The 144,179-nt window shown below is 35.1% G+C and overlaps 10 protein-coding genes, 1 long non-coding RNA gene and 1 pseudogene across 24 annotated transcripts in view; 8 read left to right on the top strand and 4 right to left on the bottom strand.

Moving 5' to 3' along the window:
* The window catches only part of LOC122312323 (beta-xylosidase/alpha-L-arabinofuranosidase 2-like), a 5,157-nt gene extending 3,092 nt beyond the window's left edge, over positions 1 to 2,065 (bottom strand). The window contains exon 1 of the mRNA XM_043126879.1: positions 1,425 to 2,065. Coding sequence (XP_042982813.1) covers positions 1,425 to 1,844 — 420 coding nt within the window. The 5' untranslated portion in view covers positions 1,845 to 2,065. The remainder of the gene's footprint in view (positions 1 to 1,424) is intronic.
* Positions 2,066 to 10,369: 8,304 nt separating this feature from the next.
* Positions 10,370 to 19,208, top strand: LOC122313202 (BRASSINOSTEROID INSENSITIVE 1-associated receptor kinase 1-like). 2 transcript variants are annotated; one of them, XM_043127983.1, is made up of 11 exons: positions 10,370 to 10,815; positions 11,803 to 11,939; positions 12,036 to 12,107; positions 14,011 to 14,154; positions 15,720 to 15,791; positions 15,905 to 15,976; positions 16,090 to 16,169; positions 17,049 to 17,174; positions 17,246 to 17,587; positions 18,007 to 18,401; positions 18,598 to 19,208. In XM_043127983.1, the coding sequence occupies exons 1-11, from the start codon at positions 10,807 to 10,809 to the stop codon at positions 18,910 to 18,912; spliced, it is 1,764 nt and encodes a 587-aa protein (XP_042983917.1). In that variant the 5' UTR covers positions 10,370 to 10,806; the 3' UTR covers positions 18,913 to 19,208. The 2 variants fall into 2 exon arrangements, with proteins under 2 accessions (XP_042983917.1, XP_042983916.1); XM_043127982.1 differs by having other exon boundaries at positions 10,371 to 10,815; positions 11,807 to 11,939.
* Positions 19,209 to 47,425: 28,217 nt separating this feature from the next.
* Positions 47,426 to 56,034, top strand: LOC122313203 (BRASSINOSTEROID INSENSITIVE 1-associated receptor kinase 1-like). Of its 3 annotated transcripts, none has more exons than XM_043127985.1 (11): positions 47,426 to 47,882; positions 48,769 to 48,901; positions 48,998 to 49,069; positions 50,809 to 50,952; positions 52,538 to 52,609; positions 52,724 to 52,795; positions 52,897 to 52,976; positions 53,894 to 54,007; positions 54,079 to 54,420; positions 54,837 to 55,231; positions 55,425 to 56,034. In XM_043127985.1, exons 1-11 carry the CDS (start codon positions 47,786 to 47,788, stop codon positions 55,737 to 55,739), a joined length of 1,836 nt encoding a protein of 611 aa, XP_042983919.1. In that variant the 5' UTR covers positions 47,426 to 47,785; the 3' UTR covers positions 55,740 to 56,034. The 3 variants fall into 3 exon arrangements, with proteins under 3 accessions (XP_042983919.1, XP_042983920.1, XP_042983921.1); XM_043127986.1 differs by having other exon boundaries at positions 48,765 to 48,901; XM_043127987.1 differs by lacking the exon at positions 50,809 to 50,952.
* Positions 56,035 to 58,936: 2,902 nt separating this feature from the next.
* On the top strand, positions 58,937 to 67,472 carry LOC122312803 (annotated as a pseudogene).
* Positions 67,473 to 70,665: 3,193 nt separating this feature from the next.
* On the top strand, positions 70,666 to 83,068 carry LOC122313281 (protein TIC 40, chloroplastic-like). Of its 4 annotated transcripts, none has more exons than XM_043128134.1 (14): positions 70,666 to 70,945; positions 71,167 to 71,275; positions 71,451 to 71,508; positions 71,618 to 71,635; positions 74,293 to 74,551; positions 76,059 to 76,156; positions 76,238 to 76,337; positions 78,664 to 78,736; positions 79,458 to 79,498; positions 79,969 to 80,014; positions 80,342 to 80,439; positions 82,239 to 82,342; positions 82,413 to 82,460; positions 82,614 to 83,068. In XM_043128134.1, the coding sequence occupies exons 1-14, from the start codon at positions 70,771 to 70,773 to the stop codon at positions 82,671 to 82,673; spliced, it is 1,287 nt and encodes a 428-aa protein (XP_042984068.1). In that variant the 5' UTR covers positions 70,666 to 70,770; the 3' UTR covers positions 82,674 to 83,068. The 4 variants fall into 4 exon arrangements, with proteins under 4 accessions (XP_042984068.1, XP_042984069.1, XP_042984066.1 ...); XM_043128135.1 differs by having other exon boundaries at positions 70,667 to 70,945; positions 76,241 to 76,337; XM_043128132.1 differs by having other exon boundaries at positions 70,667 to 70,945; positions 76,050 to 76,156.
* Positions 83,069 to 85,766: 2,698 nt separating this feature from the next.
* LOC122313114 lies at positions 85,767 to 91,256 on the top strand. 3 transcript variants are annotated; one of them, XM_043127850.1, is made up of 3 exons: positions 85,767 to 85,945; positions 86,967 to 87,106; positions 88,814 to 91,256. In XM_043127850.1, the coding sequence occupies exon 3, from the start codon at positions 89,152 to 89,154 to the stop codon at positions 91,093 to 91,095; it is 1,944 nt and encodes a 647-aa protein (XP_042983784.1). In that variant the 5' UTR covers positions 85,767 to 85,945; positions 86,967 to 87,106; positions 88,814 to 89,151; the 3' UTR covers positions 91,096 to 91,256. The 3 variants fall into 3 exon arrangements, with proteins under 3 accessions (XP_042983784.1, XP_042983783.1, XP_042983785.1); XM_043127849.1 differs by having other exon boundaries at positions 86,866 to 87,106; XM_043127851.1 differs by lacking the exon at positions 86,967 to 87,106.
* Positions 91,257 to 91,938: 682 nt separating this feature from the next.
* Positions 91,939 to 93,217, bottom strand: LOC122313117. The gene is made up of 2 exons (XR_006243292.1): positions 93,075 to 93,217; positions 91,939 to 92,989 (listed from the first exon to the last, which is right to left on the bottom strand). It is a non-coding gene; the product is annotated as an uncharacterized LOC122313117 (long non-coding RNA).
* LOC122313116 lies at positions 92,101 to 93,733 on the top strand. Of its 2 annotated transcripts, none has more exons than XM_043127853.1 (3): positions 92,101 to 92,625; positions 92,950 to 93,009; positions 93,132 to 93,733. In XM_043127853.1, exons 1-3 carry the CDS (start codon positions 92,101 to 92,103, stop codon positions 93,501 to 93,503), a joined length of 957 nt encoding a protein of 318 aa, XP_042983787.1. In that variant the 3' UTR covers positions 93,504 to 93,733. The 2 variants fall into 2 exon arrangements, with proteins under 2 accessions (XP_042983787.1, XP_042983786.1); XM_043127852.1 differs by having other exon boundaries at positions 93,126 to 93,733.
* Positions 93,734 to 95,008: 1,275 nt separating this feature from the next.
* LOC122312538 (dynamin-like protein ARC5) lies at positions 95,009 to 109,618 on the top strand. 4 transcript variants are annotated; one of them, XM_043127181.1, is made up of 17 exons: positions 95,010 to 95,454; positions 95,561 to 95,725; positions 95,835 to 95,957; positions 96,688 to 96,909; positions 98,441 to 98,574; positions 99,038 to 99,130; positions 99,351 to 99,414; positions 99,791 to 99,839; positions 99,997 to 100,079; positions 105,614 to 105,771; positions 105,880 to 105,940; positions 107,013 to 107,075; positions 107,204 to 107,304; positions 107,720 to 107,777; positions 108,316 to 108,654; positions 109,071 to 109,235; positions 109,325 to 109,618. In XM_043127181.1, the coding sequence occupies exons 1-17, from the start codon at positions 95,071 to 95,073 to the stop codon at positions 109,415 to 109,417; spliced, it is 2,355 nt and encodes a 784-aa protein (XP_042983115.1). In that variant the 5' UTR covers positions 95,010 to 95,070; the 3' UTR covers positions 109,418 to 109,618. The 4 variants fall into 4 exon arrangements, with proteins under 4 accessions (XP_042983116.1, XP_042983117.1, XP_042983118.1 ...); XM_043127182.1 differs by lacking the exon at positions 107,013 to 107,075 and having other exon boundaries at positions 95,009 to 95,454; XM_043127183.1 differs by lacking the exons at positions 105,614 to 105,771; positions 105,880 to 105,940 and having other exon boundaries at positions 95,009 to 95,454.
* A 241-nt stretch (positions 109,619 to 109,859) lies between these two features.
* Positions 109,860 to 112,846, bottom strand: LOC122312540 (putative clathrin assembly protein At1g03050). 2 transcript variants are annotated; one of them, XM_043127186.1, is made up of 3 exons: positions 112,545 to 112,846; positions 111,587 to 112,393; positions 109,860 to 111,214 (listed from the first exon to the last, which is right to left on the bottom strand). In XM_043127186.1, exons 2-3 carry the CDS (start codon positions 112,230 to 112,232, stop codon positions 110,103 to 110,105), a joined length of 1,758 nt encoding a protein of 585 aa, XP_042983120.1. In that variant the 5' UTR covers positions 112,233 to 112,393; positions 112,545 to 112,846; the 3' UTR covers positions 109,860 to 110,102. The 2 variants fall into 2 exon arrangements, with proteins under 2 accessions (XP_042983120.1, XP_042983119.1); XM_043127185.1 differs by having other exon boundaries at positions 111,587 to 112,327.
* An 893-nt stretch (positions 112,847 to 113,739) lies between these two features.
* Positions 113,740 to 116,969, top strand: LOC122313840 (glycine-rich RNA-binding protein RZ1A-like). The gene is made up of 4 exons (XM_043129111.1): positions 113,740 to 113,938; positions 115,545 to 115,663; positions 116,092 to 116,630; positions 116,712 to 116,969. The coding sequence occupies exons 2-3, from the start codon at positions 115,553 to 115,555 to the stop codon at positions 116,614 to 116,616; spliced, it is 636 nt and encodes a 211-aa protein (XP_042985045.1). The 5' UTR covers positions 113,740 to 113,938; positions 115,545 to 115,552; the 3' UTR covers positions 116,617 to 116,630; positions 116,712 to 116,969.
* Positions 116,970 to 121,544: 4,575 nt separating this feature from the next.
* Positions 121,545 to 122,651, bottom strand: LOC122313863 (vacuolar iron transporter homolog 4-like). The gene has a single exon (XM_043129142.1). The coding sequence runs from the start codon at positions 122,541 to 122,543 to the stop codon at positions 121,860 to 121,862; it is 684 nt and encodes a 227-aa protein (XP_042985076.1). The 5' UTR covers positions 122,544 to 122,651; the 3' UTR covers positions 121,545 to 121,859.
* Between the last annotated feature and the right edge of the window lie 21,528 nt (positions 122,652 to 144,179).

Here is a 144,179-nt window from a genome sequence, read left to right as displayed (position 1 = left end):
TGAAAATGTTAAGCAATTCATGTGTCAAGGCAATCGCATGATTCCGGATGAGTGAGCAGCAGCATACAACAGTGTCAACTGAAACAAAAAGGTGTACCAGCACCACCAGCAAAGATGGTGCCGTGCCGGTAAGGACATTGACATCACAATATTTTTGTTGAACATGGCGCGGAAATTCCAATTCAAGGGAAAACTTTGCTCTCATTTTATTGGACGTCTTTTATTATTATTATTTGATAGATTAGTTTTGAAAGGAGTATTTCATTCTTCAGCATGTTTTCCTTTATAAACAGAGGGTGTGAGGTTAGAATTTTTTTCTACAAATGAGGAACAACACTCACTGAAATTAGAACCTCGATTTCACTCCCAACTCTTCTCTTCAATGGAAAGATGTTCAATAATACAATTGAGCCAAAGTTTATCTGTTAATGGGAAAAAAATTTTCAATATCATTGTTTGAGGGTAATTCTCATCGGCAGCAGTTTAATAGGAGCGTTTATTATTTAGGAGGTATTTATTTCTTAAGAAAGGTTAATACTATCATCTGGGATTTTTTAATTTTTGAGTAATGTTACGTACAGTCATTTTTACATATTTTTTATGTACTCTATTGATATGATTAGTTAGATTAATTTTTTTTTAATACATAACTAATCATATTACTAAAATATAAAAAAAATATATAAAAATAACTGTATATAATTTTTATTATTTTTTTAACTATACAATAGATTTAATGGTCTTAACATCGACGAATGGGATCTTTATTCCTATTTTGCCGACAAGTAATTAATTCCATTAGTATCTCTTCACTTTGCCCATAGAAAGGAAAAAAGAAAAAGCAATATCTTTGTTTTTCAAGTTGAAACGAAAAGTCAGGTAAAAAAAAAGTAAACCCTATTAACTATACACCATTTACTTTTAATCTCATTAAAATAAGAGTTTTGTTAGGTATAAATAAAATTACGTATTAATTTATATATTAATATTAATTTTTTATATTTAAAATTTAAATTAATATTATTTTTAAAAAATTTACTTTTTAATCAATCACATTAAATTGATATATATATTAATGTACAATTATACTTGTAACTAAATTTTTTGTTAAAACAATATTCAAAGTGAAGTTAGGAGGAACAAACCTAAATTATGATCAGCAATATCAAAGATGATCATGGCACAGGATCAAAGACGAGAAACTTATCAAACAACCGAAATGTTTTGTGATTTATATTATCCAATTTAAAACAACCCAGAAAATCACAAATTTGTTTCTTCAAACCCTGTTAGAAAACTCATTGTCAAACTCAAGAAGATGCTATTCTGCAATTGATTTAGACCTAAGTCGATTAACCATTCAAAGAATAAAAGTAAAAAGCAATGCAAACAAAACGTTTTAAGTCCTTCAAAAACTCTCTTACCCTTCCAATGGCTTCAAACAGAGAGGCATTGAATGAAGCAGCAGTGAGAATAACCTGAGGAAAGCTGGTAGCTCCAGGCACCACTTTCGAGAACCGAGTCCCTGGACCGACGTAAGAGACTCCATGAAGAGCCTCAGACCACCACTCGTACATGGGTATCCCGAGCCTACTCACATTACCTGCTCTGTTCACCAAGAACCCAATCTTCTCCTGTAATGTTAGCCTCTTCACCAAGTCCGCCACTCTCATATCAATCCCCAACGACGTGTCACAGAACTCAAGATTCTGCAACGCCGGATTGCTTCCAACATCACAGGCAAAAACGGGTAATGATTGGCGGGACACCCGACCGGAGCTCAACAAAAGAAAAACTAGGATAAGAAAACAGAGCAAAAGTGCTCTGTTTTGAGCACTTCCCATAACAGTGGCCCGCCTGCCTATACACGACGATCGATAAAGATTTGTGAGCTTAAAAAAAAATAAAGAAGGTATTATGGGTCGTTATATTTTTACAGAATACAAAGAGTTTTTGCTATCTACTCTTTAAGAAAACACGAAGATGATGTTTTTCTAGTAGTTGCTGATGGATGTATTTGTAGTAGTTGCAGTCTTGCTGAGGCTATATACGACTACTTGGAACGGTTTCACTCTTCCCTGTTGGAGTTTTTTCTTTTATTTGGGAGTCCTTCATTTCATACATAATACGTGGGTTTTCATGATAATATTTTTCAAAGTCCATGCACTATATTTAAATCTCATTTTAATTTTGTAATTTATTTCTTTTTTACAAAATAAATTAATTAATTAATGCATAATATCCAGTTTAATTATAAAGATGAGATGAAATGAGATTTTTTTTTTTAAATTGAATAAAATATTTTTATAATATTTTTATTTAATATTAGTGTTGTTTTGAAATTAGAAAAAATTAAATTGTTTAAAATATTTTATCAGAAAATTTTTAAAAATTAGAATAATAAAAGAAAATGAAATGAAGTATTTTAAATAAATATACGGGGTAGTTGGGAAACAAAGCACAGAAAGAATTCAAGAAATCAAAAGATCCAGAGAGAGCCGTGTTGCATGAAAGAAGTACAGAAGCACTTGATCAACCCGTTTGACAAATCGCAATTAACTAACCTGCCCAAATATTAATGACTTTAGGGCCTTAGGCCGTCATTTTCATGGCCTCCGTCAATCCTACTCTACTCGGTTTGTCTCACCTATCGAAAAAAATGGTTATTTTCTACTTATAATGTTAAAAATTTATTATCCATAAATAACCCATATGGAGTCTGGACCCCAATATTAAATATAACAAATTCTTTAAAAAAAAAATGAAAATATTTAAATAAAAAAAATTATAAAAACATATGATAACCTAGTTTCACCCATGCAAGGTGTGCCGGCCCCGGCGACGTCGGGACCCTTTAAAATGTACAAAAATCCCATAGGTTCTCCTTCCTCCTAATTTTTAGTTTTTCATGTTTATAAGGGATCTTCGATTTTCGTACGTCTTCAATCCTTATACTAGCTATTAAATATTTACTGCTACGTACAGTGAGCCGTATGTTGGTATGTGTTTGCGGGTGAATGTGAAAGCCGCCTGGCATTATTGTCCTCCCTCCACGTTTTTTCTAGGAAACGCGTGCTATAAATCATACGAAACGGCCTAAAGTCAAAAAACTTTGGTCCACCTGCTAGAAAAACTGGTACATGGCGGTAGATAGATGGCCGTTGGTACAGAAATAATAATAATAATAATAATAATAATAATAATGACCAGATTAAAAAGATAATAATCATGATGAATTATTATGAACAGATACGAGTTTTATTTCTTCCCCATGCATGCACTCTCACCAAATAGCATGGACTAGACCAAAGTTGTCAAAAGGAAAGGTTTTCTGGGTTTGGGTACTTAATGCATGCCGGCGTGGAATTAATCATGAGTCATGTGTTTCTTGTTGTTGGTTAAGTAGATAATCTATCTATACGGAGCAACTTGATGATCACAGCTTCAACTTGCTCTGGACCAACCACACCAACCCCCCTAATTTTATTTCCATCACTTAGCTTTTGCATGCGCTTGTTGTTGTTGACATACTCTCATTTAGAGGTGCGATTAGACAATGAAGTGATGTCAGGTATTATGTGAATAGTAATAGTAAAAAAAAGTAATGATAATATAATAAATAATAGTAAATAATAATAAAAAATAAATAAAAAATAATGATAAAATTAAAAATATTAATAGAATATTTTTAGAATACTCTAAAATCTAAACTAATTGATCTAATTTAATTTATCTCAAATTAATTATTGATAAGATGGATATTGAAAGCGCTTGCAAAAGTATTTTAGAAGGTACGAGCCTACCCTGAATTTGTAGTCTCACTTCTCGTGCAATAATCTATTTACAAGTCTATCTCTTGTATTTTGTATACTCAAGTTCGAAAATATAGTTGAAACTATTTTGGTATTGTATAAATATAAATTTCTAATAATACCACATATTATAATAAAATGAGAATACCAGTTATCTGTATAAGTAATGTTATTCTTCATCTTAAACTCTGTTATCTCTAATTACACACAATGATATGTTAAGTTTATTTTATCAACCACCCGAGGTCCCATTCGAATATATTAATTATTTTATCTTATTTCATCATTATAATTTTTTTAAATTTTCACACGAAATATAATAAAAAATTCAAACTTTTCAAGTTTTAAAATAATAATAATATTAAAAAGTAATATTCTAATAATATTTTAATCAACTTTTAACTTTTATCTCAATTTATTTCGTCTAACTCACTATTCAAATAGTACCTTAAATGACACCAATTTAAAATCTACCCCATCATCAAATGTAGTGACTAAGAATGATAAAGATTCCTATAAATATTCTTCAATTAAAGCATGTTCGTTGGCGTAGTCAAATGTGAATGCAATCTAAAACTTGGCTAAGAGATATTATTTCTACCAAAAAAGTGTCCCGAATGTGTGTCTCAATTCCTTTTATTTTTTTATTTTTTTTACTTAGTGATTAAGGAAACTTTTTTTTAAATAATGTTGTATTTTTTTAAATTTTTAAAAAAATGTTTATGATGATTAAAAAAAGAAAAGAAAAATTAAAAAAAAAAATGAAATGCATGGTTCAATATGTATTTTCGGGAGATACTTCGGTGACTCTAAAACCACTCTTTGGCTAATAATTAGTTAAAAATGTCTGCATTGAATGAGCCAAAATTCATATATATATATATATATAGTACATAAAAACTACGGTAAATTTCCATACTTGTATGGTTGTCCCTCCAATTGATTAGTTTATGTTATTTTGTATTCTCTCCTCACACTCATACATTAAAAGATATACATTAAAGAGTAGATAAAAAAAATTAGAGAAATTAAAAAATAAAATATTTGATTATAAAAAGTGAAATGGCTAATTTAATGTAAATTATTATTATTATTATGTTGGTAAGGGGGTGGGGGTTTGAACCTATGTTGTTCCATTTGGATTAAAATTTTGAATGGAAAGACAAAAGGTAAAATGTGACATTTTATCCAAAACTTTTACTAAAACTTTAGCTACACTATGTGAATGCTCTAGTCTTGGGCGTTAGTTTTCATTTGAATATTGTGATGAGATAAAATGAAATAAAATATTTATAAATAGTAGTGAAATAGTTGTAAATAATAATAAAATAGTTTGAATTAAGATGTTTTATAGACTTTGAGATATATGAGAGAAAAAACTGACTAAATAAATTATAAAAAATTAAAATATTATTATGATATTATTTTTTTAATTTGAAAAAATAAAATTATTTTTTATATTTTGTTTGGAGTTTAAAATTTTTTTAACAATAGATAAGAGTTTTGCTACTCATAAGCCCACTCACCATACATCACACTTTTTTTATTTTAATTTTTTTTTTCAATTTCTTTTAGATTTGTTATTTCTAAACTAATTTAATTCTTTTCCTCATTATCCATATACCAAATATTTGGTAAAAATAAAAATAAATAAATAAAAGTATGATGTGTGGTGTGTTGAGTTTATGTTTAGAATTTCTCATTAGATAATAATTAAATAAAATGATTTAAAATTAAAAACTAGTTATATTTAAGTGATGCTTATAAGTAAAAAGTAATTTTATGTATAATCGTAAAATGCGTAAATATCACGTAATCGTTTTAAAAAAAAAATGAAATTTATTATTAAAAAATTAATTTTTTCATGCGGATCTTATATTTTAGAGAAACTCTTCTTGCAACCGCCTGGGGCAACTCCCGCGTAACTGGCGTCCACGTGGAAACAAAACACAGCGTTCCCTCTATGAAAAATTGAATTCCATGCCTCCCAAAGAGTTGCTCCCAGTGTCTTCAACCTGTAAGAAGATGAAAGTCCCTCCTGAAGAACAAACAAAGACGACGACGTAGCTTCCTCGTTTATAGGTTCTTCTTCTCATCTTCTTCTTCACATGCCCTAAACCTCCCTTAACCTGCTCTGGTTCCTATATCGTCTTTCTTAGACCCATTTTCTCATTTTCATCTTGTAGACCCAAAGCATTTGTTAGCCCCAAACTCTGTAATCAACACCTGGGAACTCATGGACAGCCAGTTTCTTTGATTTTTGACTGCCCAATCGCCATTCTGAACAAACCCAATTCGTACCAGCTATTATTTAGACCGATAATACATAAATGGAAAGGAATGAGCTATTGAATAATGCTGCTCTCTCCCGATCTATGTTCTTTGGGACTTTACAGGGGCACTTTGTTAGGAGGTCGAATTCAAACACAAATGGCCAAAAAACTCTGGAAATGGAGACTATTTTGTTGGATTCAAAATTCAGAGTCACATACGTTGTATATTTTTGGTTTAGGCTTCACTATTTTCTCTTCTTCATCCATGATCTTCTTTCATTTATAAGTAAAAGAGGCTATGTTATTTGGTCATTCACAAGACTCGAATCTCCCTCAGTCTTCAACCTCAAAATCACACAGCTGTCAACTTCTAAGCACCTTTGAGAGACCCAGTTTGTACGCAAACTTCTCTTCTTGAAATTCCAAGCACGTCCGTTTTCCCCTTATTTTTTTTTTTTAAATATATACCAATTGTGAAGGCTAAAGCTGGTTTCCTTATTCTATTTTTTGGTGGAGAAATATTTCATAGTCCTACAAAATCTGGGTTGTTTGTTTTCAAGAAGCATTGGTCTGCAACTCGACGGAAGAAGGTTGTACTTTGGCCTTTTCTTTATTATTATTATTATTTTTTTTTTGCTTTTTTGCTTTCTTTTTCTATTCCACGTAAATTTTGCCACGTACAACCAATTGCATCCTGTTTGTGCATGCCAGTTATATGTAGTAATTTCTTATATTTTATTTATTTTTTTAAACAAAAATTTTATGTATAGTTATTTTTATATTTTTTATTAATATAATTGACTGTATATTATAAAAAATTTGATGTAACTAATCACATTAACTAAATATATAAAAATAATTATATATAATATTATTATTTGAGAATATCTTCTAACGGATGTGCCGTTAAAGCTTTAAAAATAGCCTCTAATGAATGGTTGTCATGTCGTCATCCTATAGTACTTACGTTGAACTGCGTAACACATGGCTCTCCACTTCCGGAACCTCACGGCCTCGCCTGCTGTGTTTTGGGCGTTTGAGATATCTTCAATATTTTTTTATTATTTTATTATTTATTATTATTTTTTACATATTTTTATTATTATTATTATTATTTATTTTATTGTTATTTATTATTTATATTTTATTGTTATTCACAATTCTTTTCAATATTTCTCACATCTAAACCCACGAGATCCTGTCCAAAACTGACTTTCTTCTCTTTCAAAAATTTGCCCGAGACCCTCTCTCCCAGAACTTGGCTTTTAGCAAAGAGTTTTGTTACATACAAGTAAAGTCGCGTACTAATCTGAGTACTAATACTGATTTTTTCATATTTAAAAATTAAATTAACACTATTTTTAATAAAATTTACTTTTTGACCAATAACAATAAATTAATACATATATTAATATATAAGTATACTTGTAACTAGACTTTTCATTTAGCAAATGCAGGTACAAGCTTTTATCCATTCAAAATACCGGGATCTTTCCCTTATATCCTATTATTTTACTTATATTAAAAAATAAAAATTAAAAATACCGAGATCTTAACAAGGTTGAGAATCTTGAGATAGATTTCAAGCTTAAGTTGGGCTTAAATGGAAAACTCCCGACTTGGATCTAAAATTCGAACCTGGGTAAGGTGGAGGTCAAACTCGATTGAGCCCAGCTGAAACCAAAATTTTGGTTTTCATCTTCTCGAACTTTCCTCTTCAGAATGGGTTCCCAAAGTTAACCTACAAATTGGACTATGACTGTTTTGCTTTGTTTGGAACTTCCCTTACATTGATTTTATCGGATGTAAGGAGCCACATGATATGCAGTGGAGTATTGCTGATGTGGTCAGCTATTATTGGCGGCTGATAAAGTCCCAAGTACGGAACGACCGTTCCGAAGACGAACTCTTATTATTTTTAAATAATTACACTATGATTTACATAATTTACAATGGCAAATATGGTAAATTAAAATGAGAACGGAGCTTCCACCGCGCGCCTTTCTTGACTTCCTTACTATTGACCTTTTCCATTATTGTTTTAAAATGTTGACTGTTGGCCCTACAAGACCGTTTCGTTGCCGGGATTAATAATGTACACTCGTGACCTTAATATGCGTGATGTTTGGTGCAACCACAATCGGTCAAACATATACTTTCCCAATGTTTTGAGTCAATATTTCTAAACAAATATTTGAATCTTGATTCTTTTAATTTTCTACACGCAAATTAATTGCGATTGGGTCCTACTCCTACTAATTTGTTTAGGTTTTCCCAATCGGTATTAGTGTTATGTTTGAATTTATATATTTTAATTGAAATCGTTATATTTATATTTATTATCCACCAATCATTATATTTATTTTTTAAGTTAAAAGATGGTGTAATAAGTTTCTCCTTTTATATTAAGTATTCATATGAAATAAGTGATTGCAGTTAATAAAATTGAGATTGATATAATAAAAGATGATATTTGTAGTTTTAAGTTGTGCAAATTCAAAAAATAATATTTATAATCATACAATATGTAAGTCAGCAATTTAAAAAATGACATTTGCACTTCCTTAAGATTAGGGCTGTACAGAAATCGTCCAAACCGGGTAGAAATCAATCAAACTAGCCGTCAGAGCACGGAACCGGTCGTTGGGCAGCATAAAATGCTAGAAACAGAAGTCAGTTGGTTCAGCATTGATTTGAACCATTTTAAAAACTGCTAAATCAGCCGACTCTTATATATATATTTTTAAATATATATGTTAAATAAAACGGTGCCGTTTGATTTAAATGCATGAAACAACGTCATTTTTCTCATTATATTTGTTTAAAAAAATGTGGCGCCATTTCAAAGTAGGTTAATTAAACATTTCCCCTATTATTATTATTATTATTATTATTATTATTATTATTATTATTATTATTATTATTCCCGTCATCTTCTTTCTCATATTTTTTGCAAGTTTTAGGGTTTCACAACTTTCACTTTTGTTTGCTTCCTCAGGTCTTCTTCCCGCCACGCCGCTCCTCTTCTTATTTATAGAAGAAACTGATGGTAGACCGAAGACTGCATTAACATACATCGAGACCAATATGATCGAATTTCTCTTCCTAATCGACCAGTTTCGATTAGTTCTAAGCTTTCATGGCAGACGTCGGTGGTGTCTCAGTTTGCCACCAAAACCAAATCCGAACCCATCAATGTACAACCCTACTTAAGATTGCAAATATCATCTCATTATATCAATGCAAAATAATCCTTAATTAATAGTTACTAAGGATTAAATAGAGAAAAACTATATTCATCATTCCTACACCACATATTAATTTCTTATTATTTTTTTTAATTTTTTCCTCTCCAAATGCGTGGTGTATGAATGATAAGCATAATAACTCAGTTAGTTTAATATGAATAAAAAAATAAAAAATAAAAACATGTGTGGTATGTGGGATGATAAGTAGAAAAAGATGTGACGTAGGATGAGGTGTAACAAAATCTGTTATGTTACTCATTATCTCTACACATTACACATCATACTTTTTATTTTTGATTTTATTCTTCTTAAACTAATTAAATTCTTTTACTCATCATCCATACACTATACATTTGATAAGAGAAAAAAAGTGTGGTATGTGAGGATGATGAATATAATTTTTCATTTTAAAATTATTTAATAATTAGTCTCTCACTCATATAACATGTATAGAAAGCTATTAGTTATGAAGCTTAATTATAATTTGATCAAAGAGTTTTACATTATTCAATTATTAACTACGAAAAACTAAACATAATAAAAAGAATACGAAGAATAAGTAAAATTATGAAGTTTAAGGTCTCATTTGGTTATACAGATGAGATTATATGAGTTATTTTAAATTATAATAAATAAAATATTATTACAATATAATTTTTTAATATTAGTTTTGTAATGAGATTTAAAAAAGTTAAATTGTTTATTATATTTTGTATGAGAATTTAAAAAAATTGTAATGATGAGATGAGATGAGATGAAATTTTTAGTTTTGGTTAATCGGGCTAAGACTTTTAAAATTTAAAATTATATAATATTTATTTTTTGATATGATTTTTTTTAAATTCTTATAAAGAGAAATGATCAAATTTATGTTAATTTAATATAGCCTATAGGAGTGAATGGCAGATAAAGAAATAAAATAAATAATAGGGACTGAAATGACTTCCAAAATTATATAAATAATAGATTATTTATTTTAATAAAAGAATAAATTTCAAATTGAAATGGTTATGACGGCGACTGTACCCAGCAGACTTGATAATATATGGTCTTTCGTGACTTTGCATGCATTTCTATTTGGGTACCGAACAAAATTCCTATAAATTCCTCCCCAATTCGATTCCCTGGATCATGCAAAACAAAGTTTTGATTCCTTTTAAAGCAAAAGAAGAAGACGAACAAATATTCCCAGGATTTGGATTTCGCAGTGTTTCACTCGGTGGTTGCTGGGAACTGATTCGGTCAACCTGAAGGCTAAGCAAGTCAATCCGTCAACGTGTCCGAGGACTCTCGAGGAACTGAGGCGATTGATGTGTTTTAGCTATCCATGAAGTGGTTTGGGATGAGGAACAAAGAGTTGATGTTATAAATCGGGATTAGAAATAATGGAGTGGCTGAATGTTTCCTTTCCGGTTTGTGCTTTTCATCTATGGTCAATTCTGGTGATCGGTTTCGTATCAAAGGTCTCTGCTAATGCGGAAGGTGCGTGCTATGGGTCTTGTACTATTTATCATGCCTTTATGATGCTTTCTGTTAGTTTTAGATACAGTCGCTATTCTTGAAATTTGATGAGTGTCTTTGGAATTGTCATTTCCATTTATTGTTGTGTGGTGAATTGAATTCCGAGTTCAAAGGAAATTGAGTTTTATTCGTTTAGTAGTTCTATTTGCTCAGTTGCCAAATAATCCTTAAAGAAAATCAAAGGAAAAAGAAAGAAAGCTTGGGAACTTATATGGATTCCTAGGTACAGTAGCTAACTGGCTGTGGTAAAACTCACTGTTTCTTATTTGTTTTTGGATGAATTTATATCTTGGAATTGAAGGATCATTCTAAAAAAAAAAAAAAAACTAGCTTGCTGTTTGTAATTATTGGTGGTTAGGAAGCTTTGGACTTAAAATTTACTGGGCTTTCTGGGACCGTTTACTCGAGGAGAACCAGCTAGACTTGCTGTGAATTGTTTTAAAGGGTATTTTGTCTCATTATTGATTATGCACTTGGTGCAGAGCCTTTCTTGACACTTCAGGAATTTGGGTTCGTTTGTTATCAAGGAGAGTATATAATTGATAACAATTGCATGATGTTTGGGTCTTTTGATTAAATCTTTCTATAGCCCTTATATGTGTTTCCCACTAAGCCAATATAGCATCTATCAGATTGCAATTTAAATACTAAGGATGGACAGCCTGTCTAGTTCTATATTTGTGTAGGCTTCAATTATATCAGTTCCCCCTCCCCCTATTTTATTGTTGGATAAGAATTTCAAATGCAAGGACAGTTTTTCCTTTACTGAATGCTGGTAAAAAGTATGGTTTTAACTGAATTGCATGTTAATTACTTGAAAACTGAGTGCTGGCTGTTTGCAATGTTGAGAGAGCTCCCTTCATAATGTTAAGGAAGCTTGGATGATAAATTTTTTACCTTCAATTTTGAATCTACTAATTGATGTGATGATTACCTTACTCATGTAAGACAGGCGATGCCTTGAATGCATTGAAGAACAGTTTAGACGATCCTATTGGCGTTCTGCAAAGTTGGGATGCTACCCTTGTGAACCCCTGCACTTGGTTTCATGTAACGTGTGATAGCGATAATAGTGTGACACGGGTGTAAGCTTATGTGACTTGCCACTTGGACTTGATGTTACTCTTAAGTTTAAATATTAAAATATGATGATGATACATTTCTGTATCTGTTCCACCCAGTGATCTTGGAAATGCAAATCTGTCTGGTCAACTAGTTCCACAAATTGGCTCGCTTCCAAATCTGCAGTACTTGTAAGTCATCTTCATGTTTACACGCTTTAAGTTTCTTATTTTCTTGTAGCATTTTTTTCATCAACTCAAAGGCAGTGCATGGCTTGGATACCCTTTCGTGCCCTGCATGACTAATGATGGCATGGATGAGCTTCTTATCGAGCCTTCATGTAAATATTCATGTTTACTCGTATAAAATGTCACATAGTACTGTCTTTGTATGAAATATATGTTCAATATATATTCACTTAAAATTTTCTGGAGACAAAATTCGCAAAGATTTGTCAATATGCAAATTTATTCACGTCTTTAAAGGATGTACATCTTCATGGCTAAAAGATGAAATCTTTATTTTATTGTTTTTCCAAGGCGTGGTTTAATTGTTCACTGGTTGCATTAGTGTGTTACTTAAGAGTTATTCATGCTTTAAGGTACACAGATATTATGATGATTCGGTACATAAGTTTCTTCATTTCTCTAGATGCTTAATAGACTACCCTCCCTATCATTGTTGTCTTATTTTACATTGGTCTTTGTATAGTATATTAACTTTCTATTTCATTGCATATTGTATGATATTCATTTTACTCCCTTTGTCCCATTTTGTTCACCCTCTTTGGGGATTTCAACTTTTCATGGAACATCATTGTCAATTTGTTTTTGTAATTTATTGCTTTCCTAATTTTCCCTTATTGTTTTGCTGTTGAGACTATCCTCAAATATTTAGAAGGGCTATTTACCCTCATCATGTCCAAGAAATGTGACATACAAGTATGTGATATAAGTTTCACTCAGTGGAGACATTAATGTTGCAAGTGGTCTCAAATGCATATGAACATCATAATGGGTTGCATTTTATATAATTTTCTAGAAACAACATTTTAAAATATCAGGATGCCTTATGGTGGAGGTTCGTAGGGAGGGTGAGAAAAAAATGATATGGAATCCTGCTAGAAGTCATGGCTTTGTAGTAAAATTCTATTTTGAGGTTATGGTCAGTTGGATGCAGGTAATTTCTTTCCATGAAGGAAGATTTGGAAAATTAGAGAATTGCTAACAGTGGCATTTTTTCACTTGGACAGTAGCTCTAGGAAATATTTTGACAACTAGCAATTTGCAAAATCTCTCAAACGATAGTTATGGATGGTGTGGTGTGTTTAAACCAAATAGAGAGATAGAAGATCACTATGAAATAGCTGGTAAATTGCATCATTGTTGTGGCCTGTTTTGGGTTTCACGAGTTATGCCCAATAGATGATTTATTGGCATGTTGGAAGGGGTAATTTTGAAGTACTCATTGTGGTGAAATTTAGATGGTAGTTACCTTGTATATAATGTATCATACCTGGTGGGAAGTGCATGGAATTTGAGGGTTTTGAATTGAAGTTTCTGCTTTTACACTCCCTCTGAGCAGATATTGGATGCTGGTTCTGAGTTGCTTTCTTAGAGTCGAGTGAGCTTTTGGATCCTTAAACTTTTATATTTTGTTTTTCTTTATTGGTAATTCTCCTGTAAGCTTTGCATCTACTAAGTGGTGCCCCCCTTAACATGTCTTTCTGGTTAATGAAGTACTTATAGAAGATAGATTTTCATCTAGAATGCAAGTGGTTGATATGATATTGGACTAGCCACTTGTACATTTTTGTGGTGATAATGCAGCTCTTTGCACATGTTCACCTGCCGACTACCCGTTTTGTTGTTCAAGAGTTATAGCTAAAAATGCACATTGAGAGTGGATGTTTTCAATTTCATTGGTGGATTACATCTTTCAATATTCAACACCTTGTATATGTTGTAGTCAATACTTTTTGCCATCTATCTCAGGAATGGCTGTCTATTTGTGCCTGTGGTTGTATATTTAGTTGCACATATATTTTATTTGTTCTATTTTTCTACAGATCTTTAAATCATCTTGTTCTGACAGGGAACTTTATAGTAATGTTATAAGCGGAACAATTCCTGATGAGCTTGGGAATTTGACAAACTTGGTGAGCTTGGATCTTTACTTGAACAATTTAAGTGGACCCATTCCAACCAAATTGGGCGACCTTTCAAAACTTCGATTTCTGTATGACCATTTATCCTTCATCTTATGGTCCAAATGGTCCAAGTCAATAAATTCATTTATTTTTTCTTGTTCTTTCTTCTTGGATTATTCTTCTTTTGTCTATTTATTTAGCTCACCTGCCTGAGAACATGTATTCCTATGAGCTAAAACATGGCTAAGTGGACTTGGATAGAAGTTTTATTCTAACTATTATTAGTTTTTTTTTTTTTTTTAACCTAAACTACCCGCATTGTGGTAAATACTTAAATTCGCACACACATGCAGGCATGTGTATGGAGTGAGATAAGGTATTGAAAAGCATTCACTGGAACAATAAAAAGTTGCTTGGGCCAAATATTGCTGGTTCTAACTCCAAATTTGTATATCCATATTGTAGAATAGATTCAGATGGAATATCATTGCACTGTCAGATAAAAACTAAATAAAAAAGATGAACCTGTGGTCGGAACTCCAAAGGCAACATGCTCTGGTATTATATAATTGCTATTGATGATGTTCATCATATAATGGTGCTCAAGATGCTGTTTAGATTTGGGAGGCTTTGGATATGGTAAAGCATAGAAAGCAGTCCCACTATGCTAAATTCTGCACATTAAGTGTAAGAAGTTGGGTCGTTAATTTTAGGTGGTAATGCCCATTCATGTATAAATTTATGGCTTCATTTTTATTATGCTATTATAGGACATTTATGTACTTGCACTACGTGAGGTTAAATGGTACAACTTTTAGAGTTCTCTTTTCGAACAAGTCATCTTTCTCTTATTTTCTCTTCCTTACTTTCTTTTCTCTTTTCTTATTATATTGTTCTAATTTGGTATTTGTGCAAAAATCCTGTCAAAAAATTCTGAAAAAGCCCAGGAAAATACTTTGCATTATACGTTTGTCAATGGTTCCTAGTTGTTGACATATTCAGAACTGTCTGGTACCTTTCCTCTTTTTCTTCCCTCTACCAAGCTGCGGCTTCTTCTTCTCTCTTTCTCCTTTTTCATCTTTGCCACCTTTCCTCGTCTTATCTCTTTGAGATTTCTTTTCTCTTCATGTTGCTTCCCTGCTTCTTCTTCTTAATCATCCTGTATCAGATGCTGTTTAAGGTCTTCATCCATGCCATTAATTAAGTATAACAGCTTTCGGGGGGAAAGTTGCGGATGTTAGGAGCATGTTTTGACCCGTTTATGATGCATATAAATTAAATAGAACTGTTTGGCCAAGTTGTTTAGCTCACACTCTATTTGCCTACATCGTTTAATGTTGTCACCTCCCACTAGCACACTCAACACATGCATTATGTTAGTCTCATATGATCAATGAAAAGAGACTAATGCTAAACTAGACCTCAAGTAATGTGTTTGTCAAACCAGATTACACCTGTTAATCACAGCTGGATGTAGCATGTGATCAAGTGTGATTACAGAAACATCGACATTCTACAATGATTCTTGTCTGAATTAGTATCATGTTGATTGTGTGTACTTATTGGCCATATAACTGATGGATAAATAGTTGTTTTGGCAATGTAATAACATTTTGGTTATCTGTAAAATAACAGTATGTATTTTGTGAAATAGGCGTCTCAACAACAACAGCTTGATAGGACAAATTCCTATGTCTTTAACTAATGTTACAACACTGCAAGTCCTGTGAGTATCATCTTGTTGTCTCATTTTTTCATGATTAAATAATTTTATTTTGTTCCTTACCATGAAACACATTGCAAAAATGTGACATTATCTTCTTTTCCTATCAAATGCAGAGATCTATCAAACAACAAGCTAACAGGAGATATTCCAATTAATGGTTCCTTTTCATTATTTACTCCTATCAGGTGTAGTGAATTTTATTCTATTTTATTTTATTTTTTCCTTGGCAGCATTCTTGATGGTTGATCCAAATTTTTACGAGTTCTTCAGTTGTTGATGGCTTATCCAAATTTTGCAGTTTTAACAATAATCGACTTAATAATTATTCAGCTCCTCCCACTTCTACTCCTCCTCCGTCTCCAACAGTTTCTTCTCCAGGTGCGTTATTAATGATGTTTTCATCATCAATATAAACTCTAATTGTATTGATGATGCCATTTTTAGCTCTTTGGTTCTCTCTTACATATTCAAGAAACTATTTTTTGGCATTTTGACTTTGTTCCCTTAACGATGATCTCACATATGACTCGCCAAGTTTTGCAATATATCCATTTCCATTTTTCCTCCGTTTTATCTTGATTTAATACAAGTTTAAATAATTCATGTGCAATCAATATCTTTGGTAGCAACTGTTTGGAAATGGATTGTATGTGCAATTAATGCCTCAGCAAAGTGGGTTGTTCTGTTCAAAACCTTTTGATGGTGGCTTTATCTCATATCTGATTCAAGTTTGCTGAAGCTTGAAAAACATCTTCATGCCATATACCATCCATCCCCCCTTCCCCTAGGCCTCTTGGCTCCCTCAGCTAGGAAAATGAGAAAGTTGACATTGTTTGGACAGTCAGACTGAACTTTTGGGGATTAGTATTTGATAAGTCTGCTTCACCCTACATAGAAGGGGGAGAGAGAGGGAGTAGGATGATGCTATCCAAGTTAATTTTAAAGTAATCTAGAATGTACATCACACCTAGGTTGAAGTCTCCGAAAAGTTATAAGACCAATGATGAGGTGAGGAGGGAGGGAAGGATGGAGGGGGAGAGAGAGAGAAAGAGAGAGCTAACATGTGCTGCAGTATATCGGTTCTTTCATTATTGCCACCGGTAATTTGTCCTAGAGAGAGAATAAAAAAATGGAGGATGATAGAATAAAAATCAATGATAAAGTCCTATAGATTATATGCCTCATGCTGGGCTGAAGTCTCCCAGGAGTCGGAGAGAGAGCATTTTATGTTGTCTGATCACATTCTGAATTGCACAGGTAGTTCCACTGGAGCAATTGCTGGAGGAGTTGCTGCTGGAGCTGCTCTGCTTTTTGCTGCCCCTGCAATTGCACTTGCTTGGTGGCGACGAAGAAAGCCTGAGGATAATTTCTTTGATGTTCCTGGTTCGTGAGTCGATAATTGTTTTATTTTGTTGTTGCAGATGGATCTCTTTCTTACTTGTTTGTATTTGCAGCCGAGGAAGATCCAGAAGTTCATCTGGGCCAGTTAAAAAGGTTTTCTCTACGTGAGCTGCAAGTTGCATCAGATCACTTTAGCAACAAAAACATTCTGGGAAGAGGTGGATTTGGTAAGGTTTACAAAGGACGCTTGGCTGATGGCTCTCTAGTAGCAGTAAAAAGACTTAAAGAGGAGCGTACCCGGGGTGGGGAGTTGCAGTTCCAAACAGAAATAGAAATGATTAGCATGGCTGTGCATCGTAATCTGCTTCGTCTACGTGGTTTTTGCATGACACCAACAGAACGATTGCTTGTTTATCCCTTTATGGTCAATGGAAGTGTTGCATCACGTTTAAGAGGTATTCTTGTTAGCTGCTTTTCTGTATCCTACTCTTTTTTCTGTACTATGGAATGTTTTATTTGATTTCATGCAACATGCTTTACTTTTATATATTCCCACTTTACCAATTTTGCATGTGACATTAACTTGCTATCTTGGTTAGATTTTAAATCTAAAATCCTACATATGTTTTAGTTTGAGCTAACTGGAAAAAAGAAAAAAAAAAGAGTTGAAATAATCAATGATTTATTGTGTTGGTAAAAAGTTTGTACTTCTTATGGGCTGTACATCCAAACAAATTGTCCATGTTTAAGAATGACACTAATTATATATCTTAAACACCCATGCACACACTAAAATAACTTTCAAATGTTATGTGGCATGTTGTTCTTTTAATTGTCAATTGTCTTCTCATGATTTTATCTATGCATTTTTTAGAACGTCAGGAATCGCAGCCCCCCCTTGATTGGCCCAAACGGAAACGCATTGCATTAGGATCTGCAAGGGGGCTTGCGTATTTGCATGATCATTGTGATCCTAAAATCATTCACCGTGATGTAAAAGCTGCAAACATATTGTTGGATGAAGAGTTTGAAGCAGTTGTTGGCGACTTTGGGTTGGCTAAACTAATGGATTACAAAGATACTCATGTCACTACTGCTGTACGTGGCACAATTGGGCATATAGCACCAGAGTACCTCTCAACTGGAAAGTCTTCAGAGAAAACTGATGTTTTTGGGTATGGGGTCATGCTTCTTGAACTGATAACTGGCCAAAGGGCTTTTGATCTCGCTCGGCTTGCAAACGATGATGATGTTATGTTGCTTGATTGGGTACGTAAATTAGATCTTCACATCATGGATTTACTTGTTAGTAATATATCATTTGATGACATATTAGCAATGTTTTATTGACTTTACATGGTATTAGAATCTTTTCTTGGGTAGCTCAATCTTGAATGAAGAATCTCCTTTTTGTATTAATTTCTGAGGTTATTTGAACTGCTTGACATTAGTTTTGACCATTCAGGTGAAAGGACTTTTGAAAGATAAGAGGTTGGAAACATTGGTCGATGCGGAGCTGCAGGGTAACTATATCGAGGATGAGGTGGAGCAGTTGATCCAAGTGGCCTTACTTTGCACACAAGGCTCCCCGATGGAGCGGCCCAGGATGTCAGATGTCGTTAGAATGCTTGAAGGTGATGGATTGGCAGAAAGATGGGAAGAGTGGCAGAAGGAGGATGTGTTCCGTCAAGACTTCAATAATATGGCCCTCCCAAATGCTAGTTGGATCATAGATTCCGCTTCCCACATCCCTCCGGATGAATTATCGGGTCCTAGATGACCCTTTCTTGGCTTACCTATAAATTTTATCATGAAGGCCCCTTTTCTATTTGAGATTGATATTTACTATATATGTGCATTTCATTTTTCTTCTATTCATTTCGTTTCTCTCTCACACTCTCTTTTTGTGTATTTCTATTGCCAGTGCACTTTAAATGTCGCAACTCAGGATTGTTGTGGTTTCTAGAGGTTTACCACCTAGCAAACGGGTAGGAAAGTGCCATGGAAGTACCACCATTTGGTATATGATGTACTAATGATGTAATGAATAATTATAGTTCTATTTACTCCTTTCAATCCTTGCTTTCTTTGCTCTAGGCATTCATAAATTACTATAAACCACCTCCTCCTGCAATTTGCCTTCATCCTCCGCGGACTTGTTTAAATGACATGTACATCAAAACTTAAATTGGGAACAATCGATTGTGCTCTAATTTCAATGTTAGAAATATTAGATCAAAGTGTATAGTGAAAGCGATATTTCCTAGTTAAAAATAGCTTGGATCTAGTGCGGTTATTCAAAGGACTCTCTGTCGTCGTTATAATTCATTCAAAACCTCCTGTATCGATGGAGTGTGCTACGTGGTAAGACCATAGTAATACCCACATATTCCACATTCTAAATACCGAGATTAGAGAGAATTTGTGAGAGAGAGATTTTCACTTTTTGTGTTACAAGCCATATTTTTCACGAAGGGGAGGGTTTATATAATAGCTCCTCCTTTCTGTAACTCATGGCTGCGCTTAAATGTCCAATCATAATTCACAAATAAATATGCCAAGTGTAAGGGGATTTTCCCCCTCGAGCCTAAGGCCAAGAGTGCAAGCTCAGATACAGGGAGCCCAAGTCGATCAGACAACCTATCGGCCCATTTAGAGCCCCCTGCCATGATCACATTGGAAGTCCCTAAAGACATAGAAGCAAGAGACACATCACCCCGACTTTCCCCTATGGCACCTAGCCTCAAAGAGCCTATACAGGTAGGCAGGAGGTAAACACGAGGAATCCTTGATCTCCTGACAATAAGTAAGGAGGAAACTAACAGAGAACCCTTGCTACTAGACAGAAGAGACAGGAAGCCACGTCACATTAAATGAACTTGACTAAAGGGATTGCTGAGGGGACACTTCTCCCTGACATGGGGCATGGGCAGCTGACCCCAAAAATTGGGTATAAAAGTTGAATCCCCAAGTACTAGGGACTCTCTCTGAACTTTCTATTTTCTCGTACAAAACCCTAAGGCGATACTGATTTGACATCAGAGACTCCCAGGCCACCACCACAGCCCTATCTCGTAGTGTTTTCTTTGCGTTTGCAGGTCTAAAGACTAAAGACCCGAGTTGTTGAAAGCCCAGCCTAAAGGCTTGTAAAACACGATGTTAACACCAAGCATAACTGCTAGGTAGATGAATAGCAATGGGTGCCCACTATGCCCCTTTCTTACACTTAAGCTATTTCTTCCCCATGCACTCACTAAATATTGGTATCCATAAAAAATATATATTGACAAACGCAGCAAGGGGATCGAAAGTCATTGCATAGTGCATACAAATCATGTTTTGGATGCATGTATGTATATTGGTAGTACGTTTAAAGGGCAATCCATGTCTTCTTTTGAATGTAAGGCTATAATCGAGTCGAGCTGGTCTTTGGCTTGTTGAGTTCGGCACGACTCAAAATACTTGAGTTCGAGCTTGAGATTTTTTTTTTTTATTCTTTGTTCGAGCTCGACTCGATAAGCTAAAATCTAAACTCGAGCTCATCCCACAAATGAGTTTGAGTCGAGCTCAAATTGTTTATTTTTTTTTATTGTTTGAATAAGATTTAATAATTAATAAATTAAATAAATAAATATCTAATTTTAAATTTATACAACTAACAAGTAGAACCTCTATTGAATTATAAAATTTCAAAAAATTTATAAATAACTAATATCTAACTGGTTGATATTTATCCAAAATAACAATATATTATATACTTACATATGTTATTAATACATACACTTGATATGATAGTTTATATCTATTTCATATATAGTTTCCACATACTAGTAAATGAAAGTATTAAATTTTGTTGACTGATTATTATACAAATTATAAAATATACCTATGAAGTATATTCACTATATAAACATAAGTTATTAGATTACATATTATATATTTAATTATAAAAGTGGTATGCTTATATTATTAGCTAATACATATATATATATATATATACATAGGTGTATGTATATATTTATCAATATATGAATAAGTTTTAATTGAGTCGAGTTAACGAGTCGATTTGAGCATAAACGAGCAGGTTTTAACGAATCTTAGCCGAGTCGAATTGAATTTTGCGAGTATGTGTCATTTACAAATCAAGCGAGTATCTATTTTCACGAACGAGTTTTTTTTTTCATGAGTCGAGTTCGACTCGAGTTTAACTGAGCGAATACCAAGTGGGCTATCAAACATACTAGTTTATTTACAGCACTATCTATATGCATGCATGTTTTCTATCGTCAAAAAATTAGATAGGTCGAAGTTGTCAAAAGGAAAGATTTTCTGGGCTTGGTTCGTATATAAGTTCATAATGGAAGAACAACTTAAATTTATGTTGGCGTGGAAACGAGTGTGTTTCTTGTTGTTGGTTAATTAGATGATCTATACGAAGCAACTTGACGACTTCAATTTGCTTTGGACCAACCACATCACCCCCCCGAATTTGATTCCCATCACTTGGCTTTTGCATGCGCTCCCTGTCGATGGGATACTACGGTTGACATACTCTCATCCATTCTGCTTAAGGTTATCATTTTTAGATGTCAAGATCAACCTAATACATCTCAAATCAATTATTAATATAATTCATTACTTTTTCAACTTCTCATAAAAATTAATTAAACTCATCTCAACTTACTCCACACATTTAAACACATATCTCAACCTATTTACATTCAACATATTTTAATAGAATCTATGAAACACAACTACCTACAGATCAATTTAGATCATCTGAGATCACCTTAACATTTAAAGATAACCTTAGTCTACTTCGACTGCTAAATACCATATGTGATCCTTTTAAGTAAGAGATGGACATTTTAATTAATTAAAATAGTGGCGGTGCAAAATGTTGTGTCTATTGTTTATTTATTTTTGGAATATATTCACGTCGGACATTTAAGACATCTTATTATATATCCTCTCAATTTAAGAACAAAAAGTTCAACAGACTACATTTTTATTATAAAAATCTTATAGATTTAGTTGAGGGTTCATGCAATTGGTTCTATATCACCGGTGTAATAAATTGTATAATTTTATTTATTGATTGTAACTTTTTATTTGTAACATCTAAAACTTTATTCAGTAAAGTTTATAATGTATTCACCATTACTAATTTATAAACAATCATATAGATAATTAGATATTCACAAAACTTAGCAGAAGATACCCAACTGTCTAGCTCCAAAGAACTTAATTTGTTGTTATTAAGGGGGATTAAGCGAGTATTTAGAAGAGGATTTAGTTATTTTTTAATTATTAACTAATATGAAGAAGAATAATGCTATGGACAAGTCTCAAATGCACAAAATTTGTGTAGGCCGTTTGCAAAAAAGTAGATCCCACTTAACAAAATTGAGTTTTTCACACTTTTTATGATAAAATCTACTTTTTTAATAAAATATCTATACAAGATTTATACAATTAGAGCATGTATACTTCTTTATTCTATGAATAAGAGTATAAAGGAATAATTTTAAAATACTTCGTTTTATGTTTTTTTTTTTTTTTTGAAAGGAAATATCTTCTTCATTCAAAAACATCAACTCGTAACAATTAGATAATACACGAAGGAGCCTCCTCCATGTGTACAATCACATCAAAAATAGAAAGAGAGGGCATTTCTAGCTAGAGTGTGTACAACTGTGTTGCTATTCCTCTAGACATGGTATACAGACCAATGAGCAAAAGATTGTAGCTGAACCTCAATATCACTGGCAAATCCTGCTTCTAATCAAGACTCTTGTTCCCTTTGGATTGCTTGAACAATCTAAAGTGAGTCCCCTTCTAAACTGAAACTATCATCTGCAAAGAAAAGATGAGTGATACTAAACTTGCCATGAGCAATAGGAACCCCTATAATAGACCTTTGCCTTTCTGCATGAGTCAAACTTGAACTTAACACCTCAGAACATAAGATGAAAAGGTAAGGAAATAAAGGGTCCCCTTGCTTATTGCCCCTTGAAGGTTTGAAATCTTGTTGAGGCAAGCCGTTGAAAATAAGGGAATAAGAAACAAAATTAATACATTGCATCAATAAACTCATCCAACTCTGAGCAAATCCCATCATCAATGTTGCAGCTTCAAGAAACTCTCATTCAATTCTATCATAAGCCTTGCTCATGTCAAGTTTCAAAGTCATATAATCCTCCTTTGCACATAACTTGTTACTCATGGAGTGCAACTCCTCAAATGTCACTATAATATTATCAGAAATTAATCTACTAGGCACAAATGCAAATTTGGTATGAGAGATGATGCAAGGAAGGATTTTCTTCAACCTATTTGTAATGGTTTTAGAGATAATCTTATAGAGAACTTTACATAGGCAGATGGGTCTAAAATCTATCACTTTAAAGGGGATTTGATATTGGGGATTATAACAATAAATGTTTCATTAAGTTCAACAGTCCTGCCATTAGAATCCAGAACATACAGAGTTGCATCACAAATCTCTTTGCCAACAGTCTTCCAATGTTTATTGTTGCCCAGATGACTAATACAAGAGGGGGGGTGAATTGAGTTGTATTAAAAAAATAACAATTATAAATCAAATATATAATATAAAATATAAACAAAATATGAAATAACAATAAATATAAAGAGTAAGGGTAAGAGAGAAGCAAACTCAGTATGTTAACGAGGTTCGGCCCCACTGCCTACGTCCTCGCTTCAAGCTACCCCTTGAGGATTCCTAAATTCACTATTCAACCTCCTTCAGGTGGAGATAGAAACCTATTACACCTTTGAACAATACCGCTACAAAGGATTCGTGTAGAACACCCTCTATACTTGCAATCACCTTATACGTGGTGATTTAACTATTTCCCGTGTATAATACTTTCTACACGCACAAGGGTTATACACACCCTTTTTCTGATACAAAAGCTGATAGTGGGTAGGTTATCAGAAAACACTCCTCAATGAGTGAAATAAGAACAATACAGCACAAACTATATCTCTCAAAATGAATAAGGATTAAAACTCAATGCTTAGAGAAGAGAGAATGAAAGCTTTGAATGAATGTTGTATGCTCTTGGTGTTGTGAATGTGAAGCTCTCAAATGATCTATTTATAGGCATATGAGACTTCATATTCAAATTTAAAAAGATTCACATGTCAAAGACAACATCATTCATTTTTTCAAAAAATTCAAATAAAAGGTTCTTCTTTTTCAATTGTCAAAGACAACATCGTTCACTTTCTCAAAAAAATCAAACCTAATCTTTTACTTTTGGCATATGACAAAATGAGCACACTATCCTTTTCAAAAAATTCAAACCTAATCTTTTACTTTTTGCATATGACAAAAGGAGCACACTTTCCTTTTCAAAAAATTCAAACATAATATTTTACTTTTTGTATAAGTCTAAAAAAGTATCAATCACTTTTGAAAATATTTAAATAAAACATGTACATGTGAAAGATGACAATTAATCATCTTTAATATTTTCAAAGTTCAACCCTTTAATCAAGGCATGCACATGCAAAAGATGACAATCAATCATTTTTCAAAATTTTCAAATTTAATTTTCAAAAATATTCATGCACATATGGAAAATGTATTTTAATGCTTTATGATAAAATATTAATTTTGAGCATTAATCCTAATTTTGAATTTTAAGAGATTTACAACATTACTCTATAACTTTAATGTGAACTTGTTTCCTTCTTGCTCATGCTTGGTTCTTTGATGTGCTTGATTCCATTGTCTGAACAACTTGAGCTTGAAACTCCTTTATTCTTTGAATTCATTTGTTATCATCAAAATCCATGTGTAGATTTATAATCACATGAAACTTGAAACCTTGAGTTCAACATTTATGATAAAAAACATGTGGGAGCCCATTAGGTCTAGGTGAGCTAAGTTGATTCATCTAGAAAATAGCCTCCTCCATTTCTTGAGTTGTGAACTTCTTCAAGAGTTTGCCATTCATATCTTCAGTTACACTGGCTTGTAGAGTCCTCAAGCACTCATCAACCCCCTCCAAATTAGAAGTGGAGAAAAGATCTTGGAAATAATGCTGAAACTGGTCTACCATATCTTTTGTCAATGTGAACTCTTGGCCATTCTCATTTCTTATCCTCTTTATTGTGTTGGTCTTCCTTATTTGGTTTGCACACTGGTGGAAGAACCTAGTATTTCTGTCTCCTTCTATCAACCATTTCTGCTTGGCCCTTTGTTTCCATGAGATGTCTTCCTCTTCAAATAGCTTATGAACTTCCATCTGTAAAGCCTTGATACTGTGATTCAAATCACCCTCATTAGACTTCTGAAGATCATAAATCTATTTCAGCTTTGTGTTTATAATTCTCTTTGCATGCTCAAAACTGACTCTACTTCATTCCTTCAATTTGGTTTTGCCTCTGATTAGGTTTTCAGCTGTTCTCTATAGCCTGTTAGAATTCAACCCTGGTCTATGCTAAGCTTCATCCACCAACTTGAAACACTCCTCCCTTTCTACCTACTCAGCTTCATATCTAAAGGGTCTCTCACCCTTGATAGCCCACTGTGAACCAGTGGTCATTGTAATCATAAAAGGCCTGCGATTAGAACATTGGGCCACTTTTGTTCTCACTATGGTTTTGGGAAACAAATCATGCCAAGCCAAGTTGCCAAGAACTCTATCAAGTCTTTCTTTTGTGAACTAACGACCTTCATGGTTATTGCACCAAGCAAATCAATCTCTATAGTAGCCCAGATCACTCAAACCATAGTCAATAGTTGCAAATCTGAACTCCTCCATTTGTCTATATGGTCTCAAGATAGCTCCATATATTTTCCTTCTGGTGCAGAATTTCATTAAAATCCCCCATGCAAATCCATGCCATCCTTTCTAGTGGTTTTAGTGCCCTCAACAAGTCAGAACTACCTAGCCTTTTACTCTTTTTAGGATGACCATAAAAGCCAGTCAACATCCATTCCAAGCTCTCGCCTTTAATAGAAACTTTAAAGGAGATATGATAGTGAGAGTAAGAGATTAGAGTAACATTCAAGTCATCATGCCAAAGAAATGCAATACGACCCATGAGTCCTAGACTATCCACCACAAAACAATGTTGTAGGCCTAAGTCTTTTCTCATTCTTTCAACTTTACTTCTAGTACACTTTGTCTCAATAAGGAAAACTACCTTTGGGAGCTTATCCTCCATCGAATGGTGAAGCACACGAACTGTCCGGGGGTTCCCAAGTCCTCGGTAGTTCCAACTTAGGCAAGGCATGGTTGTTAGCAGCCACCACCAACTCTTGTTGTTCCGCACACCCACTATTCACTGCCAGCAATTTTTGCTTCTTGAGTGAGCTTTCTTCCATACCTTCTTTGCTAACCATGCCTCCATTTCTTGTATGAGAAATTTTGATGTTAGCCACTTCAGTAGGATATTTGAGGGCTTTATTAGAAAATTTGTCAGTGGATCTCCGCTTCCACTTAGCCTGCTTCATGGATTGGGCCAGTTCCTACAATTGATGGCCCAAGAATTGATCAAAAGATTTGGCTTGACTGGCAATAGACCCCACTGAGGAGGCAAGATTTCCATCAGCTATACAATCCATATTGGTCACCCCTATCATCGCCTTAATTGGCTCTCCCAGCTTGGCCTCCCTATCCTTATTAGAGCCTTTCTTAATGTATGCTAGAACATCCGATAAGGGCCTAATAGAGGAAAGATTTGCTTCATCACCCATCTCAATTGGAAACTTTTCAAAATTCTCTTATTTCCTTTCCAGACTTTTCATCACCTCTTGTTAAGGAAAGGTAACTTCCATTTTAGTCGACAAATGTTCCCTAAAATCAGTGATCTACTCTCTCTCATTGACCTTTTGGCCTCAAAATTTTGCCTTAACCTTAGACCTTTCATTTGTAGTCTCCCCACTAGAGGTTTGTTGTTTCCAACCTTGCTGCGGTGGTTGATGGGATGCACCACCATACCTTATCACCAGTGACTACTATTCTTGGCCTAGCTTGCACGCAACCATGGACCAAACTAGTTCATCCCCCCAGTTGTGGAAGTGTCTCGATTGGGTCCTTTGCATGACCCCACAATGAAAAATAGAACGTAGGGAGTTTTTCATACTTGAAAGGGATTCACAGCTGCTTTTAATCCGTAGTTAATAGTCTTCCTCTTGATAATGGTTTAGTTATATCAATCTCCACCTTAATACGTAAAAAATTGCCCCAACCTAGTCCATTCTCATCAACCTCCACTTCCAATAGTTCTCCTACATCATAACCTAGCTTTGCCCCAACCTCTTTAGATATGCTGGCCAGAGGCATGCTATACGCTTGGATCCAAAAAGATTCATTATAGAACTAGACATCTGATAATGGAGTTTGGCCATCACATTCTTGCAGACTTACCAACATTATGTCAAAGGACCGCGGCTTACGATTTAGCACTTTATTCTTGTCTCTAACATATTGGAATTCTAACAATAACCTATTATCCCCCATATCCTTGAACTGCATCTATCCTTCTAGTCTCCATAAATGTGACATAGTAGTTCTAAAAGCCCCTATGTTAGTTACTTTGTCTGCTATCATGAGAGCTAGCAAACAAAGCTTGCCTTTTGTCAACGACTTCTCTATTTCTCTCTTATCAACCACCACTGCTTACTCCTTCTATTCTGTGAGGCAGAAACCAGCCCATAGTCATTGTAACTCACCCTCCATGCACCCTTTTCAGACCACATCTAAGCAAAATTTTGAATACCATTTTAGTGATCATTTCGGTTAAGGCATTGAAATGAAATATTTCAATACTGGTATCGTTTCGACATTAATTATATATAGATATTTATATGTATATATAAATTAACAATTAATAGAATAAATACATATATATATAATTGTGTATCATGTATATGCTGTATATATATATGGAAGAATTGAATATTTATAAAATGAATATATGTTAAAAAAAATATAAACTTGAGCTGAGATAAAAAAATAAAAGATAAATTATTAAAAATAATGATATTTTAAAAAAGAGATAATGCGGGGAATATTTAAAGTTACCAAACAATTAAAATTATATTTTATATTTTAGAATTAATTAAATACCGTCTGGATTTAAAATTTACAAAAATACTGTCTAAGTATAAGAAAATTATAAAAATAGCCTAAAATGGAATGGGGACTGAAACGTCAATTCTTGTCAAAATTTGACCAAAATGGTCGAAACGGACTAAAATGACCGGAATTTGAAACGAAACAAAATATGGTTATATAATGTACGGAATATTATATCGAAACAAAAATTCCAAACCGTACGGGCAGTACAGAATAAAATTAAAAACATTGCGTCTAAAAGACAAACCTTTGCATAAGCAAAGACCCCGTTTTATGCATGTGTTGATAGTATGACGTGAATTAATAATCTTACTTGGATCGCTCTCTGGTTGAAACCACCATTTTATTCGGCAACCGCCCACCTCCACTTGTATCCACTGCTTAGGTACCGAAAAGACTTGATCCAGCCGGACCCACATTGCCCATGGGCAGCCAAGTTATGGACCGAATGTGCATGTTATGGTCTGCTAACTCAAATATATTTGCCGCGCAAAAGTATTTTAGAACGTACGAGCCTACCCTGAATTGGTAGTCTCACTTCTTGTGTAATAATCTATTTTATACGTCTATTTCTTATATTTTATATTTTCAAATTTTAAAAAATAATTGTAACGATTTTGGTATTAAATAAATATAAATTTGTAATAATATAAAACGAGAATATCAATTATTTGTATGAGTATTGTTACTCTTCATCTTAAATTTTATTATCTCCAATTACACATAATAATGATATATCAGTAGTTTATTCTACCGACCACATAAATGACACCAATTTAAAATCTAATAAATCATATATCAAATGTGACCGAGAATGATAAAGATTCTTACAGATATTCTCCGCTTAAAGCATCTTGTGGTGTAACCAAATATAAATACAATCCAAAATCTGGCTAATAATTTTTTAAAATTGTCTACATTGAAAGATCGAAAAGGTATATATTTTACATAAAAACTACGGTAAATTTCCATACTTATATGTTATTTTTCTCTCTCCTCACACTCATACATTAAAAGATATACATTAAAGAGATAAAAAATTAAAGAAATTAAAAAATAATAATATTGGATTATAAAAGTGGAATGACTAATTTAATGTGAATTAAAATCTTGAATGGATAGACAAAAGTTAAAATGTGACATTTTATCCAAAACTTTGACTAAAACTTTAGTTACACTAATGTGAATGCTTTAGTTTTGACTGTTAAGTTTGGTTTAGATGTGAGATGAAATTTAAATGAAATAAAAAATCTATAAAAAATAGTGAAATAATTGTAAATGTAATGAAATTATTTGAGTTAAAATATTTTATAAAATTTTGTTTAAAAGTTTGAGAAAATTATAATAATTAGTTAGTTAATAATTAAAAAAAGAAATCAAAAATTTTAAAATTAAAAAAAATATTTATATTTAAATAATATTTATAAATTAAAACGAGATGAGTCGACACGTCTAGCATCCAAACTGTTTCGAATGTTGACCGTTGGACTAAAGTCAATCAACTGGGACCAACAAGACCGTTTCGTTGCCGGGATTAATAATGTACACGGGTGACCTTAATACGCGTGACGTTTGGTGTAACCACAATCAGTCAAACATATACTTTCCCAATTGTTTGAGTCAATATTTCTAAACAAATATTTGAATCTTGAATCTTTTAATTTTCTACACGCAAATTAATTGCGATTGGGTCCTACTCCTACTAATTTGTTTAGGTTGTTCCAATAGGTATTAGTGTTATGTTTGGATTTATATATTTTAATTTAGATCTATTTAGAATTTGGACTGAACTGAAATCAACTCAATTTAATCTAATCTTAAATTAAGTCTAACGTTCAAATACAAAAATCTCAAATAAATAAACTTATCTCAACTTAAAACTTTTTTATACGTGAGATCCACAATTTTTTTCAATTCAATACCTCTTTGTACGTATGACTCATAACTTTTTTTAATTTTTTATAAATACATCTAAATTCATCTTAATATCTAAACACATATAAACTTATCTTAGGTAGGCCCTACAAAGATTACTCTATCATCTCAAACTCATTACTATTCATAAAGAATTAGCTCATTTTAACTTAGCTCAACTTTTAAATAGAGAGTTATTATCTCCATTATTGTTTTTTTTTTTAAATAATAATAATAAAAGTGAGGACATGAACTTCGTACATATTGTTTTTGGTACCATGCCGTATCGGTCACTAGATCGGTACAGATATGGTATCTGTTTCGTACTGGCCATACCGACTATTCTGAAATAGTACCGATATTGAAATATTTCGTTTCAGTGTCTTGACCGGTACGATATCCAGTACAATATTCAAAACATTGTTCATACATCCTCTGTAAAAGAAGGTTCAAATTAAATGCCATTAGATTTAGATCTCAATGATCAAGAGGAAACATGCTATTGCTTAAAACGTAGACTTTTCTTTTCTCAGAGAAAAATGCCGGTTAGCAAAATAATTTAAATCATTATCTTTATACATACTACACACCAATAGTTTATTTATTTTTTTAAGTTAAAAGAGGGTGTAACAAATTTCTCTCTTTGTATAAGTATTCTTATGCTGTGAGCGAAGTTAATAAAATTGGGATTGATATAATGAAAAATGATATTTGTAATATATAAGTCTAAAAGATGATATTTACAATCATAAATTATATAAGTCCAATACACTTCATTTGAAAAAATTAGTCTAAAATTTTAAAAATGATATTTTTAAGTGGGTCTCATATTTATCAACTTTTTTTAAAAGAGAATACACATAACTTACACACATTACGATTGTAAATATTATTTCTTAAACTTACACACTCTAAAATTATAAATATAATTTCTCATTATATAAATCCGAAATAATCCCTAATTAATAGTTACCAAGGATTGAATAGACAGAAAGTTTTTGTAGCCAAACATGAAAAACATTTGACTGTAGCTATTTATTATTTTTTGAAATGATCAATTTTAATACTATTTAATCAAATAAACGAGATAATTAATTTATCAAAACATTTATAAATTTGACTGATTGACCGTGCAACGATATCTGATAGACCATTCTTTATTTTGGATATAATTTTATTAATTATTAATTATTTATTAAGAGATATAAAAATTAAACATGCCAGTAAATGAATCAGTCTGTTCAATAGCTCATTCGGTATTCGTCCGATTAAACTCGAATTAAACTCGACTCGTGAAAAAAAAAAAAAAAAAAAAAAAAAAAAAAGCTCGCCTATAAAAATAGATACCGGTTCGATTAGTAAATGACACATACTTAACAAAACTTAACTCGACTCAACTCAATTAAGGCTCGTTAAAGCCCGCTCATTTATACTCAAGTCGACTTGTTAGCTCAATTCGATTAAAACTCATTTATATATTAATAAATGAAAAAGTCTGAATGCAGTCGGTAACATCAAACAACGCACAATTGGCTCAGCCAAGCTGCTGACATGGCATCCTTTAATGAAACGACGTAGTTTCATTAATAGGAGAAACGACGTTGTTTCATTCTCGTCCTTAGGCTTCAGCTCGAGTTCCCACCCCCTATCCCTTTGCGTTCTCTCGTGCCTTCATCGATCTCCATCAGTTCAAAATCTCCTCAGCAGCCCAAAGCCTTCTCAGTGTCTTTCAGCCCTCCCTTAGTAACCGCAACCCTCTCTTACGCAGCGGTGCCGGAAGCCCTCTCGTGGTTGTCTCTCAGCCCTCCCCTTACACAACCATCTCTCTCATTTCAACGATATGTAAAATATTAAGGCTCAATCTAGAATTCTTAGGGATTTTACACCGTTTTTGATATTCTATTTTTTCTATATTATTTTGTTTAATTGCACTTACTTGATTTCATAGATATTAGTTTGAAATATGGTATTTGACCTTGTGAAATTTGTATATCCAAAATAATTTCTGTGATGATGCCCTAATTTGGCGTGGTGCATATTTGTGCTAATCTATATTTTTCCAAACCCCTGTATACCAAATGCCCTAATTTGGGTTCATATTTGTACTAATCTATAATTTTCCAAACCCCTGTATACCGAATGCCCTAATTTCTCTCAATCTGAAATCATCAACTGATTGAAAACACTCGAAATCTCAATCTTTTTATCTTTAGTATCAGTAACTTTTTTCCGTCGATGATTTAGGTTTCGATTTCCAGTATCTCATCTTTGAGCTTATGAAATCTGTATATCCAAAATCGTGATATAAATATGCCCTAATTTAGCGTGGTGTATCTTTGCTGCTAGTGATATATTTTTCCAAACCCTTGTATACCAAATGCCCTAATTTCTCTCGATCTGAAATCCTCAAATGATTGAAAACACTTTTTTTTTTTTTTTTTTGTAAATCTCAATCTCTGATATGTTTGTTTGATTTAATTTTTTTTTTTTTGTCCATCCCTTAATTTCATGAGAATTTTAATGTGACTGAAGTTTTTTTCTTATACGTAAATCTAATGATATGCCACTGTGTTGAGAAAAACTCACACTCTGTCCCACTAAGTAGTCTATTGGATTTCATATGCCCTAATGTCTGCTTGTTGATAACCTTGAAGATGGAAGTTTAGCATGTTCTATCTCTTGTAGCTCTTAGTTTGTCACTTTCAACTTAACAAGGAGAGATTAATAGTGATAACAGTGTGGACTTCTATAGTTTTGGAATCACTTATCAAAAAAAAAAAAAAAAAACCAATGAATTTCAACAACATAACTAATACCAAAGATGGAACTCTTGAAATCCCTGTCTTTCCATTATGACTATATCATATGTTAGAATGTCATCGTCATCATCACTGTGTTCTTAATCATTTGATATACGTAATTTGGGTCAACCATTATGCTTCTGCGAGCTTGATGCTACATTGAGATACTCAAATACGAAGAGAAATCCAAACTGGCCATTTTTTGGTAGTCCAAAGTACAATACAAAGGCAAATACATTTGTTTATGTAACATATTTAATAAATTGATTAATATGTGTAGATCTAACGTTCTTTACTCTATGTATAAAATAATCAAGGATTACCTTATTGCAAGTATTTCAAGTGGGCAGATGGTGATCAATGCAGGGATTTGGATCTACAAGCAAGACTAAATGAAGTGGAAAGGAATGAGAAAGAGGTCGAAAAGAGACTTAGCGATATCGAGAAGATGGAAATTGAGCTCCGTAAGAGAGCAGCGGAGATTGACAAGAAAGAGATGGTGCAATCCACTAGAGATGAGACAATTTTTAAGAAGGAGTTGGTGCTTCTTGAGCAAGAAGCTGGAATAAGACGCTCATGCATGCTGCTCTGAGTGTATTGAACTTTTGTAATTGGTGTTTTTTTTTACTTAGTGACTTAGTAGTGGTGTAGTTGGTGTATATAATTTAAGTATTATAAGTTTATTTAGATTGTAATGTAAATGCAATGTAAATATTGGATTCTTGGAATTGATGTTTAAATTCTGGGGAAACTACCCTTTCTTGTATTTCTTTTTTTTTGAATTCTAGGGAAATTGCCCCTTGTATTTTTTTTTTGAATTCTGGGGAAGCTCCAGTTGTAATGATGATCTTGTTTAATGTAAGATCTTGTTCTTATAATCAATATGGGGTTAATGCAAGAGATTGCAGCATTGATGTTGATACTTTTTTCACATTACCTATCCCCTTTTTAGATTATGTTTATGGGTCTGTTGTTATTGCTCTCTTGACAGGGTGTTATTTGCTAATGCAAGTAATGGATTTGATCTCAATTACTAACATACGATGGCCAGAACATTTCAAAAAAAAAAAAAAATACATTACAATTACTGAAACATATAATAGTGAAACCTGTTTTGTTTCATTTCCAAAATAACAAAACTGAGACCTGTAATGTTGCAATCCATTATGCTCATGTCCAATAAACACATGCTGAATAAGTAATGGTGCTTTGACAATTTTCACTAAAAGGAATAAATCAACTATTCCTACACTGTCTTGACTTAAATCAAGTCTCCAACATTCAATTCTCCATAAATCAAGACTAAGACAAATAACAATAGTCTCATCAAATTGTTCCAAGATGAACATACAAAATAACAAGACTATTAACATTCTCAAGTCTCCAACATTCATTTGGTCTGATTGTGTTGGTTCTCATTGTGCCAATTGTGTCCCATTGAACCCATCCTTCACTGTCTGTGATCCATCCAACTCAAATTACATCTGTAAGGATTAACTTGCAAATATTAATGTAATGTAAATATTACTAATAAATATTTAATATGTAATGATATATTACACTATCTTGACTTCCATATACTGTTATGAATAATATAACGTCTAATATACCTGCACTTCTCTAGGACCAGTGATATATACTTGTGATGGCCCAAATAAATTCATGCAGGTGTTCATAACTGGTGTATCTCCTTTATCTCGCTAAAAATAAGACAACCATTACTTATCTACTAATTCGATAAATTAACTACCAACTTCTGACACACATAAACATATATAAAACTAAAAAATGCACATGTTTACGTTTCCCTCTGACTGGTGCTTTTTTTTTGTTTGGCTTTAACTTTCCGCATGTCTGTCTCCATCCTGGATGCTTTCCTCAAAGATTGAGGTCTTCTTTTCCCTCTGACAACAAGTGGATTCTTGACTTGTTGTGAACTACCAACTAAAGTAGTGTCCAATGAAATTGCACCAGTATTTGAACCTGATTGAGTCAAAGATAAAATAAAATTAAGAACTAGCTAAGGGTGACAATAAAATAAAATTAAGAACTAGCTAAGGGAAATTAATATTTACAAACTTTGTTGCCTTCTAACTTGTTTGGATCAAAGATTGGGGGTGTTGGTTCTCACGGTAGGAGTTAGTCATCTGGTGTATCCTCCTCTTTGCATCTTCAAATTGCTCATTTGAAGATGCCGCATAAATTATCATCTGATAACACATGTTTCCCTAAAATTGAGTATCTGTTGCCACCTATACTTTGATCTCCTGCATCATAGCTACGTTGAATTAACGTGTGTCTCTTTTTGATGTCCTTTCTCCATCGATCCAAAATGTACCGGTCTGGCAATGATTTTACACCATTAGCTTTGAATATGGCCAAAATATGCTTACACAGTATCTCTCTCATCTGAAATAACCCACATGAATACTTTGCACTGCAGTCTTCGTTATTAAATGCCACTGAATAAGTAATCGGCTTAGTGAACTCTTCAACACGAGCTTCATCTTCTACTAAATAGGTTTTCATTACACCATCCAATCTAAGTAGAGATGGATTGAGATCGAGCACACCAATTACTTGCTATTGAACTTCCCTAAATTTAGCGTTCGTATACTACTCTTGAAATCTCTTTTCAATTGGAGATCTAGATACGCAGGGAATCGTGATGCTAAATAAGTAAAAGTCTACACTAGTTTCATTCTCAATTTTTTTCTTCAACGCACTGTCAAACTGGTCGAAAAACCAAAGTTTTGAAATCCGTTCCGGATACCATTCTGGTTGAGGTATTGGAATGGAATATTTCGGTACCGGTACGTTTTGGTGTACTGTTTTTGGATTAATTTTATATTATATATGAATATTTATATGTATATATAAACTAACAACTAATAAAATAAATACATATATATGTAAGTGTGTATCATGTATGTAACAACCCGCTAGAAATTCAATTGTGGAATTTCTTTCGACCTTAAGAATCTCGTGAAAATTCCGGAAGTTTACACGAATCGACTAATCGCATAGGTTTTAGCCTGTCAACATAGTTAGTGTTATCACTCACTATGGTGCCAGAAATGCGATTTTAATTATTTGAGATAGTTAGAAGTGTCAGAATACATTATAGTCTACACCACTAGGCTTAATTGAATATTTAGGATTTTTCAGTACTAAGTTTATTACGTTTATTTTTGGAGTGAATAGTAATCTCGGTAAACGTACTAAACGCAGTGTTTTCAAAATCACAGTGTGAAATGTCCAAATTAGGTTAGTGAAATTTTATTTGGATACTTGGCAAGATCTTAACCACACATAATGAATAGTATTAGATACTTAGCACAAAGAGAAACCATTAGATGGAATTGTGAAGGAAATCAAGGTGTGAGATCATGACACCTAAGCAAAATACACATTTGGAAAATATCTTAAGAACATAGATTTAAAATACACATGGAAAGATTTTAACCACCTTACTCTTCCAAGTCTACTCCACATTTAGAAAATATTTTAAGCTAATTTTGTGGATATTATTGGGTAAAAATATTTTGAGTTGATTTTTGTAGATATTATTAGGTAAGAGAGTCCTACACTCCACTCTCACTCCGGTAAGAGAGTCCTACACTTAACTCTCACTTCGGGTAAGAGAGTCCTACACTTAACTCTCACTCCAGCCTCATCTCTTCCATATCTTATCCACAAGTATCTCCAGCCACCCCTCCCCACGAAATTATCTTCATTTATGCTTTCCATTGAAAGAATACCAAACACTCTCTCTCGGACAGCTTTTAGGAGTTCTTTTGCGCACCCATTTCGAAGCTTTTGTAAGTGTTTTATCATAAAGTCTCCTTCATATAAGTTGTTTCTCTTTGAGTCTAGTTTCCGTAGATGTATTTTTCGTATCATTCCATGGTCATTTGGTCAGTCAAAAGTATTTTTAACCATGGAAAGGTCATTCTGGGCGTGAATCTGGAGAGTATGTTATAGTTTGGAGTTTTTGACCAAGCTAATGGATAGATATTGGTCCGAAATTTTTATGGAGTATTGTTAACATGTATATATGACTATTGGTTGAGGATTTTTGCATGATTAAAGGTTTTGATGAAAGATTTTCTTAAATTTAGAAACTTAGAAACTGGAAGAGGAAAAACAGTTTCTGTTTTGAGAAAGTTTAACTCTTTGGTGGTCTAAACCTATTCTAATGACTTTAATAATTTTATTGGAGGATACTAAGTATCTTATATACATGTTATATTATTATTTTGAAGATATTTGATGTTAGTTTCAAAGATATGAAATTTTATGTAAAGAGATATTCAAATAAGCCAAAGTGTGGATATTCTTGGCTAAATTTATGTTTTGGTTAATTTCTAACCATGTGATCTTGAATTAGAAGCTTATATATGTTTTAGGACATCTTTTTAAACCATGTGATGGTTTGGTTTGAAGATCATATAATTATAAGTCATAGATCAAGAGATTTATCAAAACTAGTTGAGGAAAAAGTTTATGTTTTTGGACTAAGTGTAAAACCAAAACCTCCAAATGTTATTTTGTGATTTTGGTGACTTTAGTTCGATGATTTAAAGCATGGTTGTTGTTAGGATGATATTATTAATATGTTAGAAGTAAGATTTGATTTTTGAAATTCTTGGAGATGTTTTGATTTAAGGTCAAAACTTGTGATTCGAGTGCTTGGATCTTTTTACAAAAAAGTTTGGTGTTAATTATTAGTTTTTTCTAAATGGATGTTTTAAGTATGGTTTTGAACTTAGAATTGGAAGATGTTTGTTGTAAAATTTTGGTTTAAGCATGAGTTTTGAAGTTGGAAGGAATTGCAACAAAAATCAAGGGAAATGGCCTATGGATGTTTCGGCCATAGTGTGTTTTTCATAGTTGTGTTTTGTTTTAAATTTTTCTGAGTTGATATTTAAGTTTAGAACAAAATTTACATGAAGAATGTAAATTTTGGAAACTTTTGGAATTAGTATACAAAATCCTTAAGTTATGGGTAAAACGGTCATTTTCCCACATGTAGAGAGTAAAATGAAAATTTTACTCTTTAAGTTAGTATTTTCTATATTTCAAATTATTAGTGATTTAGTTCTAACTTTTAGAATCACTAATTACAGTTCCTCGTGATCGCACTTGAAGTTTTATAAGAAACGCGGAGATCGAGGTAAGTTAGCTTTTAACTTACTAGCAGTCTACTGTGTATGTGTGCTAAGTAAAAGAATTACAGTGTATGTATGTATGTTATCATATATGTCATGCCATGCCAAGTTATCATGTAATTGTCTATTATACAGAATTTATTCTGTCATCAATTTTTATCTGTTACACAATATATTCTGTCATATATTACTATACATTACAAATATGTCATGTTAATTGTTAAATATGTTGTCTGTTATATGTTATGCCATGTTACGAAATGTTACTATCTCAAGTTGGTTATGTATTTCAAATTATGTTCAAGTCACGTTATGTTACGTCAGGGCTTCAGTCCTTTCATATTCCAGTCACGTTTCATCTTGAGTACATTCAGTTTATGTAGAATACATGGGGCCACAACAACTGTGGAGTATGTATTAACTGCATAGTGATGTGTAGAATACATGGGGCCACAACAACTGTGGAGTATGTATTTACACATAGAATACATGGGGCCACAATAACTGTGGAGTATGTATTTTTAATGTTAAGTCAAGTTTGTGTAGAATACATGGGGCCACAACAACTGTGGAGTATGTATTTACACGTAGAATACATGGGGCCACAACAACTGTGGAGTATGTATTTTTCATGTTAATTCAAGTTTCAGAGCAAGTTCATGCTAAGTCAAGTTTCAGATCAAGTTCATGTCAAGTCAAGTTCAGTTCATGATTCAATTTAAGCTATGTCAATTATGCTATGTTGTACGCTAAGTTATGCTTTAATTACTTATGAATTTGATTATGCATTTATGCTTTTACTGTCATACATGCATCATTAGTCTGTATGGAAGTTTTTTGTTAACTTGCTGAGATTTGTAATCAAATCTCACTGTGGTAGTCCCAACTACCATTCCCCCCGAATGGTAGATCTTGTTACAGGACCTGAAGGAGGATCAGGAGTTGACCAACTAGACACAGTCGACTGAACGACGGTGCGTCGTTAATGTTAATATAGTAGTTAATTTACTACTTGTACGATGGAGTTGCATCTCCAGTACTTTTGGATCATAACTATTTTGGAATAGTGCTGTGATCTTAGTTATTCAATGGATCTTTATGTATGAAGTATGTTTTAAGTATTGGGATATTTTCAGTTTGGTGCATAGTATTGCTAAAAAAAAAGAAAATTATCCGCTGCGAATATTGCATAATGTTAGATGCATGTTAGGATTATTGCATCTTATATGTCATGAACGGGGGCAGGTAACCTTGTGTTGCATGTCTCGACGCTTCAAATGTCCGTCCGATCCCAAACGGAATTTGGGGGCGTCACAATGTATATGTGTATATATATATATAGAATAATTGAAGATTTATAAAATGAATATATATTGAAAAAAATCATAAACTTGAGTTAAGACACAAAAATAAAGAAAAAAAAATTAAAGAATAGGTAAATGATTAAAAATAATAATACTTTAAAAATAGAGAATGAGGGGACATATTTAAAATTATAAAAAAAATATCAATTATATAAATATATTTTATATTTTAGAATGAATTAAATACCATTTGGATTTAAAATTTATAAAAATGTCATCTAAGTATAAGAAAATTACACAAACTATCCGAAACGGAATGGAGACCGAAACGCTCAATTCCGGCTGAAATGGCCGGAATTTGACCGGAATGGCCGAAACGGGACCGGAATGACCTGAATTTGAAGCGAAACGGAATGGGGTAGTAGAGTGTATCGAACACTACACCGGAACGGTAAATTCCGGCCATTTCAGTCGAAACGGAACGAAATTCAAAACATTGCAAAAAACTCCTTCAAATTTGTCCTCGCATGAACATAACCATCGAAAAAAGTATTCATACTCTCGCTATGCTGGGTTGTACTCATTCCAACCCAGAAGTACTCTTTAAGGAATACCGATACCCAACGCTCACGATAACCATATAAAATTTTCAACCAGGCATTATCATGTAAGTCATATGTGTTAAGTAACCCATCCCAACATGTCTCAAACTCTTTAATAGATTGAGTGTCGTACACATATTTCATCAGATGATTTTTTAGTCTACTTTTATAGGAAGCATATGACTCAAGCTTCTCGGAGACTTTCTTCAGTATATGTCATAGGCAGGATCTATATCAACTTTCTGGAAAGACAATAACAATAACATTTTTCATGGCTCTGTCTTGATCAGTAATAATAGCTTTTGGAGCTATACCATCCATACACTGCAACCAAGTTTGGAATAACCATGTGAAAATCTCCATGTCCTCACTAGAAATTAAGCCCGCTCCTAATAGAATCGACTGCCCGTGGTGGTTTATACCAACAAATGGTGTGAAGGACATCTATAACATACCAACCTAGAATAGGATCTTAGATTAATTTAGTTAGAATTTATTTATTTATTTGATTATTTATAATTATTATGTTATTATTTTATTTATTCATTTTATTATTTACTTATTTTTTTTATCAGATGTTTATAATTATTATTTTTTTAAATGGGATAATAGACCAGAGTAATTAGAGTTTTTTTTTTTTTTAAAGTAGTTCCTCTTATCTTGGTTCATCTGTTGTTATCAGATAAGTTTCAAATGTTTTTAAAAAAGATTCAGAGATCAGAACCAACACTCAAACCACTTCCTATCTAATCTCCTGGAGACCCATGTAAATAAGAAACCCTCCTCCATAAAAATCCCACGTTACACTATGGTTCTTTACACAAAAAGTTTTGCAGAAAAACTCAACTCTCATAGGCTTCATTTTTTTTCCTGCACTCTCAGCTGACCACCCCCGGAACGTCGGAGAACCACCTTTAGCCACAGAAATCGCCGGCCAATTCATCTCCGACGAACCCACTTCCTCTAGTAAGCCACTGCTGTCGCACTCACCCTCCTCCCTCTTTACTTCTTTTCGGTTTCAACCTATCTCACTCTAACCCCCTTTCTTTCTCTCACTCTATCACACCACCCTACCTAGAGAAGCCCATTACGTTGCCGGTCAAACCCAGCCACCAAAGTCTTCGTCGCAGCTGGTCTTTTTCTCGGTGAGTTGACTCTGTTTTCCGTTTGAATGGTGCTGCCCCTTGTGCTACAAATTTCTTTATTCCTCTATTTTTCCACCCTCCCGTAATGCCTTTTATCAAGATAAGTTTATTTAGGGGCTGGGTTAAGTTGTTTATGGTTTTGTCTTTATTTGGATGGGCTTTATTTATTTTAGGAACTACCGTAGTAGAGTTTGTGGATTAAAATTGTGTGTGGGTTTGAGGATTATATTAGGCTGGTTGTGTTTTTACAGAAACTGATTTATAACTTTAAATGGGCTGCTTCATTAATTAGGGGCTGGGCTGAGATTTTAAGCTAGGCCAAGTTTTACAACTTTTTTTTTTTTTATAAAGTGTATTTAGGGGATTTAAAGAAAGTCTTAAACTTTATTCTATTGAATTTTATGGAACCTATTATTTTAGTCTTTTTTTTTCCTCATGGGCTAGTCAGATCAGAGTGTGTAAATTTTATTATGTTATATTTTTAAAAAAATATAAAGCCAATGGATATTTTATGGGTTCTAAATAATATTATATATATTAATTTTAGTATAGCTGATTAATTGTTGAATTAATTTATGGCAAGATTCTTAGTACTTAGTGTGATGCCCCCAAATTTCGTTTGGGATCGAACGAAAATTTGAAGCGTCGAGACATGCAACACAAGGTTACCTGCCCCCGTTCATGACATATAAGATGCAATGTTCCTAACATGCATCTAACATTATGCAATATTCGCAGTGGATAATTTTTTTCTTTAGCAATACTATGCACCAAATTGAAAATATCCCAAATGCTTAAAACATACTTGATACATAAAGACCCATTGAACAGATCACAACACTAGTCCAAAATGGTTATGATCCAAAAAGTACTAAAGATGCAACTCCATTGTACAAGTAGTAATTTACGTTAACTACTATATTAACATTGACGTCGCACCGTCGCTTAGTCAACTGTGTCTAGTTGATCAGCTCCTGATTCTCCTTCAGGTCCTGTAACAAGATCTACCATTCGAGGGGAATGGTAGTTGGGACTACCAAAGTGAGATTTGATTACAAATCTCAGTAAGTTAACAAAAAACTTCCACACAAGCTAATGATGCATGGATGACAGTAAAAGCATAAATGCATAATCAAATTCATAAGTAATTAAAGCATAACTTGGCGTACAACATATTATAATTGACATAACTTAAATTGAAACATGAACTGAACTTGACTTGACATGAACTTGATCTGAAACTTGACTTAACACATGAAAAATACATACTCCACAGTTGTTGTGGCCCCATGTATTCTACGTGTAAATACATACTCCACAGTTGTTGTGGCCCCATGTATTCTACGGAAACTTATTCTTTAACTGCTTAAATACATCCTCCACAGTTGTTGTGGCCCCATGTATTCTACGTGTCACAATTGTTGTGTCTCACGTAGTGTATGCGTCACAATTACTGTAAGCCCTTACATAAGTAATCAAGATGAAACGTGACTAGAATACGAAATGATTGAAGCCCTGACGTAACATAACGTGACTTGAATATAACTTGAAATACATGACCAACTTGAAATAGAAATATTTCATAACATTGCATAACATATAATAGACAACATATTTAACATGACATACTTGCAACAGTGAATATTACATGACTTGACATACATGTAATAGATGGCATACTTAGTATGACGTACTTGTAAGGTACAATAATATATGACAGAATATATTATGTAACAGATAAAAATTGACGACAAAATAAATTATGTATAATAGACAATTACGTGATAACTTGGCATGGCATGACATATATGATAACACACATACATAAACTGTAGTTCCTTTACTTAGCACACATACACAGTAGACTGCTAGTAAGTTAAAAACTAACTTACCTCGATCTTCGCGTTTCTTATAAAACTTCAAGTGCGACCACGAAGAACTGTAATTAGTGATTCTAAAAGTTAGAACTAAATTACTAATAATTTGAAATATGGAAAATACTAACTTAAAGAGTAAAATTTTCATTTTATTCTCTACATGTGGGAAAATGACCGTTTTACCCATAACTTAAGGATTTTGCATACTAACTCCAAAAGTTTCCAAAATTTACATTCCTCATGTAAATTTTGTCCTAAACTTAAATATCAACTTAGAAAAATTTAAAACAAAACACAACTATGAAGAAAACACTATGGTCGAAACATCCATAGGCCATTTCCCTTGATTTTTGTTGCAATTCCTTCCAACTTCAAAACTCATGCTTAAACCAAAATTTTGCAACAAACATCTTCCAATCCTAAGTTCAAAACCATACTTAAAACATCCATTTAGAAAAAACTAATAATTAACACCAAACTTTTTTATAAAAAGATCCAAGCACTTGAATCACAAGTTTTGACCTTAAATCAAAACATCTCCAAGAATTTCAAAAATCAAATCTTACTTTTAACATATTCATAATATCATCCTAACATCAGCCATGCTTTAAATCATCAAACTAAAGTCACCAAAATCACAAAATAACATTTGAAGTTTTTGGTTTTACACTTAGTCCAAAAGCAGAAACTTTTTCCTCAACTAGTTTTGATAAATCTCTTGATCTATGACTTATAAATATATGATCTTCAAACCAAACCATCACATGGTTTAAAAAGATGTCCTAAAACATATATAAGTTTCTAATTCAAGATCACATGGTTAGAAATTAACCAAAACATAAATTTAGCCAAGAATATCCACACTTTGGCTTATTTGAATATCTCTTTGCATAAAATTTCATATCTTTGAAACTAACATCAAATATCTTCAAAATAATAATATAACATGTATATAAGATACTTAGAATCCTCCAATAAAATTATTAAAGTCATTAGAATAGGTTTAGACCACCAAAGAGTTAAACTTTCTCAAAACAGAAACTGTTTTTCTTCTTCCAGTTTCTAAGTTTCTAAATCTAAGAAAATCTTTCATCAAAACCTTTAATCATGCAAAAATCCTCAACCAATAGTCACATATACATGTTAACAATACTCCATAAAAATTTCGGACCAATATCTATCCATTAGCTTGGTCAACAATTCCAAACTATAACATATTCTCCAGTTTATCTTCCAGAATGACCTTTCTATAGTTTACATAATATTTTACTGACCAAATAATCTTCAAATGAGGCAAATAAGATATCCATGTAAACTAGACTAAAAAAAGGAACAACTTATATGAAGGAGACTTTATGATAAAACACTTACAAAAGCTTCGAAATGGGTGTGCAAAAGACCTCCTAAAAGCTGTCCGAGAGAGAGTGTTTGATATTCTTTCAATGGAAAGTGTAAATGAAGATAATTTCGTGGGGAGAGGTGGCTGGAGATACTTATGGATGAGATATGGAAAAGATGAGACTGGAGTTAAGAGTTGAGTGTAGTTTTCTCCTATCCAAAATATCTATAAAAGATTATCTCATAATATTCTATCAAATAGTATCTACAAAAAATCAACTTAAGATATTTTTATCTAATAATATCTATAAAAATCAACTCAAAATATTTTTACCCAATAATATTCATGAAAATTACCTCAAAATATTTCTTTTTATCCAATAATATCTACAGTTTTGAGCAGACATTTTGTCCGAAAGTATGAAAAAATGTTATTGCGCCATAAGACTTTAAATAACCCTCCGAATCTAATGGCACAAACCATAATACATTTTGACACTTCTAACTATCTCCAATAATTAAAAACACACTTCTGATACCATAGTAAATAATAACACTAACTATGTAGTTAGACAAAAACCTATACGATTAATGGATTCGTGAAAACTTATGGGGTTTTCACGAGATTCTTAAAGTTAATAGAAATTTCACAATTGAATTTCTAGCGGGCTGTTACACTTAGAATGCTATGATATATTTTTCAAGAAATATTAGTGACGATTAGCATCTTGTATAGGTAACGTGCTACAAGTTGAAAATCAGGAAACAACGCTAAGAGGTAAATAATATGATCATATAAATGTATGCGCATATGATCATATAATATGATCATATAAGAGGTAAATAATATGATCATATAAGAGGTAAATAATATGATCATATAAATATTATAATTGGGTATGATAAGATGATATGGTTTTGATGGTTATCTACATTGCGCTAAGAGCCAAGTCAAGATTAGATCGCTTTCACGAACTTCTATGAATTACGATGATTTACATGAAAATAAGCTTATATATGTTATGCTATTATGGATTGTTGATTGATGGATTGAATGTTACTAAAATCACATGGAAGCCATGATATGTTCATATAATAATTTAAGATAAGTATGTTATGAATTAAAATAGCCAGATCATGCATGCTACATACATGCAGTACTTAGACCATGTATGCTATGTATTGTTCATGCAATAACTTAAGTCAAGCATGCCATGTAATAAATAGCCAGATCATGTATGCCATGTTCATGTAGTTCTCAGATCATGCATAACATGAAATGTCATAAAATGATTAAATCATCTTAGGCCATGCCATGCTATGCTATGCTATACTATGTACAAGAATATATCATGTTATGCCATGCCATGTACAAGAATATGCCATGTTAGAAAAGTCTATGAAGTCCAAGAAAGTTATCATGCATTAAAAAAGATAAACATTTTAAGGTAACATGGACCCAAGCGTGTTTACCACAAGTTATGCTAAGACGGTACTACGGACTCAAGCGTGATTACCACAAGTTAAGTGAACACGGACCTAAGCGTGTTTCACTCCATGTTATGCAAGTTAAGTGAAACACGGATTCAAGCGTGATTTTGGAATTTATGCAAATTTAAAACAAAATCTACATAAATGTCATGGTGGAATGGATGGGGTCATGATCGACTCATCTGTGCTGAGTTCTGTAATTAACACATATTTAAATTGGTATCAAAAACTTGCCTAGAATGTCTTGTGTGTTTGTAATTTCAATATGAAATTCATATTTGTATACGCCACGTGGGAGGGTATAGCCCATGATGCTCGGATTTTAATCAATGCGTTAAGACGTCTGAAGAACAATTTTCCATAACCTCAAGACGATAATTTATACACATTATTTAATTTGTACCTAAAAATTTTGTGGTAATTTTATCTACCATATTTATAAAAAGATTACTATTCTACTGAATTCTCAAGTTATTATTATTTGTTAGATTATGCATTCCCTTGCACAGAGGGATATATGCCGCCATATCCAAGGATGAGGTACCACAAATCTGAACGTCATGAAAATCATACCTTCTAAGGATGTAAAGATCTATTTAATTATCGGTATTCATCCGTTCAAAATGTCATTGAATGAACTTTCAGTGTGTTGAAGATGCGTTTCCGACTTTTAAAAAACATGCCTGAATACCATCCAACCTGGCAACGTTATATTATTATCGCATGTTGTGCGATACGTAACTTCATCCGAAATGTTACGCCTAATGATCAAACATTTCTAGCATTTAGCAATCCCGATGATTATCCAGAAATGAGTATGAATTAGGACAACAATGAACAATCTCATGTTCCTGAAATGTCGACTGCATCGACACAGGTGATGGTTGCAACCAGAGATGCTATTGCACTACCTATGTGGGTGCATACTACTAGACAACAATAAAACACCTAATTGCTAGCATGGTGTTGTAATCTTTTTTTATAATTTCTGTTGAAAAATTTTACATATAAAATGTAGTGAAAAATCAGTTTTTACATACATTGACTCATTTAAATAATAAAATGATATTATTTATTAATTTTGTTAATTTTAAATAATTTTTTTAAAAAAATTATATTTTATATAATCAAATAAAAATTAGAAAAGATAATGGTACATAGTGTTACTAATTTAACTCAAATAATAAATAAGAAATAATCTATTATATGAAGTAAAAGTGTAGAAAATAATAAAATAGTAATATGAAAAAACAAATGAAATGAAATGGATAAAAAAAAATTAAAGAAAAAGTAGTATGAAAAAAAACACCAAAGGAAAGGGAATTGTGAATATGTTTACATGGTAAAAAATAAAGTGTGACCGTCTGGTAGCATTCCAAGTGGCTGCTTTATTCATGAAAAAAAGAAAAGAAGGCTCTTTGCTATTTTGGATGATGCAGAGTACGTGAATCACAACTTTTTTGCCGTATTAGGTGGGTCAATATATCGGTCAGCCCCCGTCAGACTATACAATATAAAATGATATTGGAATCCATTTCTTTTACAACGAGAGTGAATATAACTCATCTTAACGTTTAACGTTCAAATATATTTGAACTCAGATGATTACACCAAATTCATTCAATCATCTCAATTAAGCAGTATTCATAAAAAAACCTCCAACTCAGTGATCCAAACGCAGCCGAACAAATATTCCCATAATTTGGATTTCGCAGTGTTTCACTCGGTGTTTGCTAGGAACTGATTCGGTCAACCTGGAGGCCAAGCGAGTCAATCCGTCAACGTGTCCGATCGAGGAACTGAGGCGATTGATGTGGTTTTAGCTATCCATGAAGTGGTTTGGGATGAGGAACAAAGATCAGTTGATGTTATGAATCGGGATTAGAAATAATGGAGCGGCTGAATCTTTCGGTTCCGGTTTGTGCCTTTCATCTATGGTCAATTCTGGTGATCGGTTTCGTATCAGAGGTCTCTGCTAATGCGGAAGGTGCGTGCTATGGGTCTTGTACTATTTATCATGCCTTTATGATGCTTTCTGCTAGTTTTAGATACAGTCTCTATTCTTGAAATGCGATGAGTGTCTTTGGAATTGTCATTTCCACTTATTGTTGTGTGGTGAATTGAATTCCGAGTTCAAAGGAAATTGAGTTTTATTCGTTTAGTAGTTCTATTTGCTCGGTTGCCAAATAATCCTTAAAGAAAGAAAGCTTGGGAACTTATATGGATTCCTAGGTACAGTAGCTAACTGGCTGTGGTAAAACTCACTGGTTCTTAATTGTTTTTTGGATGAATTTATATCTTGGAATTGAAGGATCATTCTAATTTATTTTTTTAGACAAAAAAAAAAAAAATCTTGCTGTTTGTAATTATTGGTGGTTAGGAAGCTTTGGACTTAAAAATTTACTGGGCTTTCTGGACACTTCAGGAATTTGGGCTCGTTTGTTATCAAGGAGAGTATAATTGATAACAATTGCATGATGTTTGGGTCTTTTCATTAAATCTTTCTATAGCCCTTATATGTGTTTCCCGCTAAACCAATATAGCATCTACCAGATTGCAATTTAAATACTAAGCATGGACAGCCTGTCTAGTTCTATATTTGTGTAGGCTTCAAGTATATCAGTTCCGCCTAGCCCCATTTAATTGTTGGATAAGAATTTCAAATGCAAGGACAGTTTTTCCTTTACTGGATGCTGGTAAAAAGTATGGTTTTAACTGGATTGCATGTTAATTACTTGAAAACTGAGTGCTGGCTGTTTGCAATGTTGAGAGAGCTCCCTTCATCATGTTAAGGAAGCTTGGATGATAAATTTTTTACCTTCAATTTTGAATCTACTAATTGACGTGATGATTACCTTACTCGTGTAAGACAGGCGATGCCTTGAATGCATTGAAGACCAGTTTAGCCGATCCTATTGGCGTTCTGCAAAGTTGGGATGCTACCCTTGTGAACCCCTGCTCTTGGTTTCATGTAACCTGTGATAACAATACTAGCGTGACACGGGTGTAAGCTTATGTGACTTGCCACTTGGACTTGATGTTACTCTTAAGTTTAAATATTAAAATATTATGATGATACATTTCTGTATCTGTTCCACCCAGTGATCTTGGAAATGCAAACCTGTCTGGTCAACTAGTTCCACAACTTGGTTCGCTTCAAAATCTGCAGTACTTGTAAGTCATCTTCATGTTTACACACTTTAAGTGTAATATTTTCTTCTAGCATTTTTTTCATTAATTCAAAGGCAGTGCATGGCTTGGATACCCAAAGATTTGTCAATATGCAAATTTATTCACGTCTTAAAAGGATGTACATCTTCATGGCTAAAAGACGAAATCTTTATTATATTGTTTTTCCAAGGCGTGGTTAATTGTTCACAGGTTGCATTAGTGTGTTGCTTAAGAGTTATTCATGCTTTAAGGTACACAGATATTATGATGATTCGGTACATAAGTTTCTTCATTTCTCTAGATGCTTAATAGACTACCCTCCCTATTATTGTTGTCTTATTTTACATTGGTCTTTGTTTAGTATATTAACTTTCTATTACATTGCATATTGTATGATATTCATTTTACTCCCTTCGTCCATTTTGTTCGCCCTCTTTGGGGATTTCAAATTTTCATGGAACATCATTGCCAATTTGTTTTTGTAATTTATTGCTTTCCTAATTTTCCCTTATTGTTTTGCATGTTGAGACTATCCTCAAATATTTAAAAGGGCTATTTACCCTCATCACGTCCAAGAAATGTGACATACAAGTATGTGATATAAGTTTCACTCAGTGGAGACATTAATGTTGCAAGTGGTCTCAAATGCATATGAACATCATAATGGGTTACATTTTATATAATTTTCTAGAAACAACATTTTAAAATATGGGGATGCTTTATGGTGGAGGTTCGTAGGGAGGGTGAGAAAAAAATGATATGGAATCCTGCTAGAAGTCATGCCTTTGTAGTAAAATTCTATTTTGAGGTTATGGTCAGTTGGATGCAGGTAATTTCTTTCCATGAAGGAAGATTTGGAAAATTAGAGAATTGCTAACAGTGGCATTTTTTCACTTGGACAGTAGCTCTAGGAAATATTTTGACAAGTAGCAATTTGCAAAATCTCTCAAACGATAGTTATGGATGGTGTGGTGTGTTTAAACTAAACAGAGAGATAGAAGATCACTATGAAATAGCTGGTAAATTGGATCCTTGTTGTGGCCTGTTTTGGGTTTCACGAGTTATGCCCAATAGATGATTTATTGGCATGTTGGAAGGGGTAATTTTGAAGTACTCATTGTGGTGAAATTTCGATGGTAGTTACCTTGTATATAATGTATCATACCTGGTGGGGAGTGCATGGAATTTGGGGGTTTTGAATTGAAGTTTCTGCTTTTACACTCCCTCTGAGCAGATATTGGATTCTGGTTCTGAGTTGCTTTCTTAGAGTCAAGTGAGATTTTGGATCCTTAAACTTTTATATTTTGTTTTTCTTTATTGGTAATTCTCTTGTAAGCTTCGCATCTACTAAGTGGTGCCCCCCTTAACTTGTCTTTCTGGTTAATGAAGTACTTATAGAAGATAGATTTTCATCTAGAATGCAAGTGGTTGATATGATATTGGTCTAGCCACTTGTACATTTTTGTGGCAATAATGCAGCTCTTTGCACATGTTCACCTGCAGACTACCCGTTTTGTTGTTCAAGAGTTATAGCTAAAAATGCATATTGAGAGTGGATGTTTTCAATTTCATTGGTGGATTACATCTTTCAATATTCAACATTGTATATGTTGTAGTCAATACTTTTTGCCATCTATCTCAGGAATGGCTGTCTAGTTGTGCCCGTGGTTGTATATTTAGTTGTACATATATTTTATTTGTTCTATTTTTCTACAACTCTTTAAATCATTTTGTTCTGACAGGGAACTTTTTAGTAATGTTATAAGCGGAACAATTCCTGATGAGCTTGGGAATTTGACAAACTTGGTGAGCTTGGATCTTTACTTGAACAATTTAAGTGGACCCATTCCAACCAAATTGGGCGACCTTTCACAACTTCGATTTCTGTATGACCATTTATCCTTCATCTTATGGTCCAAATGGTCCAAGTCAATAAATTCATTTATTTTTTCTTGTTCTTTCTTCTTGGATGATCCTTCTTTTGTCTATTTACTTAGCTCACCTGCTTGAGAACATGTATTCTGATGAGCTAAAACATGGCTAAGTGGACTTGGATAGAAGTTTTATTCTAACTATTACTAGTTTTTTTTTTCCTACCTAAACTATCCGCATTGTGGTAAATACTTAAATTCGCACACACATGCAGGCATGTGTATGAAGTGAGATAAGGTATTGAAAAGCATTCACTGGAACAATAAAAAGTTGCATGGGCCAAATATTGCTGGTTCTAACTCCAAATTTGTATATCCATATTGTATAATAGATTCAGATGGAATATCATTGCACTGGCAGATAAAAACTAAATAAAAAAGATGAACCTGTGGTCGGAACCCCAAAGGCAAAATGCTCTGGTATCATATAATTGCCATTGATGATGTTCGTCATATAATGGTGCTTAAGATGCTGTTTAGATTTGGGAGGCTTTAGATATAGTAAAGCATAGAAAGCAGTCCCACTATGCTAAATTCTGCACATTAAGTGTAAGAAGTTGGGTCGTTAATTTTAGGTGGTAATGCCCATTGATGTATAAATTTATGGCTTCATTTTTATTATGCTATTATAGGGCATTTATGTACTTGCACTACGTGAGGTTAAATGGTACAACTTTGAAAAACCTAATTTTAGAGTTCTCTTTTCGAACAAGTCATCTTTCTCTTATTTTCTCTTCCTTACTTTCTTTTCTCTTTTCTTATTATGTTGTTCTAGTTTGGTATTTGTGCAAAAATCCTGTCAAAAAATTCTGAAAAAGCCCAGGAAAATACTTTGCATTATCGATGGTTCCTATTTGTTGACATATTCAGAACTGTCTGGTACCTTTCCTCTTTTTCTTCCCTCTCCCAAGCTGCAGCTTCTTCTTCTCTCTTTCTCCTTTCTCATCTTTGCCACCTTTCCTCGTCTTATCTCTTTGAGATTTCTTTTCTCTTCATGTTGCTTCCCTGCTTCTTCTTCTCCCTCTTAGGATGTCTTAATCATCCTGTATCAGTTTCTGTTTAAGGTCTTCATCCATGCCATTAATTAAGTATAACAGCTTTAGGGTGGAAAGTTGCGGATGTTAGGAGCATGTTTTGACCCGTCTATGATGCATATAAATTAAACAGAACTGTTTGGCCGAGTTGTTTAGCTCACACTCTATTTGCCTACACCGTTTAATGTTGTCACCTCCCACTTGCACACTCAACACATGCATTATGTTAGTCTCATATGATCAATGAAAAGAGACTAATGCTAAACTAGAATTCAAGTAATGTGTTTGTAAAGCAAGATTACACCTGTTAATCATAGCTGGATGTAGCATGTGATCAAGTGTGATTACAGAAACATTGACATTCTACAGTGATTCTTGTTCTGAATCAGTATCATGTTGATTGTTTGTACTTATTGGCCATATAACTTAAGGATAAAATAGTTGTTTTGGCAATGCAATAACATTTTGGTTATCTGTAAAATAACAGTATGTATTTTGTGAAATAGGCGTCTCAACAATAACAGCTTGATAGGACAAATTCCTATGTCTTTAACTAATGTTGCAACACTGCAAGTCCTGTGAGTATCATCTTGATGTCTCATTTTTTCATGATTAAATAATTTTATTTTGTTTTCTCACCATGAAACACAATGCAAAAATGTGACATTATCTTCTTTTCCTATCAAATGCAGAGATCTATCAAACAACAAGCTAACAGGAGATATTCCAATTAATGGTTCCTTTTCATCCTTTACTCCTATCAGGTGGAGTGAATTTTTTTTTTTTTTCCTTGGTAGCATTCTTGATGGGTGATCCAAATTCTTATGAGTTCTTCAATTGTTGATGGCTTATCCAAATTTTGCAGTTTTAAAAATAATCAACTTAATAATTATCCAGTTCCTCCCACTTCTTCTCCTCCTCCGTCTCCACCAGTTTCTTCTTCAGGTGCGTTATTAATGATGTTTCCATCATCAATATAAACTCTAATTGTATTGATGATGCCATTTTTAGCTCTTTGGTTCTCTCTTACATATTCAAGAAACTATTTTATGGCATTTTGACTTTGTTCCCTTAACAATGATCTCACATATAACTCGCCAAGTTTTGCAATATATTCATTTCCATTTTTCCTCCGTTTTATCTTGATTTAATACAAGTTTGAATGATTCATGTGCAATCAATATCTTTGGTAGCAACTGTTTAGAAATGGATTGTATGTGCAATTAATGCCTCAGCAAAGTGGGTTGTTCCGTTTCAAAACCTTTTGATGGTGGCTTTATCTTAGATCTGATTCAAGTCTGCTGGAGCTTGAAAAACATCTTCATGCCATATACCATCCATCCCCCCTTCCCCTAGGCCCATTGGCTCTCTCTTCAGCGACGAAAAGGAGAAAGTTGACATTGGTTGGATAGTCACTAGTCAGACTGAACTTTTGGGGATTTGTATTTGATAAGTCAGTTGCACCCAACATAGAAGGGGGAGAGAGAAAGTAGGATGATGTTATCCAAGTCAATTTTGAAGTACTCTAAAATGTACATCACACCTAGGTTGAAGTCTCCCAAAAATCATGAGACCAATGATGAGGTAAGGAGAGAGGGAAGGATGGAGGGAGGGAGAGAGAGCGCTTACATGTGCTGCTGTATATCAGGTTTTTCATCATTGCTACTGGTAATTTGTCCTGGAGAGAAAAAAAAAGGAGGATGATACAATAAAAATCAATGATAAAGTCCTATAGATTGTGTACCTCATGCTACGTCGAAGTCTCCCAAGAGCCGAAGAGAGAGAGAGAGAGAGAGAGAGAGAGAGAGAGAGAGAGAGAGTTACCATTTTATGTTGTTTGATCAAATTCTGAATTGTTTCAGGTAGTTCCATTGGACCAGTTGCTGCTGGGGCTGCTCTGCTTGTTGTTGCCTTTGTAATTGCACTTGCTTGGTGGCGACGAAGAAAGCCACGGGATTATTTCATTGATATTCCTGGTTCGTGAGTAAATAATTGTTTTCTTTTGTTGTTGCAGATGGATCTCTTTCTGACTTGTTTGTATTTGTAGCTGAGGAAGATCCAGAAGTTCATCTTAGCCAATTAAAAAGGTTTTCTCTGTTTGAGCTTCAAGTTGCTTCAGATAACTTTAGCACCAAAAACATTCTGGGAAGTGGTGGATTTGGTAAGGTTTACAAAGGACGCTTGGCTGATGGCTCTCTCGTGGCTATAAAAAGACTTAAAGAGGAGCGCACCCAGGGTGGGAGGTTGCAGTTCCAAACAGAAGTAGAAATGATTAGCATGGCTGTGCATCGTAATCTGCTTCGTCTACGTGGTTTTTGCATGACACCAACAGAACAATTGCTTGTTTACCCCTTTATGGCCCAGGGAAGTTTAGCATCATGTTTAAGAGGTACCCCTGCTAGCTGCTTTTCTGTATCATACTCTTTTTTTTTTTTTTTTGTATTAGCGAATGTTTTATTTGATTTCATGCAACATATTTTACTTTTATATATTCCCACTTTACCAATATCTCACGTGATATTAACTTGCCATCTTGGTTAGATTTTAAGTCTAAAATCCTACATATGTTTCAGTCTGAGCTAATTAGAGAAAAAAAAAGTTGAAATAATCAATGATTTATTGTAAGGGTAAAAAGTTTGTACTTCTTATATTTGTACATCCAAACAAATTGTTCATGCTTAAGAATGACAATAATTATATCTTAGACAACCATGCACGCACCAAAATAAATTTCAAATGTTACTTGGCCTATTGTTCTTTTAATTTTCAATTGTCCTCTCATGATTTTATCTATGCATATTTTAGAACGTCCGGAAACGCAACCCCCCCTTGATTGGCCCAAACGAAAACGCATTGCATTAGGATCTGCAAGGGGGCTTGCTTATTTGCATGATCATTGTGATCCTAAAATCATTCACCGTAATGTAAAAGCTGCAAACATATTTTTGGATGGAGAGTTTGAAGCAGTTGTTGGAGAATTTGGGTTGGCTAAACTGATGGATTACAAAGATACTCATGTCACTACTGCTATACATGGCACAATTGGGCATATAGCACCGGAGTACCTTTCAAGTGGAAAGTCTTCTGAGAAAACTGATGTTTTTGGGTATGGGGTCATGCTTCTTGAATTGATAACTGGCCAAAGGGCTTTTGATCTCACTCGGCTTGCAAACGATGATGATGTTATGTTACTTGATTGGGTACGTAAATAGAATCTTCACATCACAGATTTACTTGTTACTATATCATTTGATGACATATTAGCTATGTTTTATTGACTTTACATGGTATTAGAATCTTTTCATGGGTAGCTCAATCTTAAATGAAAAATCTCTTTTTCGTATTAATTTCTAAGGTTATTTGAACTTCCTGACATTAGTTTTGACCATTCAGGTGAAAGGACTTTTGAAAGATAAGAGGTTGGAAACATTGGTTGATCCAAATCTGCAGGGTAACTATATCGAGGATGAGGTGGAGCAGTTGATCCAAGTGGCCTTACTTTGCACACAAGACGCCCCGATGCAACGGCCCAAGATGTCAGATGTCATTAGAATGCTTGAAGGTGATGGATTGGTAGAAAGATGGGAGGAGTGGCAGAAGGAGGATATGTTCCATCAAGACTTCAATAATATGGCCCTCCCAAATGCTAGTGGGATCATAGATTCCGCTTCCCACATCCCTCCAGATGAATTATCGGGTCCTAGATGACCCATTCTTGGCATACGTATACATTTTACCCTGAAGGCCCATTTTCTGTTTGGGATTGATATTTATCATATATGTGCATATCATTTTTCTTCTATTCATTTCTTTTCTCTCCCACTCTCTCTTTGTGTATTTCTAGTGCCAGTGAACCTTAAATGTCGCAGTTTAGGATTGTTGTGGTGTCTAGATGCTTACCTCACCTAGTAAACAGGTAGGAAAGTGCCATGGAATTACCACCATTTGTTATATGATGTACTAATGAAGTTTTTAAATGAATAATTACAGTTCTATTTTCTTATTCTGAACCTTGCTTTCTTTGCTAGGGGTGATTTTGATAGAGCATTACTAAATCTTCCTACAATTTGCTTTCATCCTCCACAGACTTTTTTAAACGACTTATCGTCTCGTGAAATGCCATATATACGGCATCGTATTATGGTGTCCTTTTTTAGTCCAAAACTACAGAGCTAGTAGTATGAAGAATAGAGTTGCACAACCTAATATCTACCTGCAACATTCTTCGATCTCCCTTCCATCTTCGAACCCTAACCCAACATAACCCCTCCATCGCCTCTCATTTTCTTTGCACCTTAAGAACCTCAATCGGTTGGTGAATATATTCTATTCCTTCTTCTTTTTTGGTCGTAGATGATATTCGCTTCCTCTGGAGTTTGCCAAGAAAAAAAAAAGAATCGTGAAAAAACGACAGTTTCTTATTAGTCTTATTTAATGACGGATTTGTGGGTGGGGTTCTTAGGTCGGTTTTGCACACCCTCTGATTTTGTGATTTATTATGTGTTGAAATTCATATTTCTTTTATGGACACATCGATTTGATTCTTCTCCTTGTTTCGATAGTCTCCATTTCGTATTTTTACCCCTTTATTTGAATTAAAGTCTCTCTATTTTTACCAAGAGAATGAATGTTCTGTTGAGAATTTAGACCTCCCAAATTCACCTCCCTAGGATCTATCATTTGCAGGAATAACAAGAAAAATAGAAAAATAATAACAACACCAGAAATTTACGTGAAAACTCCAAAATAGGAGAAAAAACCACCAGATCCAGAGAAGAAAATTCACTATGTGAAAAATTGTTACAATCACACAATTTTTCTCCTCACCCCAAACACACCCACAAAGCTACCCCACTAGTAAAACTTTAATTTTACACATCTTCCCTTTTTACAAAAGGCTAATAGAGGAATTTAACTAAAGTTAAAAGTTACTAGATAAGCTTTCAACTGGTGCACTTAAACTAAGAGGCTAAGCCTCTTATTTATAATCTTAAGATTTGCCCCTCCTTTACTTACCCACCGGTGTGGGATTAAAAAGGAGCACAATTGTCAACAATCTCCACCTTGCGACTTTGACTGGTCCCACAGCCAAGCTTCACCTCAATGAAGATCTTCATAGCCTCTGCTATTATGCTTCACCATAAAAGCATACCTACTCAGAATAAACCAATTCCAAGCATTTCACTTTGGCCCATGTCGAAAAACAATCTTACTAAAAATTATGGTGTAACTTCCACGTTTGATTTTCCTAAAAGTTCATCAACTATCGACATGAATTTCCACCATACACCCTGCATCAATGCCTGTGTGCAAACTTGTGAACCCGCTAACATTAACACATCCTCTATTATGGCAACTTTGGAAATTAGTGACATGTCATGAGAACGTACATGTCTCTTTTTAAAGATCAAAATCTTCCATGGAGAGAGGCACAACATTAGCATCATTTCCCGTATCTCCATTTACTGACTTAAAGCCACTTGCCGAACCTGCTCCAGCTCTTAGACAATTTTTCTTGACGTACCTAGATTGTCCACACTCCCAACAGACTACTTTCTTCTTCATGGAGTTCTTCATCTTCCCATTTCCAGCTGCTACCATTACTAAGTTTTCAAGTAGAACATTACTTTCACTACTTAGTCTTCTCTCTTCAGAAAAGATTTTACTGGTAACTTCTGAAAAAATTATTTTCTCCTTCTCATGTATCAAAATAGGTTTTATGTGCTCATAGGAAGGTGGAAGAGACTAGATGAGTCTCAAGGCTTGATCCTCATCATCAATGTTAACTCCAATAGCTTTTAGCTCAGCGAGAATACCATTAAGAACGCTTAAATGATCTGAAATAGTTGTACATTCACTTATCTGCAGTGTATGAAACTGCTCCTTCACGTACATACGATTTGAGACGCCCTTCGTCTGATACAACTCTTCAAGTTTTTTCCAGAGTTCTTTTGCCGTAGAGATTTCATGCACATTTGCAAGAATATTTTTGGCCAGGCACAGACGTATCGCACTTGCTGTTCTCAAATCCAGATCCTCCCAATCTTCATCGCTCATTTTAGATCTGCTCATTTCACCAGTTACACTAGTACCAGTGTTGATTTCAGGTGTTGGTCTACCCTTCAATGCCTTGTGTAATTCTGATTGAATCAAGACATCCTTAACTTGTACTTGCCACAAGCAAAAATTGATTCTCCCATCAAATTTCTCCACCTCAAATTTGACAAGATTTGAAGGTCTACTTCCTGACATTGCTTTGATGAATTTTACTGTAGAAATGAATAGTACCCCACTAAGTCAGTTTCCAGGAAAGATTGGAGGGTCACAATGGACACACTTAAAATTTCTAATCTCCTAGACAGAACCTTCTTAGATTATACGTATCCACACTACCACACCAAACCTCCACCCCACAAAAAGAACCTAGTGACTCTGATATCAATTGTTAGAAATTTGGACTTTCCAAATTCACCTTCCTAGGATCTACTCTTTGCAGGAATAACAAGAAAAATAGAGAAATAATAACAACACAAGAAATTTACGTGAAAACTCTAAAACAGAAGAAAAAACCATCAGACCCAGAGAAGAAAATTCGTTATGCGAAAAATTGTTACAATTACACAATTTTTCTCCTCACCCCAAACACACCCACAAAACTACCCCACTAGTAAAACTTTAACTTTACACTTCTACCCTTTTTACAAAAAGTTAATAGAGGAATTTAACTAAAATCAAAAGTTACTAGATAAGCTTTCAACTGCTGCATTTAAACTAAGAGGCTAAGCCTCTTATTTATAGCCTTAAGATTTGCCCCTCATTTACTTACCCACAGGTGTGGGACTAAGAAGGAGCACAATTGTCAACATGTTCTTATGCTTGTTGCTCCTGAAAAAATCCTAGACTCAATGGTTCTAAGAGTGGAAAGGAAAAGTGAGCTTATCTCTACGAGCTAGGGCTCATTGATGACGTTTATTGTTCTTTTTTCCTTTTTGCCAATTTTTATGACTTGTAGTTGATACTTTATCTCTTGACTTTTTAAAATATTAATATATTGCTTTTCGACTTTAAAGTTCGCATGGATATGGGAACTAACTTGGTTTTGCTTTGATTTCTTATCACAGCTAGAGATAACTTGCAGGCAGTTTTCTCTAGCATCAATTTGTGTCAAAGCCATCACTTTGACAGTACATATTTAAGTTTTTGTTTCTTTTGAAAAATGCTAGGTTATTTGCCAATCTTGTCCCTCCTTACTCCTCATTCTGATGGGAATCTTGGCCCTCTTCCCATTTCAAGTGCCCTACGAGCAAAATGATGAAAAGCCATCAGAATTATTGTTGACAAAACTTCCCAGTTTGTTGCAAAGAATGGACCAGAGTTTGAAAAGAGGATTATTGCAAATAATGTTGGCAATGTGAAGTTCAATTTCTTGAATGTGTCGGATCCTTACCATGCATATTATTAACATCGGTTGTCTGAATTTCATTCTCAGAATCAGTCTTTTGTGCAACAGCCTTCTTCACAGCCTGCTGATTCTGCTGTGCTCGAGCCAGCCCCATCTGCTCTAGCGACTGATGGTAACGAAGCAGCATCAGCTAAGGTAGATTTGTCTACCCAGTTTAAACATGTCTGCAAAGTTATTGAGCCCCAAGAAGCTGAGCAATATACAGTCTATCTCCCCAAAGGAATTATTGGAGAAGAACTGGATATAATTAAACTTACAGCACAGTTTGTGGCTTGAAATGGGAAGTCAATCTTGACAGGATTGACAAGCAGGGAGATCAATAACCCGCAATTCCATTTTTTGAAGCCAACACATAGCATGTTCATGGTTTTTCACTTCGCTTGCTGATGCATACTCCAAAGTCTTGATACCTCCCAAGGATTTAACACAGAAGCTACAGAAGAGTGTTGCTGACATGTCAACCATGCTTGAACGATTGTCACACTGGAAGCATTGGATGCACTGCAAATCAAGCCATTTCACATAATACCAGTGGAGAGGATCAAAATGGCCCTGCCAATAACAACACAAGAAACCTTCCTAGTCCTGCAGCTCCTCCTCCAAGATTTGGTGTGCCCTCAATTCATCCACTTCCTCCACCTCTGGGACTAGCCTTGAATCTTCCTTGCATGCCTCCAAAGACGGTGCAATATGCTACTCCAAGTAGTGTTGGGCTTCTGTACCACCTAGGCCGCCAGTCATGTCCATGGCTCATTTGGTTCGGGCCTAAGGCGATGAGTTAAAATGAGATCTTTTCTTGTGTCAAATTAACCAGGTTATATCTAAATATATTTTTACTTAAAAATTATTCTTCTTGCTTTTTGAGATGCAAAATTGTTAATTAAATTTTTATATTCAAGTTTTTTTAATATCTCATTCTCAATTGATAATATGGCTAGTCCAGTTAATCTATTCAAATCGTTTGAATATAGTAACCATTTTCTATCAGATTTCTCCCCATTTGATAAGTTTCGTATATAACATATAGTGGAAAAATGTTTAGAGTTCATATCCTTAGGAAAATTTATATCGCTATATCTAATTAGACCTTTTTGTACTAATAAATTTCTTAAGTTTGTATCAACATATTTCCACTGAGCAAGTTCATATATATTTGAAGGAATAGAATCATATATGTCCTTGGTATTTTTATTTTCTTCTATACTTTTTCCAAATTCTTTAGTAATAACTATAACAGTAATTATACATGCTTGAGCACTATCCTCATATCCCTTTTGTTGGGTTTGTTGTTTTGTTTCATTATCTCCAGATCCCTTTTGTTGCATTTCTTGATTTATTTTGTTATCTTTTGGTCTGATTTGGTATATGTCTTGATCATCAACAAACGTTTCACCCAAATTTTCTGCTATATTTTGTTTATTGTTAGTAACAAATTTATTTAAAAATCATTTTTGGGATTCAATCAATTTTCTATTCTTCTCTTTTTTCTAAGTTTTTCATATTTAGATGCATATTTTCTATTAGACATGCTTTCTAGTAGAACAAAAGAACATTATCTACTATATAAAATCTTACCATGATTATGAATATTCTAGAATAAAATAAATATTAACATAAAATAATAGAACTTGATTTAGCGAATGAGCTTTACTTTTATATAAAATTATTAATCTGCGTAATAAAATAAAATATCTTAATGTCAATATCCAAAATGACAAAATAAATTATACATTAAAGGAATTGAAATGGGAAGAACCAAAGTTTGAAAAGAAGTTCTGGAATAGGTATGGGCTATGTGAATTGTAAAAGTTGTATATGGTCTGTTGAATTCTTGAAGAAGAAGACAAAAAACAACCAAGGATGTTCTAAAAAACGAGTCATTCCCGTGGCTATCTTGTGGCTATTTTATTGCCAAAAAACTTCAATGTATATATAAAACAAAAACTTAATTGTATATACAAATTGCAGATTGGATATTTTAGTTATTTTACCTTCTTCGCCACAACATATTAGAGCTGCTCAATGTCTGCCAGTGCGATTAGCTAGAGACAATAAAGAGGCTGCCAATGCAAAATATGAGCAAGATGGATGCCAGAGAGATTAGAGTATAAGAGAAATGAAATAAAAATTGTTGATTTCATGTATAAAAGGAGAGTTTTTGAGATGTTCTATTGAAATGTTTTTAGATTTTGTAGAGATCGATTGGAACCATGGAATATAGAGATAGATTGAAACCATTGAGTTTACAGTTATTATTGTGACTTTTGGCTTTCCTAAAGAAAATTGCAGAGTCTCTATAATTAAATAAAAATTTATATATTTTTTTCAATTGTTAACGACTTTTTTTTTTAACCATGGAATTGATAATTGATTTTTTTTTTTAATTTCCAATGTTAACGTCTCTTTGTTTAGTCTAGATAATTTAAATTTTTTTAGAAGTTTTGTTTAGTAAATTATTTTTATAGTATTTTTTGGGCTTTCTTCTATTGTGGGAGTCTGGCAACTGCCTAACTCACCTTATGGGAGAACCGGCATTGGGTTTGGCCACCTCTGCCTGCAATGCTAATGACTTCTATGAATTCCCCTAGTATGCATATACCATGTCCACCTGGTTCAAATTTTGCTCCTATGCTAGTTCCCCTAACTTATGTTCCTCTTCATGTACACCCACCTTATACCATGCCTATGATGCATCCACCGTCTTTGCCTCAAGGAATGCCTCCTCCACCACCACCACCCCTTGAGGAAACTCCTCCACCGCTTCTAGATGAACTAGAGCCAAAGAGGCATAAGCTTGATGATTCTTTTCTTATTTCGGAAGACCAGTTTCTTGCTCAACAGCTGGTACGTGAAGTCTTTGTCCTTGCCCTTTTCCCTATTAAAAACCTACAAATATCTTTTTCTTTCAATTGTTTCCGGGATTGAGATTGATTTTATTTTTGCAGGGGCCTGTTTGTATCTTCGTGTTTGTTCCTATTAGAAATACATTAGTTTTTCTTTATATGTACAATTACATTTATGCCCTTGTATTTTAGTACATATAAATACTTCCTTTTGATTGTATATAATTTACCGAAAATAATACAACAAGAGTGAATTTTTGCCCAAATCTTTCTCTCTGTTTTCTGCTTGTTCATCAACTTGATCATCAATCCATGGCAGAACTCCAGTTTTGTCATGGTATCAGAGCATAAACCGCTACTCTACGAGATTTGTCATGGATTCTGATTCATCTGATTCTAATTCTCCATCTTCTATTCTTCCTGCTTCTCTCGATAATCCCTCAAACCCTTATTTCTTACACCATGGAGAAAATCCTAGTGTTATACTTGTTACCGATCATTTAAATAGTGATAATTACCATTCTTGGTCACAGTCGATGTCCAAAGCCATCAGTGCGAAGAACAAGACTGGATTTATCACTGGAATTCACAAAAAGCCGAAGTCTGAAGCAGATCCACTCTATTTGCCATGGATTCGGTATAATGATATGGTAGTTTCATGGATCCTCAATTCTGTGGCAAAGAACATTGGATCCAACATTCTCTACATTGATAATGCCTCCGATATGTGGAAAGACTTGCAAGACCGCTTCTCACAAGGTAATCGTCCATGAATTTTTCAATTACGTAAGGCGATTAGTTCATTAAAGCAAGATTAGAAGTCTGTGAGTGATTATTACACTGAATTGAAATCTTTTTGGGATGAGCTAGCAAATTATAGGCGATTGCCACAATGTTCTGTTGAAACCCTAAGGTTTTTTGAAGAAATTCAACAAGAGGAGTATGTAATGCAGTTTTTGATGGGACTAAGTGACTCTTTTAATAGTATTCGAAGTCAGATACTATTAATTGATCCTTTTCCTTCTATGAACAAAGTCATATCCTTGGTATTACAAGAAGAGAAGCAGAGAGAGATTACTTTGGAGACTTCTGTCCCTAATCTTGAATCGGTTGCTGCTTTGACAACAAAGCCTATGAAAATTGGTACTAATGCTTCTAAGCAAACCAATTTTCGAAAGGATAAACCTGTGTGCAGTCATTGTGGATACACAGGTCACACTTCTGAAAAGTGTTATAAGATTCATGGTTTTCCTCCTGGTTTTAAATCCAAAAGAGGAAATAATGCTTCAGCCTATCAATCTTATTCATCCATGGGTAAATCAAATGATGATGCTCCGAAGTTCTCTTTGTCTCAAGATCAATATCAGCAACTACTTGCCATGCTCAAACCACAATCTACTTCATCATCAGTGAATCAAGCCAGCTCTGGCATTTTACCAACTCCACAGCCACTTTCCACTGATAATTTTGCAGGTAATCTCGTGCCTTGGATAATTGACATTGGAGCAACAGACCATATGGTTAGCTCCATTGATCAATTTTCTTCCATAACTTCTAATCTTTCTTCTGTTGTCAAATTACCAAATGGCCATTTAGTTCCCGTTACACATATTGGTACTATCCAACTATTAGACAACTTGACTTTGCACAATGTCCTTTGTGTTCCTGATTTTTCCTTCAATTTAATTTCTGCCAGTAAATTAACCCGTGACCATTCATGCTGCCTTATTTTTATTTCCAATCTTTGTTTCATTCAGGACTTGCCTATATGGAAAACGATTGGGATGGCTGAGGAGAAGGCTGGCCTCTTTTACTTAAAGCAAAGTTCTTTGGTTGGTTGTTCTATTTCTTGCCCTTCAATAAATCAGAATGTTAGTCTATGGCATTATAGGTTAGGCCATATTTCTTTTTTCAAATTGAAATTGCTTAGCAGTAGTGTTTCAAATTTACACATATCAAAATCCAATAATTCTTGTACTTGTACAATCTGTCCTTTAGCTAAACAAAAAGGTTTACCTTTTCCTTCTAGTGAATCAAATTCAGTTTATCCATTTGAATTGATTCACTGTGATTTGTGGGGACCATTTTCTGTTTCTGCTTTAGATGGTTCAAAATATTTTCTTACAATTGTAGATGATTACTCTAAAACTACTTGGGTATATCTTCTACAACATAAATCCCAAACCAAACCTTACTTGCAATCTTTCTTCCAATTAGTTCAAACTCAATTCAATTCTCAAATAAAGAAAATCAGAACCGATAATGGGACTGAATTTCACATGCCAGAATTTCTTTCCTCCCAAGGTGTTATACACCAGAAAAGTTGTGTTGAAAGACCACAACAAAATGGGGTCGTCGAAAGGAAACATCAACATTTGCTAAATGTTGCTCGTTCCCTCAGATTCCAAGCTTCCTTGCCATTAAATTTTTGGGGTGATTGTATTCTTTCTGCTGTCCATTTAATAAATTTAACACCAACTCCATTACTCTCACATAAATCTCCTTATGAGGTTTTGTATTCTAAACCTCCTTCTTATAATCACCTCAAAGTTTTGGGTTGTCTTTGTTTTGCTTCCACCTTGCATCGTGATAGATCTAAATTTGATCAAAGAGCAAGAAAATGCATCTTCATTGGATATCCTTTTGCTATAAAAGGATACAAATTATATGATCTTGAAACACACAAAACTTTCATATCTCGTGATGTTGTGTTTTATGAACATATATTCCCTTTCTCTTCCTCTCTTTTTCCTATTAAACCTTGTAGCTCTTTTGTTCTTCCCAAACCAGTTTCTGATTTTCCAGATTCCATATTTTCTCCTTTATCTTCTTCACAAATCCCTTCTCCCAGTTCAGCAGAATCATCTCCAATCTCTATATTTCCAGATTCAGCACCTTCCATAGATAACTCTTCTTCAAATTCAAACAATTCCAATGTTCCAATTCGGCACTCTACAAGAATTAGAAAACCACCAAGATACTTGCAAGACTATCATTGTCAGCTGGCCTCTCAACATTCATCACAATCTGTTTCTTTGCAGGACAAGTCTTCAGGTATCAAATTTCCTCTTTCTAATGTCCTTTCTTATGACAAACTCTCTATCTCTCACAAACATTTTGCTTTAACCATTTCTTCTATTTCTGAACCTCAAACTTTCTCACAAGCAAACCAAATCCCTCAGTGGCAAGAAGCTATGAATGCTGAAATCAAAGCCCTTGAGGCAAATAAAACTTGGACTCTCACTACTTTACCTATGGGAAAGAAGCCGATAGGTTGTAAGTGGGTTTATCGGGTTAAATATAAAGCTGATGGTACCATTGAGAGGTACAAAGCTTGTTTGGTTGCAAATGGGTACAACCAAATTGAGGGTCTTGATTTTCAGGAGACTTTTTCTCCAGTTGCTGAAATGACTACAGTCAGATGTCTATTGGCCATAGCAGCTGCCAAAAATTGGCATTTACATCAATTGGATGTAAATAATTCATTTTTGCATGGAGATTTAAATGAAGAAGTGTATATGTCCATTCCACCCGGATATGCCAAACAGGGGGACTCTAGAATTTGTAAGTTACAAAAGTCCCTTTATGGGTTAAGGCAAGCCTCTAGACAATGGTTCTCCAAGTTATCCAAAGCCATTATTGAGTATGGTTTTCAGCAAGCTAAATTTGATCATTCTCTCTTTATTAAGTCAGAAAACAGTTCCTTCATTGCTTTGTTAGTCTATGTTGATGATATTATTCTAGCTAGCAATGATTTGAACTTAATCTTTGATTTAAAGACATTTCTGGACAATAAATTCAGAATCAAGGATTTGGGCATCTTGAAATATTTTCTTGGGATGGAAGTTGCTAGGTCTTCCAAAGGCATAACATTGTGTCAAAGAAAATATGTGTTAGATATTTTGCAAGATTCAGGTTTTCTAGCTGCCAAATCAGCTGCTTTTCCCATGGAACAAAATGCAAAGTTCTCAAGTTTCGATGGTGAACTTTTAGAGGATCCTTCTCTATATAGGAGGTTAATTGGGAGGCTTATTTACCTCACTATATCTAGGCCAGACATCTCCTATTCTGTGCAAGTTCTAAGTCAGTATATGGATAAACCAAGGTAAACACATTTAAATGCTCTACACCGAGTGCTTAGATACTTGAAGGGAGCACCTGGTCAAGGCCTTTTCTTTTCAGCCAGTTCTGATTTCCATCTTAAAGCATTTTGTGACTCGGATTGGGCTGGTTGTGTGGATACTAGAAGATCAATTACCGGTTTTTGTGTGTTCCTTGGAAATTCTTTAATTTCCTGGAAGTCTAAGAAGCAACAAATTGTCTCAAAGTCCTCAGCCGAAGCTGAATATAGGGCTATGGTCTCTACTACTTGTGAGATTTCTTGGTTAATTACATTGTTGGCAGATTTTCAGATTACTCATGCCAAACCAGCTCTATTGTTTTGTGACAGCAAAGCAGCTCTTCACATTGCTGCTAACCCGGTTTTTCATGAAAGGACAAAGCACATCGAAATTGATTGCCATGTTGTGAGAGAAAAGCTGCAAGCAAAGATGATCAAAACTCTTCATGTTGCTTCCCATTCTCAGCTTAGTGACATTTTCACAAAGGCACTTGGGTCTCAACAATTCCATTCATTGCTTAGCAAGATGGGTGTCCTAGATATATACACTCCATCTTGAGGGGGACTATTAGAAATACATTAGTTTTTCTTTATATGTACAATTACATTTCTGCCCTTGTATTTTAGTACATATAAATACTTCCTTTTGATTGTATATGATTTACCGAAAATAATACAACAAGAGTGAATTTTTGCCCAAATCTTTCTCTCTGTTTTCTGCTTGTTCATCAACTTGATCATCAATCCATGGCAGAACTCCAGTTTTGTCAGTTCCCAATGTTGAGGAAGGAAATCTCAAAGGGCAGCTTCTAGAGATAACATTGCAGTCCTTATTTGAAACTGTTGGCAGTCTGAAGGCGAAAATTGCAGGAGATATCCAACTTCCTGCCAATAAGCAAAAATTGAGTGGAAAACCTGGCTTTCTCAAGGACAATATATCACTGGCATATTACAACGTTGGAGTAGGAAAAACACCAGCCCTTTCTTTAAGAGAGTGTGGTGGTAGAAAAAGATGAACTTCCTCGACCAGAAAATTCGAGGTGGTTGTCAAATATTCCATGTTTTACTGCTGACCACTATTATTCTATCTCCATTAATGTTGTATTGCACAAGGTTACTGATCATGCATCTTTAGGATGCCTTTCTAAATCTATTATTTTTGTCTTTAATCTAATTACAAGTATGCTATGTTCTACAAATTCGACTTTTTTAGTGGGTCTCTTAAGGGCAATGGGCAATTGCCGACGAGTTCCCCTTCACTTAGGAGCTCTCTTTCTCTCTCCCCTCAAGCCCATCGCGAAGCTCTCTTTCCTCAAGTTGAAGCTCTCTATTTCTCCTCCTATAATTGCTCTCTCTCTCTCTCTCTCTCTCTCTCTGTTTTCATGGTAACTAATCGTGTCTGGCAATGAACTCTAGCATATACAAGTTCAAAAATGCTGGATATAGTCGCCTGTTGCCCTTTCTTTAAGAGAGTGTAGTGGTAGAAAAAGATGAACTTCCTCGATCAGAAAATTCGAGGTGGCTATTGAATATTCCATGTTTTACTGCTGAGCACTACTATTCTATCTCCATTAATGTTGTATTGCACAAGGTTACTGATCATGCATCTTTAGGATGCCTTTCTGAATCTATTATTTTTGTCTTTGATCTAATTACAAGTATGCTATGTTCTACAAATTCGACTTGTTGGGTGGGTCTCTTAAGGGAAATGGGCAGTTGTCGACGAGTTCCTCTTCACTTAGGAGCTCTCTTTCTCTCCCCCCTCAAGCCCGTCGTGAAGCTCTCTTTCCTCAAGTTGAAGCTCTCTATTTCTCCTCCTATAGTTGCTCTCTCTCTCTCTCTCTCTCTTACACACACACACACACTCTGTTTTCATGGTAACTGATCGTGTCTGGCAATGAACTCTAGCGTATACAAGTTCAAAAATGTTGGATACAGTCGCCTGTTGCAAACGGTTTGCTTAAATGCTATACGCACCGTTTTGACCACATACATGATTTGATTTAGCCTTGTTTATTTCTTCGTCTTTAATATAATAAAACCATCGTCCTCATCTACTTAGCAACAAGAACATGATAAACTATCAAGAGTTCAGCAACCAACAACCCTGAAGAAATTCATTATTTTTATATTATTATTTTAATCTTTCTTCATTTAAGGGCAGCAATAAGAACAATATCCTTCTTTCCTCCATCAAGAAGAGCTTGTTTCTGATTACCAAAACATTTGTGCAGGAGGCCGAATACCCATGTCTAACATCCGGCATGAACTTTCTCTTCTTCGTTTTATCAAACAGCTCTTGGGCTTTTTCTACAATTCTTAACTTGGTTAGAGTATCGATCAATCTACTATAGTCTGACACTTCCAACTTCAATCCAAACTTCTCCATCTTTTGAAACCCCTCTATGGCTTCCTTAGCCTTCCTCGCTCTTGCATATCTCCGTGCAATCAATGCGAATGTATCTACTCAATAACCCTTTATGTTTCATGTCACTCACCAAATCCCATATCAACTTGACTGTTTGATCTTGCCTAGAGCCTCAATCAAAGCATTGTAGCTTTCTGTACTGTACTTAAACCGTTTTTGCTTCTAAGCCCAACGGAAGAAATACAATGCAAGAGCACTCGCTTTGCTCAGCTTCTTTAAAACTTCCACAACCAACAGCGGCGATAATTGAGCCGTCCATAATAGAACTGAGGGAGGCCTCGATAGAGGAACTAGAGCTTTGCGATGGCATTCTACAAATTCATGGAACATAAGCTAGTAAAGAAAAGAGCTTTACCCCCACGAAGATCTTACGGCCTCTTACAGCCTCTTGAAGATGATCCACACAAAGATCTATGACCCATGAAAATACCCACACAGATCCACTTCAAGACTTGAAGATCTCGGTGCCGAGTACGAGCTCGAGTAGAAAATGACACCACAAAGCTTTTGTGAGCATGAAGACCCAAGCTTCAAACTAGCGCACTACGACGCCACGAAGTTTCTATGATATCGAAGACCACTTGCAAGCTTTGGACTAGAGAACTACGAAGTTTTTGTGAGATCGAAGACTACCTATGGCCAGAGCACCACGAAGCCACGAAACTTATGCAAGCAAGAAGATGAGGTTGCAGAACAGAGCACCAAGAAGCGGGAATCAGCTCGGTTTTATTTTTCACTCTGTTTTTGCTTTTATTTTGTTTTGTTTTTTAAATTAAAATAGCAGCCGATGACGTCACGATTCCGCAGTGACTGTATGGGACGACTGTATGTAGCAGTTCTGCCGAAGATGGCAATGAGAAGCAAACGGAAGAACAAAACCCATTAAAATCATCATATTTCTAGGCATTATGCGTAAATTACTGCCTCAAATATGAACAATACATTGTGCTCGACCTTGAAAATTCATCTAATTGTATAAAAAGTAGATTTAACAACGAATCAATTAAGTGATCAAAGTAAGATACAAAGAATTCCGACAATTAATTACGAAGTGAAACTAAGATTATTCACACATATATAACACAGCGTTGGGCGACTTTGTGAACTCAAAGCGCGCTACAAGTGAGTTGTTTATCATGGACCCAACCATGCACGTATTGAGAGTAATAAATCAACCATCACTCCAGGTAGCATCATCATCATCCCCATCATCACTCCCAATAGCCAATTTTCTCGACTGTGAGTTTCACGGCAGTAGAATGAAAATCAAGGAAAAGTGAGTGAAGTATGACAATAGAAAACCTGGGGAATATCATTTGCTATCTCCAAAATTGCGGTGACTTTAACACTTGTAATGGGTCCTGGTGTATAAGGAGAGGGAGAGAGTCAAGGGAGAGAGAAAGAGAGAGGAGGGAGGAGATTGAAAGCTTCGTGGCCTCGGGCTTGAGCCACAGAGAGAGGGGGGGAGGGAGGCTTGAGAAGAAAGACGGACTGAGGAAAAGGCGAGGAGAGAGCTTCGTATGAGATCAACTACACTTGTTTTTATCGTAATTATTTTAAAGAGTATAGGTGTCCACTTCTTATTGAATGATGTAAATATGAGATTCACAGTATCCCGTTCGAAGATGTGTGTATTGTTTTTTTCCTTCTGGATCTTACATTCATGTTTCATCGGAAAAAAAAAGGGGGAAAAAATGGGCCCAAAACAATCCTTTTGATGGATAGGATGAGCCGAAACGAAAGCCCAAAATAAGAAAAAACAAAAACAAAAATAAAAATGAAAAAAGGAAAGAACTCGGAAGAAAACCCTTATTCACTACTCCCTCTCAATTGGAATTTATTCAAACCTTCGATTTATTAAGAAATTAAATCGAGGTTGCTCGACGATGATGTCGACACAGTTTCTGACGGCGTCGACAGCGCCGCCGCCGTATCCGAAATTTCAGCGTAGTGTCGGACTCCGATTTCGTACTCTTACCCGTGTCTTCCCGTCTGGGAGTGGGACTGTGAAGTGTCTGCACCGCCACCCTCGGCTTACATGGCGAGCCCGTGCAACAGAGGGTACTGCACAAATTACTTACAAAGTTCATCTCTTTTCTTTCTGTTGCGTACTTGCTGGCCCCGAACTGATACTTAACGTCCCCTATTTCGATTAAATTATTTATTTACTATTCTGAGTTCGTGTATGCTTCAAAGTTTCCTTCTTAGCAGAAGTTCCTCTATCTCTCTCTCTCTCTCGTAATGGTATTACTGATGTGCTTATGGTATTGATACAATGTCAGAGAGGGTCGAAGTGAGACCTTTTGCAAGCATTTCTTCTTCGAGAAATCAAGAAACATCTTCTGTTGGCGTTAATCCGCAGCCATCAGCACCGCCCTCGTCGTCATATGTGTAATTATACTGTGCACCTCATTTTCTTTATTTTTCCCTACTTTTTACTATCCTCAACTGAATTTAACGTATACTTGTATTTATATCTCAACGTTGCAGGCGTTCATCTAGTTTTTTGATCTGTTTTCCCTGCTTATGATTTTCATATCTTTTTTGATCTTATACTGTGTTCTAGGGGGTCGCCTCTGTTTTGGATCGGAGTTGGTGTTGGTCTCTCGGCACTGTTTTCATGGGTGCGAACTAGAACTGTAGCCCCTTTTTAATTAAATATCTTAGCCTTTTATCGATATGGTTTTCCACTTTTCCTTTACTGCACATTCTAAAAATCTTACTAAATGACAGGTTGCTACGTACTTAAAGGTGAGTGTTTCTCTCCTCTAAGGTATGAGCCTCCTTCTTTTTTGAATTTTATTTTTCAGGTAGGTCGGCACTTAAATGGTTTTGCTGTCATGAGCATGACATTTGAAGGAAACCATCTGTCATCGAAGGGGCCATTTTAGGGAATGCTTATTGTTTCATTACTGTTCTATTATCATTATTTTCTCTATATAGTTGTTTCATAGTTTTTAGGGAAGTTTGTATCATTTCAAGAAAGCATAAAATGGAACTCTCAAATTTGAGAATAAAAACTGCCTTATAACCTTTATTTTGGGCTGACTTAGAGGATGTATTTGCAGGATCACTCGCATAATCTTGTGTCAATTATGGCTGTAGAATATGGAAATGGTAGGATATTATTTAAAATGGAAAACTAAGACATTAGAATTTAGGGTGGAGAACAGTTACATTGTCAAATCCCCCTAAATTGGAATTTAGATCTCAAAAGGCATAAATTGATTGCACCTGATCACCAATCAGTGCTCCGTTTCCCACCCTTTTAAAATTTTTGTTGTTTTCTGCTTTGCTTGTTTGGGATTCTCTGATCTTTGTATTCTTTCTACGTATGTTTTACTGATGTCTACTCCCTTCATACTTGTTAGCATGTTTTGCTCGTGAATATTATCATTGTACTTATAAAAAAACCCAAAAATTGTGCTAATATTTCTGGGAGACAGATCTACATCGGTTGCTAATTATTCATAAATGTTTTCCCTTATTTTTTTTTTAGTAAAAGCAATGTTTTTAAAAATGTTTCTTATATTCATTTTATTTTTTTATTCTGCAAACATATACTGGATACTCTTAATCACATGTTTGGAAAATGTTGAGCCTTTGGTGGGGACTTAGATTTTTTGGTTGCTTTGATGAGTTATAGAATGGAAATAAATGTCAAGGATAAACATGTGATGGGTTTATGGTAGGGATGTTGACCTACTTTCTTAATGATGCCTCTTTTTTTTTAAGAAAAACTAAGGATGCATATGGAAACACTGAAAAATATATTGGGTTCAGGTTTAGTGATAGGGTAATAAGATGAGTATTTTTTAAGGCCCAAAACAGTTGAGAAAAGAAATTGGAGCTGATTTTACTACAGACAGTAACTCAGCAACCAAATTAATCTGTTTTTTGTTTTTTATTTGGGTTTGGATGATGATAGGTGGTGGCTTGTGTTAATGTTTTTATCTGATTTTACTACAGAGAATAGGAAGATGTGGCATGAAACATGGTTATTGTAGGCATCATCTGGGGTTGGCATGTCATCACACCTCAAAAAAGAGTAGCATCAATAAACCATGAGCATTAATTGCTACAAAATTCTTGTAAAACTATGTCACATCAATGTATTTAGGTGTTTCTTTTGTATACTTCCTGTGTACATGGGCTTTGCCTATTGCATTCGATGAATAAGATTTTTACTTAAAAAAAAAAAAAACCTATGTCACATCAATACTTATAGAAAGTCAAACGTAAGTCTAATGTGATGTCAACTTGTTACAATACCAGCTATTACAATCCATTTTTATATTTGGTATGTCTTAAGCCGTGGTGTATTGCCGAAATGGGATTTGATATTGAAGCCTTGACTGATAAGTCAAACTGAATGTAAAAGATATCTTGCCTGATACGTATCATTCTCTGCTTTGAGAGACCTTAATGACTTGTTATTGAAGAACAATATGCAGTACACCCCTTTCTCGATGAACAATATGCAGTACACCCCTTTCTCAATCTTCTTTTAGGTAAGCATGCGAATAATCAATCTTTGACATATCTCCGACATTATAAAAATGGTGTGCAAACGGGTCCACTGCAATGGATATCCATTGGAACATTCTTTTACCATGCCAAGCTCCTCTATACTCTATGCCGAACTTTTTACTGAATAAATTATTTAGCGTATTAATGTAGAGTTACTGTTTCAGCTAAGAATGATACAGAGTCAACATGGCGGAGCCATTGTCCAGTCTAGAATGAAAACAAAAATAATGCCAACGCAGAATGTTTGATTCATTGTGGAACAAACACATATATGTATACATTTGCTGACTATCTTGAAACCATGTAGCAAGAAAAAGAAATTGCTAGCACATTAGATTATGAATTAGGACTTCAACACCTGGACCTTAGCACCTGAATCATGTACTTCAATATTCCCAATTCACACATGTGCACACAAGTAGCAAGTAAATCTTGACCTTGTTCATCTTATGGTGTTTTGGAGAGGGGGAGGTTTTGTGATGGTGTGGTCTGCATGCGTGTGCGCATGTGGTACTTATGCATACATCTGCAGGAGATTGGATTTAATATCAGCTATATGAGGATTACAATGTCTTGCAAACCCTAGCACCATTACACTTGGATATGGACTTCAACCCTACAGTTGCGATTAGATTTTGACCTTTACAAAAAATGCTTGCCCACAGTGCATTTATAGTTATTATATATCACAAATTTAGCAGATATCAGGTATCTTGTTTTCTTGTGTCTATTTCTATTAGTTGTGAGCTTTTTGTACCATTGTATCATCTCTTCTTCTGGCAACGTAGCTTCAGATATTTGATGGCAGTTACAGAATTCCACCTGCACTCTTTCCACATATTGCCTAATCTTTATAAAATATATGCTTATTCTTTTAGAAATATGCAATGCAACAAGCTTTCAAGACATTGATGGGACAGATGAATTCTCAAAATAACCAATTCAACAATGCATCTTTTTCATCGGGATCACCGTTTCCATTTCCTATGCCTTCGACGCCAGGGTTTTCAACCTCACCTACTCCAGCCACATCTAAACCTGCTGTTACAGTAGATGTGCCTGCAACGAATGTAGATGCTGCACCAGCGACTGTTGTCAAAGAGGAAACAGAAGTGAAAGAGGAATCAAAGAAACTTGGTAAATAAAGTTATTAGCCATAATTTCCAATTCCATAAAAGAATGTATTTCTGCTTCATGATTTTCACAACATGGGGCATGTATCTCTTATAGGTTAAATATAATTTGTGCAAGCCTTTTTAAGATGTTGGTTCTGTTAGATATATAATTCTTCTTTATTTTATTCTACCTTTATGTTTAAATTGAAATTTTTTTATCTCCTGTGTACTTGGCTTCGCCTATTTTCAATCTTATTTTCTGATTAAAAAAATGTTTATAAGGAAATTACTGAGTAAAATTTTTATATTTGAAATATTTTGAGTAGATTCCTCCATAATTTAGAATTTCTTACAGATCTATAAAATGTGTCTTACTCTTAGGAAGATGTTAAAAAATCCTCTAAATCTATATTTGGTACTTTAACTCATTGAACATCTTCAAACATCAAAATGTTGAGCCGTGCTTTTGTAGTGACTGATGTCCTATCTGATTTCAGAATTTGAAAAATTGTTGTAAATAGTGGTAGTTCTATGCTTGCTGAAATAACAGGATGAGCTCCTTAAGTCTGAAATCCCATACACATACTGGGGCTATTTGAGATAATAGATGAGAAAACAAATATACCTGCCGTTTGTATCAGTGCCCAGCAAAAAAAAAAAAAAAAAAACGCTTTTAAAACTGCTTGGAGTATGCTGAGCCATTGTCAGCTCACTAGTACAGCAGAGTTGAGATTTATAATGAAACTATACAACTTATATTTCGAATTTTACCTTTTGCTTGCCCTTTCCCTGTTCTAATATATTTCTTTTTACTTATAAAATAAAAAATAAAAAATTTTACCTTTTGCCACCTCTGGCTGTGCTCTCTTGTTGATTGAAAGAAACCATGCTCTAGTTTCAGTTAAGGTATAACAGTAACTCCCAAGATGAATTTCTCGTTCTATACCAATCACAAGGTTTCCAAAACAGATGGTGATTGCTTGTGTTCAAGATATCCTAATTGATTATTATGGAGTCTGTCAGACCTTATTTTCTTTTATACAGTAGAATCCACGACAACATAAGTGATATGTTGTCAGACAATATAATTAATAGCAACAACAACTGCAAAATATGTTTTACATATGTATGTGGTCAGTGTTTTAATAGTTCGACTTTGAATGTGGAATGGATCTTGAGCTTTTCCATATATTCTCCAAATCTTGGTCGCTTGTTTCCTTCACCACTGGCACAGGTTACTCTTCTGCTGCTTCTTTTTTAATGGATGGCAAATATATATATTTTTTTACTTTCCCTCTCTATAGACATGATATAGTCTATGCCTTATAGAGGCACATGAAGACATCCTTGTCAATGCCTTGTGCATGTCTTTCCTTTGAGAAAGAACATAATTTTTTTCAGACTCACATACACACAGAGTGCATTTCAATCAAGACATGTCAATTTGCTGTATGTTTGGATACTTACAAGCTTTCTTTAAGTTTGCCCTATTAGAATTATAATGTAACTTGTCCCGACAGCTTTTGTAGATGTTTCTCCTGAAGAAGCTGAGCAAAAAAGTCCTTATGAAAGCTTTACAGATGTTACTGGAACAAGTTCATCCAAGGACACTCAGACTGCTGAGATGGTAAGTTTTTTCTGTTGAGCTTTTGGACAAGGCTGTGGTGGTTTGAATTACGTTTTAAGTTTAACTATATGAGCATGTCAGAAGGTTTCAGAAAATGGAGCTGCTTCGAAGCCCATGGATGGTTCCCAATGGTTGAAATCTACTGGTACCTCTCCTGGTTCTGAGGGCTCCCCATCTTCTCGTAAGTAAACATTTGTATTGTCATTATTACCACTTTGATGGCAACCCAACCATTTTCAGTTCCTTATCATATGCTTTGTCTCCTTGGTTTATTATTTGGTTTCGGTTAACATCTGATAACAAGTGTAATTTCTTAAATCTATATCCAGCCCCTGTTTTACTTATAATATGTAGATGAGTTCGTACTTATCGAAAAAAACAAAGTGTAGATGAGTTCATCAGCTTCTATAAACTACATTCTTAGTTCAAGAGCCCTCTCTTGTCCTGATGGATGGTTGCTCTAGATTAAAGTATCTCGCGTCAGGAATTGCCCAAGCCATCATCAAGGAATCGATTCAATTTGTTAAGAGTTCAATAAGAAATTTGCTCACAAGTTGTGCTGCATAGTATTATTATATTTGAAAGTATTTCTATTAGTTTTAGAATGTAATATCTTAAGCATTGGAGTTATTAGAAGCACCATTTGATTTGAGATACTTGGTGGCGATTGAAAATGTGTAACAACCCAATATATAGGAACCTGAAAAATTATGCATCATTTTATCTTGAAAATTAATCTTCACATTCATGGTTCAAATATTTGACTGTTTGGCATCTCTCTCTCTCTCTCTCTCTCTCTCTCTCCTCGTTTTAATCGGTAGACAGTTTTGGCATCTCTTGAACCATTAGATGAGTTTCCAGTGGCTTTTCTATTTTGATTTCAATTCCATTGGTGCAACATGTGATTTCTGAATGCCATTTGCCTTCCTTTGTGTTAGCAAAAGCTGGGATTTTGACAATCCGGATTTATTACAATTGGGGATTTTAAAGGATATTCTCGGTTAAAATTTTATTTATGAAGTTACTTATCAAAAATTTTTATTTATGAAGTGATTAATTATATATAAAAAAAATCATTTATGAAATTTTACAAATCACACTTGTCATATATCTCACCTTCGTCAACCACCAATAGCAGCATGCTGCCAATGCCACAACCATTGCAGCCACCATATTTATTCTTGGCTCTTATCACTGCTACTACAAATAGCTTTATTGCCACCCCACCATGTTGCCATCATTATCACCATGTCACAACTATGGCTATTTTGCAAGTACTTACTAGTTACTACCAAGAACTGGATGTGCTGTACTAGCACCATTTAATCATCATTGCTTTCATCGACACTCTCACAAAGGCATCACAGCCATCACCTTTTTTGCGGCAGCAAATATATTAATTCAGGCAGTGAGACTTGCAAATAAAAGGATCATGTTTATAGGATTTTGAAATCCAGACATTGTGGAGATCTTTTGGTAATTTCAAGTTTTTCATTTAATACTATTAGGATAAACAGCCAATTCAAGCTCTGTTAGCTATTTGGCCATAAAAAATGGATAGGGATGGCACTTCCAAATTGTATACTGGCAATAGAATTGGTTGTTCGCTTACGCTTTTTCAAGTGCATGTTGGTGTTGTTATTAGGATTGCAATGTCCCAAGAGGGCCCTTATTATCATCTCTCTCCCAGATTGGGCTTGAACTTTGCTAGCCTTTTCTTGTCTCATTTTGCCTTATGCCATCCAAAGTTCATATGCGTTGCATATTCTCGAGTCCAATCCCTCTTTCGTGCTTTGAGGTAATTTTTTATCAAAAAAAAAAAAAATAGAAATGTAGGACACAGAGGTTGTGGTTGTTGACAATTTTAAGTAATAGAAATAAGTAGTCAAAAAAGACAAGAAATAGAGCAACAGGAGACATTCTTTAGCTCCACTTATTAAGCACAAAACTTTCCACTGGGAAAGAAATCTCAATGAGAAAAGCGTGAAAATAGATTGTTCATTGTCTATGATCATTTCAAGTAGTTGTCCTTTTTCCCGTTACATTTTTTTGGGTGATGTGGAACCTGAACAAAGTAGGTCCCTTTGGACCATCACTGGAGAGTTAACCCCAGATATGCAACCACACCTATCAAAATCGTGTATTATATAATTCAAGAGTGTGGATTCAAGTCCAAGATATTGGGTTCTGCAGTTTATCCCAAGCCTGCCCTTTGACTACTAGGTTGCACACTAACGAGTTTTTCCCATTACTTATGGAAATGTATCCACATGCTATTGCTTTTCGTGGTGATTTGATGTGTGTTAACAGATGTGTGATCTGCAAGGGCACATGTTTGTTTGTATGTTTTCTTGCTGTAGCCAAATTAATGCTGTGAATGCATGTCTCATTGCCTGTCAGACCCAATGTTGTCCTGGACCACACATCTTTGCCACATTACTCTCAATTTTGGTGTTTCTTAAGATTTAGTCAGACATGCTAAACATTTCTTGTTTATATTTGTATAGGAAAACCTATCTTATCGGTGGAAGCTTTGGAGAAAATGATGGAAGATCCAACAGTGCAAAAGATTGTCTATCCGTAATATGGGTTCTTTGTCAATTTAACATTTTATGCTTTCCAATTATTATATTTATTTATCTTACATCGTTGCTGCTACTTTTCATCTTTGTTGGGCGTAGCTTTTTGTATATTTTCTATGCATTAGGATTGTGTCCCATTGTATATGTTAATCATTTCTTCTTCTTGTATATACTAAATAATTTGTACTATTTAGCATAGATATAGGGGGAATAACTAGGCTACATTTATATTTCACAAGTATTATAATGTTTGTAGTTTTCGTGGACTTGGGTTTGTAATGGTTATCCGAATGGCATGCTTGCTACAGTCCTAAGGTGCAAACTGCAAATATGTACCTTTTCAACCTTCTAGTTATTTGAGATGGCCGGCTCTCTGGCAGTGTACCATGGTCATATGCTTTACTTACTACTATGCCAAGGTGTGCTGGCTTAATACCGCAATGCATTGAATGCGAAATAGTTGGGTTTCCCATCCCTTCTGGGACATCTTATTTATTCTTTTCATCTAATTCTTTCTCTTTGCACGAAATATGTCATTGATCTTGTTTCATTGTTATCACATTGGTTTGACTAAACCTCTCTTGACAAAAGTTAGAATTGTTAGAATAAATAATTTTCTTACGTGGAAGTTAGTAACATTTTATGCTATGGCTCTATCATCTACCCGTATTATTGGTTTTTGAACTTACAGGACTTGATTCTCTTTATATTATCTGCAGTCATTTACCTGAGGAGTTGAGGAATCCTGAAACCTTCAAATGTAAGTATATTAGATATTCCCAAGCAGGAATAAATAAATCAATAGTGTCACTTTCTTACCTTTCTCCACCCCTTCCCCCTCCTTTTCCTTTTGTGAAAGTGGCATGAAGTGATTCTGGAATAACATATATAAATAATTAGGATATACATAAAAGGATTTCCAAGTTTAGCATCTTAGAAATTGGTTGTGGCAATAAAAGATTAGAGCCTGAATTTGTTGGCATAACTGATGTCTATATCTTTGTTCAAGTGTTTCCGCATCATTATCATCCTTGTGTCATTGAATATCTGATCTCTTTTTGTACATTTCCATTTTCTTTTTGGTGGAATGTATTATTTGCATGCTTTACATAGCGTGGGCTTGAAATAATTTTGTTGCAGTCCAATCAAGAGCTCACGAGTCTAGTTGTTTTATGCAAATTTTTTCCGAGTCATTAATTATTGACAACTCCTGTGCATTTTGTGCAATAGGGATGCTACAAAATCCACAATACCGGCAACAACTTGAGGAGATGATGTAAGACATTTTTTTTTTTAATTTCTAATTTTTTTTAACCTTGTATACTTTTTATCTTGTTGTGAGACTGCTGCTCAGATATGCATTGATTTTCTGAAGAAGCGCTCTCGACATGCTGTAGTATCTATACTACTGTTGTGTATGAAATATGCCTTAGTAATTAAAATTGTGATTTTGTTATATTTATTGCTGATTTATTGTTGAGTTTTCCCCTTTTGTCCCCACAGGCTGCAGATCTCTGTTTTTTTGTTAGAATCTGATAACCTAAAATCTTGGCCAATTTGTGATGGTTCTTAAATTCTTTTTCATTCTTGGTACTGTTAACAGAAACAACATGATGGGTGAAAACGGCGAGTGGGACAAGGGATTGATGGATTCTTTTAAAGATTTCAATCTTAACAGCCCTGAGGTTAAGCAGCAGTTTGGTAGGTTTGAATTGAACTACTCTCTGCTTTATTTTTCAATGTTCCATACATTTGGGTAATCATGGATGCCCTGTTCATTTTAAATTTAGAGCAAATTTGAGTCAAATAGTGGTTCTATTATTGAGTTTTTATCCTCTGGCTCCTTTTTTTTTTTTTTTTTTTTTTGCTGTAATTGATAATGTACCTGAACCTAGCAATGGATTGTTCAGTTCCATGCAGAATATGTCAAATCTTTCGGTGTTCTTTGTTTTGGTAAGTAATAAGATATTTTATTGATGTAAAGATAGGCATAGCCCAGGTACACTGGAAGTATACATGTGAATACACCTATTTAGGAACTAGAGACTGATTCAAGGAAATTATGGAAGCGGAGACCATTCAACTCTAGAGCGATGGCCCACAAAAATGAAGTCTTCCAAAAAAACCTCCTAAACCCTTCCAAAGAGCGTTCATGATCCTCAAAAAGTTTATCGTTTCTTTCACTCCAAATACACCAAAGAATACATAGAGGAGTCATCTTCCACACGGCTGCAATATGCGGTGTCCCCGTGATTCCTCTCCAGCTAGCTAGTAGTTCCATCACCCTTCCTGGCATGACCCATGCTATACCCACAGAACACACATTCTGTGGTGTTCTTTGTTGACTACATAAATGACGGAAATTTCCATTTGAGATCTATTAGTATTTAATTACTTAGATTTTTCCCCTCAAAGTTGCAAACCTCTGTCCTTATATCCACTTTACTTGGGTTATTTTGTCTTTTCATTCTTATTTTAAAGTGTGCAATTTAGCTTCTATTCCCACTGTGTTTAATCCTGAAATGAACCGCATGTATCATTTACAATCATATGGATGATATCTTGGGAATCCAAAGGCATTTGAGACTAATGACAAGAATGATTAAATTCCACTGTGTTCAATCCTGAAATGATCTGTTTGTATCATTTAAAATTATATTGCTAATATTTTTTTTTTTTGATAAGTAAATGAAGTTTATTAATAGAGATAAACATTAGCCCAAGTACACAAGATGGTATACAAGAGGTAAGACCTATCTAGGTCGAGGTGGTAGAAACAAGAAATTCATGAAAATTTAGGCCATTAAAATCTAAAGCTATGGCCCATAGAAATAAAGTATGGAAAAACAATGAATGAAGTTCCTCTAGTGACCGCTCCTTGTTTTCGAAGGTCCGATCATTACACTCTTGCCAAATACACCACATAATGCAGATCAGGATCATCTTCCACAACGCCTTGACTTGAGGGACACCTCTCGGGAGTGTCCAACTAGCCAGTAGCTCAATCACCGTGGCCGGCATTACGAAAGATAACTCAACTCGGCTGAACACTTCAACCCACAAGACTCTAGCTGTTTCACAATGTAACAAGAGATTGATATCTTGGGAATCCGAATGCATTTGAGACTAATGACAAGAATGACTAAATTATGAGTATGATTGCTGACGTTTGTGTTCTCCCTTAGCTGATAGGCTATTGAATGTTTTTTTACATAATCTAGATGGTTGTATCTGGTGCAACTCTGAGTAGCCCTATTGATGGATCTAAGCTCGATCAAATCTGATCCCATTTTTCACTTATGATAACATGATTGTGATCCCCATGGATCTATCTGTTAGCTAACAAGGTCCTGATATGCCAACTTTTTATGGATTTTGACTGTTCAATGTAGAATTACAACATAGTATATAGATCTATATTGTTAAAACATGGCTACAGTACTGGATATGGATAGGCTAATCTGGATTAATATGATTTGGCTTTATTTTACATTTGGCAGATCAAATTGGGCTTTCACCTGAAGAAACTCTTGCAAAAATTATGGGCGACCCTGAACTTAGATTGGCATTTCAAAACCCAAGAATTCAAGCAGCAATCATGGATGTATGTCCTACTCTGAAGCACTTATTTATGCTCTAATACCAAATATCTTAACATTACATTGCTTTTCCAGTGTTCACAAAACCCACTTAGCATTGCGAAATATCAAAATGACAAGGAGGTATGGCCAACCTTTCTCTACATGATTTATAATGTCCTTTGTTAGCTGAACTTTATGCTGAATATATTTTTCTCGGTCCAGGATTTGTCTTTATTTCTTACAACTAATAATAAACTTATATGTATCACATTGTTTTTTCCTTTTTGATTCTAGGTCATGGATCTTTTCAATAAAATATCGCAACTCTTCCCCGGCATGTCAGGTCCACCTTGATTTTGTTCATTCATCCTGAGTTGCTATTTACTGGAATAAACATGTTCATAATCTGTCCTTGATGAGTAATGCGGTAAGAACAAAATCCAAAGCTTCCATTACTGAACATGCACTATTGCTCATGGCTGCAAACTGAGATGCTTCATCTCCTGCTCAAAACTGTGACGGCCAGTCCTCATAGACTGAGTTGACCTGAGAGTTCCCTCACCTCAGCCCATGATTAAGAATATGTACAAGTTTTCTTTTTTCTTATTTTTCCTTCCAATGTACAAGTTTTCGTAATGGCTTTTCTGCGATGTTTTGACAGATAGTTAATTTTTCTCGTTGTTGCACTTAAAAGAATATAATTGCACTCATAGCTTCATGTCTCTTGATGGTATCCTTATTGTACTGCACTTGGGGTTGGCCTCTCTCTCTCTCTCTCTCTCTCTCTCTCACACACACACACACACACACACACGAAACCAAGTTTTGTTATGAGTAATGCAATATACAAGTTTCGTGCTAAGTCTCTTGATAAAAAAAAGGGACATCATCACAACAACAAAAAATGATTTCTTTGGAATGGGTCTCACTGTTTTCAAAGGGCTTGTGCGGAACTTGTACAAATAATTTTCCTCGGAATTGGCCATTTCGGATCCATTTCAGACATACTTATCATCATACTTAGATCCTCTTGAGGAGCATGAATTTCAATTATGGCTTAATCCTTCTGAAAACAAGTCTTACCCAAGCACACGAAAATAAATGGAATGTGTCGGAATTTTCAATTATGGCTTAGTATATGTCATTTGGAGAGAAGGCAATGAGAGGCACACATCAACAAAACAGCATTCCTTTTAGTCCATAATTAAAATGGTTCATGTTCTCATTTGTTCTTAAAAATAAAAAAAATTAAAACAAAACAAATTAAATCAAAAGACGATAAAGTAGAAATTGATTAGACTTGTGAAGAGTGTTACTAAGAAATGAATCCGCATATTCTGATGATCCAGAAGGATCGAAATTTATTTGATTTTTTTTGTAAGTTTGTTTACATCTGATATCTGTGGAATTTACTCATCTTCATCATTTTAAATTATACAATTTATATATTTTGAAATTATTTTTTATTTTTTATTTTTATTAAAATAATAAAATTATTTTATTTATCATCTATATACAATATATTTATTATAGAAAAAATAAAATAACAAATTATTATACAAATTAGTGGGGTGTTGTGTTTGGGGTTTTGGGGGAGTTGTGCTGTCCTATTCTCCAATAATCAGCAGTTGCGTCTTCTAGTCGGTTTCCATCACCTGTCCTTTTCGAATAGGCGCATTCATTTTGCCCTTTCTTTCTCCCAATTATATGGTGTATTTTTATTTTTTATTTTTTATTTTTAAAAAAAGGTGAAAATTTTCTTTTGAATTTCTACATTATTGAAAAATAGATTTTATAATTATAAAAAATATTTGAATCATATAATTTATAAGGAAGATAAATAGAGTGTGTTGAATTAAGTAGGACTTAAATTGTTCAAAAGGATCTTCTAATTAATGAATTAATTCATTGTTCAATAGAAGCATAAATTTTAAGATGTTTATTTGGATCCCATATGATATCAAATATATATTTTTTAATTTAAAAGAAATCAAATTAATTTTGATTGGCCGTTGAGTTAAGTTGACATAAAAATTTAAAATTAATATTAAAATTTAATTTATTAAAATTATTATTATTTTAAAATTTAAAAAAATTAAAATTTTATTAAATTTTATATTAAAATTTTTAAAAATTAAATACAATTAGTTAAGATCGATGGGAAGCGTTACGTAACAAACTGGCCATTAATCATTAAGTCAAAAAAATAAAAATAACTATCGAAATTCCCGTCCGTGACTTCAGCATTTATAGTCAACAAAATAGGGCGGCTGGACTTGTGTTGTATACCCAACGCAAGCCCTTTTGACTTTTCAGTCAGCTTTCTTTTTCTTTTTTTAATTAATTCATTTCTGAGCCAATATACGTCTTTTTTTTTTTTTTTTTTCAATTTTAAAACTTTTTAACATTTTTAAAAACTTGTCATAATTTTATTATTAAATATCATTCATATATATAATTTTTATTTTTATTTAATTATTATCTAAACACAAATTATAATACAATTTTTATAAATTTTAAAATAAAATACAAAAATCATTATAACTTTTATAAATCTTAAAATAAAAATTGTCTCTGAATTATTTTTAATTTATAATTCAAATAGCTCAATTCATAGAAGAAAATTTTTATTCATCATCTCATAAATCACACATCATATATATATATTTTTCTTGTTAAATATGTAATATATAAATGATGAGTAGAAAAATTTAACTAATAAGAAAAATAAAACTAAAATTTTTTTAAAAAAAGTGATTAATAATATTATATTTAATTATAAAGTGTGTAAGTATCGTATAATTATTTAAAAAAAAAATAAAATTTATTATGAACTAAATAAATTTTTAATGTAAATTTTATATTTATTTATTTTTTTAAAAATAATTATAAAATATCTATACTCAAAAGCGATATACAGTACATAAAGAATAATAAATAACAAATCTCTTATTTTATTTTAAGATGCCCCAAACGTACAGATTAGCCTCGGACCTTAAATTCCCCAAAAAAAAAAAAAAAAAACAAAGCAGAATATCATGATCCGTACAAACGACAGGGAGGGGCGGCGCCACGAGCAAACTCGGGAACCCCAACACAGCGTGGATTCTTAATAAAATATTTGAAATAATATTTGTGGGCTCCGCCGTCACAACTCCCGGCCTCGACCACTAGTTTCTCTGCGCCACGACCACGTGAGAATAAATCCAAGTACGGGTATGAAAAGACGAGACAACCCTCTCTCACCATTAATAAGCATTCTCCCTGACGTGTGACCAATTCCGCCATTTGCATTCGCTGACAAAAATGCACGGACAAAACCGATGACAGTTGTGCGTCCACTTCGTACAAGGTTGTTTTTGGTATTTCACACTACCTGACGAAAGAAGCTGCTTTGCTGCCCTGACCCCACATCTTTTTAATAGGGCAGCCCTAAGTTCACTTCACTTTTGGGCCTTTTGCTTCATTTGGTGTCTATCACTTAACTCCTCCTCGCTTACTCACGTTGTTGCGAGTCTGCTTCGCCCTGGTTCTGCTTCTTCTTCTTCTTCTTTCTGTGTCTTTCAGCCTCTGTATGTCTCCGGCTACTTCTTAGGATCGCCGGCTTTTCAGAGATTTTCTGTAAGGTGTATTTTCTAATTAGTCCTCTCTCACTCTCTCTCTCTGTCTGTCTGCTTAGTTTCTGCTCTATATTAGTTTTACTCAAATATTTTATTTATCGGAGTTTTCATTAGTTATGCTCCGGTTTTGAAAAGTACTTTTTTTTTTTTTTAATTTAATTGCGAGACTTACTTATTTATTTATTTATAGTTTTTTACCCTTTTTGTTCTCCTGTTCTTTTATTTTCACTGCATGGGTTGAGATTGTTAAAGCTTATGGTTCTGGATTTTCTTTGCATCTCCTCTAATTTGCAGAAATTTGTTCAATCTTCTATTTTTGATTAATGAGTATTTTTTATTTTTTATTGAGTTTTTTTTTTTTTTTTTTTGGGTCGGAGTAAGTTATTTGGGTGATTAAATTCTCAACTGAACATATAACATCTCTGATCTGGTTGTGTTTCGACACGGTTCATGGAAATATATGTGTTTTTTATAGGACTAGATTTTCTCTCCTGTGGTTTTCAATTCTTGTGTTTTGTGTTCCTAAATAGATCTCAAATGTTCGTGTTTGATTAGTCACAAATTTCTATTTTTTTGTCCTTTAGATTGATAAATGAAATAGTTTTAGTTAATATGTAATCCTTATGCATGCTACGAGTTACGTCTGCTAATGATATTCTTAAAAAAAATAGAAAAATTGATTCTAATATATCAAATGCCGGATTACCCAGAAAAAAAATCTTATATACCATATTGTGGACGGGAAGACTTCTCTCTCTCTCTCTCTCTCTCTCTCTCTCTCTCTCTCTCTCTCTCTCTCTCTCTCTCTCTCTATATATATATATATATAAAAGAAGTTAATTAAATGGTCTAATTTCGCTTCATAGTTAATAATTGCATGTGAAAGTGATTTTAATTTTTCTTTTTCATGTGGTCTAATTTCACAGAGAACAACCATAGATTTGCTCTTTGAGCTTTTAGTCTATGTGCCACGATCTTGAATTTGATAACGAATGGAAGAGTAGGAAACTGAAAAGGTTGATTCCAGTCTTCAGGAACTACAATCATCTACTGTTATGTGCTCATGCTAGTCGGTAGAACAATTAGCAATCAGGAGGAAGAATTAGCACTTGCTGCATTCTCTGTAAACGAAATGGATGTGGCTTTTTTCCCTTTAAGTTAGTGAAGGTCAGTATTCTTTGACTACTGCTGTACTCTGCCTACCGTTGTAATTTCTTCTTTTAATAGTTCAAAATTTCAAATAATAATGACTCAATATATTTTCATACATCTTTAGGGTTTTTGCCATTTCCTTTTTTCGAAGGAAACTTTAGGTTCCTTTTAATGAAATTGTGCACTATGAAAATCTTCATGTCTAACACATCTGCTCCTTTTATTTTTAATCAAATAATAATTTTATTGATGGTATAAAGTAGGCATAACCCAGGTACGCCGGATCCACTCTTCTTTTTGGTACTAATAATTTAATCAAGTATATAAAGTGGTGCTGCTCAATTTTTTTTTTGATAAGTAAACAAAGTATATTAATTAAAGAATAGGCAAAGCCATGTTCAATACAAAGAATGCCCTAACTGCGTAGGAACAATAGAAACAAGGAAATCATGAAAATCTTGGCCATAAAAATTTACGGCAATGGCCGAAGTACAAAGAGTTCTAAAAATAAAAAGCTTTTAGTTCCTCCATCGATCTCTCTATCCTCAAACGTCCGTTCATTGCACTCCTGCCACACACACCACATGATGCAAATAGGAATCATCTTCCATACAGCCTTGATCTGTTGATTGCCTCTTAAATCTGTCCAGCTGCTCAATTTACTGTCTGTTTACCTCATTTGGCTCAGCTTGACTGTGTGAAAGGTTATCTTTAGCTAGTTCTCTACTACTTGTATTACGGCTAGTGATATATTTTATTAGTGATGATATCTATGTAATAAGTTACTCATTTTATTACTTGCATTTATCTCCCCTCCATAATTACATCTGGATGATGGTGCAAATAGTTTCACTTCCTATTAGTTTCTAGATCTTATGGAATTTTGTTAATCTATATAGATGGGTGTTTCCTATTGGATATTTCCTGTGTGTTGTGCCCTTTTACACTTCAAATAAAATTTACCTTATAGAATAATTGATATACTTTCCCATCTCCTTAAATATCAACCCCCCTCCTTCTCTCCCATTGACTAAAAGGATGGCAAGCTGTCAAATTGGTGCTTATCGTGACTAATAAGCCTACTTCCATACTGCATAATAATATTATTGTAATAATATATAAAAGTGTTTGTGTTCTTTGTGCCTTGCATATTTTTATTTTTATAGTTATCACAAAAATTATCCTTGAATGAGGGTGCCATGCTTCTACATCTCATGGTTTTGAATCGATAGTAAATTGAGATCGAGTTTTGGCAGATTTGCTCAATCAGCTAAGCTGTTTGTTGAATAGAATGAATGCAATGCTACCTAGTTAGGTGTTATTTTTGTATACTTCCTCTTGGGGCCATGCTTTTGAGTCTTCTTAATAAAGTCTTGGATTACGTATCAAAAAAAGAGAATGAATGCGGTGCTTCACTTGCCTATTCAAATCAATAATTACACCAGTTATCCCTCACACATATGTATGGATGGAGTTGCCATGTTGATTTTTCTGAAACGTTTGCGTCTCCCTACCATTGACACTGTCTTGTATGCTGTAGTACGCTTTTGAGGGTTCTTTTAGTATAAGCATTGGGCGTGTAGAGCATTTTGCTTAATGATTTTAGATGAACAAAATTGCTGAATCCAATTGTTGTTGATTTGCATCTTTGAGAATAATAGTTCCCTTCTAATTGATTGATTGACTATGTTGAATACACTCTTTTTTCTTCTTCTTTGTCAGGGTTAATGAAGCTATTTGATTTTTCAGCAAGGAGCACAGGAAGCTCCGGAGATCTCTGCATATCCTTATTAACCATTCTTATTAAAGGGTTCTATCCAAGAAACGTTATCAGATACTATATAACGTTCTTTCACCAAAATATTCTGTGCTGTTAGTGCTGACGTATCTTAAAGATGGACAGATTAGACACATCTGGCTTTGTTAGTGGGGGAATTTGCTTATTAGAATATTTTTCTATTTTTTCATTTAGTTCTGGTATATAAAACTACTATTAGTATGTTGTAAAAAGTGTTATTCTAGTTGGGATATTTGGAGCTATAGTGCACACTGTCAGGAGAATGGATCTGAACAAGAAGGGGGTACTGTTATCTTATGATAAAGCAGTAAAAAGAAATGACACCTTCGGAGATATTACTTTAAGCTTGAATTGCCTTGGCTATGGAGGTAGCAACACAGCTAGATATGGGTGTAATCAAAGTAATTCTGGAGTGAATTGTCCCAATGCTTCTGATGACAACTGCCAGTTGGTCCTTGGGTTGGGCCCAACACCAAGTGCATGCCTTGATAATTATCACAATGCTGGCTGCAAGAAGAACAAAGGATTTGCTACCACGATGCCTCAGGGGTTGTCATCTGAGGGTGACTCAATCCTACAGCTCAGTCTTTCTGGAGGTGGTAATGAGTCTTTGAGTGTGCTTGATATCTCTGTTTCAACAGAGACTGATATTAATACCTTCTCTTTCCCAAACCAAGTATCTGCTGAAGATGATCATCTTCCAGTTCCTGTTATTGACGAGGGTTCTACCACTGCAAAGAAATCAGGTGGCTATATGACATCACTTCTTTTGGGTCCAAGAAGGGACCGTGCCCTTGTTTCGATGCAAACACAAGAAGTTCTAGAGCTTGGGACTAGACCCCAGCCAAGCCATGAATCATCCTCTACAACAGAGTTCTCAATCGAGTACTCAATTGGCACTATATCTGAGCAAGTAACTACTGGAGCATCTTCAGACCACCAAACCAGCAATTCTAAGAAATGCAAATTTTTGGGCTGCACAAAAGGAGCACGAGGGGCATCTGGTCTTTGTATTGGTCATGGTGGCGGACAGAGGTGCCAAAAGCGTGGGTGCAACAAGGGTGCTGAGAGCCGAACTGCCTATTGTAAGGCACATGGTGGAGGTAAGAGATGCCAATACCTGGGTTGCACTAAAAGTGCTGAGGGGAAGACAGATTACTGCATAGCGCATGGTGGTGGCAGAAGATGCGGGTACTCAGGTGGGTGCAACAAGGCTGCACGAGGCAAGTCAGGCCTTTGTATTAGACATGGAGGGGGTAAGAGGTGTAAGGTGGAAGGCTGCTCTCGGAGTGCTGAAGGACAGGCTAGTTTGTGCATCTCTCATGGGGGTGGACGCCGTTGCGAATTCCAAGGATGTACAAAGGGTGCACAGGGGAGCACCATGTTTTGCAAGGCACATGGTGGTGGAAAGCGTTGCATATTTGCTGGGTGCACCAAAGGTGCTGAAGGGAGCACACCGCTGTGCAAGGGACATGGTGGGGGAAAGCGCTGCCTCTTTGATGGTGGTGGGATTTGCCCAAAGAGTGTACATGGAGGCACAAACTTTTGCGTTGCCCATGGTGGTGGAAAGAGATGTGCAGTGCCTGACTGCACAAAGAGTGCACGTGGCCGCACAGATTGTTGTGTTAGGCATGGAGGAGGAAAGCGGTGCAAGTTTGAAAACTGTGGGAAGAGTGCCCAAGGGCGCACCGATTTCTGCAAGGCTCATGGCGGGGGAAAGCGATGTAGTTGGTCAGAGGGCAAATGTGAGAAATTTGCGAGGGGTAAGAATGGTCTTTGTGCCACTCACAGTAACATGGCTCAAGAGTGGGAGATGAACAGGGGAGGCTTGATTGCGCCACAACTCTTTCATGGCATTGTATCTGGTGCTTCAACTGCAGGGAGCGGTAAAATTGTAAACAGTAGTTCTTCCTCCAGAGCCAGTGCTGTACCCACCGGGGTTGAATTGCTCGAAAGGCCAGGAAAAAGACAACATCTCATGCCCCCACTGGTATTGGTTCCTCTATCAATGAAGTCCTCGTCATCTAATTCAAGTCTCTTGAGTGCTGAGAAGACAGAGGGAGGGAGGGATGCCTATGGAATTGGTGTTAGCAGTGGCGACGGGAGCAGAAGCTTGGAGTTTATGGTTCCGGAGGGGAGAGTCCGTGGCGGGGGACTCCTGTCATTGTTTGGTGGAAATTTGAAGAATGCAATTGATGGGATCTGAAGTTGATCCCTCAACTTGCAGAGTTTATTTCACTTCATGTTGTGAATTAGGGACTTCTTAGTGGTTAACTGTGTATAAGGTTTGGTGCTTACTTGCTCAAAGACTAATTATGTATCTTTTGTTATTTTGTTAATTTTAATATTATGGGCAATTTTATTGTATTTGGAGATTATGTAATAATTGGCAAAGCCTTCGTTTCTTGGGCATGAAACAGACCTTTACCCCTGTTCTCTCAGATAGCAGCTCCTACTACAATTCTTCTATAAATGACAAGTCTTTAAATCAAATAACATCGTCTGTCAATAAAAAGAGAATAATACGTAGAAGAGATTGAATATCGCAGTCCTCCAGGGGAGAAGCTATTTCCAATTGGAATCTCTCTCTTTCTTCTCATCGGAAGGTCTCCCAAGAAGAGCGTTCAAAGTACTGGCTCGCTTCTTTTTTTTCTTTTTCGTTTTATTTTTCAAGGTTTATTTTTCCATTCGAATATCCTTTCGATTCTCTGCTCTTTAAAATTCCGACTTTGGTGAATTTTTAATCTGTCGCGTGCATTTTAATTCTGTAAGAAACAAGAAGAGCAGAGAAAAACTCGTCCAAAGCTTTGAATTTCTGTCGGCTCTGTTCAAAATGTTTTTTTATTTTTTATTTTTCTAATTGTCTTTTCCTCTGTAGATCATCTCTCTCTCTCTCTCCCTCTCTCATTTTAAATTAAGGATTTTCTAATTTTTCATTTTTCTTTCGTTTAATTCATTAGAATTTCTGTTGCAAGAACGCCGTTACGCCAGTAATTACATGATCGTCTTCCCTTTGGTTTGTGTATTACAATGACATCCAAGAATATACTTTAGCGGGAAATTCATGAGTTTCAAAACATAGTTTGTAAATAGAATAGTACAAATTAATACCTAAATTGTTAGTGAGAAATAAAAGAGTTCAAGATTGGCATAATTCAGAGGCAAATTCATAGAATCTTGGCGATGGAATTTCAGGAAAGCTCAACATCCAATGGAAGGCCTTCTTCACAGTAACAGCGGCAATTCGAAGATCCCTCGATTCAATGGCGGCCTGAACGGCGGGGTTCTGATGCCGATGCAGATGGACAACCAGTCGCTATTCGGAAAGGGCCGCCACTCCTACATCCACCACCACCAGCAGTCCAAGAGCCCAACCCTAGCGGGTTCCTACAACGAGAACCTCGATCTCGGAGACTCACCGCTCGTTCGGTATTTCCGCACCGGGTCTCCAGATTCATATAAGCGCCCGCCGCTCTTGTCGGTGGAGAACTTGGAGATGGCGAGGTCACCAAGCATTTTCTCCACGCCGGTGAAAGTGGAGGAGGAGGTGCTGGTCATGGATGGAATTTTGGTCGCCTCGTTACCTCCGGGTGGAAGGTACGCGAGGTCGGCGACGGATTCCGGGGACTCTACAACGTCATCTTCCTCCTCGTCCGGTGGGAAGAGTCTGTACAAGACCGAGATTTGCCGCTCCTGGGAAGATTCAGGTAGCTGCCGCTACGGCTCCAAATGTCAGGTCAGCTCCCGCCGCTACTCCGTCCCTTATATTTGTCCGCGTAAATATAATTGGAGGATTAAGATTTTCTCACCATGAAAATCAAAGCAGTCGTCACCTTTGATTAATCTAAATCAAGGAAGATGATAACGAAATTGTGTGCAGATAAACATCATAAAAGGTCTAGTCGAAATTGTGTACGGAGTCTTCGCAGAAGAGTTGTCAAGTTCTTTGATTCACTTGCAAGTTGCAACTTTATGAACAAGGCGCTGACCATGCTGGTCCTTTATATCTTGACGCAGACATGACTGTTTTGGAATTGATAGATGTGCAACTTTTTTGCAGTTTGCACATGGAAAAGAAGAGCTACGTCCAACTCGATTCCCTGCCAAGAACAAATCTGAGGTGAACGAACAGTCAGAAAATAAACGATTACCGTATCTAATCACCTTTTTGTGTAATTTAATCACCTTGTAGATAGGACTCGGGCCATTGCATATTATCACTTCTGATTTGTGTAGGCACAGATGTACAAGTCAAGCAGTGGCACTGGATCGGGCACGTACGGGGCAAAGAGTCGCTATGTTCATCCAGTCGTGGCAGCGGCAGGAACTGTAGCAGCAGCGGCAGGAACAATGCCAACCCGAACACGCTCGCCCGCCAAAGCTGAAACAGCCTCACCCCGCAAACCTGAAGACAAGAAAAAGAAGCCCAAAACCACCATCACCAGGAACAACTGGTCTCCCCAAGATGATGGCATTGAGACTGTATTGCCTCATTCTTCATCTAAAAAGCCTCCATCAAGGACAGATGTTGATACCCATATTGATTCTATTCTCTATGGTCCTACTCCAAGAAAGAGACTGGCAGTGTTTGCCGACATTCGCTCGGAGCGGTGATCTCATTTTGCTCAGGAGAAACCTGCATTCTGCAGCAAAAGGTACATAATACACAATAAGCAGTACATCCTGCAATGGCAGTAACTGGGATTAGATATTCATAATCGTCCTTGTAGAGTGCGTATGACAGTTTCGATAGTACTTCCTTACTAACAATTACAGCATATACATACAGATTGACTTGAGTAGAATACTCATAAATGCAGTTTGTCCCTCAAATTTTCTGTGCTTTTTGCTCTTTCTATCGTTATTATCCATAGCAGTTTGAGTTGGGTTACCAATACCTCTGCATTTGGGTGAAAATGGTTACTACGGCAGCATGCCCACCAGCTACATGGTGGGCTGTCAGTTGGATGAAGAATCTCCACTCCATTTTTGTACTAGTAGTAAGTAAGCCGGAGAATCGAAGGGTCGGCCCATTTGCATTTAACGTGATCAAAGCAATCAATTTTATCATTGAATTATGATTGAGCGATCAGTTCAATTAGTCGACAGCAAAAAATATTTTTGATTTTGTTTATAACATCACATTTTTCGATTGCTAATTTTAACGAAGTACATGCAAATGAAATTTTGTAATCTTTTAAATTATTTTCAATTTGTGGTCTTTTAACATGTGAATGTATGTCGTGACTCGATCAAAAGAAGATAAAATGTTTTGAAGGAAAAATAGGTGATTTATTTTTTAAAAATAGAAATTGAATGATATTTTAATAAGCGTTTGTGCAAATACCATTGATTTTGTTATTTCTTCTTGTTTCATTTTATTAAATAAAAATATCAAATACTTTTTCGATGTATAAAATATTTAAGGTAAAGGAAAAATAAATGTCATAAAATGATATTTGCATCCTTAAAATGTATAAGTCTTACACAATCATTTTTAAAAAATAAATAAATTTAGAATCTACATAAATAAATTATTTTTTAATAATAAATATTACTTTTTTTTTTTAAGAAGTGTATAAAACTTATCTATCCTAAGATTATATTTAGTTTTATTTAAAATAAATATTCTTTCTACTTATAAAACACGGATTTTGTATTGTGTACCTTCAACTCTTGCAATAGCCTATTGAATTTTTAAATTATAAAAATTAATAGTTTAAATAATTTATTAAGATCCGATGGACCGGTCGTCAGAATTATGTTAAAAATTGAATTGAAGTATAAAGTGTGACTGTTACGTTTAGATGTGGAGATGAATTGAGTTGATTTATGAATAGTAATATTTTATAAATTTTATTAAGATTTATTTAAATTTTAGTTTGAAATGTATAAAATAAGTTAAGGTAAATTTAATTTTTTTATAAAGAATTAAAAAAAATAATGTATACTAATATACCATCATTGATTTAAAATAAGTTAAATTTTACTCATCAACTAAATATAGATTTGATCGTTTGGATAATACAAAGTCTAATTTATTTATAAAGAAACAAACAAAAAACCAAAAAAGTAAAACCGAGACAGGCATGCCACATGGCACATATCCGAAACCAAAAACAAAATAACCGCGCTCTTGCCTCATCTCGTTTCAATCTTGGAGTTAGCCGAGGGATTAAAGATGGAGACGGAGGAGGGCTCCGATGCAGCGTGCATTCCAATTCTCAAACCAACCGATGAATCGGAATTGGAGAAGCAATGGAGGCTGTACGAGGCGTACAACGAACTGCACGGTCTGGCGCAGGAGTTCCAGACCCCATTTGAGGCGCCGGCAGTGCTGGTGGTGGGCCACCAGACAGACGGTAAGAGTGCTCTGGTGGAAGCTCTCATGGGCTTCCAGTTCAACCACGTCGGCGGCGGCACGAAGACCAGGCGCCCCATCACTCTCCACATGAAGTACGACCCTCTCTGCGAGCTCCCCCGCTGTCGTCTCGTCTCCAATGCCGATGCCGACTCTGATTCCACCATGTTCGTTGCCGAGGAAATGTCTCTCCTGGAAATTCAGGTTTTCTAATTGTTGCCGTTGGGATGCTACAAAATGATGATTTCAGTACAATTATGCAAATGGTGTATTTTTTTTCTTTAAATTCTAACTTAATGATTTTCCATAGGCATACATTGAAGCTGAAAATTTGAGGTTGGAGCGCGACCCTTGTCAATTTTCAACCAAAGAAATAATTATTAAAGTGGAATATAAATATTGCCCAAATCTTACCATTATAGACACTCCTGGACTAATTGCTCCTGCTCCAGGTCCAAAGAATCGAGCGCTACAGGTCCAATGCAAGCCGCTGAATACCTTTTTTTTTTTTTTTTTTTTTTAAATGTTTAGTTTTTGCTGTGATTGTAATGGTAAATGCTGTTGTGCTGTCGCATTCTTGGCAGAGTCAAGCTCGTGCAGTGGAGTCCCTCGTGCGAGCTAAAATGCAGCATAAAGAGTTCATTATACTATGCCTTGAAGATTGTAGCGACTGGAGCAATGCAACCACCCGGAGGGTGGTTATGCAAGTATGTGCCTTTCAAGTCCTTTTATTTTTGTCGACTTCATGATTCTTTACCCCTATGGTTGACATTTTCTTGATCATTTCCTCTATACTTTGTTTGAGTAGGAGAATGTGTTTGTTGCAGACTTCCCAGATTTCTGCAACAGTCTATGCTAAATAGTCGCCTTAATGACAATATGCCTTTTGGCTATTTATTTTCATTTTGTTCTTTTTTGGTTACAGCTCTGAAGGAAAGAAAAATATTTGGCTTCCATTGTGTAAGCATAAACGCAACTATCCCCGAGGACTTGCTAAAGCATTATAGCCAGTTTTATTCAATCTCAAACTAGTTCAGTTCATCTTGCACCTTCTCATCATAGCCACCCAATGGGCCATTTAAAAATGGAATTTGAAAAACAAGTGCAGCATACGCTCAGAGCTGGTAATGTGTAAAAGACAACTAGAGCTATTTGAAACTTCTTTTGCCAGAAGTTTTTGAGCCTAAAATTTTTTTGAAAGGGCAAGTCACAGCGAAAAGTAGAAAACTTTGTCTTGGAATTTCAAACCTATTCCCAACTAAGTGAGCCTACTGCCCTAAGGATAAATTTTCGGCTACTTTTGAACTAAAAAAGTAAATGCATCAGAGAAACTGTATCTTAGTATAGATTGACTGCTTTTGAATCGGTAATGGGTCAACTACCTTAAATATTTAGCATCAAGTGCAAAAGTTTGAATATTTCCGTGACCTTATACAGATTGATCCTGAGCTTTCAAGAACAGTCATTGTCTCTACCAAGCTTGATACAAAAATACCCCAGTTTGCACGTTCATCAGATGTGGAAGTTTTCCTTTCACCACCTGCATGTACACTTGATGGCTTCATACTGGGTGACTCTCCCTTTTTCACATCTGTGCCTTCAGGAAGAGTTGGTTCTGGCCCCGATTCAGTTTACGGGACAAATGATGAGTTTAAACAGGTTTAGTATTCAACAGTTAACTTATCTAGTTTTTTTTTTTTTTTTTTTTTCCTTTCCTTTTTCTGTTAAGTGCCTTTTCTAGTTGTACATTTGAATGGTAGTGGTATTGCCATGTTCCTACAGTGTGCCTATTGATGTTGGTCATCATTGACTTTCCTTTACTTTGTTACCTGGTTTTTTAGTTGTACCCCTACCTTAAGGTATTGATGGTTTCATACTAGACATGGATTTTCTGTGTTCTGTTTGGCACTTATTTTTGGATCAGATAATGCAGATTGCTTATACCATGATTTTTATAATCTGGGCAATGTCAGCATTAGCTTCTTCTAAGTTCTTCACCTGTTTCGAAATCATAAAACTGCTTCTGTTTTTTCATCTATAAGTAGTCCTGCACCTAGGGGAAACTGACATTACATTTTCTGGGAGGGGGAATAATGTTGTGATTCCAAAGAGATCAATGGAGCAGAGGGAGTAAATAGAATGAATGGAAGAGCTCTTGTGACATGAGAAAAAATGCACTTTTTATTTAATGAATAAAAGCATGGGTTACTTCTAAATTGAAATGTGAGTTTTGAATATAAAACTTGGAGTAGGAAAGAGGGGATTTTAAATTTGATGTGCAAGAAATAACAAAGACAGAAAGTACAAAGACTTTTGCTCAAAGATGGGGTAAGACACGATGGTTGAAGCTGCATGAGATGCTTGTTTCTGTCCAACAATTACCAACAAATACATTGGTGCAACAAACTTTTTTCTTTTGAGTTGGAGGGTGAAGATTGTAATACCCTGGTATTTAGACTACTAAAGTTTAATTTCACGAGCATCCGGCCAGTGTAATTGATTATTATTATATAAAAACTAATACATATAATCAAGTTAAACATATCTTAATTCATTACATGATAACTAGAGTCTTTAAGAGTGAGGCATTGTTAACACCTTGACGTCTGCAATTTGGTTGAACACTTCGGCCTTTTCTTCCCTTGATCTTCTTATGTTTGTATGTTAGAGGAGAAAAGGACCAAGAGCCCTTTATATAGTCTATGAAAATAACTTCCTCCATTAAGAGTCGCAACTTTAAGCTCTCTAAATCTCTTTAAACTTCAAAAGTTCAGAAAACCAAAACACATGCATTAGGAAAACTAAAAGACTTTATCTATGATCTAAACCGTTGCATCATACTTTCATTATGATGCATAACTCTTATGAATTCATTTGGTTCAGATGTAAATAAGATTTGAGTTAAGAGAACCAAAAGACCAATGTTAGGTAATCTAAAAGACTCTCTCATGTGGTCTAAAATTTTTTATCATTCCGAAAAGGTGAGTTCAGACGTAAATGTTAGGCAATGAGAGGATATCAGATGATAATGCTGGAATTAGTAGTTCATATAACTATTTGGATGATCTGGTTGAAAAAAAAAAGGGTTAGAGGGGATTTTAACCCTTTTGCGTGGGAAGGGAAATTTGGCTATATGCTTGTGTTTCATATCTAATCTTCTTCCAATTCTTAAGCATATTTTATAATGAAGGCAATATCCCTAAGAGAGGAGGAAGATGTTAAATCTTTGGAGGAGAAGTTGGGCCGATCACTATCAAAGCAAGAAAGAAGTAGAATAGGTGTAAGCAAACTTCGATTCTTCTTGGAAGAATTACTGCAGAAAAGGTACATGTTTATTTCCTCGTATTAGCATTGGCTCTTTGCCTCTCTTGTAATGGATGGACACTTAGGACTTGTTTGGGAAGTGAGATGATCTCATCTTGTCTCAAAACTTCTCATAATTTCCTTCCCAAATATCACTCAAACGTAAACACTTTTCAATTTCAAATCTTCACCTGTTTGTCTAATCATTACCTAATTCTTACAACTTTCTCAAACTTCCAAACAAAACACAAAAAACAATACAAAATTTTCAAATTTCAAAATAAAAATTATATTCTAAAAATATTTTTAAATTTATAATATTTTTATTCAACTTTTTCTCTCTCCTTTCCCAAAACCCAATAAAATATCTTAACTCAAATCATTTCACTACTATTCACATAATTCTCATCTCATTACCCAAACATTGCTGTAGTTTGCCTACAATATTCTCTGGCTAATTGTTTGCTAAGATTATGCTTGCCAGGTACATGGATAGTGTTCCATCGATCATTCCACTTCTTGAAAAGGAGTACCGGAGCACAACAAGAAAGCTGAATGAAATAAATCAGGAACTCAGGTTTCTAGATAAACTTATAAAACTTGTTTTTTTAGGCAATATTAGATGGGGAATTAAACTTTGGCCTTGAATGGTTCAAATTCCAATAATGCCACACATGTGTTGTGGGGCTAGAATCTTTCATTATTGCATAATTTTTTATTAGTTAATTTATTTCTTTACCATAAATGAACATGTCACTTTCTTTTTTTATTCATTTTATTCTACTTTTGATGCGCAGCACCTTGGATGCAGTAAAATTAAAGGAGAAAGGAAGAACATTTCATGATCTGTTCTTGACCAAGGTCTCAATTACAGTCCTCTCATTCTGGAGGATTCGTATTGTTTATCAGTGCTGCCAAATGCCAATATCTAATTCTCTTAGGTGGCTTATAGCAACTGCATGAGGAGAAATCTTGGACTGGAAAGACTCTGCATGAACTATTAAGGACATGCTTCGTTTTTAGTTAGATTTGTGGTTGGAAGAGTGCTTTAAAGTCCTTGTCTATTAGTAAAACATTTCTCCAAACAGCATAAATAGTATGAATGCAGCATAAAAAAAATTAGCTTAACAATTGAAAATCAAATCTCCAATATGTTGGATATTAACATTACTACTACCCAAATATTATTGTCTTATTCATGATTATTAATTGTGACTAACTATGGTTTATTGTTCAGTTGTCATTGTTATTGAAGGGGACAGTTGTTGCACCTCCAGATAAATTTGGTAAATCATCTAGATGTTCCTTTCCATGGACAATTTAGACACATGGTGGATGTTGTAACGTTAAAAGTTCATTCTTGTTATTTTCTATAATATGTTTATATATTTTCATTTATGTCGCTTTCTTGGATCCCAAACAATTTGTTTCTTTCTGTTACAGGTGAAACACTACAAGACGAGAGAACTAATGGAGGGGCATTTGTTGCTTCTGATGGTGTTCAGTTTCCTCACAAGTTAATACCTGTAAGCCAAAGAATTCTCTGACCTGAAATACATTTATGTGCTGAAGTGTAATATATTGGTATGCCACACATAACACTACAGGCATATGCTTTGCTGAAAATTTGTGCTTACTTTTATATTCTACTTTTTAGTATTGTCTGTATTTTATTTTCCTCCCATATTTGTTCAGTCTGAATCTTTCTGTTATTAATTATTTTAGCTGATCGTATTTGTAGACGAGATTTGATGAAATAATACTCTATTCTCATATTCACAGTGTACACACAAGTATATATATACCCTAAATACAAGAGACTCATATACCCTTATACAAACACATTATAGACAATATATTCTAACACTCCCCCTCAAGTTGGGGCATATACATCATATAAACCCAGCTTGAAACAAATAGGTTTTAATCAACTCCAACACAAGGATTTAGTAAACACATTTGCGAGTTGATCTGCGGACTTCACAAAAGGTGTAGCAATGTCACCACTTAGTATCTTATCTCGAATGAAGTGACAATTAATCTCTATATGTTTAGTCATCTCATGAAACACAGGGTTAGAGGCAATATGCAGTGTAGCTTGATTATCACAAAATAGCTGGAAACCCAATCTCTTGAAGAAAGTGTTGTAACCATGTCAACTCACTAGTAGTATGTGGCATTGCCCTGTATTCAGCCTCCACACTAGAACGAGCTATTACTGTTTGTTTCTTACTCTTCCATGTAACCAAGTTACCTCCTACAAAGGTACAATATCCCGTAGTAAATCTTCTATCTGAAGGAGATCCTGCCCAATCAAAATCTGAAAATGCTTCAACTCTAAGATGTCCATTTGGTCGATATAGTATTCCAAGGCCAGGTGCTCGCTTGAGATAACGAAGAATCTGAATTACAGCATCCCAATGTGAGATCCTAGACGTTTGTAAAAATTGACTCAGTACACTCACTGCATAAGAGATGTCTGGTCTAGTGATGGTAAGATAGTTCAATTTCCCAACAAGTCTTTGATACATACCTGAATCTCTAAACAACTCCCCCTCTTCTTTCAAGAATTTACGATTGGGATCCATACGGGTGTCAATAGGTCGTGCACCCAACATGCCGGTTTCTTCTAAAAGATCAAGTACACATTTCCTCTGAGATAGGTTGATGCTCTCTTTAGATCTACTGACTTCAATTCCAAGGAAATATCTACGCTTGCCCAAGTCTTTCGTCTGACACTGATCATGTAAAAATTGCTTTAGTCTAATAATTCCAGCAGAGTCACTCCCAATAATTACAATATCATCCACGTATACAACCAACAAAATGTGATCTGCATCACTATGCAAGTGAAATACCGAGTGATCTTTTTGGCATTTGTGAAGACCAAATGTCAATACAGCATTAGAGAACCTTCCAAACCATGCTCGAGGAGATTGTTTCAAACCATATAATGCCTTTTTCAACCTGCATACAGTACCTCGATACTCCCCTTGAGCAACAAACCCAGGTGGTTGCTCCATATAAACTTCCTCATGTAACTCGCTATGGAAGAATGCATTTTTTACATCCAGCTGAAATAAGGGCCAGTCTAAATTAGCAGCAAGAGAGATTAGCACTCGAACAGAAGAGATTTGGGCAACTGGAGAGAGTGTCTCTTCGTAATCAATGCCATAGGTTTGAGTGTAGCCCTTTGCAACCAAGCGGGCTTTCAGACGTTCTACAGAACCATTAGGATGAAATTTGATAGTGTATACCCATTTACAGCCAACAAGTTGTTTACTAGGTGGTAGTGGAATAAGATCCCATGTGCCATTATGATGAAGAGCATCCATTTCATTTTCTATAGCTATCCTCCATCTCGGATCAAATAATGCATCCTGAAGTGTCTTAGGAATAGAGAGTTTTGAAACTTGAGATGTAAAACATGAGAATGAAGGGGATAAGGCATGATATGAAACAAATTGACTAATAGGATGTTGAGTAACACAAGAACGATTACCTTTGCGAAGAGCAATAGATAGAGAGTCCAAAGTACTGGGCAACTCAGGATCTGAAGATGGAGGCACGACTGGTTGGGGTATGGGAGCCGGTGGCCGCAAGCGACGTGAGTAAACCTGTAAAGGAACTGCGGAAGGTTGGGTAAGGTTGGGTGATTGTGAGGGAGATAATATAAGAGTAGGTAATGGTAGAGGATCACACTCAACACTCGAAGATGTATTTGAAAAAAAAGGGTATGGACTCAAAGAAGGTAACATCAACACTCGTGAAATAGCGTCTAAGAGTAGGACTATAGCAGCGATATCCTTTTTGAGTCCAGGAATAACCAACAAAGAGACACTTGGTAGAACGGGGGTCAAGTTTATCAAAGTCTGGACCAAGGTTATGAATGGAGCAAACACATCCGAAGATTTTTGGTGGAAGAGAAAAAGGTAAAGATGATGGAAACAAGACGGAGAAGGGAGATGAACCATTAAGAACTGATGAAGGCATACAATTAATAAGATGACAAGCAGTAAGAACACCATCACTCCAAAACCGTTTAGGAACATGCATATGTAGCCATAGTGCTTGGGTTACATATAACAAATGCTGGTTTTTGCATTCAGCCACCCCATTCTGTTGGGGTGTATATGAACATGATGTTTGATGAACAATTCCTTTGTCACTTAGGTAAGTAGCAAAGGCACTAGATAGATATTTTCTAGCATTATCAGAACGCAAAATTTGAACCTTTTTGTTAAATTGAGTTTTAATTTGTTTCCAGAACACTTGAAATATGGAAAGAAGTTTAGATCTGGCCTTCATAAAAAAACAACCATGTCACACGAGAGTAGTCATCAACAAATGTAACAAAATATTGAAACTTGTTTGATTCAATGTTGATTGGTCTCCATATATCAGAGTGAACCAATTTAAAAGGACTCGATGCTTGTTTATCAATACGAGGAACAAAAGACACACGATGGTGTTTACTAAGTTGACACGCTTCACAAGAAAAGGGAGACGCACTTCCCAAGTTCCTAATTTGACACTTCAAAAGAGAAAGTGAGGGATGACCTAGGCGACAGTGCCATTCAAAAGCAGATGATGAGGGGGTTGTAAAGGCTTGAGTGGGTGACTGTTGAATATCAAGGTAATACAGACCACCAGCTTCATGCCCCGTACCAATCTTATTCTCCGTCTTGAGAATCTGAAAAACACATGAAGAGGGATAAAAAGTGACTGAACATTGTAGATTTTGAGTAATCTTACTAATAGACAACAAACTAAAAGGAAAACTCGGAGCATGTAGGACAGATGACAAGGATATGGAGTCAGTGAGTTTAGTGGATCCAATGCTTGTAACTTTAGCAAGAGAACCATTAGCAAGAGTGACATTTTTTATAGATGGTACAGTATTTAACTTAGACAGGGCAAAAGACAAACCGTTCAAATATTCATTAGCTCCTGAATCAATGATCCATGGACGTTGAGTGGATGAGACAAGACACCTGAGTGGGTAAGAGTAGCTGTGGAAGATGAAGCCTCTGTGTGACCCAAAAACCGCTCATACTCATCCTTTGATATACTAATCATATCTGAAGATCGGTTGGAGCTCGTTGACTGTGGATCATCTTGGAAAGTGGCTTGATTAGCAGACCCAGATGGTCTACCATGTAGATCCCAACAATAATCCACTGAGTGGTTAGTGTGACCACAATGGGTGCACTTACGAAATTCATGACCTCGAGTGCGATTATCTCTTCCCCCACGTGCACCCCCATGTGCACCTATACCACTTCGACCTCCACATCCAGCAGGAGCAACATAGAAAGTAGTTAAAGTAGACCTCTCATTACTCTGATCAGAAGACAATGTAGCTCGCTAAAGTCGGGAGAATACATCAGGAAATGAGGGAAGCTTTGGACTTGCCAAAATTTGAGAACGCACTGACTCATACTCCGGTTTTAAGCCAACAAGAAAGCGAACAATATTAAAATCTTCTCGTTGTTTTAGCATACTTGGAACATCAGAAGTGACGAGTTGATACATTTTGAGTTCTTCACATATGCCCATTACTTGAGAATAATATTCTTCCAGGCCCAAAACATTATGTTCCAACACGAAGAATTGTTTACACAACTCATAAATACGAGTTATGTTTCCAGCACCTGAATACATCTGTTTGAAATGCCCCTACACCTCTTGAGCAGTGTCAAAATGTATTAAATTTGAGCAGATACTAGGTTCAATACTAGTCAATATCAGAGATAATATTTGAGCATCTTCCTGCACCCATTGAGCAAATGTAGAACTAGTCGAAGCAGGAATTGGATCAATCAGATGAGTACGACAAAGACCCTGGAAAATACAATCTGGAAAAGTAGAAATCCAGATTAAAAACCCAAATCTAGGGCCTGTATCGGGTGAAACAAGTCTAAACCGGTCAAAAAAGTGTTGTACCGGTTCCGAACCGGTATGTATCGGCTTGAAAGTGGCCGGAATCGGACTGTATCGGCCGAAATCGGCTTTGTTTCAGCCGGTATCGGGTCTGTTTCTACCAGTATATGGCCGATATGGACCTGCCTCGGATCGGGTCCGGGTCTGGCTCTGGCTCGTTTGGATCTGTCTCGGATAAGCCTATCCTAACCCAGGATAAGTTTAAGCTATCCGTGTTACCAAACGTGTTTTATTCCAACCTGGAATAAACCTTATACAGGTTCAGGGTTATGCCTACTCCAGAATTGGAATAGGAGCTTACCTGCAACTAAATGGTACTGGATCGGCGACGGTGACCCCTTCCGGAGGCTGAAGACGACAACAACTAGGCTCGGTACCAACAGAAACTGCCGGCGAGTTCACCCCTGGTGTCCAGTACCGGAGATGATGCCGGAAAGTGGCCGGAAAGCGCTTCAACCACCACAAGCCGCCAACGAGCACGGAAACCACACGGAAACACGCCGGGGAACACGGTGAGCTCACAAACTACACCCGAAAAACACTCTCAACCCATACAGAACTCAGATTCGTGAGAATCGCGCTCTGATACCATGTAGATGAGATTTGATGAAATAATACTCTATTCTCTTATTCACAGTGTACACACAAGTATATATATACCCTAAATACAAGAGACTCATATACCCTTATACAAACACATTATAGACAATATATTCTAACAGTATTAATGTGGAAGGAGCAAAAGGGCAAAAGGTAGGAACAAATTATGGGGGTAGAAGCCATGAGAAACTACAAGATTTTTAGAGATTGTAACCAGAGACATTGGTTGCCCTAGATAGGACCCAATGGCATAAAAAGTCAATGTGGCTGACCCAGTTAGTTGCGAATTGGGATTGAGGTTTATTTGAGTTGAGTATCTTCTAAAAAAAATACTGCTCTATAAATAGGGCTCTGATTTATAGAAGTAAATGACTAACTGATCTGAATACAAGAGCTCGTCTTCTCAATTATACTTATATGTGGTTAAAGGCTGTTAGTAGCCTCACACAAACTGAACTGAATATATTTCAGTAATATATAAAGATGCAAATAGTCTTTGGGTTTGATTTTATTGTAGAATGCGGGAATGCGTCTTTATGGGGGTGCACAATATCACCGTGCCATGGCTGAATTCCGTTTTGTTGTTGGAGGAACTAAATGCCCTCCAATTACCCGGGAAGAAATTGTAAATGCCTGCGGAGTTGAAGATATTCATGATGGAACAAACTACTCTAGGTATTGACGGTTTTTTAGTTTACTCAGATGTGTCACTGGATTCAGGCTTCTTTTAATTTTCTGATTTTCCTCTTTCCCTTTTTTTTTTTTGTTTTTGCGAGAAATCAGGACAGCTTGTGTAATAGCTGTTGCAAAGGCTAGGGACTCATTTGAACCATTTCTTCATCAGGTGTTAAGTACTATTATCATTCCATTTTTGTCTTATTTTTATTGGTGGTCTTGAGATATGTCACATTATTCTTAACTTGCCTGAATAAAAAGACAAAGATATGTCACATGCAGTGAAACCAAGATTTTTGCCTTCATTGTTTTTTGAAAGATAAATTCATCAACAAAATCCCATCATGCAAAAATCCTGTGAGTGGAATCCTTTCAGACCAGATTGGAGCATATCATTAACCCAAAATAAATAACCATTACATCCATTTTAATCCGGTATAACGTTAAGTATGAGATGATGTTATTTTTACTTAAAAAAACTAATGTTGTTGGTGTCAAGAGACGTAAAAGAGAAAGTCCACTGTTGAAGGCTCGTTGGATGCCCCAGTGTGTCACTTCAGGAGAGATTCATGCAATTTTGAGGATAGGAACTGTCTAATTGGCAGTGATGCGGATCCTCAATGAGATACCTCAATAATGTTAGCAGAGAGTCGCATAAAGTGGGTGGAAATTCAAGTATTGTCCACTCTCCAGGTGATTGGGGAATTTCATTCCTTCTTGTACTTGCCCTTTATTAGATGTTTTCACTCCAGTGTGAGAGTTTTCCATGTTGTCATGTGCTTCCCAGAGTTACTTGTAACACAAAATCCCTAATGGGAGGCCACTCGAGATGGGGAACATGATAAGGGTGACATTAATTAGAGAACGAGGGAGTGACGTGTCCCAAAGGAGTGCATTGTGAGAGAGTTACATGTCTCATTAAAAACATCCGAGCTTGCTCTCTTCCTTTCAGCTATACCTGTTTTATGGACCTTCTTTCTTAGTTAATTATAAAGAAAAGGACATTGTTTCTTAGTTGCATATATTTCTCCTGTTGTGTAGCTGGCTGCCGATAACAACATTAGTTTGCATAATGTTTTGACACCGATGACACATTTTCATGACTTGAATAGAGGGTTGCACATTCATTCATTGAAAGTTTTGTATAATCCTTAACCCATCTTGCAAAAGACATTGTTTATTTCTGGCTTTTCTATCATTGATTTGTACAGAAATCTAATATTTCTGTCTTCCTAATTTAGTTGGGTGGTAGGCTCTTGTACATTCTGAAGAGATTGCTTCCTATTTCTGTGTATCTTCTACAAGTATGGGCTCTGTCTGTTCGTGAACGGTTTTGTATCACTTTTTTTACCTCATGAATATCATTTTGGTTCTTCTTCCTACATAAGTTACATTATAAATTACTCATCCTACTTCAATTGGTTTTCAACAGAAAGATGGTGAATACCTAAGCGGCCATGAAGTGTTTCTTAGGCGCGTTGCTGCTGCCTTCAACAAATTTGCTGAATCTACTGAAAGAGCTTGCCGTGAAAAGTAAACCAGTTGTCTCTTTTACAATTATACTGTTGTATATCTTACAGTATTTTTTTGGGGGGTACAAAAGAACAAAATATGATTCTCCTATTTATTAAAAGCATTATGAGGCTCTGTGTCTTTGGAAGTATTTTAAACTCCATGCATCTAGTTTAGCCAGCAATGTATGCAGATAAAAAATTATTGAAAATTGGAGGAAAAAAAAGGGGGATAAACAAAGCCACGACTTTAGAAGTTAGCAATGGCCGTGGTCTCGATATAGTAAATCTACTTATATATTATACTTCACATTTCTGTCATGTTCTTTATGGCTACCATTGGATGTTCTATTATATTGTTTACTTGATGCTCAGTTAAATTCTCTTGAGCTTGACCCTGATATATGCTCTTACTGTTCAATATGTTTTCGTTGCAGATGTATGGAGGATTTAGTAAGCACCACTCGTTACGTCACCTGGTCCCTCCACAATAAGGTTAATATATTTTATCTGTGAATCATTCAGGTGCAGATGACCAATCCAATCCATTTTCTGTTGCATCTCAAATGGCTTGCTTTTATATATATATATATATATATATTAGCCTATGCTAGGTAGATAGCTGTTTCTAGGATTAAAATAAGCATCAGATACCATTCTACTTTTTCCTTCCCTAATCTCTCTCTTTTTTTTTTCTTTTGTCACTTTAGGTGATGGAGGGAGTTTGTTTCCATGTTCTGTCTTCCATCTATATATTTTAAGTTTTGTTTCTTTTTAAGTTTATCCATATATGCATATGTTTCAGAAATGTGACTATATGGCACATTGGATTGTAATTGTGCCTTCAATGCTAAAGAAAGAGTCTAACATCACACGTGGGTGTTCTTATGTATCTAATTTAAGCTTTCCATAGCATGGACAGGCTGTCTCTGTGACTTTGAATGCTATAGACAACAGCTGAAAGGTGGCTAGTTTCTGCAAGTTAATTTGCTTTACTAATCATATGTCCCAATGGATGTCAAAATTTTTTTAGAATCGGGCTGGGTTACGTCAATTTTTGGACTCATTTGGAGGAGCAGAAGAGACCACGATTGGTGGTAATCCTTTATCTGCTGGTCTTCACCATGAGGGGTCTGTTGCCAATGAGAGGCAATATACTAAGCCAAGGGCAGATGTAAAGCTCAGTCATCTGGCCTCAAGCGCTGACTCTACCTCTTCTATTCAGACAACAGAAACGAGGCTGGCTGACCTTCTAGATAGCACTCTTTGGAACCGGAGGCTTGCACCTTCATCTGAAAGGCTTGTTTATGCTTTGGTACAACAGATATTTCATGGCATAAGAGAATATTTCTTGGCATCCGCAGAATTAAAGGTTTGTTATGTATATCCTTTCTATTGGTCAAAGGCTAGATTTGTTCAATAGAGTTGCACACATTCCTGACTCATAAGGGAGGGCTTATGGGATGATGGAGATTTCAAGCATGATTGCAAAGAATAAGCTTGTTTTCTTTGTAATAAGCATGCAAGATTTCCTTGTTTACTTTATTGTACTCATTTAAATTTCTTCACTTTGTGTTTCATGTCATGCTTCCATCTATTTGTAGATATTTTTCCCACTTCATTGTTTAGTGGCTAAACTACAGAATTATTCATTGCAACATTTCTGGAAAGCTCTATGCATAAAACATTTAGTGGAAAAGGGTATTATTTTGTTTATATATTGATGGATTCTTCCATGCCTAGTTTTTGTTTTCACATTTCTTTCTCATTCAGTTATATCTTCTGCAGTTCAACTGCTTCCTTCTAATGCCGGTTGTAGACAAGTTGCCTGCACTCCTTCGGGAGGACTTGGAATCTGCTTTTGAAGATGACCTGGATAATATCTTTGACATCACTAACCTGCAACACTCATTGGGCCTGCGGAAACGAGATACAGAGATTGAGCTGAAAAGGGTATTCTAATTTACTTATCTTTTTCCTAGACCGTCGAATTTGGGTATTCTCTCTCTCTAGTTTGACCAAGATGTTAGTGGTATTTGCAGATTAAGAGGCTTAAAGAGAAATTCAAACAAATACATGAACAGCTTAGTTCACTTCAAGTCGTGTTAAGGCCATCCATGATTTCCTCGAAGTGATTTGTGATCCAAGTTGCTGCAGAATGACATGGTCAGATGTGTGATAACATTATTTATAATCTGTTTCTTTTCTGTTTGCACTTATCCATTTAAGTGGATGTGTGAAAGAATATATAATGATTGGGTACGTAGTTGTTTAAGAATATTCATACTTAAAGACCATGCTTTAGAATTAAGTATCTTTAGTTTGTTTCTCATCAAGCCATGAGTTCACTCACCTTCAGAATATATAATGATTGGGTACGTAGTTGTTTAAGAATATTCATACTTAAAGACCATGCTTTAGAATTAAGTATCTTTAGTTTGTTTCTCATCAAGCCATGAGTTCACTCACCTTCAGAATATATAATGATTGGGTACGTAGTTGTTTAAGAATATTCATACTTAAAAGACCATGCTTTAGAATTAAGTATCTTTAGTTTGTTTCTCATCAAGCCATGAGTTCACTCACCTTCAAAGTTAATGGCAATGCTGATTTAGTTATGATGAATAATGAATCAGTCCACCCAAATGGAAGTGATCAGACGATGGCCCCCACCTCAAGTGTAACTTCGGTGGCCTTAAAGATTTATGCCATTCTGTAACTTTTGCTGCTAGTCGAACCACTCTAATAAACAGTAATATGCTCTTAACCTCAACAAAGAAGACAAGATTAAGGACAAAAAATGGATCAAACACAAAAGCTTCAGTAGCTGGGTGTGTAACCTCCCAGGTTGTAAGGATTGTACTGGTGCTGCATCTTTGCCATTCCAAGCTGTCCTTGCATCCCATCCCTTGCATACTGCTGCCACATTAACTGCTCTTCCACCAACAGCTTCTGCTTCCTCTCCATCTCCGACATTTGCACATACGCCGGTGGTGGCACTGTCAGTGAAGCTGCAAATGGGTCTGAAGTCGTCATAGAATTTGAACCACCCTCTGATACTGGCGGTGCTGGCAATGCCAGCATTGCTGGCCTTCCGGCTGACCCAAGTGCGATGCTACTCGCACTCCCACTGGACCCATAACCCGGACCCGCCATTGCTGCCGTTGTGGCAGACTGTTTGTACATACCATCGAGCAACAACATGTCAAAACCGCCAGCAAGTGTCGTTTTCTGACTTGACAGATTGCTCCCCGATTGAACCAAAGCTGTCTCCCAGTCTGAGGTCTCATCATTGAAGGCCTCCCACGCAAGAGCTGGAGTGTCATTTGTTGCCGGCGGTTCATAGCCATCAAACAAGGCTAAGGCTAGTTTATCTGCATGTTCGTGGCTTGTGATTGCATCGTCTCCTAAATTCAATAAATCACCCTCGTGTTGTGTAACTTTGACTTCTTTTTGTTCCTTCGTTTCTTCCTTTTTCACTTCCTCGAATTGGGCATCATTGAAAACCTCTGGTGGGGGTAGAGCCTTGATCTCGTTCATTTCGTTTTCCCTTTGTTCTGCAGCCTCTTTAACCTCCTCCTTTTTCTCTTCTAGAGACTTTGCTTTTATGCTTTGAGCCAAAGCCGACTTGTCCCGGATGAACTCGTCCATCACCTCAAGTTTCTTTGGAGTAATCTTATCAAGCTCCGGGAATTCAGAACAACGTCCAATCCCAACAGTCTTGCACCAGTCATAAAACATTTCAAGCTCGTCGAACTGCTTGCCAAGGCGGCAGAAGATCTCGTAGATCCTCACGCATTCGCGGACCTCCAACTCCATGAAACGGTCGATCAAGATCCCCATTATTTCTGTTATGTCATAATATATTTGAAAACTCTCTTTCACAACAGGGTAGAGAGCCACCATCACAACCCGGTGAATCTTTGCTGCACCTGCTTCAATCCAAATTACATGATATTCTCGATCTAGTATATATGATTGCATAACGAACATAATTTGGTTAATCTTGAAGGAAAAGCTCAGACGATGAAATGACCTATTGATAATTTTACCAATCGTCACTCTCATCAGACACAACTAAACCACCTCAAAATAGAGATAAAACATACAGTACTGGGCTGTTCAACAGATATTAATGGTTTGATAAGGGAGAATTTTGAGTTTTAAAATAAATTATTAAAATATTATATTTTAAGATACCGCTTTAAAGAATTATACAGTTCTACCATTTCTCTCCGACTTGAGATTGCGCTTCTTATCTCGTTTCGATGTGGGCATTCACACGTACAGAATACAATACAAACCTGTAGGTTGACAAGCTAAGAAGCGCTGGAGGAGCTGCTGCAAATGCTGTGTCCTAGAAAATATAAGCTCCGTCCTCATCTCATGCACTGGAGTGGCTCTTGAACCACCCTGCTGGCCGGCCTCCTCAAATTCCTCCTCTTCAAATCCGAACGCACTGCGATTCCCCCGCCGGCTTTGCATCCTAAATTCAAGCCGTTCGTCGAGGTAGAGTGCATACGTGCGAACAAACGAGGAATAGTCCCATGAATGATTGGATTGGGAAGAGTCACGAAAGTCCGACATGTTGAGAACACGAGTCCCGCGTCTGGTTGCGAAGAAGATCTCTTGCTCATACGCAGGGTCACCCTCCGATAGCAGGCGCTGAACCAACACAAGCGTCTTTAGTGCGACGATCCAATTCCTGGTCTTGTCCAGGCGCTTGGAGAGGGTGTTGACGCAAGCACTTATGTGCGCGCGCGAGTAGCATGTTAAGCTGAGTATCTCACGAATATGCCTCTCCTCTCCTGGGACTTCATCATGTCCGGTTGCCTTCACAATTGCCACCTCGAGGTCCGCCAGCGAAGTGCTGCTTGCAACTTTTGCAAGCCCAATGCTGGTCTTGTCCTTCACAGCTCCGAGAGCTCTTCTGATCTTGCTTTGACCCATATGGAATATTTAATGCACAATGGTTTTGTTTTTCTCTTCTTCTTCTTTTTTTTTTTTTTTTTTTTTTTCCCTTTTTACAATTATTGAGGAACGATCTGAGAAAAAACACTTTCGTTAAGATTAATCCAACGATTTGGAGCGACAATGGAAAACTTTCATGCCTGCTAAAAGTGAATGCATGCATAAGAGACACAAAACATGATACAAATGCGTCTATGTCATGCGGCCGTGAGGATAAATATGAAATGGAATGCTGTTCTACCATTACATGAAACGCACACACAGATACACCAAAAATCAAAACTTCCTTACCCAGCAGCTGCTGTCAAAACATATATCGTTCAATGTCCAAGACAAAGGGTGCCGAGTAGATCAAAGAGAATGGGAGAAGAAAAGGGAATTTTAAGAAACTGGGTAAACCAGTACGTACGTAGCGCAATATTCTCTTGATCTCCTCTCCTTCTTTTGTGTTTGTCTCCTGCTCTCTCCCTTTTTTTCCCTTAGTTTCTTCGTTCCCGATCCCAAACGCGAAGCTTCCACACGCCCTTTCAACGGGCCATGCATTGGCCGTTATTGTAGCATGAAAATCTGGGCATTCGCTGACAGGTAAATGGCTGATATGGCAGGCAGGTAGGTCGGTATTCGATGGTTTTAGCACGTATATATCTTCCCTTGTTATTTTTTTATTTTTATTTTTTTGGTGAAAATACTCCTTACGATTGTCAAGTGCCATAATTATTCCTTTGACCTTTTCAATGAAGCTGTGGCCACAGAAAATCTGCTAATTAAAGATCAATGGAGTTGTGATCTTTTCTGTATATATTTTATGTTCAGAAACAGAAGGTAAATCTGTCAGTACGGTATATAAGGTTGAGTTGGCTTTCAGAATTTTGAGACAACCGACACAGAATCTAAACAGTACAGTGCCAAACATACTCTGTAGTCTGTACTCTTCTCCTACTAAATAAGTGCAACTTCTTCTGGAATTGCATTAAGATGATAAATGAATATTTATAATTATATAATATAAGGAAGTTTCGTTTAATTTATTTTAATGAATAAATATAAAATTTATATAATAGTAATAATTTTTTTTAATAATTAAACTAATTCTTTTTAAAAAATTAAGGGTGTAATATTTACCCAATTCATAATTATATTTAACATTAATTTTAAACAAATATAACTCATTATGGGTGTTTGTATCTGATCACATGTGATGTAGTATTAATTAAATTTAATATTTTAATATAAAAATTTTAAATATATGACATATTGTAATAAAATTAAAAGAAATTCTATTCATTATTTTTATACTATAAATCTTTATTTTTATTTTTATTTAAATAAGTGTGTAGTTCACGAATAATGGGCTCTAATAGGCTGCTAATTTAAAACCCTGGGCCCAGATTCAGCCTATTTTGTACGCCAGTTCAGTTAGGCCCAAACACCATTATCAGCTGTATCTCGGATCCACAATAACCGAAATAGAGAAAAAAGGATAAATCTTACGGAATAAGAATAAGCGAGGAAAGCAAGCTCACGCATTGACCAGGTTACGCCGAAGGCTACTCCAAATACAACGACAATACCAACAGCAACTTGCACTTCTTCCGCCGCTCTCTCTTTCTCTCTCTCTGACTATCTTCCAAAGGAAAATCAAACCCTGATCTTCTCTTCTTCAGATCTGCGCCTCGTCTCCACTGGTACCCCTATTCTTCTTTGCCTTCTATTTTTTAAGGTTTTACTGATTTGTATTTTACCTTTTTTCAAATAACTTTGTCTAGTTATATGAATCATATTTACTGCCTTCGGAGTATTGATTTTCCATTAAATTATCTATTTTTTCCATATTCTTTTGTGTGTTCTTTCCTGTATTAAGTTTCAGATAAGAAAATTTATCCCTTCGGCTGATTTTGGATAATTAGGGTTTTTTTTTTTTTTTTTTTATAAAGGCTGTAAATTCTAGAGACAAAGAAGCATTTAGGTCAGGGTTTAAATTAAACAATCCGATCAAACTGTATCTTGTGTATTTTTCTTTTTTCCTTGGGGATTCTGTGGACAATTCGGGATTTTGCGGCTTTGAGGCCTTTTTGGTTTTCTACCAAGCTAATTATGTATTGGGACCATGCGTCTCGCTTCTTTTAATTTATAATGAATTATTTGTGACATCTTACCCTACGAAAGTGGTAATGGAAGGTGCAATATAGGTTTGGGCTAACGGTTGTGATGAGTTTCTTGAGATCGATGGCTGAGATGGGCGATATATGGTATTATGGTTATTAGTTTAAGATAGCTGGAATGCATAGTAACTGAAGCAGTTTCCGGACTGACTAATTATTAGGCACTCCTGGAGTATGGACACATGGTACTTACTACTCTCATCATATCATAGGATGTAATTTCAATTAAAATTGGTGCTTACATAAGCAATTTTACTTTTATGGTATGTTGTCTTAGGATGGGAATGCCACATCATTCGTACTCTGGGATTACCTAATGGCTAATACTTTTCCAAACTCGAGGGGTTGGGTCTTCTTAATACTTCTTTTTATTGGCACTGGGCGTTCAAAAAAAAAGCCCCGACTAATCTCCGGGGGTGTACAGGCCCTTGGAAAAGAGTTTTCTGCAAGTATACCTTGGGTAATTCAAGGGGAAGTTTTTCCAGTCCAATGACCCCTAGAAATTGTTTACACCCAAGAAGATTTGAACCTTAGACCTGAAGGGAATACCACCAAGAACAAGGCCTTTACCACTTGAGCCAACCCCAAGGGGTTCTATGTCTCTATTTGCAAATATTATACTTTATAATTGCAATAAATGGAGTAAGGGCGAGGAAATAAGATATTATACGTTGATAAAAAGCACTTCATTGGTCAATTGTAATAGATCTCAATGGCTTGAATCTCCATGACTTGCTTGTATCTCTGGACACTCATGACTAGGTGTTACTCTTGTATATGTCCCGTGTACTTGGGCTATGCCTATTTCTATCAATAAAATGTTTACTGATAAAAATAAATGAATTACAATAAATGCTGTGCTGATTTTCGTTACTGTGGAATGCCTTGGTGGATGTTGATATATTTTCAATTTTGCATTTTCCGAATGATGTGCTACCATTTAACTCATGCAAAATAAATTTCTGGTGCTCATGACTTATCATTGCTTCTTGTTCTTGAGAGCTAGTTTTTTTTGTGATCCAATTTGTCTTTATATATATATATAGGTTTGTGTTGCTTTTCTAAATAAACAATTGGGTTTTTTTTACATTTGAGTGGACTTTTCTGCAATTGAATAAAAATCGTGCAGCTTAAAATATGTCGGAAGAGGTGGAGTACCGCTGCTTTATTGGTGGCCTTTCATGGTCAACATCTGACAGAGCTCTAAAAGATGCTTTTGAAAAGTTTGGAAAGCTTCTCGAAGCAAAGGTAACAATCCTTTTATTACATTTGCAAGCTTTTTATCTGGGATCCTTTTTGTATGCATGAGATTTTCCTTTTTTCTTCCTAATGGTTATATGTACTCTTCAATTTGAATCTAGTTTCTTATTGTGTTTTGTATTTCTCCATGGAGTTGGTTTCTGCTATAGTCCTGATGAAACAAGATCCTAAGCTGAAATATAACTTTGTTTGGATAGAATCATTTTCCATGAGGTTTTTTTTCCTTGATTCAGGGAATCAGGAGGAAAATCTGTAATGTTTACCAAATACATGTTTTGATGGTCTGAAATCATTAAATCTATTGTGTTGTAACTGACACTTATTAAACTGTTGCATTTTTTTCATGTGAATTACATTGCAGGTTTAATGGTCATCAATGAGATTCTGATGGATAAGGTGTTTTTTTCTTTATGTAGGTGGTTGTTGACAAGTTCTCTGGGCGTTCCCGTGGATTTGGGTTCGTCACTTTTGATGATAGGAAAGCAATGGAGGATGCTATTGAGGAGATGAATGGAATAGATTTAGATGGGCGGACTATTACTGTTGATAAAGCTCAGCCTCACCAAGGCTCAGGTAGAGATCATGATGGTGACCGGAGCCGTGACCGTGGTCGTGATCGTGACCGTGGTCGTGACTATGGAGGTGGACGTGGATCTAATGGTGGAGAATGCTTTAAGTGTGGGAAGCCTGGACATTTTGCTAGGGAGTGTCCAAGTGAAGGGTCGAGAGGGGGCAGGTATGGGGGCAGGGATGATAGATCCAGTGGTGGTGGAGGTGGTGGGGGTGGCCATTATGGTCCTGATCGGAATGGTGATCGATTTGGTGGGCGCAACAGGGATTCCGGTAGCCGTGGAGGTTCTGGAGCTGATCGGTACAGTCGTGACCGCAGTGGACCTTATGAACGACGCAGCACTGGAGGTGGAGGTTTTCGCTCTGGATAGGAGTTATGATTGTGGTATGCAAGATAAACTGAACTTTGCATGTCCTTTGTGGTTACTTTTGGCTGTGTCTAAATTATGTCATTATGCCATTTCAGGTTTGGAGCGGAGGTGCCTCAGTTACTGTCCTCATAAGCTTCCAAGTTTCTTTGCTGGAAGCATTCTTATGAACATTGTCTGGGTGGATCTTTCTAGTATATCAGTAGTTTGAAGTGCAAAAACTGGCATGAATACTCACCTGCTTTGTGTTCCAAAAATGCTCAATTCGATGTTTTGGTCCGGGATATTGTGCTTGCTTGACATGGACTTTCGAAATTGGTCTTGTAGTCTGTGAATGCCATTATTGCTGCTGGATATCTTGTGACTTTCATGCATAGAATTCCAAATACCACGTAATTGCTGCCCGATCCTCCTTGTTGACCATATCTCAATAGGAATTGCAGAATCAGAAGCTTTTTGGTTGGATGGGTGTTTGGAGGGACCAATTCATGGGTATGTCAATGGGAGTTTGCTTCTTTTCACTTGGGGAGTAGAAGTGGTTTTAGAAGTAGAGTTCCCATTTTGGCTACCCTGTTTCAGTATGGTACTAAAAACAGGAGTCAAGCGGGTAATATATTTTTCTTATACGTGCATGGTGGTTCTTGATTCATTAATTGCTTTATATTGATGTCCTTAACCTTTTGGCAGGATGCTTCGCTATATATGCTCTTTATGGATACAAATTGGGTTACTTTGTTGCTAATTGGACATGTGTGGTTTTAATTTAAAAATTATGAAAAGTGTTTTGGCCTGCGACAAACTCCTCTTCTGCTTGGCGCACTGTTGGAGAGATCCCGTTTTTCTGGAAAAATGTGGGCAGGCTTAACTTGTTGAGGTTCTTGATGAATGCAACAACGGCTGCCCTTGTTTTTTGTTCCTTTTTCCCTCTTATGGACATATGTTCTGCAATGCTCTTCTTGGAAGGAAGATTTTTGCTCACTAGTCACCTTGTTTTTCCGGTATGTGCTATAATTAATGATTCCTCGGTCTTTGTTTCCTGAGTTCGAGATATTCATTTCACTTCTTTATCCTTGAGAGTTGGGTAGCTATCAGATTTCCTTTGAAGAATATTTTTGCCTTCACCCCTAGTTCTTTTTGTGAATTAACCGCTAAACAGGGAACGTTATACTTTCGATTCTCGTAGAATTTTCTTCCTATTGTTTTACCACATTGTTCCCAATGAAATGTTGGTCCTTTTGTATGTGGTGACGATTTTGCAAATTTTGATCTATGAGAAACTTATTATTAAATCACGCATGTGTAATTGATGATCTGTGAATCTGTATGCATGCAGGTTTGTCTCATATTTAATTCTTTTATACCAAACTTGTTGAGATACGGCCTGTGTCGTTCTTATCGATCATGTTTGTTCAAAAGAAGTAAAATTGGATGATCATTGAGTGAAGTTTTTAATCGGGAGAAAGTGATACACAACTTTTTTACAATCTTTTATACAACTCTGTTTTAAATGAATGTCATTTTTGTAAAACAATTTATAAAGGTGATATCGTTCTTCAAAAATATCTTTAATTTAAAATATGATTCTGAAAATAGTTGCACGTGTATCATTGCTCTTAATCGGGATTCCATTCGATGGATAGATTGATTGATTGTGAATCTTATAGTAATTTTGGTTCGTAAGACTGAAATAAGCATTTTATTTTTTAAAAATTTTATGTACAATTATTTTTACGTATTTTTTATTATTTGCATTTTTTTATGATGTATGAATGAGCCCAAATGATGCATCGAAGAAGAAAGGAGGCTTAACGAGTGTCTTATCGAAGTCTTTGCTAATGATTTTCGTAGCAATTTAATTAGAAAAAGGGTTATTTATCATCTTTTGATTATTATTATTTATCATTTGTTATTATTATTATCTTAGCACATTTTGATGTGATATTAAATGGTTGGAATAAAAGTAAAGGATGATAAATACCTTTTCAATCATTTGATTTCACATTAGAAGATGATAAGTAAAAGAATGATATAAGTAGTCCTTCACATTTAATTTGATTAATTTGAGATATCGCGAATAGATAAATTTATTGTTCACAAAGATCATATTTTATAAAATTAAATTCAGAAATTGATATGATTTAATGTAATATATATTATAATTTTTTTTTATTATAAATTCAAACTAATGTATTACATGTAACAACGTCAATTTATAATCGATCTTTCAACACCGAATATTAGCTCATTACTATTCCTATATATTTTCAATTCAAGAATGACTTTATGGTTTAAAATGCCTCTTTGCTATATTAGCTTCCCTTTGTTTTTAACTATAAAGTGTAAACATTACTAATTGGGATCGAGGTAGTAAAAAGAAAAAAGAACTTAATTTACATGATAATTAATTTGGTGGATATCTTTCCGCGGGATAATCAGAGAAACGTATAAGAATTAATACCCATTCTGGGATTTTGACTTGAACAAGATGTTTCTTATATGTTTCCATCACGTGGGTCCGACAGATCCTTGCCTCCGATAACACCCCAACACGAAAAGTAGACGTTAAAGAAACATATATGCAAACGTACTCCCACCCATTTTCCTTTTCTATATTCCCTTCTTGGGTTCTCTTAATTTTGGGCAATTTTTTTTCTTTACAACTATAACTTATATATATATATATATATATATATACTAGGTGGGAGTAACGTGCAAAGCACGTTTGTCTAATTTTATGAAATGATTATTTGTAAAAAATAATATATATTTTATAAAAATTATTGATGTCACTTAATAATTTAAGGCATATTGGAGAAAATAAAAAAATTAATTCAAAGTATCATATAATCCAAAATATGTTTATAACATCTATAATTTTAGCAAAGATGTATACAAAAAATTTAATAAAAGTATAACACAAACGGTAGTTTAAAATATGTGTCGTTTGATGTTTATATTATAATTCATCAATTTATGTCATCATGTAGACAATCAATAGAGACAATATTGAAATTCTTATTTTGCTGTTGGTTGAGTCGATCAGGGACAACATAAAGTTAAAACATAATCTTTTTATAAAATTTGTGGTATAATATTTTCTATATATAGCATATATATAAATCATAAAATATATTTTGAAATTGTTGGCCAAATTTACTCTTTCTTGATTAGCTTAAGGATCACAGCCTTTGTCACGTGCCTATCATAGCAAGTCCACGTATGGAATATGACTTAGCGGAAGTTACGTCCTACTACCGTGGGGAAAAAAAAAACACTTTGATTAAACACACTTGTATTATATATTATATGAGATTTTTAAATTTGGAATACTCAATAATCTGAGTTAATGAAACGTATAATACACATATATTATATTTAGGGATTCACGTCTTATGCACCTAATAAGCTTGTATATGTTAAGGAGAAAGAGAAAAATATAATAACTAATCTTTAATTACTTATTATTATATAAACTATTAAGTATTATAATTATTGAGATTAATAAATCATATAACAACATTAAATGCTATTTCTCTTAACATTTATGTCTTCATTTTATGTGCCAAACCGTTAAAATAAACGGTGTTAATTTTAACGGAAAAATAAAAAAAATCGTTAAAACAAGATTTTCCGTTTCATACACACTTTTTATATATAGAAGATATATATATACACACACGAGTTTTGCTATTATTTCCACGTATTACACACCACACTTTTTTTTATTTTTATTTTTAATTTTAATTTTATTTTTCTTAAATTAATTGAATTATTCTACTTATCATCTATATATATACTACATATTTAGAAAGAAAAAAATTTTAAACAAATAACGAAAAAAGTATAATATGTAGTCATGTGTAGAGATGATGAATAAAATTTTTCTATATATATATAAGACTTTTTAATTATAATATAATGTAAAGAAATATATTCATGCGACCATTAATTGATCAAAAGTCCCAATCTACAGAGACGTACGTACGTACGTGCATGCGTCGTATCTTTTAGTTTTTGAAGAGCTAGCCCAATTATATATAATACCGAACAAATTAATGTTCGCTAGCTGACACACGAACGATCCATCGATCGAGAATATGCATGGGAAACCACCTTATATATATATATATATATATATATATATATATAGGAAAGGAAAATGATAGCCAACGGATCTCTTAAAACATATCGCGATTCTTTGCTAGGACCGGCCAGTAGTACTGCTGGAACTCCCAACTACGAAAAATTCTTGGTTTTTGAAGGCGGATCCGATTAATGCTCTCCGCCATCTCTCTCTCTCTCTCTCTCTCTCTCTCTGTGGTACTCCAAGTTGACATGATGATCAATAAGCTCCTGGCTAGAACGTTCTTATACTGAAAATATGTTAAAGATATCATATTCATCAGGCCGCCAGGGAATTAAGAATCTTCTTAATTGGAATGATTCTAATTAAAACAGCTTTGTTCACTAACATATTCGATTAAAATCTACAACTAGATCTTAGGTTTGGAACTAATACACGTGTATGTGTGTGCGCATGCATCATGTACAATATATGGAATTCAATTTACATCATTTTCTGCTATATATACATAATGTCATTGGGTAAAGAATTAATACTTCATAAATCAATTAATTAAGTGGTAAGGAATCGTTACTTTAAACAAGTAAATGCATATATGGGTCATTCATGTTGTACGTTTGTCCATTGATTCTTTTACAAAACTATCTTCATTAATTTGGAGACCCTAGCCTTGTCTTTCAGCCACTACTGGCATGGGATTCTGAGCATCTTGAGAAGACAACAACGTCTAACTTTATATAATCTGGGCCATGCACTATATGGTATAAAATATAAATCCACTAAGGCAATAAAAAGAAGGGGTCATATTCATATATATTATTATCGTATCATCGATCAACATCTCATGTTAGCGAGAGATCAGATATCTCAAACTAGCATTAATTTATAAGGTACTCAGTACGCCTAGAATAATTCATATATATTCCCTAGTTTTAACAATATAAATGATCATGAAAAGGAGATCATCTCGATTTGCAGATCAAAGATTATTTATCTGTTCGTTTATCGATCTCTTTTTAGTTTCTACCAGCAGTTACGTACTAGAAGACCTGAATTAAGACCTAGCAGCTAGCTAGCTAGGACAGAGATCATGAAGAACCCAGAAAGAAAAAGAAAAAAACACAGCAAAAAGCGCGCGCCTGGCTAGTTATATGATCATTAGTTACTGCAGTCCAGCAGAACCAACGAGTTTGGTGAAGCCAAAAGTAACTCCCATGGCCATCCATCCCCCAATCAAAACCCTCAAAGACGACTTCACCACAGGAGCCTTCCCTAGCAGTGCACTCAACCCTCCAAACCATAGCAGGGCAAAGCTCACGACCACTACTACCACCCCGACCCTCACCGCATAATCCTTCACAAAGGCCGCCCCCAGTAGCGGCACCAATGCCCCCACCGCAAATGAAACTGCAGACGCCCCGGCTGCCTGCCACGGGTTTGGCAATTTTGCCTTCTCGGCGTCTAGCTCCGTGGCTCCCATGTTTCGAGTTCGACCCCCTCTCTTCATTTGAGCCATTTCGATGTCGTATTGTGAGTAGACGGAAACGAGCTCTCCGATGGCCATGCTACAAGCTCCGGCAACCAAGCCGGCGATACCCGTGAATATCATAGTCTTGACATCCTTCTTGACGGCTCCAACTCCCATCATTAGGGATGCCGTGGAGAGCAACCCATCATTGGCGCCCAAGACGGCAGCTCTTAGCCACTGTGATCTTTTCGCATAATCAAATACCATGATTTCCTGTTCTTGATCTTTTGGTTCCTGAATATGTACGGCCTCGATATCGAAAGGAATATTGTTGGCTTTCTTAACGGAAGCTTGGTCGGGAACTTGATTGATCGCCATTGAAGAAATGAAAGGAAAGAAATTAGCTAGTAATTAGAAATGAACAAGTAGCGCTGGAAACAGAAAAAGTGATGGAGATAGATATGGAGAGTGTGGAGAGCACACGCCCCCAGGGTTTGCTATTTATAGATGAAGAAATGGTAGTTAGTTAGCTAGAGGTCATGGGCTCTGAAAAAGACAAGGAAAACAATATAAAAAGGAATCATAGGGAAGTGGATGATCATGTGGTGGTGGATGCTAGCTAGCAATTAAGCTACTTGGGACGGGCTGACATGAAAGTGGTGTCGACTTCTTGGAATCTAATGCGTTCACACCCGAAAAGCTACGTTGGCTAGCTAGCTGCATGAGCTCCACTCCCACGTATATATACAAAGGTGGGATAGAAATTAATCAGAAATCATGTCATGTTCCTTTTTTCCCCCAATCTCTTTTCTCGATCTGAGAGGGATCGGAAGGAATTAATTGCGTAGTTGATTTTGTATTTGTTATGTTTAATTAATAGATAGATATTGATCAGTACTTAATTAATTTCTGATCTGTAAGACTACGTACTACTTAATTCACCCTCATGCAGACACTACAATAAAATTGAGATTGAGTGACGCTTTAGAATTGATGACAGTCTCCAAACTGTCACAAAAAATCAATTTTTGTGACGGTTTACAAACCGTCACTAAATCTAGATGAGAATTCGTATGACGTTCGAACGTAAGCAAATTTACGTTCGAACGTTAAAGATTTTTACGTGCAAACGTAATATTTTTTGGCGCCAACGTTCGAACGTTAATCCGTGACGTTCGAACGTTAGTGGGTGAAGTTCGAACGTTAGATAGAGTATTTCATAAATATGACCATAATTTAAATTTTATGTAATTTTTAAATAAAATAATGCATCATTTGTGAAATTACAAATTTAAAGATTGAAATTTGAAGCGCAATGATTTAATATTAAAATTAGATAAGCTAACTGTAGTATATTATATACTATATATATTATATATAATACACTATATTAAATACTAGTTAAGTATATAATATATATTATATATATAGTCTAGTGCTATATACTATACTATATATAGTCTAGTATATATTATATAATATATATAGTATATATATCCACATTATATATTATATATATAATCATTACATATAATCTATAATATATAATATATTATATAGTTAATATATATAGTATATATTATAGTATATAGTTAATATTATATATAGTTAATATACTATATATATTATTATATATTATTTATAATAATAGAGTATATTTCTTTCACATACGTTCGAACGTTAGTGGGTGAAGTTCTAACGTTAGATAGAGTATTTGGTAAATATGACTATAATTTAAATTTCATGTAGTTTTTAAATAAAATAATGCATCCTTTGTGAACAATTATTACAAATTTAAAGAGATTGAAATTTGAAGCGCAATGATTTAATATTAAAATTGGATAAGCTAACTGCAGTATATTATATACTATATATATAATATATAATACACTATATTAAATACTAGTTAAGTATATAATATATATTATATATATAGTCTAGTGCTATATACTATACTCATTATAGTCTAGTATATATTATATAATATATATAGTATATATATATACTCATTATATATTATATATATAGTCATTACATATAATCTATAATATATAATATATTATATAGTTAATATATATATATATATATAGTATATATTATAGTATATAGTTAATATACTATATATATTATTATATATTATTTATAATAATAGAGTATATTTCTTTCACATACGTTCGAACGTTAGTGGGTGAAGTTCTAACGTTAGATACAGTATTTGGTAAATATGACTATAATTTAAATTTTATGTAATTTTTAAATAAAATAATGCATCCTTTGTGAACAATTATTACAAATTTAAATAGATTGAAATTTGATGCGCAATGAAATAATATTAAAATTGGATAAGCTAACTGCAGTATATTATATACTATATATATATAATATATAATACACTATATTAAATACTAGTTAAGTATATAATATATATTAGATATATAGTCTAGTGCTATATACTATACTCATTATAGTCTAGTATATATTATATAATATATATAGTATATATATACTCATTATATATTATATATATAGTCATTACATATAATCTATAATATATAATATATTATATAGTTAATATATATAGTATATATTATACTATATAGTTAATATTATATATAGTTAATATACTATATATATATTATTATATATTATTTATAATAATAGAGTATATTTTTTTCACATACGTTCGAACGTTAGTGGGTGTAGTTCTAACATTAGATAGAGTATTTGGTAAATATGACTATAATTTAAATTTTATATAATTTTTAAATAAAATAATGCATCATTTGTGAACAATTATTACAAATTTAAAGAGATTGAAATTTGAAGCGCAATGATTTAATATTAAAATTGGATAAGCTAACTGCAGTATATTATATACTATATATATATAATATATAATACACTATATTATATACTAGTTAAGTATATAATATATATTATATATATAGTCTAGTGCTATATACTATACTCATTTTCCCACACATTTTTAACTAACATTCGAACGTTACTATTTAAACGTTCGAACGTATATGCATATACGTTCGAACGTGAAAAAATGCAAAAATTGTTGAGTACTGTGGAGTCTGGTCCATACCGCTCGAGCGGAGGCATTGGCCGCTCGAGCGAAATCAGGCAGAGTCGAACGCTCGATGTCAGCTCGACAGTGAGCTCGAGCAGGAGGAGTTCGCTCGAGCGGAGGCATTGGCCGCTCGAGTGAAATCAGGCAGAGTCGAACGCTCGACGTCAGCTCGACAGTGAGCTCGAGCGGGATGCGGAAGGGAAGTTCTCTCGACGCGCGCTCGACACGCCGCTCGAGCGAACATGCGTTTTAGGGATTCCGCCGTTTGAACTATATATATGATTTTTGCCTCTTTTGTCTGCAACAGAGCAGCTACGAAAACACTGTGGATGAATAGTGTTGTGACCCATCTTGTAGTGTGATTCCTCAATAATAAAATCCTCTGCAGCTCCCGTGGACGTAGGCAATTTGCCGAACCACGTACATCTTGTGTCGTGTGTGATTGCGTGTGTGATCGTTTTTCTCATTCGGTGTTATTTCAATTCATTGTCATCGTTTTTCACAACAATTGGTATCAAGAGCCAAGGTTCGGGTCTGAGGAGAAACGATGGCTGGAGATGAATTGAAAGTATCGGGGATCGAGAAGTTTGATGGCACGGATTTTGGATACTGGAGGATGCAGATAGAGGACTACCTCTATGGGAAGAAACTTCATCTTCCACTATTGGGGCAGCAACCGGAAAAGATCGATGATGCTAGTTGGAATCTGTTGGATCGACAGGTTCTAGGGGTTATTCGATTAACCCTGTCGAGATCCGTTGCACACAACGTCATCAAGGAGAAGACGACGGCGGATCTCATGGCGGCTTTGTCAGGTATGTATGAAAAGCCGTCAGCGAATAACAAGGTACATCTGATGAAAAAGTTATTCAATTTGAAAATGGCAGATAGTACGTCTGTTGCACAACATCTGAATGATTTTAATACTATCACAAATCAATTGTCGTCTGTTGAAATTGAATTTGATGATGAGATACGTGCACTGATACTATTGGCTTCATTGCCAAATAGTTGGGAAGCCATGAGAATGGCTGTTAGTAATTCTGCTGGTAAAAATAAACTGAAATATGATGATATTCGTGATTTGATTTTGGCTGAGGAGGTGCGCAGGAAAGATTCAGGCGAAACCTCGGGTTTGAGTTCAGCCCTAAATGTTGACTCTCGAGGGAGATCACATGACAGGAATTCAAACAGAGGAAGATCAAAATCAAAGTATAGGGGCAAGAGCAAGTCGAGGCCTGGTCAGCAGGCAACTTGCTGGAATTGTGGCAAAGCTGGCCACATAAAGAAAAACTGCAAAAACCCCAAGAAGACGGAGAATGATAGTGCTAATGTGGTAACTGAAGAAGTACAGGATGCACTATTGCTTGCAGTTCATAGTCCAGTTGATGACTGGATACTGGATTCAGGGGCTTCCTTCCATACATCTTCCCACTGGGAACTAATGAGGAATTATGTTGCAGGTGATTTTGGGAAGGTATATTTGGCTGATGGTGAGGCCTTGAACGTAGTGGGGATGGGAGACATTGACATTGCACTCCCTGGCAAGAACAAATGGACCTTGCAAAAGGTCAGGCACATTCCTGAGTTGAAGAAGAACCTCATTTCTGTTGGGCAGCTTGATGAGTGTGGTCATTCAGTGGTGTTCTCAGATAGCACCTGGAAGGTCACAAAAGGGGCATTGGTACTAGCTTGGGGTAAGAAAACTGGTACACTTTATATGACTACTGGTTTAATTGACACTATTGCTACTACCGTTGCAGAGAGCACAGCAGATTTGTGGCATTGTAGGCTTGGCCATATGAGTCAGAAGGGCATGACGGAACTTCTGTCTAGAGGCAAGCTACCAGAACTGAAGACAGTTGATCTCGGTATGTGTGAGAGTTGTGTTATGGGGAAGCAAAAGAATGTCAGCTTCTTGAAAAGTGGCAAGACGCCAAAGACAGGAAGACTTGATCTTGTGCACACAGATGTGTGGGGTCCTTCTCCAGTTGCATCTCTTGGAGGTTCTCGATACTATGTAACGTTCATTGATGACCATAGTAGAAAGGTATGGATTTATTTTTTGAAACATAAATCTGAAGTATTTAATGTTTTCAAAATTTGGAAAGCCATAGTTGAGACAGAAACAGGCTTGAAACTGAAGTGTTTAAGGTCTGACAATGGTGGTGAGTATGTTGATGGCGGGTTCAAGGAGTACTGTGCAGCTCAGGGTATCAGAATGGAGAAGACCATTCCTGGGACACCACAGAAAAATGGAGTTGCTGAGCGTATGAACAGGACCATTAATGAGCGTGCTAGAAGCATGAGGTTGCACGCTGGACTACCACCCACTTTCTGGGCAGATGCAGTCAGCACTGCCGTTTATTTGATAAACAGAGGGCCATCAGTTCCACTGGATTGTGGATTGCCTGAGGAGGTTTGGAGCGGGAAAGAGGTTAAGTTTTCTCACCTTAAAACCTTTGGTTGTCTTTCTTATGTGCTTGTTGATTCTGATGCTCGCAGTAAGCTTGAGGCTAAGTCAAAGAAATGCTATTTCATTGGCTATGGAGACGAGGCATTTGGCTATCGTTTCTGGGATGATCAGGGTCGGAAAATCATAAGAAGCAGGAATGTGATTTTCAATGAGAAAATGATGTACAAGGATAAGTCGAGTACAGTTCCTGCAGTAGCTCCTCAGGAGTCCGAGTTTGTAGGATTGGATGACCTGCCAGAGGTCACAGTGCAGTGTAGAGATGAGAGTGACGGGGAGAGTGGGTCCAGTACACCCATTCCTATTATTCCACAGGCAGTTTCAGAACCGTCTACTCCTACAGTTGCAGTTCGCAGGTCAGTTAGGACTATACGTCCCCCACAGCGCTTCTCACCTACTTTGAATTACATTCTGTTGACAGATGGTGGAGAACCGCAGAGTTATGAAGAAACCTTGCAAGATGAGAATTCTAGCAAGTGGGAGCTGGCCATGAAAGACGAGATGGATTCCTTGCTAGGGAATCAGACATGGGAGTTGACAGAACTTCCATCAGGGAAGAAGGCATTACACAACAAGTGGGTGTACCGGGTGAAAACTGAGCATGATGGCAGTAAGAGGTACAAGGCTAGACTTGTTGTAAAAGGCTTTCAGCAAAAGCAGGGTATTGACTACTCTGAGATCTTTTCTCCTGTGGTAAAGATCACAACTATCAGGATGGTACTGGCTATCGTTGCCACTGAAGATCTATTTCTTGAGCAGCTAGATGTGAAGACAGCTTTTCTTCATAGAGACCTTGAAGAAGACATCTACATGCATCAGCCTGAGGGGTTTGTGGTACAGGGAAAGGAAGGTTCAGTTTGCAGACTGAAGAAGAGCTTGTATGGCCTGAAGCAAGCTCCTAGACAGTGGTACAAGAAATTTGACAACTTTATGCACAGTGCAGGGTATATTAGATGTCAGGCATATCACTGTTGCTATGTCAGGCATTTTGACAATTCTTACATTATTTTGCTGTTGTATGTGGATGACATGCTTATTGCAGGGGCTAGTATTGATGAGATCAATAATCTGAAGAAGCAGATGTCAGAGCACTTTGCAATGAAGGATTTGGGAGCTGCAAAGCAAATCCTTGGCATGAGAATTGTCAGAGACAGAGTCAGAGGTACGTTGAGACTCTCACAGGCTGAGTATGTGAAAAAGGTACTCAGCAGGTTCAACATGGACAAGGCCAAACCAGTTGGCACACCCTTGGGAAGTCACTTCAGACTCAGCAAGAATCAGTCACCAGAGTCAGAGGAGGAACGAGATTACATGAGTAAGGTTCCTTATGCCTCAGCCATTGGTTCACTTATGTATGCTATGGTTTGCACAAGACCGGATATTGCCCATGCAGTGGGAGTTGTGAGTAGATACATGAGTAACCCAGGAAAGCAACATTGGGAAGCAGTGAAGTGGATTTTGAGGTACCTAAAGGGTTCCTCAGAAACCTGTTTATGTTTCTCTGGAGAGAGCTTGGAGGTGCAGGGCTATGTTGATGCTGATTTAGCTGGAGATATTGACAGCAGAAAGAGTACCACGGGCTTTGTTTATACACTTGGTGGTATTGCAGTGTCATGGGGCTCTAATTTACAGAAAACAGTTTCTTTATCTACAACAGAAGCTGAGTATATTGCAGTGTCAGAGGCTGCAAAGGAGATGGTATGGCTACAAGGCTTCTTGGAAGAATTGGGTAAGAAGAATCAGAAAGGCACTCTCTACAGTGACAGTCAGAGTGCCATATTCCTTGCCAATAATCCAGCATTCCATTCCAGGACCAAGCACATTCAGATCAGGTATCACTTCATACGGTCATTGTTAGATGACGGACAGTTGTTACTTGAGAAGATATGTGGAAGCAAGAACCCTCCTGATATGTTGACAAAGGGTGTTACGCTTGAGAAACTGAAGTTGTGCGCAACTTCAGTTGGTCTTCTAGAATGAAGACAGGAGCAGTGAGTTGCAGAGGTGGAGGATATCATGTTTGAGGAAGACGGCGATACAGCGAGTGTACCAGTCTCCAAGTGGGAGAATTGTTGAGTACTGTGGAGTCTGGTCCACACCGCTCGAGCGGAGGCATTGGCCGCTCGAGCGAAATCAGGCAGAGTCGAACGCTCGATGTCAGCTCGACAGTGAGCTCGAGCAGGAGGAGTTCGCTCGAGCGGAGGCATTGGCCGCTCGAGCGAAATCAGGCAGAGTCGAACGCTCGACGTCAGCTCGACAGTGAGCTCGAGCGGGATGCGGAAGGGAAGTTCGCTCGACGCGCGCTCGACACGCCGCTCGAGCGAACATGCGTTTTAGGGATTCCGCCGTTTGAACTATATATATGATTTTTGCCTCTTTTGTCTGCAACAGAGCAGCTACGAAAACACTGTGGATGAACAGTGTTGTGACCCATCTTGTAGTGTGATTCCTCAATAATAAAATCCTCTGCAGCTCCCGTGGACGTAGGCAATTTGTCGAACCACGTACATCTTGTGTCGTGTGTGATTGCGTGTGTGATCATTTTTCTCATTCGGTGTTATTTCAATTCATTGTCATCGTTTTTCACAACAAAAATTTTCCCACACATTTTTAACTAACGTTCGAACGTTAAAATTTAACATTCGAACGTTACTTTTTAAACGTTCGAACGTATATGCATATACGTTCGAACGTGAAAAAATGCGGGAATTTTCCCACACATTTTCTACTAACGTTCGAACGTTAAAATTTCACATTCGAACGTTACTTTTTAAACGTTCGAACGTATATGAAAAAATGCGGGAATTTCCCACACATTTTTAACTAACGTTCAAACGTATATGCATATACGTTCGAACGTGAAAAAATGCTGGAATTTTCCACACATTTTTAACTAACGTTCGAACGTTAAAATTTAACATTCGAACGTTACTTTTTAAACGTTCGAACGTATATGCATATACGTTCGAACGTGAAAAAATGCGGGAAATTTCCCACACATTTTTTAAAATAACGTTCGAACGTTAAAATTTAACATTCGAACGTCACTTTTTAAACGTTCAAACGTTACTTTTTAAACGTTCGAACGTCATATCAAATCAGAGTAGTTTTAATGAATAAACGCACGGGAGGAAGCAGAATCATTTCTTCTGCTTCTCCCGTGCGTGAAAGAGAGAGTGAGGGTGAGAGAGGGTTGTGGGTTAGAGAGAGTGTGTGTTAGAGTGAGAGAGGGTTAGAGAGAGAGAGTAGAGTGAGAGATGATTAATATTTTTGCTCTCTCCATTGATTTTGGTAAGGAAAAACTCTTTTTTCCTTTAAATGTTTTGCAATTTTATGATATTTATTTTGTGTCTTTTTATATATATGTCTTTAACTAACTAGAGTTGTGATTTTTTTGAAGGATTGGTTGTTGTAACTTGCTCAAAACTTGTGATTTGTAAGAGGATATTGTGAGTGATAGGTATATTTCTAAACTTTATTAATATGTTTATATATTTTGTTGTGCTTTTGTTGTGGATAATGATGAACATTTTGATGTGTATAATGTGAGTTGATTGTGGATTTTGAAGGATTAGATATGGGTATAATATTGTGAATTGAGTAGTGAATTTTGATTGTATATATTGTGAATATGTTTTGAATTGAATATTATTGATGAATTAGAAGGAATTGAATTGTTTATGTTAATGAATTAGAAGAAAATCTTTGTGATATGGATTATGTAATATGATGAATTAAAATGAAAATTTGTGTTGTGTGTATGCTTATTCTTAAAATGAAAATATAAATATTTGTGTATATTTATAGATTAAAATGAATATGTTTTATAATTGTGTATGGGAATTTGAAGCATATGTTATGGTTATTTTTTTGTGACTATGTTTTGGTATTTGTGAATTAGTTATTATTGTGCATATGTATATGTGATTTGTGAATTAGTTTATTCTATAGGGAATATGTTTATATATTGTGAATTTGTATATTACAGTATCTATTAAAATTGTTGGGAATATGTAAAATATTGTAAATTTAGTTGTGAATATGTTTATATATTGTGGAAATATATAATATCATTTTGAAAAAATTTGTGAACTTTTATTGAATATGTTAGAAATAATTTATTAAATTATGCAACATTTCATTAATTTAATTTTTATTTGTATTTTTTTTAAAATGTTACTTATTTTGCAGCATTTTTTTTTATCAAATGAGTATATGAGATCGAGACAATAAGAGTTGGAGTCTCTCTTGGAGCAACAGTCTAATTTAGAAATGCGTTTGCAGGAGCAACATAGAGACCAGGAGTAAAGAATGTGCAGTGAAGTTTAAGAACAAGTGCAGAGGGAGATGAGAGTCCAGATAGGGCGTGTTATGTCACTGTAGTAGAATCGTGGTGGGCGAGGAAAGAAGAGGAAATGAAATCAATTAAGTTTTCTCATTGTATAGAACTTTTAATATCTAATTTTGCAACTATATAAAACATTGTTAGTTGCTAATTTGATGGTATAATATGATGATACAATTTATATATTTTTTAATTTTATGAAAATAGTATTTTTGATCTATACGTTCGAATGTATATAACAAACGTTCGAATGTTGGTTTACATTAGAACTAACGTTCGAATGTAATTACACAAAATTACGAAATAACGTTCGAATGTACGACCCAACGTTCGAACATGTTCACCTTCAAAATGAATACAACGTTCAAATGTTTAAATGATTTACGTTCGAACGTTTTGTTTTACGTTCCAACGTAAATATGATACGTTCGAACTATAACCAACGAACGTCAAATTTTCTCATTCGAATGTCAATCAGTCGGGTTAACGTTCGAACGTTCTGTTGGACGTTCGAACATGACATTTTGTGACAAATTTTAACTGTCACAAAAAATCCCACGTTCGAATGTTACATCAAACGGAAGACTTCCAACCGTCACTAAAAATATTTTTTGTGACGCTTGTACAGTAAACCGTCACCAAATGTAATCCGTGATGCACATTACGTGACAGTGGTGGTGACGGTCAGAAACCGTCACCAAATATATTTCGTGACGTTTTTTCCATTTCTTGTGACAGTTTCATCTGTCACTAAAACCTATTTTTGTTGTAGTGAGAGAGATTGATTTAAACGTTAAATATTATATAAAAATGTACAAACAGACGCGCGCAACGAGCTGTAATCATGAATATATATCATGTCCACCAGAAAATAGAAAATTTGAATGATCAAATTAAGAATTCCATTAATTAGCTATATATATATATTATATGAAGCATGAGTTGCAAGGTTTTAATTAATTATATCGTTCAATGTTCGTGTATGTTAATTATAGTACTTGACTTGTGATCAATAATGATAATATTTGTGATATATTCATGTATTAATTCTATCATTACATGAATACGACGTATATATGTATCATGTGATTAGTATTTTATGTAATTAATAATTAATATGAAAAAAAATTAACGGAAGAACTTAACAATAGTACTATGGAGATATATATATATAGTAAATAAAAATGATTTTATACAATTTTGCAATATGCAAATATATATAGTGTATTCTTATGAGTGTGTAGGATTTATATATATATGCACTCTAAAACTACATATATATCTAACATTAATATTCGATAATAGAATATTATCGCTAATTTATTAATTCATGATCCTCTTTGATCACTTTAAAGAACGTGTACACGTCAATACGGCATATTGCATTAAAAAATCTCATTCAGTACCTAATACTTGTATCATGTATATATACGTGCATGATGATCTTTTCTTTTCTTGTAAATTATGTGTATTTTTACCTCTCTCGAGTTCGTCAATCACCTCAGTTAATTTGATGATCTTATCCCGTTGAAAGAATATTACGTTATATATATATATATATAAATATATATTGAAAAAATATGGTTATAAGTATAATTGTGTACTAATCTGTATACTAATGTGATATGATTGATCAAAAAGTAGATTTTATTAAAAATAATGTTAATTTAAATTTTAAGTATGAATAAATCAGTATTAATATACAGATTAATGCGCGACTATATTTATATATAACAAAACTCTATATGTATTATCCGCACGTACTGTTGACTTCCATTGCGGTTCGAATTCGTTAATATGCGGATCCAACATTTTAAAATATTTTGAAAAAGCTTGAAGATGATGATGTCAAGCTCGCACTACATGAGTACGCGGTACGTGGAGCTCATTGTTTTAAAATATATTATATATATATATATATATATAAATATATCTATCTATAATAATAAATATTTATGGTACAGCTACAGTAATAAATAGCATATTCTAATTCCGTTTTCGTGTTTTTTTTTTCTTTACCTTTGGTGCAGGCTGTCCGTGCAGATGGAGACTTCTTTCTTAGTTTTAGTTTAAGAAAAAGAGAAATTGTATTTGTAATTGTAGTTGTGCAAGCGACATGCAGTCATTTTAAAAATAAATAAATTAATATGAGACTCACATGAAAAAAAATTAATTTTTTAATCATGGACTCCACTCTTTTTCAAAACGATTACGTGACGTTTACAATTTCATGACTGTATATAGCATTATTTTAAAAAAAAATGATAGTATGGTCATTAAACAGAAAGGCACGTGGCCATATATGAGGCCGGCAATGGGAGTCCCATTTATGACTGGCGTCCTTTAAACAATGGGTGCTAAAATATCCATTTTTAATTTTATATTAAATTAAGAATGGATATTTGTAAATCATTTACAATATGTTAGCACTAACTTTATATGTACATTTTAGTATTTACATATTAAAATGTGGCGATTTACATTTTATATGTAAATCGCATACGTATTGTTTAAATACTTCATCTACATACTTAAAAGTTAATACTTATATTTTCATCAACCACTATATATGTATATATATTGTAAATCGCTTAAACAATATAGTCTAAGCGATTTACAATTTGATGATGAGGGACTTATCATCAAATGAACACTCAGATTAGAGCTTTTATAGAAAACCAAAATCAAGACGGACAAACATAAACAACGGAACATATATTTTAGATTCTTATCAGTGTTCAGAGCTAAAACTAGATCAAACATATATTTTAACACAAATAAATATATTTCGAACAACGCCCATGAGCAGAAAATTAAGAGTAGATTGAAGCACAAAAATCTGGACTTCTATTAAACTAATATTTTGAGTTAATGTTTTTGTTAGTTAGACTTTTATTAAATTTATTGTAGGCAACATTGTTAAAACTATCGATATTATAAATAAGTATTAGACTATGTTATATTTTGAACTAATATTTTTATCTTCTAATCTATACATGCATGTAATTATTGTATTCATTTAATTACGATGCTTCAGTAATAGTATATATATAATAGCATCGAGTGTGAACACATTGAGATTCTTTGAAGCTAGCTGACAACAACGATTTCCGCCGGTCAAGCACTCCCACAAACACTTCTAGATAGCTAGACAGAGTCGATATATAGTGGATCTAGTTTGCCTACTGTGCAAAAATAAGAGGACATCTCCTGTTAATATTTTTAATTTTTCCCTCTTTTGATTTTTTCGGTTCCACCACAAACCAACACCGCCCCCCGGGCGGGGTGTACCATTTCACTCATTTTAATTAAATTCTTTCACGCTTTCATTGACAATAGATTTATTCTCTTGAAGTGCCCATAATATTTCATTCATTTTCTATAACTTTAAAAATGATATTTGCGGTATTAGTTGTAAGGCGTGAAACTTTTAAGTAATTTTTTTTTAAAAAAAAGATAAATTTCTGGCACATATAAAAAAATTCTTTTTATAATAATGAAATTTACTCACTTTAAAAGGAGTATAAACTTGAATATTCGAGAAGTATATTTAGCATTATCCAGAGAAGTTTTTTGTCAAAATCTTATTAAAAATAAATTTGAAGTGATTAATAAGAATGTCTTTAACATTTGTTATGTTATCTACGTAATGGTAAATAATATATTATTTATGATAAATATTAAAAAACAAATAAATATAAATATCTTTTATGCTAGTTTTATGTTTAATTAATAGGTAAATAGACGATTTTTTAATTACTGGTATGTTTAATGTGTAAGTGGCAGCGTGAAGGATTTTGATTTGATTAAAATGCGTGGCATCAGCATGGTGTGCTACTGTGGAGGGTGGAAAGAATAGAGAAATACTTTAGGAACTCGACTTGTTGATTAACATGTAATATTGGCCATTCATCTTTGTCACAGGAGAGATGTCCTGTTTTATTGCACCGGACGCAAGCCAAATCCGATATATAGTCATTCAACGAAGCCAAATTAATTAATATTTATTTCCATCCATGTCAAAGTACTGCATGCATGGACAAGTAATGTGGAGGCCAATATTGAATTTGATTAATTTACCAAAAGACCGCGCGCACTGGCTTAATTGGAGCCACGCGCTATGCATCTTGTGGGGTGGCCGGGGGTTGCTGGATCGATCATGTATGATCTAAATGGCTCAAATGTAGAGAGGGTTATGAGACTTACAACGTGGGAGCCGATCGAAGAGCTAGCCCGATGATCAGCTTGCAACGGGGAAATCGCCAAAAGCAGGCAGCCGGAGTGTCCACGCCAAATGATTTGTGGTGGATTAGATTAGAGTTTAATGATGGGAGTGCTGTGGGAGGTTATACCAGGAGAGCTGGTACATTAAGACAATAATTAATACTAGAGAAAATTAACCTTCAAAAATGGGAAGCGATTTCGTACAGTTTTGATTATGGTTCAAAATGAATGCATGAACTTAGATTAATTCCATGCGTTTTGTAAATTAATACTCCCCCACTTCCTCCCTCCTCCAAATCATTTTATAAATTTGAGTAAATGCAAGTTCTCCCTTCAAGTACACGAAGGCCGTCCAAAGCAATTAAGTAATATATATATAACTAAATATCTTAGTTTTAATTTTTATTTTTAATAAAAAATGAAGTTTTTAAGATGAACATAAAAAAAAGAGATAGAAGAAACAAAACGGCGTTGCTTATGGGATACGCTGAAATAAGAATAAAACTTGAAGATCTCGTGGCCAATAATGACTCGAATAGAGTCATAAAGAGAGGAAGAGTTGTGCTGGCGCGAAAAGTGAAACAAGAAGCCGAAAGTGACAGAGAGGTGAAGAAAGAAAAGACCCCGCGTGAAAAAGTAAAAAAATAAATAAACCTATCTTCATGTCTACAACTACACCGTACACGGCATGAGAAAAGGGGGATTCTTGCCAGGCACGCCGAACGGGGTGAAATCAGAAAAACAAAGGATCTCTTACTCAGCGCCGCAGCATCTCGTACGAAGAGAACGAAAAACTAGACTTCTTCGTCTCGTTTTAAAATAGGAGAAATATAATTGTAAGTATAATTATATACTAATTTGTATATTATTGTGATATGATTAGTTAAAAAGTAGATTTTATTAAAAACAATATTAATTTAAATTTTAAGTATGAATAAATCAATATTGGTACACAGATTAGTACGCGACTGTGCTTGTATGTAGCAAAACTCTTTAGAATAATGTGATTTCTATTTTTCTTTCATTTTTTTTAAATGGTGTTTTTATGCTTATTTGTAGGGGTGCTACCCGCCCCCTACGGGGCGGGGCCACCCCTTCTCCGCCCCCCGCCCCCGCATGAATGGGGGATGGGATTTTCTCTCCGGACTCCGCCCCCGCATGGGCGGGGGCGGGGTACCCCGTCCGCTGACGGGGGTGCGGGGGTGGACCTCTAGCCGTCCGCCCTCCGCGAATCGAGACGGAGGTCTCAACTGGGACGAAATGGAGGCTCTCGTCGTGGCGGTGAACCCTAGGGTTAAGTTCAGCGAAGAGCAAATCAACGCCATTCTCGACGAGGTTTTTAGGACATACGGCGAGTTCATCGACGGCGAGAAGGGCTTGACCTTCTGGAGTCCTCGTCTGGAGCGTCCTCGTCTTCCATAGCGGATGAGCGTGCAATCGAGTCCCAAAAGAAGTAGAGGACCTCGGCGTGAGCACAATCGAGTCCCAAAATCGTCGACGATTTGGAGGTTCTGATCAAGAGGTTGAAGGCTAAGCAAGCGAAAGATGAAAGGGGATAATTTCGACGCGTACTCGGACGCAGGGTGGTCGAGAGAATTGGGTCCTTATATATGCAGGGGCGGGGCGGGGGATTTACAGAGCGGGGTTGAGCCCCCTCCGTCCCCCGCCTCCGCAGTTCCCTTTCTTACGGGGCGGGGTGCCCCGCCCCCGGCCTGTGCAGGGCGGATCCCCCGCCCCACCCAGGCGGGGGCGGGGCGAACGGTGCGGTGCAGCGGGTGGCGGGCACCCGCTGCCCACCCCTACTTATTTGCGTTCGGAAAAGTCTATATGCCCCCGGAGAGTAACCCCGCCGCGGCCTCGTGGCCTACGTGGCATAATAATCAAAACGGTGTCGTTTTGATTTTGGCTAAATCTCTCTCCTCTCTCGCTTTCAATGTTGGCATCATCCCCGTCTTCCCTCATCTCTCTCTTCTATCATCTGCCTCCCTCTATTTCCTCTGCCTTTTCTTTTCTCTTCATTTCTTTCCCTCTCCTTCTTTACCTCTGTAACCTCTCATTCCCTTCGAATTTCCACTGCATTCTCATCCCATCAAGCTCAAAGATAAGCTCGAAGCCTGGCAAAAAAACCTTGAGAAAAACAGAGGAAAGCAAAGGAAAATCTGTTTGGTTGTCGAGAAAACAGAGAAAAATCTGAAAATAGTTTGTAATAGCCTGTTTGGCTGCCGAGAAAATAGAAGAAAATCAAGCTATAATTTGCAATGGTCCATAACAGTATGTTTGGTTGCTGAGAAAATAGAGAAAAATCACGCATATCCTACAAATATGAGATTTGAGACAACAACTGGTAAATCTCATGCGTTCATTGGCTTCGTGTGGTGTCTCCGTGTGCATGTGGTTGGAAAAAAATGGTTGTGGTTTGGCAAAAAAGTGATTAACTTTGCTGAGTTTTGTCGATTATCTATTAATTCGATGGCTTCATTTGTTGAAAATCATATCGGAAACAAATGGATGAAATAAAAGCAATGAAATAGAAGGGAGAACGTACGCTTGGGTTTGATGACAAACAGAAAGAAAAAAAATGAGACCCAAAAAGAGAAAAAAAAAAAAAAAAACATTAGGACATGAAGTCTGCAACGTCCTCATCAAAATTGATGCTTTTGCAGAGCTCGCTTGACATGGCCGTAAGGAAATATCGAGTGACAATCAAATATGTGAGAAACATTGGGGAAACGAATGTATACTCCATCAGGAAAGAATTGAAAAGCTTGGAAAATATATGTTTGTTTCTCGAGAAAGTGTAGGTAAATAAATGAATATGAGTGATCCCCTTTCTCATATGCCCGAAAATCGCTTGAGGAGATGAGGAGCAGAGAAATCGTATGGCTGGAGAGATAGAGGCAGTGAGAAGTTGAGAAACTTCCGGTTTTTTTTTTCCTTTAATTATTATTTTTTTATTAATATTTTAATTGCCACGTCAGCCCCAGGGCTGCGGCGGGGTTATTCCCCGGGGGTGTGTAGCAGTTCTGCACGCACCAACTGAGAAAGAAACACTTTCAGAGCATACAGCCTACCCAAGAACCCAAACAACATCATTGCTTTCACTAATATCAAATTGTACTCATGTTTAGCTTCATGCCAGTTTTCCTTTCTTTCTTTTTTTCTTTGCAATTAACTCATAAAAACCTGAACCTTATTCACAATTGATAGGACAAAACTAACGCCCGGGATTCTATTAATTTACTAACCATAACTCAAAGGCCCCATAATTCAAACTATACGCAGTAACGGGTAAGAAAACAAAACTGGCAGTCCTAGCTCACCAAACAAAATTAGATGTTCAGAAGTATTACAATTTGAAAGTAGAACAAAATCCTCTGGCCATTACTTCAGTAATTGGAATAGCTTTAGTGCCACCTGCGTTGTAGAATAGAAATTTTAGAAAAGACGCAAATCAAAGTAAAAGAAATCAGTCTCCTTATAATTGAAGAATACTACTTACACATTTGTCAATGCAAGACCAGTAATCAAAATACTGTCCAGTGCAGTGCTTCTGCCCAGTTTCATCTCCTTGGATCCTCTTAAAACACGCCTGTAACAAAGTAAAAGATTACAATGGCAACTTACCTCCCTTCCCAAATCTTAAAGTGATTTATCATGTGGAGAATATGTCAAATATTTTGGGGAGAACTATTTTCACAATGATATCACTCAGGTGGAATACAGGCATGTTGATCAATAAGGGAGGTGTTGGTAAATCCATGACATAAATGAAGCAGGAAAGCCCAAGGTCATCTTTATCACAGCCCATACATAATTTTCTTATGAAATTAGGACACTTATGAAATTAGGACAACTAACACCAGCTTGCTCATCCCTATGAAAATACTGAAACAAGAAAATATACTTGAATTCCTTTAGTTTCTTTCGGTCCTTATCCTATACTGCCATTACATCCAATATTATCCAGTTTCCACTTCTATCTGAACACCCAGGTCAACAAAAGTTCCTCTCATGAGATATACTCCCTCCATCCCAAGTTGTTTGCCAAACCCTATTCTGGAAGGTCTCATCGTTCCACTTTGAAAAGCCAATGAACATAATTTTGATAATCTTTACTTTTGATAAGTAGTTTAAATATATTTTCTAATATGTACTGTTATTTAAAAAATATGTGCCTTGTGCCCTTTGCTTTTATGATAAGTTATAAGATCAAAATTCTACTCTAATACGATGGTGTGCCAGAAATTTTTAAACAAACTACTAAACAGGAAATTTATTTCTTGACTCCCCAAATGCAAGCCCTGACTTCAAAAATTCTGCAAATATACCTTATATTCAAGTAATGATTTCACGCACTTTGGCTTGCAAGACTCTTCAAGATATTTCTTCGGATCAACAGGTTCCTCATCCGCCCTAAGAATATGAAAAGATATACATATAAAACAGAATAAAGAAGGATAAGCAAACTATAACATAAAAGAGGCATAAATTAGAAAGAACAGGACATTGGATAAAGCAATTTGTGATTTCCACTCTTGCATGATCTCCACAAGTTCAATTTGAATGTCCACGATAGACTATTTAGTACTTTATACTCCAACTTCAGAAGTTATTTTGGCAATTCCCATTTTTTATAAGTTACCTTTAGATCTTTGCTGTATGAACATTTACTCATCTGCTCTCACCTATACTCTATTTTTTTTTATAGGTAAAAAAAGTGCTTTTTGCATTATAGATGAAATAATAAACTAATCTATTGCTTCACACCCCTTTTTTTTTATAAGCAAGAATTTTATTATACGAGAATATACAACTAGGCGAAGCCTGAGTAAACAGGAATATACAAGAGTAAACACCTAGTTAGGACGAAGAAATATAATGCTTCACACATTTGAATTAACTACTTTATGCTTTCATTCATCAAAGTGATCCATTTGTGGATAGTCATATTCAAGTTAGATTGAAGCTAGAATGAGAAGATTGTAAGCGAAGCTTCAATGATAAATGCACATGTAAAATAATAATAATCCATGCGATGCAAGGAAATTGTATGACCAAAAGAAGGGCAAGGTGAAGGTAAAAGGTTCGAAAGGTGATGCAAGTTGCAACATCAATCTTGGGGAAGAAGAGATTAAGATATCTTGAGGCGGTACTTACATAGAAATATATGTCAAGGCAAACAAATCAGAGAACTGCGGAGCTGGCCAGATCACCTGAGGACACTACAAATGACTAAAGGCAACAATCAGCACCTCTTGAATCAACAAAACTACTCAATATCGATAATTCAAGCGCGGAAAAAATCATCAAATGGCTCTACCTTGATATAAAATTAAATTAATGTTAAACAAAGTAATAGAATTGATATCGAAAAAAGAAAACAAACAAAAGGAAAACTCCTTGTTGTCGTTAACCAACACTAGCAGTTAACAACACAACCTGCTTTCCACATTAACATTAACGAAACCTAATCTCTCAGCACATATTCGAAAGGGCACAAAATACAGAAGATGAACAACCCCTCAGACAGCGGAAACCAGAGCATTTTACGAAAAAAGAACAAAATCCACCGATAGAATCAATAAAAAAAACATTTGCGGAAATTTTTCGGATCAAATGTCCATTCTTTTATCATTTCTAAATTTACAACTACGATTTCTGAAAGGCGATCTTTTCTATCTCTCTTTATTTGTTTCTCACAACTTCTTTTTAAAATCCGTAAGAGCTTAGACAGAATATAAAACAAACGGAACCCACGAAACCTAAAACATGGATTCGCAGACCGAATAAATACCTTCCAATTCTTGAAAATCAAGAAAATTAACAGATCTGACGAGCAAATATAAATCATTAAATCAAAGAGAGCGAGAAGTCTAACCTCAAAGGCCTGGTCTGCGGAGGCATCCACAGAGAGGGGAATTCGGCAACGACGAGAACAAAACAGGTTTCGTTGAGTTGGGCTGCTCTAGCTTGTGTAAGCCTGGGTATCTACGGTACGTGGCTACCAGGACATACTTACAGATAATCTTTGGGCTGATTTTAGGCCCAATACTGAGTACCCTGACCCATTTAATTTTCTCACGTTCGATGTCCATTATCATACGTTCGTCCGATTGGGATTTTCTACGACTCTGTCTGAAATATTTTCTAAAATTAAGACTGCGTTTAAATGTTAAATTGAGTTTTTTATAAATAATAATGAGTTAAGATAGTTGTGTGACTTTTGTGAAATCTACTTGAGATGGATTTAAATATATTTAGATGTTAAAATGAATTTAGATATATTTATAAGACGTTGTAAAATAAACGAGTTTTATCATTAAATTCAACTATTTATTTGACATATCAAAAATGAACTTCCGGCGTCAAATCCTTAAATGGCAAAAATTTTTTTTCCAATCTACACTTGTAGCCATCCACCTAAAGTTAAGTAAGGGTAAAATGGATAAAACATGACTTTTATTTTTCCACCCTTCGGTTTGTAGGCATAATGATATCTCACCGTATAAAAGCTGCCATTCGTCAGGATCGGTTACATCTATAGACTGTATAGACCACTGAACTTATTTACGATGCAATCCAAATTGATGTTTAGATGGTAGAAGATGCTTAAAAGTGAACCGCACTCAATGCAGTCAATGAACCAAACGGGACTTAAAGATGGATATGTATCCAAAATATTGATCTCTGGTATTTAATGCCATTCATCAACCACATGAATTTCATACATAATAATGTTATCTATAATTATAATTTTACGTACATAATTATACATGCTGACTTGCAGACTTGCTATTATTGAAATTATACAAATTTAAAATTTAAAACTTAAATTAAAAAATAAAATAAAAACTAATAAAATGAGATTGATACTCAATAAGTATAATATCATAAATACATATAACACATATTTCTACAGCTAATTTTAAAGATAACTACAGTTTTTCGATAGCCTAGATTTCACATGAATATTTAAAATTATGTATATTTTCACTTATATTGTACCTTTCAATTAAATTATGTAGAGCGTGAATAGTTAAGGGAAATGTCAAATGTATCATTTATTTGTTTTAAATTTATAATAAGTTTTATTACCAACAAAAAAAAAATGGCATTATAGCACATGGTCAGCCCAAAGAACATGTTCATTTAATGAGATGTTTACTACCTTTAATTTTTAAAGTTTTGAAATTAATATTTTTATGCAATATGAAGATTAAATTATTATTATATTATCCAAAAATTACCTTTAATTTTGTAATTTGCCGCCTTAATTAAGATTCAACCATTAAAATCATGAATCATGCTATTTATAAGTAGCTTAGCCTATACAAATTTTATGCAAGTTTTTTTAAAAGGAATTAGATTTATTAAAAAAATATATGTTTTATATAGATTTCAACTCTTCTTTCAAAAAACTTGCACGGGATTCACGTTCATAAATTTGTAAAAATAATTTTTTAATAGTTTTGTTATATACAGTTACTTTTACATATTTTTTTATGTAATTTATTGATGTAACTGGTTAAAATAATTATTTTATATTAAAAAATAACACAATCAATCACATTAATAAAATGATAAAAGAAAATATAAAAGAAAAAAAGCTATTGACAATTGCCTGATGCAAGCGTGGGGTAAACGCCATCTGATGTGGAAAATTAAAAACGCACAATTTCAATGCCTGACCCTATTTCATCTTTGACTCCCCCTCCTTCCCCTCCATATTTTCCTCCCTCAAAGACCTTCTGTGTTTCTCTCCCTCGAAGTCCTAATAGTCAAATTTAAAGCTAAATAAAATAGACCAAACTATTTCTACCCACCTTCCTTGGCTACTATCCCATGAAGATGAAACTGACAACTGCGAATCTAAACCAAGGTTCTTTGATGTCA

This window comes from Carya illinoinensis, chromosome 6 (assembly GCF_018687715.1).
Source record: "Carya illinoinensis cultivar Pawnee chromosome 6, C.illinoinensisPawnee_v1, whole genome shotgun sequence".
Lineage (NCBI taxonomy): Eukaryota > Viridiplantae > Streptophyta > Magnoliopsida > Fagales > Juglandaceae > Carya > Carya illinoinensis.
Note: the sequence above shows the minus strand (reverse complement) of the source record. Positions and strands in the feature narration are given on the sequence as shown.

Coding starts and splice junctions, on each gene's coding strand:
- LOC122313202 (XM_043127982.1), top strand. CDS start 10,719: ATGGAGTGGCTGAATGTTTCCTTTCCGGTTTGTGCTTTTCATCTATGG. Junction 15,792..15,904: donor GTTACAACACTGCAAGTCCT/GTGAGTATCATC, acceptor TATCAAATGCAG/AGATCTATCAAACAACAAGC. Junction 16,170..17,048: donor TCCAACAGTTTCTTCTCCAG/GTGCGTTATTAA, acceptor TGAATTGCACAG/GTAGTTCCACTGGAGCAATT.
- LOC122313203 (XM_043127985.1), top strand. CDS start 47,786: ATGGAGCGGCTGAATCTTTCGGTTCCGGTTTGTGCCTTTCATCTATGG. Junction 49,070..50,808: donor CTTCAAAATCTGCAGTACTT/GTAAGTCATCTT, acceptor TTGTTCTGACAG/GGAACTTTTTAGTAATGTTA. Junction 55,232..55,424: donor ATGTTATGTTACTTGATTGG/GTACGTAAATAG, acceptor TTGACCATTCAG/GTGAAAGGACTTTTGAAAGA.
- LOC122313281 (XM_043128132.1), top strand. CDS start 70,771: ATGATGTCGACACAGTTTCTGACGGCGTCGACAGCGCCGCCGCCGTAT. Junction 82,343..82,412: donor TTCAAGCAGCAATCATGGAT/GTATGTCCTACT, acceptor TTGCTTTTCCAG/TGTTCACAAAACCCACTTAG. Junction 82,461..82,613: donor AATATCAAAATGACAAGGAG/GTATGGCCAACC, acceptor TTTTGATTCTAG/GTCATGGATCTTTTCAATAA.
- LOC122313114 (XM_043127851.1), top strand. CDS start 89,152: ATGGATCTGAACAAGAAGGGGGTACTGTTATCTTATGATAAAGCAGTA.
- LOC122313116 (XM_043127852.1), top strand. CDS start 92,101: ATGGAAGGCCTTCTTCACAGTAACAGCGGCAATTCGAAGATCCCTCGA. Junction 92,626..92,949: donor GCTACGGCTCCAAATGTCAG/GTCAGCTCCCGC, acceptor ACTTTTTTGCAG/TTTGCACATGGAAAAGAAGA. Junction 93,010..93,125: donor CTGCCAAGAACAAATCTGAG/GTGAACGAACAG, acceptor TGATTTGTGTAG/GCACAGATGTACAAGTCAAG.
- LOC122312538 (XM_043127181.1), top strand. CDS start 95,071: ATGGAGACGGAGGAGGGCTCCGATGCAGCGTGCATTCCAATTCTCAAA. Junction 105,772..105,879: donor GATGGAACAAACTACTCTAG/GTATTGACGGTT, acceptor GCGAGAAATCAG/GACAGCTTGTGTAATAGCTG. Junction 109,236..109,324: donor CAGAGATTGAGCTGAAAAGG/GTATTCTAATTT, acceptor TGGTATTTGCAG/ATTAAGAGGCTTAAAGAGAA.
- LOC122312540 (XM_043127186.1), bottom strand. CDS start 112,232: ATGGGTCAAAGCAAGATCAGAAGAGCTCTCGGAGCTGTGAAGGACAAG. Junction 111,215..111,586: donor CTTAGCTTGTCAACCTACAG/GTTTGTATTGTA, acceptor GGATTGAAGCAG/GTGCAGCAAAGATTCACCGG.
- LOC122313840 (XM_043129111.1), top strand. CDS start 115,553: ATGTCGGAAGAGGTGGAGTACCGCTGCTTTATTGGTGGCCTTTCATGG. Junction 115,664..116,091: donor GAAAGCTTCTCGAAGCAAAG/GTAACAATCCTT, acceptor TTCTTTATGTAG/GTGGTTGTTGACAAGTTCTC.
- LOC122313863 (XM_043129142.1), bottom strand. CDS start 122,543: ATGGCGATCAATCAAGTTCCCGACCAAGCTTCCGTTAAGAAAGCCAAC.